The sequence below is a fragment of the Lithobates pipiens genome, unplaced genomic scaffold (assembly GCF_037356315.1).
Source record: "Lithobates pipiens isolate NorthernLeopardFrog02 unplaced genomic scaffold, aLitPip1_a1.2 Scaffold_28, whole genome shotgun sequence".
NCBI lineage: Eukaryota > Metazoa > Chordata > Amphibia > Anura > Ranidae > Lithobates > Lithobates pipiens.
Window position 1 is genome coordinate 76,050,438 of NW_027507789.1, and position 144,179 is coordinate 76,194,616.

The window sequence follows — 144,179 nt, forward strand, 5'->3', positions numbered from 1 at the left end:
ACCAAAGGCCCAATTTTTCTACCACTGTTCAACAATGGCATGTAATTACAATTTTTCATATAATCGTTCACAGCAGTCACTTTGAGGGCTTACAGTGTTGTGGCACCAACACTTTGTTCCGCCATTTCTGCAGAGCATATAGGGCAGGCCCCTACTTTCAAACATCCAACTTACAAACGTCTCCTACTTGCAAACGGAAGGAGACAACAGGAAGTGAGATGAAAAAAGACAGACGGGCAAAAAAAATTATACAGGGGTGATAACCCTTCCCATGATTTCCAAAAAGCTTAAAAATAGATTTTTTGACTGGAGCTACACTTTCAAAATGTACCAGTTGAAAATTACAAACAGATTCTACTTCACACAACAAACCTACACAGTCCTTATCTTGTTTGCACCGCCTGTATACTGCTGTTCTGAGTATATAGGGCCTGGGGGCCCGACGCCTTTCCTTTTTTTGGGGGGGTTCAGGGTTCCCCTTAATATCCATACAAGACCCAAAGGGGCTGGTAATTGGCAGGGGGAGCTACCCATGCCATTTTTCTCAATGATTTTCATCCATATTGCCGGAACCAAATATCACATTAAAACCGCAAGCAGTTTTAAATGAATTTTTTTTCCGTTAAATGTAATTTTGTGCAGGGACTGTTCTAAACACGGGAAACACGTGGCACTTCACAGGCATACTATAGACACCCCTGGGCACGATATTTAAAGGAATATTTAACTTTTTTTTTTTCACTTTAATCGTCATTAAAATCAGTGCTCCCGAAAAAACGTCTGTTTTTAAAAACAATTTTGACATTGACCCATGTCCCCTGGGGCAGGAGCCAGGTCCCCAAACAACTTTTAGGACAATATCTTGCATATTAGCCATTAAAATTAGCACTTTTTATTTCGAATGTTCCAGTCCCATAGACTTCAATGGGGTTCTAAAGTTCGCACGAATTTTCGATCCGTTCGAAAGTTCTGGTGCGAACTGAACTGGGGGGGGGGGGGGGGGTGTTCAGCTCATCCGTAGAGGCCATAGAGGAAGAAGAAGAGGAAGGGGTGGAGGAGAGAGAAGCGTTTCAAAATCACCACTAGTAGCATTTTGGAGAAGTGGTGGCGGAACAACCTCCAACACTACTGCACCCTGTCCTGCATCCTTCCCAGCTGCCAGCAGAGTCAGCCAGTGGGCCATGAAAGATAGGCAACGTCCTTGTCCATGCCTGCTGGATCATGAGTCAGCGGTAAAATGCACCTTTCCACTGACCGCCCTGTCCAGCGACGCCAAGACATTGCCTTCCACATGCCAGTAGAGAGCCGGAATCGCCTTCCGTGAAAAAAAGTGGCGTTTAGGAACCTACTACTGAGGAACCGCAGATTCCACAAACTCACGGAAGGGGGCAGAGTCTACTAACTGAAAAGGCAGCAGTTGAAGTGCTAGCAATTAAGCCAAGCTAGCATTCAACCGCTGGGCATGTGGATGGCTCGAAGTGAACTTCTTTCAGCGGTGCAGCAGCTGGCGCAGGGAAATTTGCCTGGTACAATCGGACGTTAGTGTATCAATAGCAGATTGCCCGCAAGTACTTGGCAGTGACACACCTAATTCTACACCTTCATTCCTCTCAGTGCAGGTTTCTGAGAGGACTGAAGTTATAGGGGGGTTGGAGATCCCAGCTGATGAGGAGCAAGGAGAGGTCTGCTTTGTTCTTTGGTGTGGGTCTTTTATGTATGCTTGCCAACGGACTGCATGGCAGGTCGACATATGTCTGGTCAAGTATGTGGTGCCCAAGCGGCTGATGTTTTGGCCACGCGAGATATGCTTCAGACATATGTTGCAAATAGCAACAGTGCAATCTGCTGCACATGTCTCAAAAAAGGCCCACACCATAGAACTTTTGGAATAACGCGCAGAGACAGCAGCGCCCTGCACATGCAGAGCTCTGCAGTGTGATGCAGTCGGTTGGCTGCCCTTAAGCTGGCCCCTGGAGGGCATCCTGCCTTTTTGGAGATGTGCTTCCTCCTTTTACCTATCAGGAGCCCATGTAGAGTCAGTGAATTCATCATCCCCTCCCTCCTTGTCACTGGAGTAAACCTGGCAGTATGCTGCAGCTAGGGGAACATGACTGCCAGTTTGCTGTCCTTCTTGGGCACCCCCTCTCTCTGGGCTCACGTAACTGCCTTCCTCATGCTGCATACCATCATCGGAGCCCTCAAAACGCTGCACATCCTCCTGCAGCATGTACCCAACACTGTGGTCAAACAGTTCAGGGGACTCCTCAGGACATGGTGGGGCTAGGGAAGGAGTGACTGATGCCATTGAGCCGAGAGAAGAGGCTGCTTTGGCAGACAGAAAAACAAAGAAAAGGCGCCTCTAAGTGTAGAATTAAAAGCTGTTTAATTTCCCCAAAAAGGGTTAAAAACACTTACAAGATATGTAGACTGGCAGAGCATATCATTAATATCCATGTAGGTGGTCCGGCATGAATGCAGTGGTCACTGGCATATACCAGTTCTTTAGGCTGTGTGTCCAGTAGCAGGGAGGTCCAGGGGATGCCAACAGGAAAAACAGCAGGGAGCTCCAAGAGAACTGACAGGCCAGTCCGCAATCACAGTCTCAAAACACGAGGATCCTGGAAGTGACGTCAGCGGCAGGAGACAATAACCAGCAACCAGCGTGGACCACAAACAGGAAGCAAAACAGGAAGCAGTCATCAAAGAGGGACGCGTTTCGGAACATCTCATTGGTTCCTTTATCAACCTTTGGCAGACAAAGTACCCTGAGCCTGGGTGAGAGAGGATGAGGAGGATGAGGATGGCTTGGTCATCCACTCTATCAACTCTTTGGCATGTTGTGGCTCAACACGGCCAGCTCCCGAAAAAAAGGAAAAGCGTGCCCCACGGCCACGTGCTAAGTATACACCGTGTCCACAACCAGAACTGTTTGCTGTAGACCCAGAGCCTGCTTGCCCTCTTTTAGTGGCCTGTGAGCATCTGCCTCTCCTTGGTGGCCTTCCAGACATACTGTACAATTAGATTACCAAGACAACGTCTGAAGTTTACTAAAAACAGTACACCAGGAATGGCCTGCAGTAAGGTATAGGCTTGGCAGCTCAGTGAGTCACCTGCCTGGCTGAAAGTGTCTTTGAACACGCACTCATGCAATGGCCTAGTCAGGTATAGGCTTGGCTAGACTATAGGTATACAGGCCTGTATATTATATATATATATATATATATATATATATATATATATATATATATATATAATGCATCCCGCCTTATTCTATATATGTATATGCACTGTATACAGTTTACAGTTATACAGTAACAGTTAGGAGTTTCATTACTTCATTTCACTGCGCCTGGCTGAAGTATATATGTAATACAGATCCAATAAATGCTATGTGAAGCAAATGAGTGAATAAATAAAGCATGAAATCAAAAAATATTAACAAAGTGCAGACAGGGAAATGCATATACTAATGTTCAAATATTAGTCCATCATCCCATCAACAAAAAATGTTTTGCTTGTAATCTCCAACGTGTTTTAAACACACCACACCGATATAGGAAAAGTGTCATCAGAGTTTGCAGGAAAAAAGAGGACTTCCACCACCAACACTACTGCCGCTTACCAGCTACACTGATCCCATCTCAGAGACCAGATATCGCCAAATCAAAAACGCTTCCTCTGAGTCAGGACTGCATGGAGGGTGTATCCTCTTTAAGCGCTTGGTTCAAATGGTTAGAAGAATCCTACGGCCACACCGCTTATTCCAATGGTTAGAAAAATCCTACGGCCACACCGCTCATTGCCCAGCACATATAATAACGAAAGGAATCGCCATAGTGTGATATAGTCACGAAATTTAATATAATAAAAAAGATTGCACTTACATCAAGCAGAAAAAACTTTGCTTTGTAAAACAAACAAACAAAAAGGGCAATAGAAAACAAAGAGGAACCAGAGGGGGGAGGAGAGCACAATCAAAAAAAAATCAAAGAAATAAATGGGGACGGTATTTTTAACCTAAGCTCTCAAACTCTCACTATGGCTGAAACAGCCCTTCTCAATAAAGGCTTAAAATATGCACCTCCTAAGAAATTAAATAAGTTTCAAACGTACATGGACATACATAAGTATGTCCGTACTATCAATATAAAGAGACACTTTACACTTACTCCAACTACTCAATATGAAAGTACGCAACAGGAATACATACATACAGGTCTCTCTAATGCATCCACTTTTAATCCCCCTGGTGTATTGGCCCCATTGGTTAGGGTCTTTAGGGATGTTCTCCTACGTGAATTGGAGTCCATTAAAATTAAAAACATCAAAATGGAAAAAAACTTAGAAGAGGGTTTAGACTCATTATGCCAGAACAAAAATCTGGTAATACGCCCAGCGGATAAGGGGGGGGAATAGTGGTTTTGGACCGCAAAGATTACCTGGCAGAGATGCATAGGATAGTGGATGATAAAGACACCTATATGATCCTCCCGGGTAATCCGGTCATTCAATATAAAAAAACTTTGCAATTATTGGTGGATAAGGGTTCTCGTTTGAGTATATTAAATGAAAAAGAAAAAATCTTTTTGATCCCTAAAGCACCACGAACCCCAGTTTTGTATTATCTTCCCAAGATCCACAAGAGTCTTACTTGCCCCCCGGGCCGTCCGATCGTGAGTGGTATTGACTCCGTCACGGCCCGGGTGGGCAAGTACATAGACTTCTTTCTTCAACCCTTGGTTCAATGTATGCCATCATACATCAAGGACACCAGACATGTAATTAATTTACTGTCAGAATTAAAAGTGGGTGTCTCCACCTTCCTAGTAACAGCAGACGTGTCTTCCTTGTACACTATAATTCCGCATGCCATGGGAATCTCTGCGGTAAAATATTTTTTGGAGGGTTTCTCCACTACATCTAAGGTGCAACGAACATTCATTATGGATCTTTTGGATTACGCGGCCAATCATAATTATTTTTGGTTTGAACAAGAATACTACCGACAAATTCGCGGTGTAGCTATGGGGGCAAAATATGCCCCCAGCCTCGCCAATTTGTTTTTGGCCAAGTGGGAGGAGGACGTCGTCTATAAGGACAAGAGTCCTCATCTGTCCTTTTGGGCTAGATATATAGATGACGTCCTCCTCCTATGGGATGGGACAGTTTTGGAATTGGAAGAATTTTTTATTAACTTAAACAATAATGAGAGAGGTATTAAGTTCACATATGAGGCTAATCAAGAGAGAATTAACTTTTTGGATTTAACTATTTGGAAGAGTGGTGATACACTTAAGACAGTCTCTTTTTTCAAGAAGACTGATAGGAATGCGTTTATACCCAAAGGGAGTTGCCATCATGAGGTATGGTTGGACTCGGTCCCAAAGAGTCAATTTTTGAGAATGAGGCGAAACTGTACTGACCTCGTTGATTATAAGCTGCAGGCAGATATAATTAAAAACAGATTAATAGAGAAGGGCTATGAGGTTGAGTCGTTGAATCAGATAATGCACCAAATAGGAGAGATCGATCGTTCTATCTTGCTAACTGTAGGCCCAAACAACAATAAGAAAAAGAGGGAGAGACCGGTTATACCTTTCATTACCACATTTTCAACTCAACATTACCTCATTAAAAAATTGCTTTGCAAACATTGGCATCTGTTGGGGAATGATAGGATCATTAAAACTTTTTTACCGGCTAAACCTCAGGTGGTGTTTAGGGGAGCACCCTCGCTCCGAGATAGAATTGCTCCGAATGCTGTAGATCCACCCACTAAAAAGATATCTTTTTTCCAGAACATGTCAGGATATCATCAGTGTCGCAAATGCCAAATTTGCGCACTAAACAAAAATAAACAGAGGAAAACTGAATCTTTCATTTCTACAAGTACATCTAGGGAACACATAATCGAACCGTTCATCACATGTAGTTCCACGGGGGTGGTGTATCTCTTACAATGTCCCTGTGGGTTCCAATATATAGGTAGGACCAAACGCACCATGCAGGTGCGTTTGGGTGAACATCTAACCAATATAAGAAACGGGTTCAGATTTCACTCAGTGTCAAAACATTATGCTATTCATCATAATCGCAACCCAGCTAACACGTTGTTCTTGGGAATAGATAAATACAGTGCTCATTGGAGGGGAAGCTCTCTGGTAAGAGAATTATCCAAGTTAGAAATGACTTGGATACATAGGGTACGTTGTTATACTCCTTATGGCCTTAATGTGGAAGTGGATGTTAACGCTTTTATTGATAATAGTTAGATGGCAGGTGAACCCACTGTGAGTTTCTCTATGACCAAGTAACGTGAATTTTGCTCTCCATTTATTTTTACTATTTTTACTATTTTTTTTTTTTAATAAAATGAATTTTCTCTTGAGGTGTCTTTAGAGAGCCCCACTATTATGATGGCAGATTAACGTTTGTTATTATTATTTGTGGGGTGGCAATTTACATAAATAGCCCACCAATAAACAATCTTAAGAGAAAGGTTTCTGACATACCATATATGATCCATTTGAATTAAATGGGGTCCTTATATATTTTCTATATTTTTTATAGGTTCCCCTCAGAAATGTGTAGAATAGTGGCTGGTAATCCTATAGGTAGAAATAATAATGTAAGGGAATTAAACCTTTTTTTCCCTTTTTTTATAATTTTTTTTTATATTTTTTAGATATATATTTTTGTCTTTTAAAATAATTTTCATTTTATTTTTTAGATAATTTATATATTGTCTTTTTTGTCTCAAATTAATTAATTATTTTCCCTTGCTCCGATATGCCTATTGATTTGAATGTGCTGGCCGCAAGGTCAATGCATATCCTGGCGTTCGGTTTGATATAAAGTAATTTTTGCCCAGATCTAATATGGTTACTTTTAGATTTAATATGGCCGATGTTGTTTACAATATAGCTGATCACATGTGGCGGAAGTGATCTCATTACAGCTGATCACATGTGGCGGAAGTGATCTCATTACAGCTGATCACATGGGGCGGAAGTGATCTCATTACAGCTGATCACATGGGGAGGAAGTGATCTCATTACAGCTGATCACATGTGGCGGAAGTGATCTCATTTCCGCCCACATTATAGGGAATCTTGCCCTTAACTGACATGGTCAATGGAAGCTCAGAGCGGGGCGGAGTTAATTGTACACAGTGCTATTTAATGCGGTGAGTCAGTATGCTGCCTGTGCCCCTGGAAGACGTTACCTATAACGAAACGGCGTAGGGAGGAGCGACGTACTGACGTCACCGCGATCTACGCTGGACCCGGAAGCGACGGGCAGCGTTACTAAGCCGGCCGGTGAATTTGTTTGTTTTACAAAGCAAAGTTTTTTCTACTTGATGTAAGTGCAATCTTTTTTATTATATTAAATTTCGTGACTATATCACACTATGGCGATTCCTTTCGTTATTATATGTGCTGGGCAATGAGCGGTGTGGCCGTAGGATTTTTCTAACCATTGGAATAAGCGGTGTGGCCGTAGGATTCTTCTAACCATTTGAACCAAGCGCTTAAAGAGGATACACCCTCCATGCAGTCCTGACTCAGAGGAAGCGTTTTTGATTTGGCGATATCTGGTCTCTGAGATGGGATCAGTGTAGCTGGTAAGCGGCAGTAGTGTTGGTGGTGGAAGTCCTCTTTTTTCCTGCAAACTCTGATGACACTTTTCCTATATCGGTGTGATGTGTTTAAAACACGTTGGAGATTACAAGCAAAACATTTTTTGTTGATGGGATGATGGACTAATATTTGAACATTAGTATATGCATTTCCCTGTCTGCACTTTGTTAATATTTTTTGATTTCATGCTTTATTTATTCACTCATTTGCTTCACATAGCATTTATTGGATCAGTATAGCGCAGCTTATTTGGGAATAATTATTTGAATTGTGGGTATCTCACGGTTAAAGCTGCTGCTGCGTTTATAATTCACAATTTTTTTTTTTTTGTTTCATTACTTCACATTAAGTTTACATAGGAACAGCGCTGTATTTTTTAGGTTTTTATTATATATGTAATACACCAGGAACAGTCTGCAGTGAAATGAAGAAATGAAACTCCTAACTGTTACTGTATAACTGTAAACTGTATACAGTGCATATACATATATAGAATAAGGCGGGATGCATTGTATGTATGTATGTATGTATGTACACACACAATACACTGCAGCTATCTAAATGTCTCGCCTGCCTGCCTGAAGTATATTAGCAACAGAACACAAGGAAGGAATTGCCTGCCCGCTGAAACTAAATGAGATCACAGTCTCTCTATCTCTCTTTTTAACAAACTCCACCAACACACTACACACGGCCGACGTGCAGGCAGGTAGCCTTATATAGTGTGGGGAGTGTACTTAACCCCCTGAGCCATAATTGGCCACAGGCACCCTGCCTCTGGCCAATTATGGATTTCTTCTCTGACGGCGCTGAGATTGGTCAAAGCATGCGGGTCATAGTTCATGCTTGGACAATCATCATCCAGCAATGCACTGCGATGACGCAGGGCATTATGGTCCGTGACGCGCAGCTCGAATTTGGTGTGAATGGCCCATAATGTTCGATCTTTGACGAAAGATCGAACAGCCGATGTTCAAGACGAACTTGCGTTCGCCTCGAACTCGAAACTCATCCCTAGTTGTGTGGTTATTGAATTTAGGACTCACACTTTGTAAGGCATCCATTAAAATCAAATGGGGCAGCACCATATTACCACCTTCATAACAATAATTCTCTCCTTCCAGCCCTCGTGAGCAGATAACTGATCCCTAAAAAAAAAAAAAAAAAAAAAAAAAAGAGGATGTAGTAGTATGAACAAAAAAGGGAAAGGGGGAAGGAAGGGAGGGGAAGAAGGGAAAAAAATAATCATTGGGTATTTGGGACAGACAGGTGGCCATTCCAAAATAAACTGCCATTTGCATTTTGAGCTCCTAACTATGGCGCTAAGCTCAGGAGAAATGTCACCAGGCACAAGCTCCCATCTCCCGCATATAAAAAACATATATCAGATCACATCTAACAACAAATAATAATTTATTTGCAAACAAACAAGCCTTTATCTATGAATGAGACAAATATAACAAATAACCAAGTATAATTATTCAACAGAAACTGTTAGGTTGCTCGTCTTCTGTAAGTAACCCCTGGTAGCCTAGGCTAGGATTGAAGGGCGGAGGTCCCTTTCACCGGTGGACAAAACATTACACATACACACTATTGTACGTGAATAATGAATGTGCCTATTGAAGCACACACAACAGTTTTATTTAGTTTGAGCAGAAGGACAGCCCTGTGGTTTAACCAATCAGGTAATTCATACATACATCGACATTTTTCTTAAACTCATGACATTATCTAAGTCAAAGGTGAAATACAGTCTTCTGATAGTTATTTCGTCATTTCAACATCTGCTGACTGACCATATTCTTGCGTAACCAGTCCTATCTTAGCTTTGTACCTCTTACCGCAGACAGATGCATCCTAATATGTCAACATCTTGCATCTTAATTCTGAACTTAGTGAAATGCACGCCTAAGCATATTATCTTAGACCTTTAACCTAGTACCGTATATCTTTTGGCAACCTTAATAAGTATTCCCTTATAATCCTTCCTTTGATCATTCTGTGATTTACATAATGATCATTCCTTTTCTAATTTAATAGCACAGGCTTCATACTCCGAACCCTTGTGCTCTTGGTTTCTATACCATACCGTTGGATCCTTAACAATGGAAGTGAGTTTCAGATCCTTCGGAGCGACCGTGTTTCCCTTTTTACATAAACATTTGATTATCTTATAACAGGCATATAAAAATAGAATGAAGAGAATCACAGTGACAATTGTCATGGCAGCATTTCGGAGCCAAGATATTAATCCCCCAAAACTAAAACTGCTCGAGAAGGGATCCCAGTTTTTTCCTATGTTCCTTGCCTCTTTCTGTAGTTTATTTACCTCTTCCCTGTGTTGGGCAATAACGTCATAGTAGTCTGGGACTTCGATGCTGGTATTATGAATCCAGGTACAGCACTCATAATCCTCAGTAGTCTCACAGAGGCCAGTAAGGGCTGCACTCATACTTTCTATGGCCAACTCATGTAGTTCTAGTTGCTTCCTAATTGCCCTAGTTTCTAGATTTAGTTTGGTTATGTCATCAGAATTTTCCTCCAGAATCTCATCAATTATGCCAGTGTAATTATTTAATCTTTTCATTAGGTCAATTCCCCACCCTGTCCAGGAAGGGAACCATGCCCAGGCCATATCTTTTTCTAAAAACAATTCTCGTTTATTACGGTGTCTAAGGGGATATCTAGGATGCATGCTGGCTTCAAGGAGGTGACTTCCCTTGTTATCCCCTAATACCCCCATGATAGGAACCAGGGCTGCAAGGTAACACCACCCCTGGGGTTTGGTTGGGATCCAGGGGTGACAGAGTTTGCCGCAGCATATATATATGGTATTTCCTAGAGCTAGGGGTCGTTTATGGAACACGTTCCTAAGAGTATCAGAAAGGCCAGAGAGCACCAGAATTTACATTAATTGGTGTATTGTAGTCTTGGTACTGGAGCTAAGAAAGTCTAAAAAGGTGGCATTTAGGGTGGGATCTGAAGTATGGAAGAAAGAAGGACTGTTAAATGATGTCATTGAAATGTTAAGTTTTGCTTGTTTGCAAACCTCGGCTCCATCTGTGGTGTTTCCCAGTCGGAAACACCAGTCTGGGAAGTGGCTTCTACCTATAATTTGGAAAGTGAGGGTTTTATTTGGACGGGTCCTAGTAACATTCGTTAGGACGATAGGGGGTGTTCCATTAAGGAGGGGGGTAAAATTCAAGGGGACTGCCATGAGAGGGATTCTAGCTGTACTGGGATGTAGCTTGCTGCAAATCCAGCATTTCTCAAAACCAGATTTTTGAGCATAGCTATATTTGAATTTTAGTAGTAACATCTTGTTAGTCAGTCCCTTAGGTGACTCATTAACGGGTACAATACTTCTACTATGTCTTTGGCCGGGGGTATTGTTCATCTTAGGTGGTCCACATATCCCTTTTAATAGACCTAAATCTTCTGGATGATATATACAGTTGGCTATAAACCATGTGGGCAGGAATACAAATAGTACCAGACTACCCCAAAGGCATACAGCCTTCCCTGACACTGATGGAGAAAGCATCTTTGTTTTTTTTTAAAGTTCTGATTATTTGTTATCTAAGAGTTCTGTTCTTCTTCTTCGTTTCTCATCCCGGCAGTTGTTGGCTCTGTTTTGTCCTTTTGAGGGGGTGTGGGATCTTCCAGGGAAATTTGTTCTATGCCTCTCTGAACTTCTTGTAGATCTTGTTCTTGGGAGTTGCTGCTCTCTGTCACTGCCAGGGGCTCTGGAGTCGAGGGAAGCTGGGGACACTTTTTAAGACGGCTGGCGTGGATCCAGGTGTTTCCTAGGTCTGTTAACACTGCGGTCCTGGATACCTTTTCCACCTTCCATGGTCCTGAGAAAGCCGGTCCGATACTCTTTCTTTGTGCTAATTGTTTGATCAGCACTTTATCCCCAGGGATGAAGGGATGCGTTGGTTCTGTGGGAAGAGGGAAAAAAGGTGACAGAAACTTGTTCGTTTATTTCGTGGAGCATACTTACCAGATTTTTCACGTACATTTCCTGTTGGGAATAAATGTCAATATCAGTGTCTTGGTCTAATGGGGGTAATTCTATGTTTGCGGGGATTCCCATGAGGACCTCAAAGGGTGATAATTTTGTTCTTGCATGTGGATCTTCCCCTCTTTTGACCAAAGACCTTCAGGGTCTTTGGTCAATCCTTCCTTTGTCCAAAAATGGACATCATCTTCTGTGGCCATTGATTGCATCTGTGCTATGACAGTTTTAAAGTTAGGTGCTGCGAAGTGTTCCTTGAAAAACATTGTTGTGGGGGCAGGTGGGTTAGGGGAAAAGGCAGCAGCTCTTTTAGCTTCTCTGTCAGCAAGAGCATTCCCTTTTGAAACACGACTGCTGTCAGAGGAGTGTGCCTTTACTTTAATTATGGCTACCTTTTTTGGAAGAATGGCTTGGAGGAGAGCACTAATCTGTGTGGAGTTGGCAATTATTTTGTTGTCTGCTGTTTTAAAACCTCTATTGGCCCATATCACACCAAAATCATGCACCACTCCAAAAGCATATCTACTGTCTGTGTAGACGTTCACCTCTTTACCGGTGAATAGAATGCAGGCCCTAGTGAGGGCTTCCAGTTCAGCCACCTGAGCCGAAGAGGGGGCAGTGGTTTGGCTTCTAATACCTTGTTTGGCAACTGGACTATTGCATATCCTGTTTGGAAGGTGGAATCAGAGGGACGGGAGCAACTACCGTCCACAAAAACATCCTCTGCACCTGAGATAGGGGTGTCAGTGAGATCCGGTCTGGGACTGGTAATAGCAGCAACCTTTTCCGAACAGTCATGTATAATGTCTGGGTCATGTGGTAAACGCAACATGGAATGCAAAAGGCGCACAGCGGGGTTGCTGGCAGGCACATATTTGAGTGTGAGGTTATCAGTGTTCATCAGTGTTATCTCATAACCACTAAGTCTTTGCGAGGTCATATGTTGGGTATTCATGTTCTGAATAAGATGCGTGACTGAATGAGTGGTATAGAGAGTCAATGGGTGACCTAGCACTAATTTGTTTGCATCTTGTACAGCCATTGCACAGGCAGCAAGATTTTGGAGACAGAATGGCATTCCCTGTACTTGGATGGGGAGTTTTTTTTAGATAGGTAGGAGACAGGGCGGTAGCCTGTTCCATGCTGTTGTGTCAAAACCGCGGCAAAAGAGGTCCCCGAGACTACACAGTATAGTTGAAAAGCTTTACCATAGTCTACCAACCCTAGGGCGGGAGCATTTGACAGACTGTTTAATAGAGCTTGAAAAGCTTGTAGTCTGTCTTCAGTCCAATCTATTAATTTAGGGGCTGTCGAGCCAGTAGCCTCTCTTAGGATACTATCATAATGAGAACAGTCAGGGATCCATTGGCGGCAATATACAATTGCACCCAAAAATGAGAGTAGGGCGGCCTTGTCTTTTGGGGGACTGAGAGCTCGAAGGGCTGCGGCACGTTTGGGGGACACTATCCTTGTCCCTTCCTTTAGAATGCACCCTAGGTATTCTACCTGTGGCTGGCACCATTGTATTTTCTTCCTTGAGGCTAGATGCCCGGCGTGAGCTAGGTGTTGTAACAGTGATGTTGAATCGACCGCACAATCTTCAGCAGTTCGACTGCACAGGAGCAGGTCATCCACATACTGTATTAGTACCGACCCACGCTCAGAAGTCCAAGACTTGACAGTCTCGTTGAGTACCATAGAGAAGGCGGCTGGACTGTCTACATACCCTTGCCAGGTTAGTTGGCCCCCGGCCCAGGAGAAAGCAAACATAGGTTGGGCTTCCTCTGCAATGGGAATGCTAAAGAAAGCATTCGCTAAATCAATTACTGTGTAGCATAGAGAGTCTGCCGGTATGCATGAAAAAATAAGTGATGTCTGAGACTAGGGGTGGGAGGGGAATCACTTGTTTGTTTACTGCTCTGAGGTCTTGGACGAGTCTCCACTCGCCACTGGCCTTCTTTACAGGGTAAATGGGCGTGTTCCAGGGGCTAATGATTGGTTTTAGGATGCCTTTTGATATGTAATCATTAATTTGGGGGGCAATGCCTTGGGTCTTTTCGGGGGGCAGGGGGTATTGTTTGTGATATTGTGCTTCTGCGTCAGGGCGCATCTGAGGCGAGTAAGGCGTACAGTTAATGAAACCTACGCTACCTTTGTTTTCCGCCCAGATAGCATGTGTTTCGAGAGAGGCGGGGAGTAGCATAAAGAAGCCTCTGTGTGCATGTCGCTTAGGGCCATGTAAGTCACATAATGGTGAACTAGCGGTAAGGGAACCTTCTCTATTAAACTTAATGGTAATACACAGTTGTGCCAAGAGGTCCCGTCCCATAAGGGGCACAGGGCATGAGGACAAGACGGCAAAAGTTTGGGTACATAATTTCTGTCCTTCTGGAGTGGCTACAGTCAGTGGTGGAGTGATGGGATGGGTGACAGGTGTCCCATTAATACCAACAGAGTTTCCCTCGGTGCATTATTTGTGGCTGTGTAGGATATTGGGGTAGTGGTTGACGAGGGTTCTGGTATGGCAGATAACGGGGATACTGTGGGCGGGTCTGGGGGTTAAATCCCCTGCCTCTGCCTCTTGCTCTAATCTGTCCAGTCCTATAAGGGCACTGGGATTTCCAATGTCCTTGCTGTCCACAATTGCCTATATTTTCCAAGGCATTTGTTCCATGCACAGAAACAATCCTTCATGTATTGTGGGTCAGCCCCTTTGCAGGGAGGATAAGAATGCTTATGTACCTGACAAATTTTACTGACTTCTTGCCAGTCTTCCTCTGAACAAGGACCTTGGGGTCCTGGGTCATGGATTCCCAATTGGTGACACCTTTCTCGGACTTGTGTCCAAAATGGTTCTACCTGGGGGCCAGGGATCATATTACTGACAAATTCATAGGGTGATGGGGTGGCCATGGCTTGGGTTGCTGCAGAATTCCCCATCTAGTAGTCTGGGCAGTGTGTGTCTAGTGGCAGGACACAGGTGATAACACCCGGTTTGTCCAACAATCCGGTCTCTGGTCTGGGAGTAGGATCCCTGATCTTTTTTTGGGGCAGATGGACTTATATAAAACTATGAAGATTTACCCTTAATATACGATGAAGGGTAAATCTTTCCTGGTGGCGGGATATACCCCTCTTACACCAAGTCTGCAAGAGAACCCCCCTGGTCTGGTGGTCAGTAAAATCCACTTGTCATCTATTCTTAGGAAGAGTAGACCTAACGTGCAATGGGGGCAGGCGGATACTATGTCACTACAAGAGGGCTCCTCATATTCTGCACTTATTTAAACAACAACAATTATTTTCCTTATACTCTATATTAAAACTTATACTCTATATACTTACACACGTACCTAGAGAGAAACAGACATATTCTTAATATACTTTAAGACATGAAATAACCGTATTGCAATACATTTATCAATTTATAGTGCACTTTTTTAAAAAAAAAATTTTTTTCAAATGGGCGTCCACTCCACCAATCCCTTTGTCACGGGCGTAATCTACTACTTCCCGTGTTAAAAATACTATCACCAATAGTTTTAAGTCAGACCAACCTAGTCGGACTCCCCTAAACCTATAAATTCCTTGCGAGCCCTTTTAACCTCCCGAGGGACCAGCCTAGTCCACCGCGAAGGCACAGTTACTTCTTTTAATTTTAAACTAAGTTCGTAGCGGCCGCCCGGACAGAGTAAGTGTTTACACCATTCACCAATCAGGTAAAAAAGAGTAAAGTGACTTACCTGTCGCAAGACGAGACGAACCCCACTTTGCTGGTACCAAAACTGTTAGGTTGCTCGTCTTCTGTAAGTAACCCCTGGTAGCCTAGGCTAGGATTGAAGGGCGGAGGTCCCTTTCACCGGTGGACAAAACATTACACATACACACTATTGTACGTGAATAATGAATGTGCCTATTGAAGCACACACAACAGTTTTATTTAGTTTGAGCAGAAGGACAGCCCTGTGGTTTAACCAATCAGGTAATTCATACATACATCGACATTTTTCTTAAACTCATGACATTATCTAAGTCAAAGGTGAAATACAGTCTTCTGATAGTTATTTCGTCATTTCAACATCTGCTGACTGACCATATTCTTGCGTAACCAGTCCTATCTTAGCTTTGTACCTCTTACCGCAGACAGATGCATCCTAATATGTCAACATCTTGCATCTTAATTCTGAACTTAGTGAAATGCACGCCTAAGCATATTATCTTAGACCTTTAACCTAGTACCGTATATCTTTTGGCAACCTTAATAAGTATTCCCTTATAGAAACCAACCCCAGCTATGGACTGGATCCTTATAATATGTGGCAAATATATCCCATTTAATATGCCCTCTCCTCCCCCCAAAAAACCCCCCGCCCCAAAACCATCCTCTGGCATGTAATATTCTCTGTCATGTACCAAAATATAATGATATTGTATAATGATAATGGTATATTATTGCATCATGGGGTTGGTTATGTGTCTTATTTACAATTCTAAAGCTCTAAAAATAACAAAACTTTCAATTTTACAAATTTCTAGGTGGGCAACCCTCAGTAACCTTAAATGGAGGCAGTATCTCCACATCCCCAAGTTGATTTTGGTCCCTGTGATCTCAGGGCATCTTGTTGCCATGGTTCTGTTCATTTAAGCAGTGTGATGTCACACGGCAAGGACCATTCAGAAATTTCTATTGCTGGGAGGTTTAATTTCTACAAAAACAGAGATGATCCCTTTTTATCTCTAAGCGAGGTGGTGACCCCATCTTTAGTCACTATCAGGCAAAATGGAAATCCCTATCTAAAGGTCACACCAGCTTGTTGCAAAACTTCCACATGGGAACGTAGTGTTTTATACTGCCACAGTGTTTGCCTCGAAAGATCTGGAAATAAAAATTGTCTGGCCCCATTGAAGTCCATGAAGCATTTTGATCCCATAATTCTTATTATGGCCACCTGGATACAGTATTTATGTAGCCTGCAAATAGCATCATGGAGCATATTTGGGTCCTGAGAAGGAGGTCCAGGAAACCTATGCACTTAATCTATTTCAATATAATCTGGTACTTTCTACCTAATATCTGTGCAAAAATACCCTGCACGTGAGGCTCAAATCAGAGGGAGCAATGGCTTCTGAGTGGCCCCTGTTTCTTATATTTTGCCATCAACTACGACTTTCATAATCATCTAGCTGAATGGTAGATCTGTGATCAGTGCTTCTGTGCTGTAACTTTGGATTGTAGTTATTCTAAAGATTGTGCCAGTCCCTCCTGAGTTGTTTCAGCTGTCTACTCTGTAGCCCAATTGCGTAATGTCCTCTTTAAGGGCATTGATTTATTGTTTAAACATATTCTCAACTGCTGATATAAGCTGCACAATGTCCGCTTTGGTAGGTAATACTTTGATGTGCTTCCGATCGTCCCAATCCTGTGTGAGTGGCTCTGAGATACAGAGTGGGATCTGAAACTAGTAGGGATCCAAAAGTGTCTGATGGAGAAGCAGTGGATGGCTTGATATGTACATTCTGCACTTCTAAGCATACCTGGGAGTCTTGCTGTACAGCATCTCTCTCCTCCAAGCCAATCCCAGCAACAGGAGATGAAGAGGTGGCCATCTTGGCTGAAGAGCAGGTTGTCTGTGTGCCCGGGCAGTGAAGGAGAAGAGGGCTCCTGCTCCAACCCCAGCAGTAGAAACTGCTATTCATGATGTCTGTCGCTGCTGCTGAGTCTGCATCTGGGCCGCCTTCTTCCCAGGCATGTCTAGGCTTTAGGTAGTGACATGGGGCTACAATATCACTGTTACTACCACCTACTAGCTGGCAACATCGTTGGGGGATTGGGGGGCATTCAGCTCCCTGTGTCCTACCCCAGCCATGTCCAAACCATAAAATTACCAATACACAAAACCACGCTTAGGATCTCGGTGGCTGCCTCCCCAAAATGAAGCTCCTCTAGAAGAGCTCCAAGTATAAATAAAAAATGTGAAATGTGGGGTCAGTGATGCTACCTATGATGTGAGCATATAAATTGGTTATCATCCAACATACCATATATGTATACCCTAGGGTTTAAAGAGGAAGTAAACCCTTCCAAACAACTTGGACCTATAGGTAAGCCTAGATTAAGGCTTACCTGTAGGTCCAAGCAATATCTCCTAAACCTATATGGTTTAGGAGATATTTGCCCGAAAATGGGCACCGCTGTCTACGGCGCATGCGCCGTAGACAGCGGCGCGCAGGCGCACTAAATGCGGCAAATCCAAGAATGGATTTGCCAAATTTGTCGACTCCCGTGCGCATGCGCGGGAGTGACGTCATCGCGGCTTCGCCGTATGACAGCGGCGGAGCTGCGAGGCGCGACTCCCGTGCGCATGCGTGGGAGTGACGTCATCGCGGTTGCGCTGCTGTGATTCGTCGGAGCTGCGAGACGCCACAAGCAACATGGATGCGGCGGACTACAGGGGACAGCGGCGACTTCGCTGGCTCCTGTGTCAGGTAAGTGACACATAATGAGCTACTATGCGATGCATAGTAGTCCATTATGCTTTACCTTTGCAGGGAAAAAAAGAGGAAGTAAACCCATCAGGGTTTACTTCCTCTTTAAGTGCAAAAACCACCTATATATTCTCTCAGTTGGGAGTGGCAAAAGTATGAAGTGGTCCCACCAAACAGCTCAGTGCCATCCAACTCCCCCCTATTAGAAGTAACAATAGTGGTAAATATAAATATAAATCTTATATTAATTCTCCATAGCTGTGTAAACCTTTTTAACCACTTAAGCCCCGGACCAATTGTCAGCCTAAGGACCAGAGGTCTTTTTACAATTTCGCACTGCACTGCTTTAACTGGTAATTGCGCGGTCATGCAATGTTGTACCCAAACTAAATTTGTTTCCTTTTCTTCCCACAAATAGAGCTTTCTTTTGATGTTTTTTTTGATTGCCTCTGCGATTTTTATTTTTTACGATATAAAAGGAAAAAGACTGAAAATTTTGAAAAAAATATATATTTCTCAAGTCATCTTCCAGGACGGCACACCTGAGAGATGAGAGGCTCCTCCCTACAGGAAACACAATCAATCGACAGCTGTTTTAAGTCCCCACCCTTCCCCTTGATCCTCAGTTTTTGATTGTGTTTCTCCCTACACAGCAAAACTGTTTGTTTTTTTCCAAATGACCCGAAGCCTGGGGCTGGTGGTCTCCCCCTGGGAGCCGGACCACAAGCCTGGGAAGCCTCTGGGTCTGGTAGGATATTCTTGTCCTTCCTGGGGGGTTCCCCTATCTTTTCCTCAGGGCGGGCAGCAGAAATTGGAAGAGCCCCCCTGAGAGCTGAAGGACCCTGGGTACAGTGGTGTACCCAGAACTTCAGGGGCCATTATCCTGTCTCCCCCTCCTTACCTGTACAGGTGGCTGTTCAGACGGGGGTGCTGGCCATCGGTTCTTTCCAGGGGGATCTTGTCCCCGACTCCTGGGTCCCCGGTAGCTCGCGTGGGCTGCCGGAGAGGGCGTGGCAACAAGCACCCGCGTCATTTTCAAACTTCGGGAAAATGGCAGCGGCGTTCTTACCCAGGAGGGAAGGCTGAGAGTCAGTAGGAGCAGGCGCCCACATCCTCCTTTCTCTAGAGCGAGGAGGCACCAGTTTACTACGGTGGATGTCTGCCTTAACCACCTCAGATACAAAGATGGGAATGAGGAATGGAAGGCCTTGCCCCCCCCCCATGTATATAGACTGACTGACTGGTACAGTGCAGGACACAGCCTAACCTAGCACCTCCCTATGGGGACAGCAGTTGGGGGGGGGGAGCACTTTGGCGGCTATCCTCCTTGCGTGTGGACCATAAGGATGGAAAAGCAAGCCCACTGGTTGTGGCAAAAAGAGGAAGACGACAACGGTGAGTACTTTCCTTTCCTTTTGCCGTGGGAAATTAGCTGCAAAATCCCCAATTCCAGCCAGAGGGTTTCTGGGCATTTGAGATCTCACCTGGGGTCTGGATTCAAATAGCCCTTAAGCTTCTGCTAAAAACACCAGCTGCAGCCCCTCTTACATCAGAGAAGCTGTATGGTGGACAGGTGGTGCAGAGGAACGAGTGTGCCTAAACCACCTCAGATGAGAAAGAGGTAGGTAGGCCATTGCTCCCCCTTCCCCGTGTATATACTGACTGGTGCAGTGCAGAACTTGGGGTCGGGATACAAATAGCGCAGACGCCACTGCTAAAACCACCAGCCACAGCTCCCTCTTACAGCAGAGACACTGTGGTTATCGCAGCAGTAGGTTGCCAGCCTCTCCCTACATGCCCAGTTGTGGTACATTTAGTAGGGATGAATATGGCGTACAGAGGGGACCTGGTAGATACAAAGTTACTTACAGGCCAGGTATACCACTGAACAGGTTATTAATTGGGCAGTGGTTGGTGGATTCAGAAGCTCACCTGGTCAGCAGGTACACTAGGTTACCGGCCCTATTAGCCCAGCTGCTAGGAATCTGAAGTTGCTTCACGATGTTTAAAAGCTGACCTAACATTCAAGGATGGGCAGGGACCAAGCTACTGTGTGGCACAGTAGAGGTTCCCTTGTCACAGATCCTCCTTTTGGGGGTTGCTTGCTATAGTTAACTTTCATAAGCTCCAACCTCCCACTCCACCTTTACACTGTGTTTATATTATAGTGTAGGAGGTAAGAAGAAACTTTTTTTATTGGTTTGGGCTACAATCCACTCAGTGGCAGATCTAAAGGCGATTCACCATAGATCGCTCCCTACATCCTTTTAATTGAGGATTTTCTGTGCAAACCTATGCAAGAGCTACATAATTGATTGTTTGAAGCCTGCAAATAGCTATTTACCTCCCAGGTTAAACTGGTAACCACCTCTTCTAGAGGGAGGCTTAAATTGGTCTCTAGGGCTGGGCTCATTGAGACTTTAGTTGCTAATCAGCACCACCTGGATATGTGCTGGCTAGCGTTTGCTCAGTCTATGGAGGTAAGGTAGGACAACAACTACTACTACTAATAGTAGGGTGTCCAACCATTTTAGGATCTGTTCCTTCTCTGGTGGTGAAGGTTTAGTATCTACAGCCCAGGCTATGCCTATGAAATAAATTGCCTGTTGGTTATTTCATAAAGGGATAGACCATGACTCCTCATTGGCTGCACACCAGTAGATCAGTAGTGAAGGTTTGTGCTTGCTGGGATGTTTTTGTGGCACAGCAGAAATACACATTGAGATTTTTGACATCTCTGCTTAATAAGGACTATATTGCTGTACATCAGAAATGCACTGCACTGAAGCTTGTTTTCTGTCCTTTATATACTAAAGGTACTGCTTTGTTTGGCTACAGATCAGAAAAATACAACAGTGAAGGCGGTCTGTACTTTCTGGTTTTGTGTTGCACAGCAGAAATGCACATCATTGAGTCTGGTGACATCTCTGCTCATAATGGTTATATTGCTGCACATCAGAGGGTTGCTTATCAGAAAGGCAGCAGTGAAGTCTGATGGTCCTGATCTGTGTGGCGCTGTGCTGATTCAGACAGTGCTATTAACAGCAATGGCTGCCGAGTTTAAACATGCGATTTGACATGTTGAGTCGCATGACAAATCATTTCAATATGGATGTGCTATCTCTATTCATAGTGTTTTTTATTGTTGCACATCAGATTTATACAGCATTAAGGTCTGTGAGGTTTTGTGTCCTGTATTACTGCCTTATCAGAAAGGCAGCAGTAAAAATTGATGGTTCGAATTTGTTGGGCTACATAGTAATACAAATTGAACCCCTGCCAGGTGTAGTACATATACTGCCTTTGGTAATCCATGTAGCACCACAAAGTGGTGTTGTGCTGATTTTAGCCATGCGATTTGACATGTTGAGTCGCAAGGCCAAATCGCTTCAATATGGATGTGCTATCTCTATTCAGAATTGTTATATTGTTGCACATCAGACATATACAAGATTGAAGGTTGTCTGTCCTTTTATGTCTTGCATATACTGCCTTATTGGCTGCATATCAGAAAGGACACAGCAGTGAAGGTTGCTTGTCTTTTTCTGATTTTGTTTTTGCTGCTCAGCTGAGAGACACATTGAAGATGGTGGCATCTCTGCTCAGTATTGGTATATTACTACACATCAGACATACACAAAGATTGAATGTTTGTGTCCTGTATGTCCTATATTTACTGCCTTATCGTTTGTATATCAGGCTAAGCAGTGTTTCTCATGGATCTACCTTTCTGCATCTTAGGGATACACAGCAGGGGTTTGTTGGCTGCAATCCTCCAGGGAGTCACAGCATTGGGGACCCCTTACTTGTTCGACCTGAAAATTACTATTTGTTTTTTTCCCTGCGACCTGTGTAATCTTGAGGTCTGTGGATCCAGGAATCAGGGACTGCTGGTGTCGCACAGACACAAATGGTACCCATTGGAAGCCATAGTATGACTTCTCATGCGTCTTGCAGGCCCAAGTCGCAGGTTGGGTCGGACGGGTGTGGGAACCCTAAACTTATCTGTCCCTTCTGATTGAGGTTTTGCTACACAGCAGGAATACTCATCATGACGTTATTGTTTTATTTTGCAGCAGACCAGAAAGATTGCAGCTGTAAAGGCTGTCTGTCTTTTTCCTCAGTGTCTGCTTTTATGTTGTTGCACAGCAGAAATACTCAAGATTGAAGCTTGTTGGTGCTTTCTGTTTCAGAAAAACACAACGCTGCAGGTTGCTTGTGTCCTTTCTCAGTGTTGGTTCTATCTGAACTACACTACAGAAGTGCATGACAGAAAGGATTGTCTTGTGTTCCATGTTTTACCCTGTGGCATAGCAAAAATGCACAACATGGGAGTTGGTGTTCATATTAATCTTATAACTGTGGTGGTTTGTCAGAAATACACAACATAGAAGTTTGGGTCTTTCTGTCTTTATAGCCTTGTTTTGCTGTACATAGGTAAAGCACAACAGTAAAGGGGGTTCCTGTCCTTTCCGTATTTATATATCAGTTATGACCTAGCTAGCTGCACTAAAGAAATACGCAGCATTTAGGGTTTGCTTGAGTCTTAATGTTTTTACGTCTTGGCAGCACATCAGAAAACCAGACTATGAGGACTGTTTGTCTACGTTGAGGTTCAGATTTGGGTCTCTTCCCATATTTGATATATTGGTTTAGCTAGTCACACTCAGGCACACAACATTGTTGTCTATGCTTGTGTCCTTTCTGTCTAAATCTATTGTGCCGTGCCCACAATCTATGATCATTTTATTTGTGATATTAATAATGCATGTATCACCTTTTTGTATTTCAGCCTTTTCCATGGAGGGGCCAGGAGTTCGGGCTGCAGCTGCCACATGTCAGAAAACCTTGACCACTTGCATTCAGGGATGCCAGAACCATTTCCTAGGGTTGAAGCCCTGTAGGGTTATGGGACACTGGAGGAAGGGGATAATGAATCGCCCTGTTTAGTAAGAACTTGGAGAGTTCTGTTCAGAGGAGTATTAGGGCCTGAGGATGAAGTATAAAGATGTATACCCGATCGAATAGGTTTCGGCTCGGTGCATGGCCTTCATTTTGCCCTTTTAGCAAAACTAGACATAGCAATATGGGTAGTCTACTCCTGCTAGGGACTTTAATCTCCTGAAGAAGGCTCTCAGGCGTAAGTAAGGACATAGATTGGGCGTGACTTAAACCCAGGGTTCAAGCTTCTGTTAATCTATTTCCCTTAAGTAGGCTTCCCTTTAGTCTTTTGCTGACATAAAGATAAAAAGGAAGCAGTTTTATTTCCCTCAACAGGATAGTGTTAAGACAGGCCCTCTTATTGATTAATGTAGTGTCCTTGTCTTACACAGGTCTCTTATTTATCTTTTTAGTGGTTCTAAGTAGCACCTACAGGCATAATAGGCCATGGTTGTTAGATGTGTGAGATGGGCAACATTGCTAACCTACAAGTTTAACATGTTTTCTGATTCCATTTTTAAGAGCCCATTTCACCTAGATACTGCATCTGAAGCGGAAAAGGCAGGAACATCTGTGGAGCAGACCTGCAGATCAGCCGCATGATCCAGCTAAGATGCCTTCATCAAGCATATGAGCGTATGGAGTGAAGGTAAAGCTCACTGCAGAGCCAAGGTTCGCCAAGAGGGTTTTGCAGTGGCCCCACCCTAAGGTAGGCCTGAGGTACTTGTTTATCCTCTCAGGTGTGCCGTCCTGGAAGATGACTTGAGAAAAGTACCAGTTACTTACCGGTAACTGTCTTTCTGGGAAATCTTCCAGGACGGCAGGCCTACTTCCCGCCCGTTGGAGGAGGGAAAATTCTAGAACACTAGAAGGTGAGTACCTATGAGGAATGATTTCCCTTGTGAACCTGGTTCAGGAGTTACTTCTCTACAAACTGAGGATCAAGGGGAAGGGTGGGGACTTAAAACAGCTGTCGATTGATTGTGTTTCCTGTAGGGAGGAGCCTCTCATCTCTCAGGTGTGCCGTCCTGGAAGATTTCCCAGAAAGACAGTTACCGGTAAGTAACTGGTACTTTTTCTACTTTTTGTTATAAGAAAAATCGAATAAACTAAATTTTAGTCATACATTTAGGCCAAAATGTATTCAGACACATGTCTTTAGTAAAAAAAAATGTCAATAAGCGTATATTTATTGGTTTGCGCAAAAGTTATACGGTAGCATCTACAAACTAAAGTACATTTTCTGGAATTTACACAGGTTTTAATTTTATGACTGCTTCTCTCATTTCTTGAGGCGCTAAAATGGCAGGGCAGTACAACCCCCCCCCCCCCCCCAAATGACCCCATTTTGGAAAGTAGACACCCCAAGGAAATTGCTGAGGGGCATGTTGAGCCCATTGAATATTTTTTTTTTTTTTTTTTTTGTCCCAAGTGATTGAATAATGACACAAAAAACAAACGTTTACAAAAAGTTGTCACTAAATGATATTTCCTGACAGACTCCATGGCAGCCTACGTATAGGTTAATCCCGCCTCTCATACCTCATAGGACCCCATTCCCATAAATCTTTGCTTCTAGCCAGAGACTGTGTTCCTTTTTTGTCCTCCTCCTAGGACCAAGGTGTTTTATTACCTTTCGGAAGCTTTAATCCTATCCTGGTGGTTTGCACGTTGATGATGATGGCGGTTATTCTCGTCCATATTTCCCAGCTATTAGCAGGGAGGACACAGGCACTGAAGAGCGATGCTGTGAAGATCTTAAAGTCATCCATTGGTTGACAGATTGCATCATGGCCATTCGTCCTAGCTATTAGCGGGAGGCCCTTTATTAATGTGCCGATCGTGCAGAGAGTGTATCGACCCTCCAAGTCTCAGGATGGATTGTGCTGGCTTCAGTGTGGTGATGTATAACATTCTCATGGAAGCCTGTTTTTGTGTGTTTGTTTGTCCTTACCTGCTCCGGTGTAGCCATGGCGGCTGGAATGCTTTGCGTTCCAGTCCGCCGCTATTCTCTCTCTGCGCAGCTGCGTGGCTTCGACTGAGATCGAGGCTTGGTTAGCGCGTGCGCAGTTGGGACAAAATGGCGGCGGTCACGCATGCGCGCGGATGCCGTAGGAGTTGCGGTAGTTACAGAGCAGGTGCGCTGCTAACGTAATGACATCATCAAGGCGGCAGATTTAAATAGCTGTCAGAGACAGCTATGCTTTGGAAGGTTTCCAAGCAAGGCAGCTACTTCCCGTGCTCGTGGCTTTTCTGCTCAAGGTAGTGGGGGGGGGGGGGGGGGAGTATTATTGTATGGTACTGTGCATATCATTGCTCTCTCTATGTTCCTACCTTTTACATGCTTATTTGAATTGTTTGTTTTAGCCATTTAAATCTCTGCTGCGATGGATGTGTCACCGCCCCCTAGTGGCCAACCCTTATGCCACAGGTAGGATGGAATTTTTTTTCCCTCTGCCTGTTTGTATTTGGGTTTCTGGAGCAAGTTAACTATTTATCCTCTTTTTTTCAGCCCCTCTAGGTCTGAATCTCAAGTCTTGACACACGGTGATAGTGACAATTCTAGGTCACAACGCCATCATTCATCTTCAAGCACTAGACATACCGGATCGTCCTCCAGACATAGGAGGGAAGGCTCAAAGTCTGGTTCTGGACCCCATTCTTACCGCCATTCCAGCCGTTCTGTGGAAAGGACTTGCCGGGGATGTAAAACTCAGGTCCCAGAGGGTAAATCTCTCTGCGAGTTATGTTACTCTCGGGCTATGAAGGAAAGAGGATCTGAGGATCAGTATGTGGAGGCTCTGGTCAGGAAGGTGATCCAAGAATCCATGAACAAGTCAGATTCCAGCCATACTTTCAATCCTCCTTCGCTTCCAGCCCTAGTTACTGAGGTGGTTGATCCTGAGGCTCCAGGTCCCTCTCATCACAGACTTTCTATTAGTGGATCCTCCGATAGCGAGGTGGAGACGGATGAACCTGGCGCAGGTTTTGAATTTTCTCAGGTTCCGTTCCTGGTTAGAGCAGTCAAAGATGCTTTAAAATGGGATGAACCAGTGGAAGCTCCCTCTAAGCAGAGGAAATACTTCAAGCATCTCAAGAAAGACCGCCCAAATTTTCCTTTTTTGGAAGAACTTGGTGAAATTATTTCTGATGAGTGGAACAAGGTTGAGAGGAAAAATTCCTTGATCTCTAAGGTAGCAAAAATGTATCCTTTCAGGAGCGATGAGGTCAAACATCTTGAGTCGGCCCCTCTTATTGATGCCGCTTTGAGGTTGGTGAGGCATGTTACTCTCCCTCTGCAAGATTCCGTTTCCTTCAAAGATGGTCTGGAAAGGAAGATCGATACGGACCTCAAGCGCATCTACATTACTGCAGGCATGGCTTGTAAACCAGCCCTAGCCCTTGCTGCGTTATCTAAGGCCATGGAATCATGGACTGATGATATAGGTACGACCTTAGGAAGCATTTCTGAAGAGCTGGTCAAGAGCTCACCAGTGCATGAACTGAAGATGGCCTCAGCGTTCCTGGGGGAGGCATCCCTGGACATAATTCGTCTGGTAGCTCCTGGCAGCATTGTCTCATCGGGAACAGGTTATTTCTACCCCAACGGAGTTCGGCTGGCTCCTGAACAAGGAGAAGAGCCATCTACAGCCAATGCAGTCTCTAATCTTCCTCGGAGCCCAGTTCAACACGGTAATGAGCACCATCTTCTTACCCCTGGAGAAAATTCCGGTGATCCGAAACAGGATTCGGCTTGCAATGTCATCTTCTCTCCTCAGAGTCTCTCAATGTCAATAATCGGCACTATGGTAGCCACAGCCCCTATGGTGAAGTGGGCACAATGGAAAATGCGTCCCTTTCAGAAAGGGTTCCTCCAACAGTGGGATCCAAGGGCTCTAGATCACCTCGTCCGGATAACCCCTTCCATGCGGGAGAGCCTCCCTTGGTGGCTACAGCGTAAAAATCTCCTTCATTGTCATTCCATAGCACCTGTTTCCTGGGTCACAGTGACAACCGATGCCAGCAGCAGAGGTTGGGGTGCTCTGTCTCTCGGAAGTAGCCCAAGGCAGTTGGGATTTCCCTGTCCAGAGCTTGGTATCGAACGTGCTGGAACTACGAGCCGCTTTTCAAGCGCTGCAAGCCTTTCTTCACCTGACGTCAGGAGCTTCAGTTCTCCTTCGAATGGACAATACAACAGCTGTATCCTACGTCAAAAGACAGGGGGGCACTCGCAGTCTCTCTTTACTGAGGGAAGTAAGCCCGATTATGTCCTGGGCCCAGTCGAATCTGAGGGATCTGACGGCGCTTTATCTCCCAGGAGTTCAAAATGTCCAGGCAGATTTCCTTTCAAGATTCTCCCTGGACAACAACGAATGGTCTCTCCACAGCGAGGTATTCGATTGGATTCTGTCTCTGGTGATCCTACCGGAAGTGGACCTGTTTTTCCTCCCCGTGCAATTTCAAACTGGATAAATATTACACGAGGTGTCGTTGCCCTCAGGTCTTCGGAGTGGATGCCCTGACGGACCAGTGGAGATTCCAGAAGGCTTATGCCTTTCCCCCGACTCCGATCATTCTCCGATTTCTGGCGAAGCTCAGGTGGGAAGAGGTCGAAGTAATAGCAGTTCTTCTGTATTGGCCCAACAGGCCGTGGTTCCCACTCTTGTTGCAGCTCAGTTTCCAGGATCCAGTTTCTCTGCCCTCCAGACCAGATCTCTTTTCTCAGGGAACTAATCTTCACCCATGTCTATCCCAGCTCCATCTGATGGCATGGTTTTTGAGAGGGAAAGGCTGGAAGCGTTAGGTTGTCCCCGACGCGGCAATCGCTACTTTACAGAATGCTAGAAGACCAGGTACCAACAGGGTCTATCAGAGAATTTGGTCAAAATTTGCAGACTATGTGTCCACAATCATCGGTTCGTGTAAAGACCCGAAGATAAGAGATGTTGTTGGCTTTCTTCAGACAGGACTGGACTTGTCCTTATCGGTGAGCTCCTTGCGGGTCCAGGTTTCCGCAATATCTGCCTTTTCAGGTGTCTCCTGGGCCAAGCACCCTCTCACAAAACAGTTCTTCAAGGGAGCAATGAGGCTCAGACCTTAGAGGAAACCGAGGTTTTCTAAGTGGGATCTCCCCTTTGTGCTGGATTATTTGTCAGAGAAAGATTTACATCAGGGGGATCAAGTATCTATTAAAGAACTTTCTTGTAAAACTGCCTTCCTAGTAGCCATTACGCCAGCTAAAAGGGTTTCGGAGATCAGTTCTCGGGGCTGTAAGGAGCCGTTTCTCACTTTCTTCCCTGATCGAGCAGTTTTGATCCCTATGTTAGGGTCAAATCCGAAGGTGTCATCCGTTTTCCATGAAAATCAGGAGATTGTGCTTCCAATCTTTCAGGCCTCTGAAGATTCTGGTATTCATTCTTTGGACGTTGGGGACGTTTTGAAACAATACTTGAAAGCCACAGCTCCTTTCCGGAAATCTGACTTTCTGTTCACCCTTTTCTATGGAAAGAATAAGGGTTTACGTGCTTCTTCCCGAACTATTGTAGCTTGGATCATTCAGGCCATCCAAGGGGCTTATAAGGCTAGGGGCTTGGCTCCTCCAGAAGCGGTGACAGCTCATTCTACTAGGAGCGTTTCTACATCCTGAGCAGCTGCCCGTCACGTTTCTCCAGAAGTGATTTGTAAGGCGGCTTCATGGTCGTCCATAAATTTATGACACACTATTGTGTAGAACCAGCGTCCTTGTCTTCGGTTAATTTTGGTTTGAATGTCTTATCTGTTGCCGGTGCCAATTAAACCTTTTTTTCTTTATCCAGCAATTGCCCACCCGGGTGTGTATGGCTAGTTATTTCCCATACGTAGGCTGCCATGGAGTCTGTCAGGAAAATTGAAAATTTATATCAAATACTTACCGTAATTTTCCTTTCCTGATGGACTCCATGGCAGCAGGAGTTCCCTCCCGTTTGCTGGAGTAGGCCAAGTTACGGAACACAGTCTCTGGCTAGAAGCAAAGATTTATGGGAGTGGGGTCCTATGAGGTATGAGAGGCGGGATTAACCCTTACGTAGGCGGCCATGGAGTCCATCAGGAAAGGAAAATTACGGTAAGTATTTGATATAAATTTTCCATTATTGCTCACACATGCCATAGTTATATGTGGAATCGCACCCCAAAATATATTCTGCTGCTTCTCCTGAGTATGGGGATACCACATATGTGGGAATTTTTGGGAGCCTAGCCGCGTACGGCACCCAGAAAACCAATCACTGCCTTCAGGATTTCTAAGGGTGCAAATTTTTGATTTAATTTCTCACTACCTATCAGTTTCGAAGGCCATAAAATGCCAAAATAGCACTCAGGGGGTTAAAATCTTTATTAGGTAGTATATGGGGGTCCCTGACACTATATAAAAACCTGACGGGGAACCTAAATAACTAACGGGCTAACCAGCGTCACCAGTGACACTTGTATGGTGATCGCTGGTGAAAGGGTTAACTCTAGGGGCAATCAGGGGGTTAAAATATTTATTAGGTAGTATATGGGGGTACCTAACGCTATAAAAACCTGGCGGTGAACCTAAACAATAACTAGCTACCTAGCGGCACCAGTGACACTAATGCAGTGATCACAAAAACTATCGCTTAATGACACTGGCAAAAGGGGGTGAAAGGGTTACCTGGGGGCAGTCAGGGGGTTAAAATCTTTATTAGGTAGTATATGGGGGTCCCGGATGCTATATAAAAACCTGACGGGGAACCTAAATCACTAAATAACTAACTGGCTATCCAGCATCACCAGTGACACTTATACAGTGATCGCTAGTGAAAGGGTTAACTCTAGGGGGTTAAAACCTTTATTGGGTAGTATATGGGGGTACCTAATGCTATAAAAACCTGGCGGTGAACCTAAAAAAATTAGCTACCTAGCGGCACCAGCGACACTAATGCAGCGATCACAAAAACGATTGCTTAGTAACACTGGCAAAAGGGGATGAAAGGGTTACCTGGGGGCAATCAGGGGGTTAAAACCTTTATTAGGTAGTATATGGGGTCCCGGACGCTATATAAAAACCTGACGGGGAACCTAAATAACTAACTGGCTATCCAGCGTCACCAGTGACACTTATACGGGGATCGCTGGTGAAAGGGTTAACTCTAGGGGCAATCAGGGGGTTAAACCTTTATGGGGGGGTAGGGGGCTACCCTGGATCTAACACTAACTGCCCTGACACTTTTTACTGTCACAACTGACACTAAATGCAGTGATCAGCAAATAAATGATCACTGCAATCAGTGACACTGTGACTGGGGGGGGGGGCGATCGGGGGGTGATTTGTGTGCCTATGTGTACCTACATGTCAGTGTAGTGTTGGTGCACACTTACTATGTCCTCTCCTTGCAGTGCGGTCAAAAAGACCGCCCCGAGGAGAGTGACATCACTTCCTCCCTGCCTGTGTTTACACTACACAGGCAGGGGAAGCTTCTCATTCGCCAGGAGCGATCGAGAGGGGATGGCCAGAAACCAACGGCCATCCCCTCATCCTGGATCGCTCCTGAAGCGAAACGGACCGCCGCAGCCAGTGGGAAGGGGTCCGATCGCTGGAAGGCAAGCACGTACAGGTACGTGCTTGTGCCCGTACAGGTACGTGCTTGTGCCCGTACATGCCATTCTGCCAACGTATATCTACCTGCGGCAGTCCTTAAGTGGTTAAAGAAATTCATATCAGCACCAAGTATCCAATATCCCGAAGGTCAGAAAAATATGCAAGAATATATATGATATAACATGTATCAGTCCAGAAAAATCCAAAAACAAAAAAAATAAAAATGAAAAAAAAAACAAGCAAAAACACACCATAAAGCAGGGCCCACTGTGTGTAACGTAATGCTATATATGATATAGCAAATACTACACAATGACCTGCGTGAGTGCACACATCCAAAACACTTAATTGGTGTAAGTGAAGACTTAATGTGTATACACAAAAATGCTAAAGATAAAAAATATAAACTATATATGTATTGTCCATAGAAAAAAGAAAAAAATATTATGAATTAATGTGCAATTATGTCCAAAAGATTATATGGGTGACTTTTGTGCTCGTAAATCTCCAGGTGACTTGAGTGCTTCCCCTCAAGGGTCCCTACTCACCGACTCCTTGCACCCCTACAGGGGTAACGTGCATATAATTCCACTCTCTCTGGCTGGACCAACCTGGCTCTCTCAGCTTCAGGCTCCGCTCTGCACAGCTCCAAGGGTTCTACAGCATAAGAGGCATCCTGTTTTTTATATATACCAGGTGTATGCACATCTAATCCTCATAGGAAAAAAAGGATGGCTCCCATAGTGTAATATATTCAAAAACAACTTCCATTTATTAAAAAGTAAAAATCATAAAAACAATTACACAAGAGTCCATCCAGCTAGATGTGTCCACAGACCACTATACTAGCCGGTAAAAAATATATCCAAAGTTAGAATAAAAATCTCCAAACTAATATATAAAAGCACCCAGCAGGGTTCGTATTACTATTAAGAGAACCCGATCGGTGAACAGGCAGCATGCTTTTCAACTGCGTTCCACTCGATCGAGTTCCCGGGAGTGACATAGTGTGCGTGGCTCCTTCATACGCGTTTCGTCATAGACGTCTTCAGCGGCGGTAGCACACTACTACACACTGCATCTTATATGGGAGAGCGCTCAGCACCCCTTCAAGATCGGAGTAGTCAATATATAGTTTAGATTAGTATTTTAGATTGCATGCCCCTGGGGGGGATGATTTTGGAAAGCTCTAATTAGGACATAGTCTTAGATTAAGGCATTTTTAGTATTACTACCACCCAGTTATATTAACCTCCATAGTAATGGCTAATATATGGGGTGATGTGATGGGCTTTAACCTCACTACATTTACTTTGCCTTTATTAAATATGATTTCTGTCCAAGGGGTGATGTCACCTATGATATATAGATATATTATAATATATTTTCTAATTCTCTAGCTCCTGTATATACATACCTATCTGTTGTATCCATGCACACCTTTTCACATTTTAGTTTGATATTTAGTTTAGATCTGGATTTACCTGGTGTAACCCGGGGGACAGGTAGCAGGTACAAAGCTCCCTGGGATGAGCAGTTGCTCAGGCACAGATACCAAATCCAGTGATGTAGTGACAAAGAGTGCTGTGTTTATTTGTGCTATATACAAGTCCATACACAGGTGCTGTACAGTGTCCCAGAAAACAAATAAAGGACAAAAATAGCAAAACACAAATCCTAGCCGTGTCTCGGCTCCAGCTATACAATATGCAGCCCCTAACTACCTGACTGAACAAGCCTACCGCTTGTCAGTCTCTACCTAAACTGCTTAAGAGCTTTTACCAACCTTTTTCTCTTCACAGACCAACTTTGTCTGTGTGTCCCAGGCAGAGAGCAAAGGCTGTCTGCTCAGGTGAGCTTAAATTAGCCCGGGGAAGAGGACCAAAACCCGAACTGGATCATGGATCAGAAATTTCTAAATGTGTACGAGAGGAGCCTGGGAGACGTATAAACCCCGAACAGGACTTTTCCTGGCTCTCTCTGGGACGCTCTGCTAGATATCTCCCCCCTTGTTTCAACCCCAGGGTTGTAACACCTGTGGCCCAACAGGAGTGAACACGGGACAGGGCATCTACATTCCCCATCTCAACACCTGGTCTGTGTTTTACGGAGAAGGAGTAATCCTGTAGAGCCAAAAACCACTGGTTCACCCGTCTATTAGTCTCCTTCTTTTGAGCCATCCATTTCAGGGGAGCATGGTCAGGTATTAACTCAAACTGGCACCCTAACAAATAGTACCTGAGCGCATCCACGACCCACTTTATAGCTAAACATTCCTTTTCAATGACTGCATACTTTTTCTCATTGAGCTTTCTGCTTAGGTACACCATAGGGTGTTCTTACCCATTGTGTACCTGCAATAGTACTGCCCTGATACCAACATCAGATGCATCCGTTTGAACCAAAAAATCCTTGGAGAAATCGGGGGAGTACAGTACTGGCTGTGTTCAAAGAGCCTTCTTCAGGACTTGGAAAGACTCCTCTGCAACTGTGGACCATTTCACCATTACAGAGTCTTTACCTTTCGTCAGGTCTGTCAGAGGGGCAGCTATAGTTGCAAAATTTGGAATAAATCTTCTATAATACCCCGCAATGTCGAGAAAGGCCCTGACCTGCTTCTTGTTTGCAGGACGTGGCCACTCCTGGATGGCTTCTATTTTACTCACTTGAGGTTTTATGACACCACAGCCAATAGTGTAGCGCAAATACTTGGCTTCCTCTAGACCAATGGCAAATTTTTTTGGATTTGCCGTAAAACCTTCTTTGAAGAGGGAATCAAGGACAGCCTGAACACGAGGCATGTGAGACTCCCAGTCAGTGCTAGATACCACTATGTCATCTAAATAGGCTGATGAATATCATCGGTGGGGGTCTTAGGGTCCTGTCCATGGCCCTCTGAAATGTCGCAGGGGCATTTTGCAACCCAAAAGGCATTTTTTTATATTAAAATGAACCCTCCAGGGTCACAAATGCAGTCTTCTCTTTGGCGCTACCAGTCAGGGGTATTTGCCAATACCCTTTTGTCAAGTCCAAAGTGGTAAGATAGCGAGCTTTGCCAAGTCGATCTATAAGTTTGTCTACTCTGGGCATTGGGTATGTGTCAAACTTTGTCACTGCATTAAGCTTCCTGAAGTCATTACAGAACCTCCAAGTGCCATCCGGTTTTGGGACTAACACGATGGGGCTAGACCAGTCACTATTGGATTCCTCAATAACATCTAGCTCCAACATTCTTTTAACTTCATTGCTGATGTCTTTTCTCCTCGCTTCAGGAATTCTGTATGGTTTGAGCTTGATACGTACCCCAGTTTCAGTAACAATATCATGCTGAACTTCTGAAGTCATGCCAGGTAACTCTGAAAATTTCTCTCTATTCCTTATCAGGAACTCTCTAGCTTCCTGTTTTTGGGAACATGACAAGATGTCTGAAATCGTGACCTCAGGGATCAGAGGGGACTCAGTACCCTTAAGCGTTACCGGGAGGGACCTCACAATTAACGCCAGTCTATCCTTCCTGGGCTTTAATAGATTTATATGGTAAACCTTCTCTGGCTTCCTTTTTCCTGGTTGATACACCTTGTAGTTGACTTCCCCAACTCTTTCAATTACTTCAAAGGGACCCGGCCACTTAGCCAGGAACTTGCTCTCAACAGTAGGCATGAGCTTCGTGTTCGATTCGAACATCGGCTGTTCGCCCGTTCAGCGAATTCCAAACGTTATGGGCCGTTCGCGCCAAATTCGTGTGGCGCTCACGGCCCACAATGCACTGCAATGGCGCAGTGCATTGCTGGCTCATGATTGGCCAAGCATGCACTGTGACCCCACATGCTTGGCCAATCACAGTGCCGGCAGCGAGGAGAGCCATGATTGGCCACAGGCAGGATGCCTGTGGCCAATCATAGCTCAGGCTGTGTAGTACACGCCCCACACTATATAAGGCCGCCAGCGCGGTGGCCTTGTGTAGCGTGTTGGCGTCTGTAGCAGTTAGTGGGTGTTCTGTGTACCTTCAACACAGTATACACCGATCGTTATTGGCCGATTTTTCGTTCTTGCTCTTCTGTAGTGGTTGTTGTCTGTGTGCCCTGACCACAGTATACACCGCTATATTCACCTATATAGCTAGCGATATATCTATCTTTTATAATAGAGCTTGCAGTCAGTGTTAGGAGATTGTGCGTGCTGTCTGCGTGCTCTGAATGCAGTATACACCGCTATATCCACCTATATAGCTAACTATCTTGCTCGTTTTAAATAGAGCTTTCAGTCAGTGTTAGGAGATTATGCGTGCTGTCTGCGTGCTCTGAACGCAGTATACACCGCTATATCCACCTATATAGCTAACTATTTTGCTCGTTTTAAATAGAGCTTTCAGTCAGTGTTAGGAGATTATGCGTGCTGTCTGCGGGCTCTGAACGCAGTATACACCGCTATATCCACCCATATAGCTAACTATCTTGCTCGTTTTAAATAGAGCTTGCAGTCAGTTGTAGGAGATTGAGCTACACTTTAAAAATGTACCAGTTGAAAATTACAAGCAGATTCAACTTAACACAACAAATCTACACAGTCCCTGTCTTGTTTGCACTGCCTGTATACTGTTGTTCTGAGTATATAGGGCCTGGGGGCCACACGCATTTCCTTTTTTTAATATGGGTACGGGGTTCCCCTTAATATGCGTACAAGACCCAAAGGGGCTGGTAATGGGCAGGGAGGGCTACCCATGCCATTTTTCTCAATGATTTTCAACTATATTGCAGGAACCAGATATAACATTAAAACCGCAAGCAGTTTTAAATGACGTTATTTCCGTTAAATGTCATTTTGTGCAGGGACTGTTCTAAACACGGGAAACATGTGGTACTTCACAGGCATACCACAGCCACCCCACAGGCACGATATTTAAAGGAATATTTCACTTTTTTTTTTTCACTTTAATTGTCAATAAAATCAGTGCTCCTGCCAAAACGGCCATTTTTAAAACTTTTTTTTGCATTGACCCATGTCCCCTGGGACAGGAGCCAGGTCCCCAAACCCTTTTTAGGACAGTATCTTGCATATTAGCCTTTAAAATTAGCACTTTTAATTTTGAACGTTCGAGTCCCATAGACTTCGATGGGGTTCTAACGTTCGTATGAATTTGGGGTCCGTTTGAAAGTTCTGATGCGAACCGAACCAGGGGGTGTTCGGCTCATCCCTACTCAACAGTAGGAACTAACACCAGGACCCTGTCACCAGGTGAAAAAACCCGGAGTTGGGCCCCCCGTTGTATATTCTCTGGTGGGCTGGCTGAGCCTGCAGTAAGTGATCTCTTACCATCGGCATGATTGCTGCAATCCTCTCCAGCGATGTGCTCAATGATACTTTTATGGGGTGTCTGCTCTCCCTCTCAAGTTTCTTTGGCTATGTCTAAGAGTCCCCGAGTGTGTCTCACATAAAGCAACTCAAATGGAGAGGACTGGGGAACCTCCCTGATGGCAAACATCAAGTATGGTATCAGGAAGTCCCAGTTTTTCCCATCCTTATCAACAACCTTTTTTAACATGCTCTTTAACGTCTTATTTAAGCGTTCCACCAAGCCATCCGTTTGAGGATGGTACACTGAGGTTCGCAACTAGGGATGGCCGAACTGTTTGCCTGGCGGTCGGTTCGCGGCAAATTTTGCGTGTTGGCGATTCGCCGATCGGCGGAGTATTGCCGCTGTTTGCCCAGCGGACTTATGTGTTTACAGTGTGAAAGAACTTTGACCCATGATGACACATCCATCATGGGGTACAGGACAGCCAATTGAGACATTTCGGCACATGGAAAATTGGATATTCCCCCCTACCTTATATATAGACCTGATCCGGCGGCCATTTTAGTAGAACTTGGTAAACGTATGGACAGACGACCAGGTCGCCGCCTTACACACCTGAGCGACAGACGCTTGATGTCGGAAGGCTCAAGACGTTCCGATTGGTCTTGTAGAGTGGGCGCCGTGACTGGAAAGGGAGGCACCTGCCCTTTCAAAGCGTAGGCTTGGACAACAATCTGTCTGATCCACCTGGAAATGGTGGCCGACGAGACCGCCATGCCCTTCTTAGGACCAGCCACCGAAACAAACAGTGAGTCTGACTTCCGAAAGGAAGCTGTGGCAGACAAGTACACCTTCAGAGCCCTAACCACATCCAGAGCGTGAAGGGCCACCTCCTTGAGGTGCTTTGGCTTAGGACACAATGATGGCAATACAATGTCCTCATTGATACGAAAGGCTGAGACCACCTTAGGTAGAAAGGACGGTTGCGGACGCAACACCACCTTATCCCTGTGGATGACCAGATAAGGCGACTTGCAGGACAGGGCCACCAGTTCCGAAACCCTCCTGGCCGATGTGATGGCCACCAGAAAGACCACCTTCTGTGAAAGGGTCAGCAGAAGCACCGACAACACCAGGTTCAAATCCCACGGAGGTAACGGAGGATGCACCGGAGGGACTACATGTCGCACCCCCTGCACAAAGGTACTCACTAATGAGTGGGACGCCAGGGGTCTATGAAAAAAAGACAGCCAGAGCTGAAATCTGCCCCTTGATGGTGCTCAACGCCAACCTCTGGTCTACACCTTGCTGAAGAAACAGCAGGATCCTGGATATAGAGAAGGAGCGCGGATGTCACCCTTTCTCCTCACACATGGAGATGTAGGCCTTCCAAGTACGATGGTATATCTTCCTGGAAGAAGAGTTCCGCGCCCTCAGCATAATTGGAATCACAGAGTCCGACAGACCCCTGTTCCTCAATACCTGGCTTTCAATAGCCAGACCGTTAAAGCCAGCGATGGTAAAGCAGGGTGAAGGATTGGATCTTGAGATAGGAGGTCCTCTCAACGGCAGTCGCCAGGGAGCGTCTGCCATCAGGCGCACCAGGTCTGCGTACCAGGCCCGCTGAGGCCAATCTGGGGCAACCAGGATTACTGGAATCCCCTCAGCTTCCACTCTGCAAAGCAGACGTGGCAACAGTTTCAGCGGTGGAAAGGTGTAGATCAGCTGGTACTGGTCCCACGGAACCACCAGCGCGTCTGATGCGTCTGCCCACGGATCTCTTGTCCTGGACACTAATCTCGGCACCTTCCGATTGAGCCGGGAGGCCAATAGATCCACATCTGGTGTGCCCCATTTCAGGCACAGCCGCCTGAATATCTTCAGATGCAATGCCCATTCTCCTGGATTCAGCATCTGACGACTCAGATAGTCCGCCTGGCAATTTTCCACCCCCGGGATGAAAATGGCCGACAGGGCTGGAACGTGTCGCTCTGCTCACTGAAGTATGTGAGCGACCTCTCGAACAGCGGCTGAACTTCTTGTTCCCCCTTGGTGATTCATGTACGCCACAGCCGTGGCGTTGTCTGACTGTATCCTGGTCGGACGCCCTCGAAGACACCCTGACCATGTGTGGAGGCACAGCCTGATTGCTCTCAATTCGAGCAGATTGATCGGCAACTTGGATTCCTACGTCGACCAGAGGCCCTGTGCCGACTGAATCCCCATCACTCCACCGCAGCTGTACAGACTGGCGTCCGTGGTGACCAACGTCCATTTCAGAGGAAGGAACGATTTTCCGGCCTGAATCACCGGGGACCTCAACCACCAGATCAGGGAGTCCCTGACTGGCTGGCTCACCTGGATCTGCCAATCCAGGGACAACGGAGATTTGTTCCATTTCGTCAAGATCTCCTTCTGCAGGTCTCTGGTGTGGAACTGGGCATAAGGTACTGCCCCAGCACCCGCATGCAAAAGCGGAGTGATGACCACTTGCGGTTCAACAGTAGTTTGAATGCAGATCTGAGAGTCAGCAATTTGTCTGTGGGGAGAAAAACCCTCGCTTCCCTGGAGTCCAATAGTAACCCCAGGTACTTCAGACGCTGAGTTGGTACCACCACCGACTTCTGTAGGTTCAACAGCCACCCAAATGCTTGCAGGGTCTGCAAGGTGATCGCCACATCCTCCTCTAACTCTGAGGCGGAAGAAGCTCTCAGGAGGAGATCGTCTAGGTAACCCACGATCACGATCCCGCGTTGTCTCAACAACGCCAACACTGGAGCCAGTACTTTGGTAAAGACTCGGGGGGCTGATGTCAGGCCAAAGGGAAGAGCCACAAACTAGTAATGGGCTTCCCCGACTGCCAAATGCAGAAACTTTTGATGCCGAAGGCATATGGGTATGTGCTAGTAGGCATCCTGAACGTCCAAGGATGCCAGGAAGTCCCCTTGATGGAGTGCAGCGACTACTGAGCGAACTGATTCCATTCTGAACCTCTGCACTTTTACAAAGTGATTGAGGGCTTTCAAGTCCAAGATTGGACGTACCCCTTCCTTCTTGGGAACCACAAACAGATTGGAGTAGAACCCCTGGAAGCGTTCCGATTCCGGAACTGGTACGATCACCCCCTGATTCAGCAAGTTCCCCACTGCCCCTAACAGTGCCTCCCGGCAAACCAGGGACATGGGTATGCTGGAGGGGAAGAATCTGTTTGGCGGCCAAGAGAAACTCTATCTTGTAGCCTGTAGAAATCAGGTCGCAGACCCATTGGTCAGATAACCGGGAGGTCCAACAGGCTGCAAACTCCCAAAGGTGACCCCCCCACCCGAGATGTGGGTGGGGGCAGACCTTCATGCGGTAGCACTTTTGTTCGCAGGCTTGTTAGGCTTGCGGTTCCAGGGACGCTTCTGACCGGCCGTGGGCACCCTGTCGGGCTGGGGTCCTTTGGCTGAAGCACCGAACGCACTAAAAAGCCTCTTGTGAGCGGAAAAGGAGGGCCTTTGCCTGCGGTAACCCTCCTTAGCCTTCCTGGCCTGTGGGAGTAGTGTACTCTTACCACCCGTGGCATTTTTAATAATGTCATCCAACGAGGCTCCAAAGAGCCGGTCGCCAAGGAAGGGAAGATCCGTCAGGGCTTTCTTGGATGCCTGGTCAGCGGACCAGCATTTTAGCCAAATAGGGCGCCTCAGCACCACAGCTGACACTGAGGCCCTGGATAACAGAAGGAGAGTATCCAGGGCCGCGTCACAAACGTACTTAAGGCCATGCACTAGTTGGTCTGCTAACTCTACACAGACAAGGGAGGCATTCTGCTCTCCGAATTCACGGTGCAAAAGTTTTGCCCACTCTGTCAGTGTCTGCGACACCAGTGCGGATGCCAGTACAGGTCGCACGGCTGACCCCCCAACCGTAAACAAGGAACGAGCCACTGTTTCGGCCTTCCTGTCCGTGGGATCCTTGAATGCAGGAGTCTCCTCAACCGGGATCGTGGTTACTTTATTTAACCTAGACACTGGGGGGGTCCACCGCCAAGTTTTTGGGGACCGAAAAGGTCAGTTGCGGGTGACCCCATTCCCTGTAGATGAAATTGTCAAAATAAGTAAAATACGGGAACACCTTAGGTGAACGTGCTGGCTTGTGGGACCCAAAAGGGACCGGTACATCAGCAGAGGAATCCGCTGGCTCCTGAATCTTCAGGGTATCACGCACAGCTGTGATAAGTGCTCCAACAAGCGCCTTGTCATGCTCGGACCCGGACGGGGAATCATTCTCACTGTCCGAATGGTCCTGGTCAGCCACGTCTGATAGGTCAGTGCAGGGGTCTCCAGCCGCAGCAGGGCCCTAGTCTGCATCAGAGCTTTCCCAAGAGGACGGGGGGGGGGGCAGGGGCCTCTTACGTGCACCTTTCCTGCCTCTAACTTAGCAACATAGGAGTCCAGGAATGCCGTCGGGGTGTCCATGCACACCGCACTAACCGCAGGTGACCCGGTTGCTATAGCCTGGATTTCGGGGGAAGAAACACCAGTTTCTGAAGCCATGCTGACCCTATGCTGTCTGCCACCTGCAAGGGGACTTAGGACAGTAAAGGTCCCACCCTCCTGCTGCCACCCCCAGACCTGGACCAGGACTGAACAGCAACCACACAGAGCCCCACAAGTGAGAAACAGCGACACACACACACACACATCACCCGTAGCGCATGCAGACACCCCCCTCAATGGGGGAAGGAGGGGTGATAGGGACTTGGGAGAGAAGATAAGGAGGTGAGGGGGCCCCCGAATTGACCCCCCCAGGGAATGCCCAGCTGCTCCCCCCACTGAAGCAGGGAGAGCCGTACTTACCAGTCCCGAAGAGCTGTGAGACATTCCGTGGTAGCCAACTCCTGCACAGTTACAGGGAAGGTTACTGGCCCGGTATACTGTGATCCAGACATCAGTAGCCCGGTCATATGTTTACCCCGGAGCATTGAAGCTCACCGACCACCTCTGGAGCATGAGGTATGTCGTGGCCTGCCGAGCCATAGCTGCGGACTGCTCACGCTCAATGGCCAGACTGGGGATACTACAAGGATTTCATTAACCAGCCTGTCAACCAGCAGGCAGTTGATAGAAGATCTCAGGATCTCTCATCTTGCGCAAAAAGCAGCAAACCTGCAGCAAAAACATGGACCGAGAGGCCCGCAGGGTTTCTAGGTCATTCTCCTTGCTAGGCAAAATAAAAACTGAAGCTGAAGCTGCTAGGAACAGTGGGAAGGGTTGATAGCACGGGGCCTGCCCCCCTGGGGCAGGATTAAAGTTCTGTGCATTGTGTAACAATTTTGCCTAGTTTCTCCTAATGACAGGCTATACAACCCATTTAGTTACAGAGAGGAGCTGTGTCGATCGGTGAATATAAGAGAAATTACCCCATTTTGGAAAGTAAACACCCTAATGTGTATTCTGTATTGGTATGAGGAGAGAGCTGAACTTGCCATGATGCCGGTTTGTTGACAAAGTGACAAAGTGATCGCCCCATCATTGGACAGAGTGATCACGTGGTAAAGGGCCGCTGTGTTGGTTCTTTTAACACGATCCGTGATGCGCTGGGTCCCTCGGACTCAGCGATCATGGACACTTCCAGATGCATGGGGGGCAAGCAACAAGTGTGAGCATGGGAGGCTGTCACATAACGGCCTCCCAGAATGTGCTTAAATACCACTGCCTCTGACCATCAACAAAGCAAAGTTAAGGGGTTATCAATTAGGGGGGTTAACATAGAATAACTCTACTGACCAACAATGTATATGTTATTTTTGCTTGAACTGCACTAATGGTGGGAGCCATTATTGTGTAAACTGGCACCAATTCTGTGGGTTATTACTGCATAAACTCGTACTGATTCTGGGTGTTACTATTGTGTAAATTGGCACCAATTTTGGGGGTTATAACTGTGCAAACTGGCACCAATTCTGGGGGTTATTATTGTGTAAACTGGCATCAAATCTGGGGGTGATATTACTCCTTAAACTGTCACCAAAGCTGGGGGTTATTCTGTAGCTGGCATAGGGGCGCCGTCCCCTAATCCATGTACCTGGCCCCTAATTTACATGCAGGGACGCATGGATTCCAATGTTTTTTTTTTTCAAAGCACGTGATAAGAGCCGGAGGCTCTAATTGGCTTTAAAAAAGGGTAGGCTGCATCCCAAGCCCACCCACTTGTGTGGCCTTTTGCAAATAAATATTCCCTATTGTCTTCCTGATTCTCCTCCCAGCCAATCAGGAAGCAGCTCCTGATTGGCTGAGAGTAGAAGCACGGGTTCCATTCTCCTTCCTCCCACGTCATCCATGCACACCTGACACTTTGGCTCCCCTGGGCTCTTTGATGCCCCCCCAAAATGGACCACCAGCTGCCATATACTATACTACATATAATACTGAGCAAACTGGCACCAATTCTGGGGGTTATTACTACGTAAACTGGCACCAATTCTGGGGGTTATTACTGCAATATCTGGCATTAATGATGGAGGTTATTAACGTATTAGTGCGTAAACTGGGGTTTTTCAGTGTGTAAACTGGGAGCAGTGCTGGGGGTTATTAGTGCATAAACTGGCACCAAAGCTGCGGGTTATTATTGCATAAACTGGCGCCAATGCTAGGGAATATTACTGTGTGATTTATATATTACAGTGACTGAAGCAGGCTAAGGCCGCGTACACACGGGCGGACTGTTCGCTCAACTTTGTCCGCTGAACAGTGTTTCAGCGGACAGTCCGCTCGTGTGTGGGGCTTCAGCGGACAGTTTCAGCGGATAGTTTGACGAACAAAGTTTTTCGGAAATTCCGAAAAACTGTCCGCTGAAACTTGGTTTGAGCGGACAGTCCGCCCGTGTGTAGGCCACTTTCGAAATGAGCAAACTGTTCCCGCTCGGAGGAAAGTCTGCTCATTTCGAGCGCGTCTCCAGGTAGGCGGGGCCCGCGAAGGAGACGTCGCGGGCCCCGCCGCCTGGTATGGACTTAAAGGGGAACCCCCAACGCCGAAAAAAATCGGCGTGGGGGTCCCCCCAAAGTCCACAACAGACCCTTGTCGGAGCACGCTACCCGGCCGGCCAGGAAAGGGGGGCGAGCGCGCCCCCCTCCCGAGCCGTACCAGGCCGCGTGCCCTCAACATGGGGGTGCCTTGGGGAAGGGGGGGCCTCGCGGCCCCCCCACCCCAAAGCACCTTGTCCCCATGTTGATGAGGACAAGGGCCTCTTCCCGACAACCCTGGCCGTTGGTTGTCGGGGTCTGCGGGCGGGGGGCTTATCGGAATCCAGGAGCCCCCTTTAATAAGGGGGCCCCTGGATACCGGCCCCCCACCCTATGTGAATGAGTATGGGGTACAATGTACCCCTACCCATTCACCTGTAAAATAAAAGTACCCCAAAAAAAACACACCACACGAGATAAAATATTTTATTGCACAGCTCCGGGGGTCTTCCGTCTTCGGGGGTCTTCTCGCCGGACTCCTCCGCTATCTTCTTGTAGCTCTTTTGCTAGCGGAGGAGTCCGGCTTTCTTCCTCCCCGCCGCCGGCCTCTTCTCCCGACTTCGGGGGTCTTGTCCCCCTCTTCGGTTCTTCTGCCGGGCCACCGCGCCTTCTTATAGCTCTTTTGCAGGCGGTGGCCCGCTCTTCTGTCGCCGCCGCCTTCCGTTCTTCTGCCGGGCCACCGCGCCTTCTTATAGCTCTTTTAGAGGCGGTGGCCCGGTCTTCTGTCGCCGCTGTCGCCGCTGTCGCCTTCCGGTCGCCTTCCGTTCTTCTTCTTCTTCTTCTTCTTCTTGTTCTTCTTCTTCTTCTCCAGGAGATGTTGACACGTCGCTCTCTCCGGCCGGAATGCCAGAGCCGCGCTGCGCGGCCACTTATATAGTGACAATGGGGCGGTGTCACATGGTATATGTCACATGGGTTGGTCACATGGGTTGATGTCACATGGGGACTATGACATCGTAAGGGGGCGGGGTCACCATGTGACCAACCCATGTGACATATACCATGTGACACCGCCCCATTGTCATTATATAAGTGGCCGCACAGCGCGGCTCTGGCATTCCGGCCGGAGAGAGCGACGTGTCAACATCTCCTGGAGAAAAAAGAAGAAGAACGGAAGGCGACCGGAAGGCGACAGCGGCGACAGAAGACCGGGCCACCGCCTCTAAAAGAGCTATAAGAAGGAGCGGTGGCCCGGCAGAAGAACGGAAGGCGGCGGCGACAGAAGACCGGGCCACCGCCTCTAAAAGAGCTATAAGAAGGCGCAGTGGCCCGGCAGAAGAACCGAAGAGGGGGACAAGACCCCCGAAGTCGGGAGAAGAGGCCGGCGGCGGGGAGGAAGAAAGCCGGACTCCTCCGCTAGCAAAAGAGCTACAAGAAGATAGCGGAGGAGTCCGGCGAGAAGACCCCCGAAGACGGAAGACCCCCGGAGCTGTGCAATAAAATATTTTATCTCGTGTGTTGTGTTTTTTTTTTTGGGTACTTTTATTTTACAGGTGAATGGGTAGGGGTACATTGTACCCCATACTCATTCACATAGGGTGGGGGGCCGGTATCCGGGGGCCCCCTTATTAAAGGGGGCTCCCAGATTCCGATAAGCCCCCCGCCCGCAGACCCCGACAACCAACGGCCAGGGTTGTCGGGAAGAGGCCCTTGTCCTCATCAACATGGGGACAAGGTGCTTTGGGGTGGGGGGGGCCACGCGGCCCCCCCTTCCCCAAGGCACCCCCCATGTTGAGGGCACGCGGCCTGGTACGGCTCGGGAGGGGGCGCGCGCTCGCTCGCCCCCCTTCTTGGCCGGCCGGGTAGCGCGCTCGGACAAGGGTCTGTTGTGGACTTTGGGGGGACCCCCACGCCGATTTTTTTTCGGCGTTGGGGTTCCCCTTTAAGTACATTCCAGGCGGCGGAGCCCGCGACGTCTCCGTCGCGGGCCCCGCCTACCTGCACACACGCTCGAAATGAGCGGACTGTTGCCTCGTGTGTGGGGGAGTCCGTTCATTTCAAAAGTTGCGCGGACTTAGTACGACGAACAAAGTTTGCCGTATTTGTCCGCTCAAAAAGTGCCGTGTGTGGGCGTGTTCGTTCATTCAAAAGTTTGAGCGGACTGTTTGACGAACTTAGTTTCGGCAGACAGTCCCCGCGTGTGTACGCGGCCTAAATGTAACTAAAAGACAGAAAACTGGTAGTTGTCATTATTTTTAATCTTTGTTTTTTTTAAAAGGGCTGCTCATTCGTAAATGCCTGGGCCTATTTTTTGTTCCAGTCCAGGCCTGATGGGGGGCTCAGGATAGTTAAGGGGGGAGCTGAAGACAATAATGGGGGGCTGATGACAGTAATGCCGGGCTGAGGAAATGATTGGGGTCACTGAGGATAGTATTGGTGGGGCTCAGGACAGTAACAAGGGGCTGAGAACATTAATGGGGGTCACTGGTGACAGTAATGAGGGGCTGAGGACCTTATTGGGGTCACTGAGGACGGTAATGAGAGCTCAGGACTGTAATGGGGGGGGGGGGGGGGTTGAGGACATTAATGGGGTTGCTAAGGACATGAGGTCACTGAGGACTGTATTGGGGAGAGCTGAGAACTGTATTGGGGGGGGGGGGGGGGGCTGAGGACAGTCATGTGAAGGGGGGATTTAGATGTGAAGGGGAGTGACTGTGATGTGAAAGGGGGACTGAGGATGCTGATATAAGAACAGGATTGTATTATGAGGCTCAATTCAGATCTGTACATGCACGTTTTTCCTAACTAGCAAAATTTTCATTTTTTTTATTTTACTACATACAATAAAATATCCACCAGTGCTTTGTTCTGAACTCTACTGTCTGGATAACATGGCTAAATCTCTACCCCTTGGATTGTGGACTCTTGATATTTACAGTAAGATTTTTCTATTACTTCCACACTGACTTTATTGTATCAGTAGGACTTAAAATTGTCAAGAAAATGTTCATACTGTGAAAGCTGTTAATGGATAAGTATTTACAAACACCTCTAAGAACAAACTGGACCCCTACTAAGTTTACTGTTCAGCACTTATCTTCTGCACACATCACCCAGCAGGATCTTGTCTCCAGAAGGGTCTGACGAGATGGAATGCACAATTAATGATCCCATCACTAATTACCTGTGAAACTAGGGGGTGGTTGCTTACACATAAGCACAGTTTCCTGAGAATTATGCTAGTGTCTACAGTTTTTTTTATGCACTCATAATGACCCCTTATTCACTAAAATGTAACCTGGCATATACCCCATATAACCTTAGACCACTTGTATATATTGAAGAAACAGCTTTCATACTTGAAAGCGCACGTATGAATTTCAGAAAAAAACAAATGGCCATCATTACATTTCCCTAACCAAAATAGGTCAGTCTACTCAAGACTCACACCTGCCACAGCTGTTACACAAAGGTCCCAAATTCCTGTTAAATGATTGTATTTATTTATTTTTACTTTAAATATTTCTACAGAATGAACAATAACAGCCTAATGTGTTCCAGTTGTAGCATGGGAAGTAAAACCCACACAGACAAGCGGCGTGAAGCTATTGATGCTTGAGACACCAAGATGTATAAAAAAAAAAACAAAGGGCTTTTCAGATAAATAAAGTTACCAGTAATGGCTGTTTCACACAGGCATTGAAAATAGGCGTTTTCACCTCCTCCCAACCTAGGGTTGCCACCTCCATTCCTTTAAACCCAAACACATATTAATTACACAGGTTCTGTGGCTGATTAAGATGGTAATTAACCACTTCCCACCCGGCCAATGCATATATACGGCCGGGTGGGAGCCGTCTACTCCTGATAGGACGTTCAGGAACGTCCTTCAGGAGTAGCGGGATCGCGCGCGCGTGCGCCCGCGCAGCGGCGCGATCCCGATGTGCTCGTGCCACCGGACACGGCACATCTCAGATCGGCAGGAGGGCTCTGTGATTGGCCCTCCTGATCACATGACGGCCGTGTCCAATCACGGCCGTCATGTGATGTAAAACAGCTAGGCAATCGGCTCTCCTCTCCTCACATGGAAGTCACCGCTGAGGAGAGGAGAGCAGAACGCTGCAGCCGGCTGATGATCAGTGAGTATGGGCTGCTTTTTACAGCTTTTTACTCACTGATCATCAGTGTAGTGTAAACACACAACACACCACACAGTACAAACACAGTCCCCACACATGTCCCCAAAACACACATGTCCCCAAATAATAAAAACACATGTCCCTAATAATAAAAACATGTCCCACTAAAATCACATGTCCCAATGATTATCTGCACACATATGTACGTGATCACCTGCACACATGTACATGATCATTTGCGTACATATGTCCGTGATCACACAAACCAATTATTATACACTTAACGGAATTTTTTTTACCAAAAACATGTAGCAGAATACATTTTGGCTTAAATTTATGACAAAATTTGATTTTATTGGATTTCTTTTCAAATAGAAAAAAGAAAATATTGTTGTTTTTTCCAAATTTCCGCTATTTTTGCGCTTATATCGCAAAAAAAAAAAAAAACGGAGTCGTGAATAAATAACACCAAAATAAAGCTCTATTTGTGCGAACAAAATGATAACAATTTCATTTGGGTACAGTGTAGCATGACCGCGCAATTGTCAGTGAAAGCGCTAGAGCGCTGAAAGCTGAAAATTGGGCTGGGAAGGAAGGGGGTGAAAGTGCCCTGTATTGTAGTGGTTAAACTCACTTATTGCCTTACCTGCATTCAAGTAGCCACAGAACCTGTGTAATAATTAATATGTGTTCGGGTTTAAAGGGATGAGGTGGCAACTCTATCCCAACCACAGGCCCGGTTCACACTAGTGTGATGTGAGAACCCTGCAAATCCAGTTCCCTGATTGTACCTGATTCGCAAAGTGGTTCACACTGAGATTTGCAAACCGCTGTGTGTGTGTCAATGTAAAAAATAATGCTGCCTGCAGTAATTGATGCCTTGCAACACATTGCCTCCATTCACATTCCATTCACATCCCATTTTAATGAAAACCCTGCTAAAAGAGGACACTTACTAGATATAAAAACAAAATTTGCTTGTTACATGTATTGAGAGCATCCGCTCGCTCACTACCGTGGCTGCGCAATGGCACAGGCTCGGATCCTCTCCTCTGCACATGTATTTTTTTCAGCAGATGGGGGAGGACACCTCACCCGAGCCTTTTAATATTCTGTCATTGCTATGGCAACCTCCCAAGCTTCTCCATGGCAGATCCAAGTGACTACAAGTACGTCTACTTCCTGCAGGCCCCCCCCCCCCCCCCCAAACACACTTTCACAACAGTCAAATGGCCGGCAAAGGATCACATCAAAATATCACTGCGTCTGCATGCGATGCTTCTTACTCTCCTTCACTACCATGGAGAACGCTCAGTTAACACTCTAAATACAATACATTTTATCTTTCATTTTACACCATTAACTCATTTTAATTATTCAATTCATTAAAATGCTGTAATCTTTTAAAATAATCCAACCAAAAAATATATATTATGGCCGGAAATCAAACTCAGGCCTCTTATGTGGCAGGCGAAAATGTCTACCACTTAACCACTTACTCTCTTATATAAAATAAGAATATTATTCTTTGATTATTATCTATTTACACTATAAATTTCCACTTTGACCTTAATATTTACTATTTATTATTATGCTTTATTATTATGCTAAATTAATTAATCCATCTTATATTCACCTAGTTTTAAGTTCCTAAAATTTTCTTAGGGTGACCCCTTTGTTTTCTTCAATTATTTCTAATAAAGCAGTTTAAATCAAAGTCAACGTTGAGTCCCCTGGGTGCCAACACCTTGGTCTCATATACCCAGGAAGACTCACGTCAACTGAGTGCTCTGATGTAGTGACCACCTCTCCAATAGGGTTTCACTTTTTCAACTCCCCAAAATTTTAAACACCTTGGGTTCCTACTATGGACCTCTCGAAAGTGCTTGGGAACACTATGGTCCTTTTTACTATATTTTATATTGTTTATGTGTTCTTGTACCATTACCATCAGGGGTCTGGACCCACATATTGGAGCTTGCATGTGCACTCCAGCACATAAACAACCCCCTCTGATGAACATGTAATGAATTCCTTCATCTTATGGGTCCTACCTGTAGCTGTTGCCAGAAACTCTTTGCGTTTTTTTTTCATTACTTCCTAGTAATCTTACACAGTAAACATTTACTGTCTGAGCAAAAACCTGCCAAAAAAAGGTGAAAGTGTTCCTGTCCCTTTAATGGGTGGGTCCAATACACCAGGAGCCAAAGTATTACTTATTAAGTTTGGAGCCTTTTAATAGATAAATGTAGGGACTGATGGAAGTGCTTCCCCCAATATCTTGTCCCTCAACAATATGTCCCAGTGCTTTATATTTTTGATTTTACACCTCTGGGTATTGTATCCTATTACAATCCTGAACTCCTCTCCTGTTTTAATTTCTCTTTCTGTTTAACCTGTATTTATTAATAAGCCTTTTCTATCCATGTTTTAACTACTTCTGATTCTTTACTTATTAACTTCTTAACATACCCTTTCTGTAGGAATTTATCTTCAAACCGAGTTGCTTGCTCCATGAACTCCTCTTCTTTAGGGCAGTTTCTCCTTAATTGCACAAACTGACCCCTTAGGTAACCATGGTCTATGATGACAGATATCAATAGCTATATACCCATTTCTGTCAGTGGTTTTACAATAATTTCTGGTACAACAATGATTATTATTGTTGACTGTTGTTGCCATTGGAGCCAGTTTTGCACTACTATCAAGATTGATATTGATTTATGGGACATTTATTATGAATTTTAATTGTATTGCATGTATACATAGCGCTAAGTATAGTATTGAATTATCACTGTAGTAGTGCTGCACTACTACTATATATTGGTATATATAAATATCTCAGCCTCCTCACAACCTGTTTTACCCCTATATGCAGCACCATCACACTGCAACTGCATGCATTGTATGTGGTTGCAGAGAGGCCCACCTACCTTAAAAGTTTGTTTGGTGGGTGGAATTTTCACAAACCACAAGCCATTAATCACAAACCACAAGCCATTAATCAAAGAATATCAAAAGTTTAATTATATAGCATATGCAAATAAAGGTAAGCATTAAAAAAAAAAACACGCACCACCCCCATTGAGGTACAGTTTCGGCCTACTTGTGACACAATTAATAATTGAGTTTTCTAGAACATCAAACTCTTTGTTAAATAAAAAAATATATCACAGCATGAATCAATAAATTACTGCAAACATAAGCATCTAGGTCCCAACCCAGAATAACTGAAAATAAGAGTCTTCAGACAGATGTAATAATAAACCCTATAACTACAGGAGATACATATAATGTGTCATAAAACATCTGTGATAGGGTATCCAGAAGGAGAATGCAAGGGTCATAAGCGATGGGTATCTTGCAAAAAGTGTCTTACTGCAACTCCAAATATGCCACATGGTGCAGGTTTGGACATGGCAGACATACAGCACCTGACCCACACAATTTTAACCACTACCCATTTTTTGCCAGTGTGGTCACAATTGCTCATTTGCTCCCAATGTATTGTAACAATTACTCATTTGTTGCCCATGTATTTTAACGATTGCCTGTTTGTTGCCCAAATATTGTCACAATTTCCCAATTGTTGTCAACATAATATCTTAATTGCTTTTTTTTTGCCAAAGTGTTGTATTGCCTATTTCTTGCACACATATTTTCACAATTACCAATTATTTGCTTGTGATATGTCACGATTGCCCATTTTTAGCCAGCGTATTATAATCTGTCTTTTGCTGTGTGTGTTTTACAAATGTATAAAGATTGCAAATTTTTTGCAAGTGTTTTGCAATGATTGCCTATTTATTGCCCATGTATAGCAATGACTGCCTGACTTATAGTCATAATTGCCTATAGCTGCCTGCAAATGACTGATGCCCACGGATTACCATTTTGTGTCCATGTGTTGTAATAAGTGCCAGTTTTTTGCTCATGTGTTAACCCACCATGTTTAACAGAGGCCAGAATTAAAATTAGACTTGGGAAATTTAACGTTAATAAATTACCGGAACCAGATGGCTTGCATCCCACGATACTTAGGGAAATCAGTCAAGTAATTGCCAGACCAATGTTCCTAATTTTTTACTGACAGTCTACTGACCAGGTGATTGGAGAAAAGCTAATTTAGCACCAATATGTAAAAAGGGCCCAAAATACATCCCTGTGAATTACAGACCAGTTAGCCTAACATCAATAGTATGCAAGCTCTTGGAGGGGATGATAAGGGGCTATATACAAGATGTTATTAGTTCCCCATAAACGTTTACTGTACAAAGTAAGGTCCACTGGCATGGACCATAGGGTGAGTCATGGATTGAAAACTGGCTACAAGGGCGAGTTCAGAGGCTGGTGATAAATGGGTACTCGGAATGGTCAGAGGTGGGTAGTGGGGTCTTCCAGGGTTCTGTGCTGCGACCAATCCTATTTATTTTGTTCATAAATGACCTGGAGGATGGGGTAAATAGTTCAATCTCTGTATTTGCGGACGAAACTAAGCTAAGCAGGGCAATAACTTTTCCGCAGGGTGTGGAAACCTTGCAAAAAAATCTGAACAAATTAATGGGTGGGCAACTACATGGCAAATGACACTTGGGTAAGCAGCCTTATACCTCCACTACTTTTGTCCCCCTCTCTCATTGAATTGTATAATTTTTAAGAATTTCTACTAATGTTGTATATATTTTGATTATATAGTCATTGACTCTGTGTATATTTGCAGATGTATTTCCTGATGAAGCGGTTTACCCCGTAAAACTAGTCTAAGCACTATGTATGACCAAGTCATTTTAATGCTATGTAATTTGTATCAATACATTTTTCATAATTTTTATGATTGTCTATAGACCTTATTTTGTACTTTTCCCATACTGTACCGAGATAGTCCACTTGCTTCTATTTTCCCCCGGAGAACCCTGGTTGTGGATCAGGTTCTCAAATTTCTATTCCTCTACATAGCAAATGAGGTTTAATGTAGAAAAATGTAAAATAATGCATTTGTGTGGCAAAAATATGAATGCAATCTATACCCTTGGGCGGAGGAGAACCTCTGGAGGAATCTAGGATGTAAAAGGACCTGGGGGGTCCTAGTAGATAGGCTCAGCAATCGCATGCAATGCCAAGCTGCTGCTAACAAAGCAAACAGAATATTGGCATGCATTAAAAAGGGGATCAACTCCAGAGATAAATACGATAATTCTCCGGCTCTACAAGACTCTTGTCCGGCCGCACCTGGAGTATGCTAACCAGTTCTGGGCACCAGTCCTAAGGAAGGATATACTGGAAATGGAGTGAGTACAAAGAAGGGCATCTAAGCTAATAAAGGGTCTGGAGGATATTAGTTATGAGGAAAGGTTGCGAGCACTGAACGTATTCTCTCTGGAGAAGAGACGATTGAGAGGGGATATGATTTCAATTTATAAATACTGTACTGGTGACCCCACAATAGGGATAAAACTTTTTCGTGGAAGGGACACGTGGCCACTCATTAAAATTAGAAGAAAAGGGGTTTAACCTTAAACTACGTAGAAGGTTCTTTACTGTAAGTTTAAAAAAACTATTAGATAAGCACCTGAACGACCGCAACATACAGGGATATACAATGTAATACTGACATATAATCACACACATAGGTTGGACTTGATGCATTTGTGTCTTTTTTCAACCTCACCTACTAAATAACGATGATTGTGATTGCTTTATTTGCTACCTGGGGATCACCACAATTGACCACTTACTGTCCTCATATATTCATAACTGCCCACATATTGAAACAATTGTCCATTTGCTGCCTGCATATGATTGCTATTGCCTGTTTGTTGCCACTTGACTGCATATTCACTGCATTTGTGTTGTCATGAATGACCATTCCTTCCCTGTTTATTGTCTCAATTTCCTGTCTGTAATTTGAGTAATGTAGCAATTACCACATTTATTGGTGTATAACACGCACAGACATATAACACACCCCAATTTTAGGAGTGAAGTTTAAGGAAAAAAACTTACTTTTTAAATAAAGAACTTTGAAGCAAAATTAGGGTCACAGCTCATCAATGCCCATCTGCAGCCTCTAAATTGCCCATCAATGCACCCTACTCAGTGCCACCACTAAATTGACCAACATTGCAGCATGTTCAGTGCTCATCTGCAGCCTATAAATTGACCAACAACGCAGCCTGTTCCATGCCCATCTGCAGCCTCACCAGTGTTGGATTATCTCTACTGTCTCTGAGGGAAGAGGAGGAGCGAGCACCACTGAATTCAGCAGAGCTGCGATCTCCTGTGTACCTGCGCTCTGTCACTCACAGCCACGCCTCCTTGCCCTGCTCATATGATAGACAGAACAGTGGTCCAATGCAGGCCCAGGAAGCGTGGCTGTGAGTGATGGAGTGCCGGGTACACAGGAGATTGTGGCTCTATGTAATTCAGCAGTGCTCGCTCCTCTTCCCTCAGACAGCAGGGACCGTGTATAACACCCACCCATGATTTTACCCTGATTTTAAGGGGAAAAAAGTGCATGTTATATGCAGATAAATACGGTACTTATTTGTTGCTCATGTATTGTAAAGTTTTTCTGCATTTTGCCCCCATATTGCAACTGCCTGTTTGTTGCTCTCACGTTGTAAGAATTGCTTATTCCTTGTCCATGTATTCTTATAATTGCCATACATTTTGTCAAGTCAGTCGTTTCATTAGAGGACAAAATTTAATCCTCTCTAGGCCTTTCACTCTCAAACCACTATAATTCCCCTTTGCGCTACTGTTAAACCCTAAAATTTATCAAGGTACGCTGTTTACTTATTGATCACAGTGCTTGGGAAGACACATGGTGAAGTTCACCTACTAAATTGCAACGTTTCTATTTATTATGGTAATGTCTTTTTTACATTTCTATCAGCTGAATGCTACAAGAATAGACAAAACAAACTGATGTTAATACATAGCATATTTAGACCACAGCTTTTACACAAAAGCTCCTCTGAAGGTGCTGGAGATCTGGCCCGCTGCAACTCTGCTATGTGCTGGCAGCACAGTTTTTTAATGGTTAATAAAAAGCAAAAAAAATATTCATTACTGTATATGCAGCCTGACTACATTGTAATATTACATTAGGATGGCCCAGTTAGGCTTTAGGTACATACTTTTGCTTTTTTTTTTAAGCAAATTTTGACTAAGAATGCCGTTTCAGGAAATTAGAAGCTAGTTTCAACAACATTTCAGAGAAGGAAGAATAATTTTTATAGAAATAATTTGCTTCATTCCTAGTCTACTATTAAATCTTGTCATACTAGACTCGGGAACAGATGTGACTATTATGTTTTTGTATGGCAAATTGGAAATTATCTGCAGATATTTTATAACAAAATCTGGTCTTTCATGGTCATCCTTACTCTCCATATTTCAGTTGACAACTTTGAAAACAAATGAAAACAAATGAAAACTTGCGTTTGCACTGCAGTAAAATCTGGAGAGCATGCTGTTAAGTAAGCCCACCGAGGCTGGTCTCAGCTTTTGTCTTGAACGTGCAAGCAGTACAGCAAATCCCCATTAATATGGGTGTGAGTGACGCTAATAAATCCCCTGAAGGTTGCTATGTAATTAGGTTTGTTTTACTGTATGTTAGGAGATTGTCTTGGGTTTTGGAAGAGGGGTGGGGGGGGTAATGGTTAGGTTAAGCTGATAAATACTGATTGCCCCATTATGTTAGTAAACAGATAACAAACTGCATGGTGAGTGGGAAAGGACCCCACACCAAGTATATATTGCAGAGCACTATCACCTGTGTGTCCCATTGCGTATTGTCACCATGAATCTACTGGGGTCTCTTCTGCTGCTACTCTTGCCTTCTGTGGATTGCTACATCTGGGCCTGGATGTTATCCATGCCTTATAACAACCCTGAAGATGCTGCTGGACTTGCAAGGAGCACTACCTCCAAAGTGACTACAGTAAGCAACCTTTCCTTTAAAATACCTCTGCACCTTGAATTAGAATATGTGGTATGTCACTCATTGCTAGAAAGACTTTTTTTTTTTTTTTTTTTTAAGATACTGAATGAGAATGTGAAGCTTATGTAGTGTGTATTGAGCCTTATGGTCTCATATTTGGTAAAAGCATACCTTTCCCAAAGACAGCAGCAGCCTTATTCAGTAAAGAGTTCTTATTCCTGGGGGCTACTTTGTGCATCATTCATTATTCACCCAGTAAAGATCTAACTAAAGAAAAATGAATTCTGGTTGATAAGGGTTATTTCCTTCAAGAGTTACCACTTAAGATTTAGAATTCTTTATTTCATAAAGTCATAAATAATGGTCTTTTGGTTTAATCAGAATGGGAAGCTGGTGGGCTATATTGTATTTACATCATTTTCCTTTTTCTTCTCAACAGATAAGGATAGTATTAGGAATGTCCCACTGCATAAATAAGATCGCTGGGCTGTGCACCCATGCATAAATATGCACAAATTTATATTCAGTTCATAATTGGTTAGATCTTTTTCATTTTTCAGAGACTTAGACAATTAGCCTTCATAGAAGCTGAGTATTGGCATAGAATAGGGGGCTGTGACACTGCTCTGAGTAAGCAAACTTGCACACTAATTATGTAACATATCAACAGAGCCTGCTATCCCCCAGCAGCCTCAAGCTGAACATGCATGGTTGAACAAAAAAAACAGGACCTCCAATATACACAAAAGAGGTGGAAGGTGGAATCTCCTCCACAGGGACGTTGTATTCTGACAGCTGTACTCACTGATGTCAGAATATACTTATCAGTGGCTGCAGCTGATTGGCAAATTTCTGTCCCTTGACCAGAAGTCAACAGTTCACACACTGAACGAAATTTGGACTGTCCTTGCTTGACCAGCTGTTTCTTGAAGGGAAGTTTGGGTTTCCGAAAAAATAATATATATATATATATACTCACCTAGGTGGATGCAGCATCAATCAGATGCTGCATCTGTCCCCAGTCGCTCCTAAGACTAAGAACTGAGCAATCAAAGACTGCTAATTGCTCAGTTCTCAGTCTTCACTGAGCAGAGAGACAGTTATTGGCTGTCTGCTCTGCGCCTCCAGGGATAACTGGAGTGCTGGGCTATGTAAGGGAGCAGGAGTGGGTGACTCAGTTTCCCAGTGGCTCACTGAGAGGCTGATCCAGCTGCCAGTCTAGGCATCTGGGTGGATCCCGACTGTAAGGCTGGTTCACACCTATGCAAATTGGATGTGGCTTACACAGAATCTAATTCGTAGGACATTGCCCAAAAAAGTGTGTGTCTGATTCACAGATGTGTTCCGTTGTGAACAAGAATTCTCTCCCCCTCCTCACTACATCTCCCCCTTCTCCCTGCTCAGCAAATCCGCAGATACAACAGAGAGGAATCGCTCAACAGCTGCTTATTCTCCTTGCAGAGAAAACTGAGCTGGAATTCGCACTGCACATGTGTGAATCCAGCCTCAAGCCTGGACCGGTTGACTAACATCAGCAGCCAGCGGGCTTTAACCTGCTGTTAGCTGAAAATGGTTCACAGGAGTGCAGAAGGAACTGCAGTCCTGTGAGCTACAGGAGAAGTGTTGCCAAAATAGTTTTAGCCATACTTCTGTAAGCCTTACATGTAGCGATAAACAGTCACATTGATTTGATTGTTTCAAACAATTATATGAGAAAAAATGTAATTGGACTTCATTTATCACAATTATATTTATTCATTTTCTATGGAAATAAAAGCAGTTCAGTTAGATTCTGAAAAAAAATATTTTTTTAATTTGGAATAACTGTTATTCAGTTATTGTAGTATTACATGTTGACCAACACCGTATTACATTTAATGTTTAATTTAAAGTGGCGTTCTGCTAAAAAACAAATACTGCAGCTGTTGACTTTTAATAATCGGACACTTACCTGTCCCAGGGTCCAGCGATGCGGGGGAGCAAAGCCCTGCTCGTCTCCCCCTCCCCTTTGCGGCGCCAGCATTGGAAGTGTGGGCGCTCAGCTGTGGCTTCACAGCCTGGCACCCACTGCACATGCCCCGCAATCATCTGAGACCTGTGACGTGTCCCAGATGATTGCCGAGAGGGAGGGAGGAGAGGTGATCTCTCTTCCAGTGCCACGGTGCACCGGGAGGAAGTGGGAGCTGGGACCCACTGAAAAGAGGGTATCGGATCCCCCCCTTAAAAAAAATGACATGCCAAATGTGGTATGTCAGGGGGTCACCTCCCTTAAAGCCGAAGCTCCATTTTTGGGTGGAACTCCACTTTAAGGTAACTGCTATCCAATATTTAGAAAAAGTTTGAACCATATAAACTATTAAACTATTTAATTATCTTAACAATATTTGCTCCATTTTGATATGTTAAATATACCATTGAAAGCATTTTGTTATATTTGTTAGGTAAGAGTGAAAGAAAAATGTGGCTCCAAAAATCTTGGGAGCTGATACATTTCTGTGCTTTCTACCTCTGCTGACTGTTATCAGATGGCGTTGTTGTCAGTTCTTCCTGTGGATTGCAGAACACCTCCCCCATTTGTCATGATGTTTGTTCTTAGGTTTAATAGATTTAAATGTAATATATTTAAATAGATAATCCTAAAGGAAAAATGGAACTAAATGACTCTAAACTTGTCTGTAACTTTTAGGTAACATGTGATCATGACCGTGGTTGTGGGCGTGGCTTGTTTTGTGACCATCACTTTGGCTTATGTGTTGCACTACGACATGAGGGCCAGTACTGCAGGAAGGATTCCCAATGTATACGAGGTCTGGGATGCATGTATGGGCACTGCCAACGTATTGTACCAGGAGGGCATGAAGGTAGGAGCAGTCAAATTTTATTTTATGAACTGTACAGATATAGCTTATACAGTATATTTCATGATTACATATATCAGACACACACAAGAATTCCTTATGCTTCAATTTACAGGGAAAACCTTCCTTCCTGATTCTATCTTGAAGCTCAAAGATAACTGGATATTAGGTCTCTAAACTTTATAAACAGGGGGCCAATTTACTGTCCTGCAGACTTTAGAGAAACTGGAAAAGGTCCAGACATCAGCAGGAAAATACAATGACCCATCTTTGGTGTCAGTGGGAGGAATTGTGCCCCATCATTGGTATCATTGGGAGTTATTCTGCCCCATCGTTGGTGTCATTAGGAGAAATTGTGCCTCATCATTGGTGTCAGTGGGAGGAGTTGTGCCCATTTCTGGTGTCAGTGGAGGAATTCTACCCCACCATTGGTGTCATTGGGTCCCATCGTTGGTGCCACGGGGAGAAATTGTGCACCTTCACTGGTCTCAGTTCGGGAATTGTTTGTATCGTGGGTAAAATGGTGACCTAAGGGCCATATTAAAGCAAGCAAAGGGCCGCATCAACATTCTACAATGTTTTTCTCTTATAAATATTAATACCCATAATTTTTTTAATATTATATTTAAAATAATATTTATAAACAGGTTCTGACCTTTATCAAAGCAGCCTACTGAGTTGGCTAGAACTAGCTCCTGTGGGACACAATTCCACAATTTTAGAGCTCCTAGGGCTCATCTAGGCTTGCTGTTGGAGGTTGTTAGGAACGTTCGGTTCAGCCATATTGTTAGTGTACCCTGAATGCAACCCATTAAAGCGAAGGAGGACATGCTGAAAACCCCCCCCAACTACATGCAATGCATGTGCTTGAGGAGTGTTGGTACCGCATTTATGGGGTTAAAATGGGCAGTGAAAATGCATCACATCGCTGCCTCACTACCTGTCAAATGCCTCTGAAAAGCCATCTGAACATGGATTGCTTTTCAGAGGTGCAGCAGTTTAGACACAGTTCTGTCGGACCAGCTGCCATACACACATTTTTATTGAACCAGTTGATGTTGTCAGATATTCGACCCATGTGTACTAGGCTTTACTGTAAAAAAAACTCTGCATCTATAGATGAAAATCTCCACATATGGGAAAAGAGTGCATTTGCATCTTTTGTGATGACCTAAATGCTAGGTTCACATTATTGCTATATGTTTTGCATGTAGACAGACTATTAAATTCAATAGGCTGTCCTATGCACAGAAATGCGGATAAAGAAGTCCCTGACTCCATTTGTGCCATACCAAGATGAATGGTTCTGCAGCACCATGCAGATTTTCCTGTAAAGCCGCGTACACACGTGGCGGACTGTCTGGCCAACTTAGTCCGTCAGACAATCCGACGGACAGTCCGTCCTACTTTCGAATGAACGGACTTGCCCACACACGGCACTTTTTGAGCGGACTAATACGGCGGACTAAGTCCACCATACTATCCGCCCTACTTTTGAAATGAACGGACTCGCCCACACACACGGAGGAAAGTCCGCTCATTTCGAGCGCGTCTCCAGGTAGGTGGGGCCCGCGAAGGAGACGTCGCTGACCCCGCCGCCTGGTATGGACTTAAAGGGGAACCCCAACGCCGAAAAAAAACGGCGTGGGGGTCCCCCCCAAGTCCACAACAGACCCTTGTCCGAGCATGCTACACGGCCGGCCCAGTCGAGGCAACATCTCCTGGAGAAGAAGAAGAAGAACGGAAGGCGGCGGCGACAGGGGCGACAGAAGACCGGGCCCCCGCCTGTAAAAGAGCTATAAGAAGGCGCGGTGGCCCGGCAGAAGAACCGAAGAGGGGGACAAGACCCCCGAAGTCGGGAGAAGAGGCCGGCGGCGAGGAAGAAAGCCGGGCTCCTCCGCTAGCAAAAGAGCTACAAGAAGATAGCGGAGGAGTCCGGCGAGAAGACCCCCGAAGACGGAAGACCCCCGGAGCTGTGCAATAAAATATTTTACCCCTGTGTTGTGTTTTTTTTTGTACTTTTTTTCACAGGTGAATGGGTAGGAGTACATTGTACCCCATACTCATTCACATAGGGTGGGGGGCCGGTATCCGGGGGCCCCCTTATTAAAGGGGGCTCCCGGATTCCGATAAGCCCCCCGCCCGCAGACCCCGACAACCAACGGCCAGGGTTGTCGGGAAGAGGCCCTTGTCCTCATCAACATGGGGACAAGGTGCTTTGGGGTGGGGGGGCCGCGCGGCCCCCCCCTTCCCCAAGGCACCCCCCATGTTGAGGGCATGTGGCCTGGTACGGCTCAGGAGGGGGGGCGCTCGCTCGCCCCTCTTTCCTGGCCGGCCGGGTAGCGTGCTCGGACAAGGGTCTGTTGTGGACTTGGGGGGGACCCCCACGCCGATTTTTTTTTTTTTTTTTTTTTTTTTGTTGGGGTTCCCCTTTAAGTCCATACCAGGCGGCAGGGCCAGCGACGTCTCCGTCGCGGGCCCCGCCTACCTGGATACCCGCTCGAAATGAGCGGACTTTTCTCCGGGCGGGAAAAGTCCGCTCATTTCAAAAGAACGGCGGACTGGCACACACACGGGCGGATTGTCTGCCGAAATGCGAGTCCAGCGGACAGTATTTCCAACATTCCGAAATACTTAGTCCGCCAGACTGCACGCTGAAAAAGTCCGCTGAAGCCCACACACGAGCGGACTGTCCGCTGATATGTGTTTCGGCGGACTAAGTTGGACGGACAGTCCTCTCGTGTGTACGCGGCTTAAGAAAACGTGCCAAGTTTGTCAAGGTATGGAGGTGCTAAAAGTCTGCTAAAGATTATCTGCTAAAAAGCAGTAGATTTGCCTGTGGGTCAGGAATGTGCATGATTTTGCGCACATTCCCATCACACAATAATGTCAATTTAGTCTTAAGAGGAACTTCACAATCTTAAAAAATCACCAAAAAATGCCCTTTTAGTATTGTTTAGTAATGACATTCTACAAACAGATAGTTACAGAAAATGAAAGGCTTTTTATTCTTTGCATACCTTTTTTTTTTTTTTCCTTTCCTTCCTATTCTTCCCATAGTGGCACACATCCATCTCTGCCAGGAACTTTCGGTGCCTCCTGAAATATGTTACAGTTCACATCAACTGAGGGGGAAGGGGAAGGCACTGGTGATGTAGCCTTCCCAGGGGGCTTCTCTTAGGCCAGGGTTAAGTCACCAGTACCTCACTCAAGCAGGAAATGAAAGACAAATTTTAAGTAAAAACAAAAAAAGTTTGTTTAATCACTTGCCGACTGGCTCACGCCGATATAAGTCGGCAGAATGGCACGGCTGGGCAAAAGCGTGGGTACGTTGTTTCCTTTAAGGCCACCAGGGGCACGATGGGGGACCCGATGCACATGGCTAACTGTGTGATCAGCGCCGGCCACCCACGATAGTGTGCAGAAGAACCAGCATGGGGATTTGTGTGTGTAAACACACAAATCCCTGTTCAATCATGGGAAAGGAGACATATCGTTTGTTCCTACTAAGTAGGAACAACGATATGTCTCCTCCCCCAGTCAGTCCTTTTCCCATACAGTTAGTGTTTCTAACTAGGGAACACAATTAACCCCTTGATCACCCCCTAGTGGTAACTCCTTCCCTATCAGTGACATTTACACAGTAATCAGTGCATTTTTATAGCACTGATCACTGGTCCCAAAAATGTGTCAAAAGTGTCCGTTCTGTCCGCTGTAATGTCATAGTACCTCTAAAAATTGCGGCTCACCGCTATTACTAGTAAAAAAAAATCCCATAGTTTGTAGACGCTATAACTTTTGAACAAGCCAATCGATATATGTTTATTGCGAATTTTTTTTTTTACCAAACACATATTGACCAAACTGATGAAGAAATTTGTTTTTTAAAAACATTTTTGGGATATTTATTATAACAAAAAGTAAAAAATATTGTTTTTTTTTTTCAAAATTGTCGCTTTTTTTGTTTATAGCGCAAAAAATAAAAACCGCAGAGGTGATCAAATGCCACCAAAAAAAGTCTATTTGTTGCAAAAAAAGACGCACATTTTGTTTGGGTACAGCATTGCATGACCGCGCAATTGTCAGTTAAAGTGACGCAGTGCCAAATTGTAAAAAATGCTCTGGTCAGGAAGGGGGTAAAATCTCCTGGGGCTGAAGTGGTTAAATAATGAATGTAAAAGAAAGTTATGCAGTTTTTATTTTTTGCGCTGTAAACAAAAAAAGAGCGACAATTTTGTTGAAAAAAAACCCACAATATTTTGCACTTTTTGCTATAATAAATATCCCACATTTTTGTAAAAAAAAAAAAGAAGCAAATTTCTTCCTCAGTTTAGGCCGATATGTATTCTTGTACATATTTTTGGTATTAAAAAAAAAATTTAAAAAAATCGCAAAAAGCGTATATTAATTGGTTTGCACAAAATTTATAGGGTCTACAAACTAGGGAAAAGATTTATGGCATTTTTATTAATTTGTTTCTTTTTTTTTACTAGTAATGGTGGTGATATACGATTTTTATTGGGACTGTGACATTATGGTGGACAGATTTGGACACTTGTGACAAATTTGAGACCACTGACATTTATACAGGGATCAGTGCTATAAAAATGCACCGATTCCTGTGTAAATGTCACTGGCAGTGAATGGGTTAACACTAGGCAGCGATCAAAGGGTTAACTGCATTCCCTCCTTTGTGTTCTAACTGTAGGGGTATGGGATTGACTGGAAGAGATGATAGATCATCATACTAGCAGGAACACACGATCTGTCTCTCTTCTCCTGACAAAACAAGGATTTGTGTGTTCGCACACACACGTCCCTGTTCTGGCTCTCGCGCCTGCAATCATGGTGTACGGTGTTTATACATTGAAATCATATCCCTTCTCAAGCGTCGCTTCTTCAGTGCTCGTAACTTTTCCTCATAACTAAGGTCCTCCAGTCCCTTTATTAGCTTTGTTGCCCTTCTCTGGACTATCTCCACATCCTTCCTGAGGACTGGTGCCATAATTGGACGACATACTCCAGGTGTGGCCAGACCAGAGTCTTGTAGAGTGGGAGAATTATCCCTGATGTGATCCCTGAGACTTGTCATGCTGATGTTATTTTTTTTTTAATTAAAAGTCAGATTTAAACTGAACACCTTTCCACGGAGCTTGCTGTATTTACCATTTACGCTTTTTTTTATAAAATGATCACACTATTATTTTTATTATTATTAGAATTGATATAACGCCAACAATATGCTCAGTAATTTACAAAATGGGGGGAGACAGTACAGTTACAATAACATTTAATACAAGAGGGATAAGAGTCACCATTACTCTAGTGTGAAAATTAACCATTTACAAATAGTATTTGTTTCTATTCTTACGCTCGCTATAATAAATTACATCTTATGCCAGGGTCCCGATGCCGCCAGGATAAGGACTGTTTACCATCGATGTGCTGTGCAAGACACCATGGAGAAATGATCTGTAAACGCAAATTATCTGCTGGGAGCAAATGTTATGTTCCAGAAGGAGGTTTAGCATTTAGCATCAACCAATTATGCCCCTGTGAAGAAGGGTTGGTCTGCAGCTCCACACAGCCTCCACGAGAGTAAGTTACCATACTTTATATCAATCGTTGTTTTATCATTCACATTTATGTAGTGTTAACAAGCCCTTTCTGACATGTTTCTATATTTCATATAAAAATCTGTATTTTTTCTAGAAAATTACTTAAAACCCATAAACATTACATAGTTTTCAAGCAGAAGTCCTAGAGAATGAAATGGTGGGTGTTTTTATGTCACATAGTATTTGGTGGGGTCAGGGCTCCGTGTCTAAATTAACACATGGAGCTGTGACTCAGCTCCGGTGCCCTCATAAGAAGCTGCTGAATGTGGGGGCACTTGATAGGAGGGAGGGACCAGGAACCCAAGAAGAGATGGATCCGTGCTACTCTGTGCAAAACCAACTGCACAGAGGAGATAAGTATAACATATTTGTTTTTGTTTTTTGTTTTTTCCAACAAGGCTTTACAATCACTTTAAAAGCTTTGGATCATACAAAGATTGTTTTTTTACAAAACCACTAATAGTTTGTTCCTTTGTTTCTTAAAACATAGAGCTGATCTGGGCCATTCTCCAGGTTTCCAATACCGGGATGATCCCAGTATAATCACTTAGGCTGGGTTCACACTGGAGTGATGCGGGAACGACGCGAATCCGCAGCGTTTTCCCGCATCGCATGCCTCCCGCCGGCAGTTCACACTGCCCTATGCGGACTGCTGGGAGTGTCAGTGAAATGTTAATGACACCCTCAGATCAGTTCGCATATCGCAGTGCGATCTGCAAACTCGGACAGGAATCGGATCGCATGGTGTGAACACCCATGCGATCCGATTCTGCTGTGGACCAAAAAAAGAGTCCCATGCGAGTTTGCGGCGGGTGCTATGCGAATTCAGCCATACTATCTGTATGGCTGAACTCGCATCGCACAGAGATCGGATGTGATTTGCACTGCAGTGCGGTGCGAATCACATTCGGTTCTCGCTGCCGCAGCGGTGTGAACCCAGCCTTAAAGTCAGGCAACTTACCAGTATGTGACCTGGGGCTAAGTGGTTGAACATCCCTGGTATCTGCATGAATTGAATGCAGAGGAGCCAATAAAATATGATGACCTAGGTTTAGTTTCAACAGCATAATCTGTTTCTTGTGTCATAAAGAAGCTGCCACTGCCAGTGACTCACAAGCCAAACCAAATTTAATAGGCCTTTTATATAGGGTGTATGAACAAGGGCTGTGTTTACCTGCACAGGGATGCTGAGCTGCCAATAGAGCAGTACAACTGGCCTGGGCCCAACCCCTACACATCGGGGCCCGGGCAACAGTTCGTTACTGCATTTAAAAAAATTCCCCTGCTGATACTTGCTTATAGAGGGGGGTTATCCCATTTTCCTGGGCCCCATCAGGTCAACAGAGGTGCAGTGTCTGTGCAGCCGCTGCATCCCAAATGCCATGAATGGGATTGCCTGCATGGGCATCCATGTGACACCTGTGCATCACTGTGAGGGTAAACATGAACCTCGCAGCATGAACATGAAATACAACCATGTGAATGAGGCCTAAAAATAAAGATAACACCTGATTGATTGCCATGGACTATATCACTGCACTTGTGTTTTTTTTAGAAGATCCTCATTGTCTACCACTCAACAGTGAATTTTTAATGTTAAAAGTACTTGCGATACTCTAAATTACTTTATAAAACTACATAACAAGATTTTTTGTTCTTCTCTTTGTGTAAAAGTAAACCCATTAACATTTCACACCAAATAAACAACATGTTTTTGTGCATTACTCACAGGTATAGAAATGTATACTGCAAAATAACAGCAACATGGTGTGCTAACACCTCTTTTCATGTTTACTTCCCCAGGAAAGAATTTGTTTACAGTCCTATTTTAGACTGGAAGTGTGCGTCCCCTTCCCTGTGATGCCTAAGTTTATGGCTCTGTCTTCTAGCCTTTGTAAATATCCTGTACATACAAATTATATAAATAAAGTTTTATTGTTTCAACCTGGCTTGCCATTCTCATTTAAAAAACTCTCAGACCTTGTTTTATCATTCAAGATTAGCAGGTAAAGTGATTTACATGTAAAAACTCAATATAGAAGGTCAAATGAAAGTGCTTATACATCACAGTTGTTTGACTAAAGTAAAGCCTAGTACACACTAGTAGTTTTTTTTTTATTCAACACAGCAGGGCTGAATGGAAAAAAAAACAAACAAAAAACTGACAGCTCAGTAAAAGCCACTGTACCAGTGGCGTACTAACTAGGGGGTGCGGTCCGCCCCAGGTGCCACACATTAGGGGGGTGTCAGGCAGCTCCCCTGTATGAAACAGTGAGAGTGGGACAGGCTTGGTAGTGCAGTCGATGTGACATGCTGAGCAGGGAGACCTCAGGCAGACTGACCCATTGTCACAATGCTCTCACTCTGTTTAATTATAACAGTCCAGTGAGTGAGTACAATCCCCCCCCCCCCTTCCCTCCACAGAGATGGAAGAGTCTGCCTTAGCTCTGCCCCCTCTCTCCCCTGCGTGTCCCATCCATGCTCCATGCAGCCTGTGTGCTGAGCTGCTCTGAAAGGAATGTGGGGGCGGGAACATTTAAACAGTGTGAGGAAGAACATCCAAGTAAGTTATCAGCACTGTCCCTGTGCCCAGACTCTGCCCTCTCTCTCCCAAATCTCATTCACTCCCCCTCTTTCCTCTGTTGTCCTCCAGTATCTTTCCATCATGTCCCCATCATATTCCCATCATGCTCCCCATCATGTTCCTTTACCAGGGTTTACACTACTGTGTTCATAGACATTGTATGTGATTCACACTGAATTACTGTGTAAATCACATGCAATGTCTGTGCGATGCAAATTCAGCCATACAAACTGTATGGCTGAAATCACATTTGCACCAAAATGGTGAGGGACCCTTTTTTTGGTTGCACTGGAATTGGATTGGATGGGTGTTCACACCTATGCAATCCGATTCTTGCACCATTTCACAGTTCTCACTGCGATTTGCAAACCGATCTGGGGATGTCATTCATTTTACATTGACACCCGTAGCAGCTTGCAAAGGGCAGTGTGAACAGCCAACAAGCAACATGCAATGCAGGAATCTGCACTGGAATCTCACCGATTCCTGCATCGCATATATGTGAACCAGGACTCAGGTGGGTTTACACTGATGCGCTGTGGTTCAGTTGCCTCAATTTTCACTACAGTCCCACAGACTTCTATTAGGTTACACATTTTTGCACCATTTTCTGAAAGCGCACCAAATGTCCTCTATACTGAATCTTTCAGAAAACACAGTAAAATTACACAAGCTAATAGACGTCTGTGGGACTGCAGCTAAAAATGAGGATTATATGCAGAAAAACTGCATATACCTCATCAATGCGACAAACTCCAAGACACCAGTGTGAACCCAAAGGCTTCAGGGTGCTGTGTAATGTAAAGGGGTCCTGAAGTGCAGGGGGTTGTGTAATGTAAAGGGGTCCTGAAGTGTAGGGGGTTGTGTAATGTAAAGGGATCTAGAGGTGCAGGGTGCTGTGTAATGTAAAGGGGCCCTGAGGTTCAGGGGGTTGTGTAATGTAAATGGGTCCAGAGGTGCAGGGTGCTGTGTAATGTAAAGGGGTCCAAAGGTGCATAGGGTTTTGTAATGTAAAGGTGTCCCGAGGTGCAGGGGGCTGTGTAATGTAAAGGGGTCCACAGGTGCAGGGGGCTGTGTAATGTAAAGGGGTCCAGAGGTGCAGGGGGTTGTGTAATGTAAAGGGGTCCAGAGGTGCAGGGTGTTGTGTAATGTAAAGGGGTCCAGAGGTGCAGAGGGTTTTGTAATGTAAAGGGGTCCAGAGGTGCAGAGGGTTTTGTAATGTAAAGGTGTCCTGAGGTGCACAGTGCTGTGTAATGTAAAGGGGTCCAGAGGTGCAGGGGGTTGTGTAATGTAAAGGGGTCCAGAGGTGCAGGGTGCTGTGTAATGTAAAGGGATCTAGAGGTGCAGGGTGCTGTGCAATGTAAAGGGCCCTGAGGTTCAGGGGGTTGTGTAATGTAAATGGGTCCAGAGGTGCAGGGTGCTGTGTAATGTAAAGGGGTCCAGGAGGTGCAGAGGGTTTTGTAATGTAAAGGTGTCCTGAGGTGCAGGGTGTTGTGTAATGTAAAGGGGTCTAGAGGTGCAGGGTGCTGTTTAATGTAAAGGGGCCCTGAGGTTCAGGGGGTTGTGTAATGTAAATGGGTCCAGAGGTGCAGGGTGCTGTGTAATGTAAAGGGGTCCAAAGGTGCATAGGGTTTTGTAATGTAAAGGGGTCCAGAGGTGCAGGGGGCTGTGTAATGTAAAGGGGTCCACAGGTGCAGGGGGCTGTGTAATATAAAGGGGTCCACAGGTGCAGGGGGTTGTGTAATGTAAAGGGGTCCAGAGGTGCAGGGGATTGTGTAATGTAAAGGGGTCCAGAGGTGCAGAGGGTTTTGTAATGTAAAGGTGTCCTGAGGTGCAGGGTGCTATGTAATGTAAAGGGGCCCTGAGGTTCAGGGAGTTGTGTAATGTAAATGGGTCCAGAGGTGCAGGGTGCTGTGTAATTGAAAGGGGTCCAAAGGTGCAGAGGGTTTTGTAATGTAAAGGTGTCCTGAGGTGCAGGGTGTTGTGTAATGTAAAGAGGTCTAGAGGTGCAGGATGCTGTGTAATGTAAAGAGGTCTAGAGGTACAGGGGGTTGTGTAATGTAAAGGGGTCTAGAGGTTCACCGGTTTTGTAATGTAAAGGGGTCCAGAGGTGTGTAATGTAAAGGGATCCAGAGCTGCGGGGGGCTGTGCAATGTAAAGGAGTCCAGTTTTGGAGAGGGGGTACAAAGAAGTGACAAAGAGATATTGGGGGATGCAGAGGTATGCAGGGGACACAGTGCGGTGTTTTTACATTTTAAAGTGAGGGGGGGTGCCAGATATAGGAGTCGCCCCAGGTGCTGAATGCTCTAGGTACGCCCCTGCACTGTACTAACTGTCCAACATTGGCACAGCGATCTCCTCTGCTGTGCTATTGTGTTCTGACAGGGGGATGCCCCCCCCCCCTGCCAGAACACACCAGTCAGCTCTCTCAGCCAATGACCGAGGCGCTAATCGGGAGTCGTTCGGCAGAACTTTTTCGGTCATGCTCCTTCGACAGAGGTCGGACCGACTGCAGTACACATGGGCCAAATGTTGGCTTATTTTTTATTGAACCAGCCAATGCTGTCCAACATTTGGCCCATATGTACTAGGCTTAAGAGGCAGCTTGATATTTTAAAGCAGAACTGAACATGAACAATTTTTAGAAAGTCGAGTTTTTTTTGCAGCAGAGAAACAAAGTATCTATTGACAAAAACTGCTCATCGCTTTTAGCAGTCGTTTTATTTGGTGCATGCAATGTACACTCTGGCTCATACCTGGCATCTTAGACAGGGCTCAAGTCCTGCGGGAACGCATGGGAATGGAGTTCCTGTACTTTTTCCATAACAGGAACTCAGATCCGGTTAGCAGCCGCATCCTGCAAGACTTTGAAGTATGCGAGTGTGGCAGGTGCTACACCAGCAGCCACCGACAGCTTGCAATAGTAAGTACCGCACACCAGGGGTGGACTGACCATTCAGGCATTGCCAGTAGGGGGCCCCATGATAGCTTACTCTTCAATCTACCCTTCAATCACAGCTAGCTGATGGGTAGATCAGGTCCCTGCTGCTAAGAGATTGTATTTAGTCAGACCTCTTGTGATGCCCTCCTCCCCCTCCTGATTTTCTGTCTCCTCATCCAACCCCCCCCCCCCCCCCCCCAGTCTCCTGCATACTTGCTCTGTGTGAACGGCTGAATCCCCCCCTCCTCTTTCTTCAGTGCCATATGATGAGAGAACCCAGAGGAGGAGCACAGCTATTCTGCTCACAGGACATGCAGGGAGAGAGGTGAGCTGAGGGAGGAACATCAGTTTGGGGTGGTAAGCTGAGCGCAATACCTGGCAAAGTTTAATGCCAAGAGGGAAGTTTATGTGGAAATATGTGAAGGGTTGGAATAGCAAGCGAGTGTGTGTTGGAGCCCTGCAGAGTTTGCAGCCCCCCAAGCTAACATACATCTCCTAAGCAGGAACACATCACTATCTCCCCAGGTATTCTGTCCAGTTAATTTATGACGAAGTATAAACTCACCACATAAACACTCTATATACAAAATAACATTCCCCAATAAAGATCAGAACATGATGTTCACATTTGCATGGAAGCAAAATTGAATGAATGATGATTATTCAGAGAATTACCATATTTATGTTTATTGAGGATTGTTTTTTATTTATGTACTAACAGTTAAGCTTCTTATACACAATACGAAATTGGATGAAAAATACCACTTTTGAAGTGTTCGTGCATATGAGCGTATCATTTTTTTGATCGGGGAGTAGATCTTGGGTGGGAGTTCCCACACTTTTTTCCCCAGGACTTGACCCCTGATCTTAGATACTTATCAAGTTGGCTGCAGCATTGGTCCGATGCTGCATCTGTCCCCCCGTCGGCTCCAACCATGAAAACTGAGCATTCAAACACCGCTGATTGCTCTGTTCTGACAGCTTCGTGAGCAGAGAGTTGGTGATGATCAGCCATCGACTCTTTGCTCTGCCCCTCCATGCTCACTGGAGCATTGTCCGGTGGAGGAGGTGGGAGTGAGACTTATCCTATACCTGTGTAATGTAGAGCTTTCCCACATGTAGGAATCTGGAACACGCACATGTAAAGGCATGTAAAAGGGCGTGTAGTGGGTACGGAGTACAATGTACAGCTGTGAGAGCCTCTGCGTAGTGTTATCAAAGCTTAAAAGCGCTGATTTCATAGCACTTTCCCATTGTTCATCTTCAAGGGCACTAACATTCCGCTCATCACTTGTCCTTGGCCTTGTATGGGTAATCTTCCAAATAGGAGAGGAGTAATATTCCATAAAACTGAAATATAATGTCTTTGGTCTCTGTAACTGATTATACATAGTTAAATATTGGGGTGAGAGAGAGAAGCCAGTCCCGTGATAAGCTCTGAATCTTAACTACATGGTGAAGCTGCAAGTAGTAAAAATACATTGTTTCAGGGAGGTTGTATTTGGAGCATAATCTTAAAAAGGATACAAGAGACCTGTTATAAAAAATGTGCTGGAGATGAGTACCCCACCTCCTCTACACATGAGAGGTTTTCCTTATTGTGCAAGAGGGAAACCTTTTGGATTTTTAAGGCGGCCACTATGTCGCCCAATGGGTTAAATGAAGAGCTGGACATGAGCTATGAGCCTTTTTAAAGTTATTCATTTACACAGGGTCTCTATTGTAATCATGTTTCAATCTATGAGGTTTTGGTTCATCAATTTATTTATTTATTTATTTTTTTAATTATTTAATTTTTATAAATTTTTATCTTTTCTCATGAATTCAAATTGTTTTCACAATGTATCTTTTTTAGAATATATAATTTAGTACCATATTTTTATTAAATCATTTAGTGTATTTACAGTATGTCCTGTGCTTGTGTATTGGTAATTTTGTTATCCGTTCACATTGTTATGCTGGCGGAGGAAAAAAGAGATTGCTCTGCCTTTAAGACAGAATTAGCTCTCCTTGCATTTCCTATTTAAATTTTACAAAAAATGCAGGTACTCGATTAAGAACCTTTTTGGCCTGAGATCTAAGCTTCCTTATTAGAGTCAGACGGATCATTCCTCTCAAGCTCCTGTTGGATCATCCGAGACTCATGTCCCATAGTTGCATTTTGCACCCCCTTGATTTCAGGTATAAAAAGTCACTCAGATAGCTCTCTAAAGTGTCCCATCCAATCAATGGATCATGAAAGTATGCACGTGTTGAAAAATATTCTGTGATACGAGCTTAGATGGAGGTAGGGTTGCCACCTGTACGGGATTCACCCGGACAGTCCGGGTTCTGAATCATCTGCCCGGTTTTCAGACTGCCTGAAACCCGGACAGACCATTCTGGCAGGGGGGAGCTTCATTACAATACGTGCCACTGTGGAGACAGTCACAGCAGCAGTATCATTTTGTCTCAATAAATACACACACTGTGCTGGTGTGTGTGTGTTGGGAATCTGAAGCTCCTTTCTGTCTCCCCCCTCCAGGCTCCTGCAGGGTCTCCATTATCTCTGTTCCCCCCTCTGCAATCACTAGTGCCGTGGTCTGGAAGAAGGGGGAGGCAGAGCGGAGGAGATCACTGGAGTTGCTGTCAGGCTGCCCACTGTTCATCAAGAGGTGAGCTGACTTTTTATTTTACTAAGCAAAATTCCAGGAGCGTTCCTTTTGTGAAGAAACAGCAGAGACAGCAGTGAGTGTATGGTGTATGGGGGGGGGGGGGGGGGGGGAGTCTGGAGTCCGATCACAGTATCTCCCAAGCAGCTCACTTATCTATGTACACAAACTTCCCCATCCTCTGTCCAGATTATGTGATGTCATTTATGACCATTCACTTAACCCTGTGTGTATGTGGTGAGTTTACACCCCTGATAGTCCAGACTCAGAGCCTGGATAACACGGGATATATGAATGCTCATACATTACCTTCACATCATCTGTACATACAGAGTGCTGGGGGCAGCATCTTATAACACATTGTTTTCATTTAACAGTATTGTTGTATATTTTAGTAGATGATCACAATAGCTTTTTTTAAAAAAAATTATAGACATCCCTATCTGACCACTTCTCAGCCCCCAACTCCCCCCAGCTTATATCACCCCCAGACCACTTCATACAGACATCACTCCAAGCCCCTTCCTACCCCCCAGCTGAGGGACTTCATTCCATAGTCACCCCACAGATAAAGCAAGAAATCCCTCCCCATACTGCCTCCATCATACCCTCTGCACCCCTCTCCTGTACATACTGCCTCCATCATACCCTCTGCACCCCTCTCATGTACATACTGCCTCCATCATACCCTCTGCACCCCTCTCCTGTACATACTGCCTCCATCATACTCTCTACACCCCTCTCCTCTAAATTTGCCCCCATCATACCCTCCACACTCCTCTCCTGTACATACTGCCCCCATCATACCCTCCACACTCCTCTCCTGTACATACTGCCCCCATCATACCCTCCACACTCCTCTACTGTACATACTGCACCCATCATACCCTCCACACTCCTCTCCTGTGCATACTGCACCCATCATAGCACTCCTCTCCTGTGCATACTGCACCCATCATAGCACTCCTCTCCTGTACATACTACACCCATCATAGCACTCCTCTCCTGTACATACTACACCCATCATACCCTCCACACTCCTCTCCTGTACATACTACACCCATCATAGCACTCCTCCCCTGTACATACTGCACCCATCACCCCCTCCAGAAATGTTATTTAATCACAAAACTATATGTATAGTGTATACAACATAAAAAAAATGTTCATTACAATGTACAGTGGTAATGCTTTGGGCTCGGCCTCGCTGCGCTCGGCTCTTTTATATTCCTACTCTATGTCCACTTGGATGGTGGGGATAGAACCTGGACTCACGGCGCAAGCGCCGTTCATCCTCTGCAATTTTCGGAATCTGTGTTGCTGTGTACTGCGCATGCGCAGTACACTGCGGACACTATCAGATGGGGGAACTTATATGATAGGACACCGGTGCTGCTAAAGTGTTCGGGTTTGGCTTGAAGAAAAGGTGGCAACCCTAGATGGAGGCATGATCGGCAAACCAATTCAGCCAGAGAGAGAGTTAAGCATCAAGGGAGGTTTAGGCAGAGTGCAAGGTCTAGCGGTGAGCCATGCAACCAGGGGAGAATGGTCAGATATGCCTCCCAGCAGCATATACCAGTTTAGAACTATATGGGGCACAATTAGCAGAAGTTAGATATTTTCTGGACAATGTCATAAAAGTTTTAGAAAAGCAAGAAAACCGACATCTCCATATATCAGACAACCCCACTTCTTGTACAGATCTTTGCAAAGTGGTACCCTTAAACTGGGGGCCTACATCAACTTAGGAGTGTTTGTCCAATTAAGGGCAGATGTAACCATCACAATCCCCCATCACTAGCAAAGAAACATTTGGCTTATCTAGCAGAACCAGTAACTGGAGAACCACTGTAAAGAAGGGGGCGGGATATACACTATGGCCAAAATGCAAAATACAAACAAGCTCAAAGATTCTCCTGGTTAAATACCTCAAAATCCACTGCTCTGTGTACCAATATGCTCATCCTAGAGAATAGGAGGTGTGAAAGGAGTGACATCCATAACCCACCGATATTATAAGCAGCTCAACGCAGGATTGTATTTACCTACAGTAGACATTCTGACTCCAACTGTGGTAATAGTGACTTATCTCCCTTGCTGAGACCTTTATGCTTGGCCTGTATAAGCAGATAATCTTTATCAGATACCTTGCACTCAAACACGTCTTTTCCATCAGTATACTTTTATTGCAAGCAGGAGGTATAGCAGACAACAAAGTGTGGCAGATGATTAAAAGATTATATTTGAAGGTCAAAACGTGGTAATGTTTTCCTGGATGTGAGCAGATTGTATAAGGCCTATATAGAAGTGGCCATATTCTTCCCCACGCAGCCAAAGTGAAGGAACAGGAAAAGGAAATACCGTATATGCCGGTGTATAAGACGACCGGGCATATAAGACGACCCCCTAATCTTACTGTTGTTTAAGCATTTTTTTCTTGTACTTACCATATAAGACGACCCCCTTCCAAGGCTTCCGCCGCTTGATATTTCGTCCTTCTTGCTGGAGCAGGAGCTGGCGCCATATCCTTCTTCCTGCTTTTGCTGGAACCAATCACGGCGAGCGATGTATTCTATTAATGAATACAAAGCCTGCTTGGATTGGCAGAGGCTGTATCATCATCAGCCCGCGCCTCTCTGACTCTCAAAGCCAATCCTGCTCGGATTGGCAGAGGTTGTTACTCCAATCCGAGCAGGCTCTGTATTCATTTGAATACATCGCTCACTGGGATTGGCTCAGCGGTATATACTGTATGTAGCCGAAGCTACATACAGTATTACCGAACCCTCAGCAGGCATCGGAGGGGCTCATCCGGCGTATAAGACGACCCCCGATTTTCAGCCAGTTTTTTTAAGTGTAAAAGGTCGTCTTATACGCCGGAAAATACGGTACATCACAGATTGGCAGGGGACACAGATACTAAAACATAAAGGATGGTGCAATAACCAAAACAACCACAAGATGGCAATATAATAACCAACTCTACAGAAGTTAAAACAGACCTTTAGTCATTTTTTTCATCTTTCCATCTAATAAATCTTCTGCCCTTGTTTTTTTAACCACTTCCCGACCGCCGCACGACGATGTACGTCGACAGAATGGCACGGGCAGGCATAAGGGCTTACATGTACGTCCTTGCCTTCCCGCGGGTCGGGGGCCCGATCGGGCCCCCGCCCAGTGCCTGCGGCGGTCGGTATTCGTTCAGGAGCGATGAGGGGGCGGCCATTCATTCATGGCCACCCCCTCGCGATCGCTCCCGACGAATAGAAATCCTTCGTCACATCACTTCCTCTCCTGTAATGTAAACACAGGAGAGGAAGTGATGTAATCTCTCCTCCGTGTCGGTATTTTTCGTTCCGACACAGAGGAGAGAGGATCGGTGAGTTGCACCAACACGACACTACACAGTAGAACATGCCAGGTACACTCACACCCCCCTGATCACCCCCCCAATTACCCCTGCCCCCCAGTCACAGTGACACCAATGTAATTTTTTTTTAATTTTTTTTTGCATTGGTGTCATTTGTGACTGTAATAACTATTAGGGCAGTTAGGGTTAGCCCCCTTTAGTTCTAATGTACCCCCCTAACCCCCCCAATAAAGGTTTAACCCCGTGATCACCCCCCGTCGCCAGTGTCACTAAGGCTGGGTTCACATTGCAGCGATTTATGAGAACGAATGTGATTCGCACCGCACTGCAGTGCAAATCACATCCGATCTCTGTGCGATTCGAGTTCAGCCATACAGATAGTATGGCTGAATTCGCATCGCACCCGCCGCAAATTCGCACGGGACCCTTTTTTTGGCCCGCAGCAGAATCGGATCGCATGGGTGTTCACACCATGCGATCCGAGTTTGCAGATCGCACTGCGATATGCGAACTGATCTGGGGGTGTCATTAACATTTCACTGACACTCCCAGCAGTTCGCATAGGGCAGTGTGAACTGCCGCCGGGAGGCATGTGATGCGGGAACCCGCCACGGATTCGTGGCGTTCCCGCATCGCTCCAGTGTGAACCCAGCCTAATAAGCGATCGTTTTTCTGATCGCTGTATTAGTGTCACAGGTGACGCTAGTTAGGCAGGTAGGTATTTAGGTTCGCCGCAGCTTTTTATAGCGCCAGGGACCCCCATATACTACCGCATAAAGCCCCCTGATTGCCCCCTAGTTAACCCTTTCACCAGTGATCACCATATAACTGTTACAGGTGACGCTGGTTGGTTAGTTATTTTTTTATAGTTTCAGGGCACCCGCCATTTATTACCTAGTCTCACTAGTGTACCCCTAAATTTAGGGGTGTCTACTTTCCAAAATGGGGTCATTTGGGGGGGGGGGTTTGTGCCATCTTGGCATTTTATGGCCTTCAAAACTGTAACGCCCTTAGAAAGCCTGAAGGCGGTGCTTGGTTTTCGGGGCCCCGTACGCGGCTAGGCTCCCAAAAAGTCCCACATATGTGGTATCCCCATACTCAGGAGAAGCAGCAGAATTTATTTTGGGGTGTCATTTCACATATGCCCATGGCATGCGTGACCAATATATCATTTAGTGACAACTTTGTGAAAAAAAAAAAAAAGTTTGTAATATTCCCGCAACTTGTGGCAAAATATAAAATATTCCATGGACTCAACATGCCTCTCAGCAAATAGCTTGGAGTGTCTACTTTCTAAAATGGAGTCATTTGTGGGGGTTTTGTGCCATCTTGGCATTTTATGGCCTTCAAAACTGTAATAGGTAGTGAGGAGTGAAGTCAAATATTTACGCCCTTAGAAAACCTGAAGGCGGTTCTTGGTTTTCGGGGCCCCGTACGCGGCTAGGCTCCCAAAAAGTCCCACATATGTGGTATCCCCGTACTCAGGAGAAGCAGCAGAATTTATTTTGGGGTGTCATTTCACATATGCCCATAGCATGTGTGAGCAATATATCATTTAGTGACAACTTTGTGAAAAAAAAATTAAAAAAAATTAAAGTTTGTAATTTTCCCGCAACTTGTGGCAAAATATAAAATATTCCATGGACTCAAAATGCCTCTCAGCAAATAGCTTGGGGTGTCTACTTTCTAAAATGGGGTCATTTGTGGGGGTTTTGTGCCATCTTGGCATTTTATGGCCTTCAAAACTGTAATAGGTAGTGAGAAGTGAAATCAAAAATTTACGCCCTTAGAAAGCCTGAAGGCGGTGCTTGGTTTTCGGGGCCCCGTACGCGGCTAGGCTCCCAAAAAGTCCCACATATGTGGTATCCCCGTACTCAGGAGAAGCAGCAGAATTTATTTTGGGGTGTCATTTCACATATGCCCATAGCATGTGTGAGCAATATATCATTTAGTGACAACTTTGTGTAAAAAAAAAAAAAAAAATATTCAATGGGCTCAACATGCCACTTATCAATTTCCTTAGGGGGTCTACTTTCCAAAATGGGGTCATTTGGGGGGGTTTTGTACTGCCCTGCCATTTTAGCACCTCAAGAAATGAGATAGGCAGTCGTAAACTAAAAGCTGCGTAAATTCCAGAAAACGTACCTTAGTTTGTAGATGTGACAACTTTTGCGCAAATCAATAAATATACAATTATTTACTTTTTTTTACCAAAGACATGTGGCTGAATACATTTTGGCCTAAATGTATGACTAAAATTGAGTTTATTGGATTTTTCTAATAACAAAAAGTAGAAAATATCATTTTTTTTGAAAATTTGCGGTCTTTTTACGTTTATATCGCAAAAAATAAAAATCGCAGAGGCAATCAAATACCATCAAAAGAAAGCTCTATTTGTGGGAAGAAAAGGACACAAATTTTGTTTGGGTACAACATTGCATGACCGCGCAATTACCAGTTAAAGCAGCGCAGTGCCAAATTGTAAAAAGACCTCTGGTCATTTACCAGCAAAATGGTCCGGTCTGAAAGTGGTTAATTTTGGATAGTAACATTTTTTTTTTCTGCTAGTAAATACCGTATACAGCCCACTTCCTGCTTTTTGTCTGGTCATTAGCCTAGGCTTATGACATCATGCACAGCTCTCGCTCTCACTTTTGTGAGTTTGCCAGTCATAAGAGGGCCAATGAAAGCTGCTAGAGCTAGAGGTGTGTGTCTGTGTAAATCCAGGAAGTGAAAGGGCAGCAGCTTCAGTGGCTGCAGCCAGACTTATTGTAGGGAGACTTCTGCAGCATATTTGGCAATTACAGAATCACAATATCTATAAAATAATATGCAAAGTTGTTGGGGTGAAGCTTCAAAATGGCAAAGATGTTTTTATAAAAAATTATGTGAGCAGACTGCATTTCCTTTTTAATAACAATGGATTATGAAAATTAACTATTTAAATTCTCACACATGTGTAACAGCACACTCCCCATCTAGTATTGTAAATATGTTACATCATAACAGTAGTTATGCAAAACAACAGTGCAATTTGAAATTGTCTTGAAGACCTGAAGGACAAAAAGAAAATGCATATATCTATATCTATCAAGAGTATCACTTAAAGTACAAGGCACCTTCTTCTTGTGGTACAAACTGGAACCAACAAACCCAGGCAAGCAAGTTCATTCTCCAAATGGCAAGAGCAAAACAAGTTCTGTGATGGGCCTGAGGAAAGTCTTTACCGTTCCTAGTCTGGTAACTTTCACTGCTACCTTATTTACCATACCATCATCCCTAGGAATGGTCTCTACACTGAGTCCCATGGGCCATTCAATTCTTTCAGCTTGCTGGTTCTTGAGCAGAACAAGGTCTCCAACTTGGAGGATATGGTTCAGATGCTGTCACTTTCTGCGTCCTGGCAGTAGAGAAAGATACTCCATTGTCCAACAATTCCAGAAGCAGATGGTGACATGTTGTACTCGCTTCCATTGCTCACAGTATAAGTTCCCCCGCTTTAAAGTCTCCAGGCGGAACAGGAACAGACCCAAGCTTCTGGGTAAGAAGAGTAGCTGGAGTAAGGATGGCTGGGGACTCTGGATCTGTAGATACTAAGACAAGTGAGCTTGAATTGATTATTTCAGACACTTCTGCCAGAAAGGTGGTTAGCATCCTACATGTAATGCCTATCATTCAGTCACATGAGCCACCCATGTGGGAAGAATGAGGAGGATTGAAAATCCATGTGCAGCCCTCTTTAGCTAAAAAGTCCTGGATTGGCTTAGAATCAAACTGTAGCTCTTGACAGGCTCCACTTCGGGTTCTGTGTGCTGTTACCATTCATGGCCCAAACACAGTACATAACCTGTCAACTGGCAAATCTGACATTTGCTGATTTTTCTCTCTTCGTTTTCAGCATTTGACAAAGTTGTGCAGTATAGCTGAAACCTGTCTTTTTGCTCAAAAAAATCCAAAGGCCTGCGGCTCTTATGGCATCCTCTGTGAAACATCTACCTTGGTGCTTAATCCTTCCATGGTAGTGCCATGTGAGTAAGGTGGAGAGATGACGACCAGGTATGTTAAGTGGATTTTGTTTTTGCTCTCCCAACTTAGCTTTGTTTAAACATCCGCCAACCCTTAGCATGCCATTGACAGCTGATCATGTGATAAAACGGAGCCGGTAATCGGCTAGTATTCCTCCTCGCGCTGACAGCGCGAGGAGAAAAGAAAAAAGCCGATCGCCGGCGGCCGTGTTCGGGACATCAGTCCCGATCACGGCCAACAATTCAAGCGGACACCTGCCCCCTGCCAGTGCCCACCTGCCACCCGCAGTGCCATCCTGAAATAAAGTAAGTGCCCCCCTGTCAGTGCCACCCAGCAGTGCCCATAGTGCCCACAGTGCCACCCAGCAGTGCCCACAGTGCCACCCAGCAGTGCCCACAGTGCCACCCACAGTGCCACCCAGCAGTGCCACCCACAGTGCCACCCAAAATCTGCCTCAAAGGTGCTGCACCCCAGTGCCGCCCATCAGTGCCCAGCAGTGCCGCCCATCAGTGCCCAGCAGTGCCACCTATCAGAGCCACCTATCAGTGCCACCTATCAGTGCCCATCAGTCCCATCTATCTGTGGTACCTATCAGTGCCCATCCGTGCCACCCATCCGTGCCACTTATCCGTGCCACCCATCCGTGCCATCTTATCTGTGCCCATCTTTGCCCATCAGTGCCGCCTTATCTGTGCCCATCGGTGCCGCCTTATCTGTGCCTATTAGTGCCGCCTTAACTATGCCTATCAGTGCCCACCAGTGCAGCCTATCAGTGCCCACCAATGCAGCCCATCAGTGCCCACCAATGCAGCCCATCAGTGCCCACCAATGCAGCCTATCAGTGCTGCCTAATCAGCGCACTTCAATGAAGGAGAAAAATGACCCGTTTGCAAAATTTTATAACGAACTATTAAAACATGATTTTTTTATTTTTTTTTTTTTGCATCTTTTTTTGTTTGTTTAGCAAAAAATAAAACTCCGAGCTGTAACTAAATACCACCAAAAGAAAGCTCTATTTGTGGGAAAAAAATGATAAAAATTTCATTTGGGTACAGTGTTGTATGACCGCGCAATTGTCACTCAAAGTGCATCAGCGCTGAAAGCTGAAAATTGGTCTGGGACTGAGGGGGGTTTAAGTGCCCAGTAAGCAAGTGGTTAAAGGCACATAGATAACAGGTCTAAAAATTTTTACATTTATTAATCAAATATGTAAAAAAAAAAAAAAAGAACATATACATATAAAGAATCAATAAAATTGGTATTGACACACCCTTAACACACCAGTTCTGACACCAAAAAATGTAATATGAAATGATAGTAACACAATAAAAAAAAAATCACATCCAACAACAAAAACCAGAATGAGATTTTAGAGGTTCGGTCTCCAGGTAAAGATTTGGCTATTTCGAAAGTATTGGGTCAGAGTGTGAGTCTGGGCGTAGATGAAACAGTCAGTGGCTTGACTTGTTCCACGTAAAAATGTATGCTTCTTCAGGAGAATTTGATTCCGGTATTTTTACCTGAAAGATGAAAAAGAGGCGTTAGGATTGATTTCCACCATTATCTGTGGATATGGGGAGAAGGAATTGAAACATCCAGTGTGTTTATATATACGGTTATCTCCTTGCCACAAGGTAAGGGGCCACTACTTACCAGTGTCTGTTTGCACGAAGTGGAGAAATACATATAGCAGTGAGCAATATGGCCTAACCATGTGATAGATGATAAAGAGAGAGGGTAGGGACAGTTACAGTCTTCCTATACACTCTAAAAAGGAGAAAATATGGATCTCGATACTAAAACAATGAACTTTGAATACAATTCGAATTTATTACATATAAAAGACATACAAATTGAACAAATCTTAATATAAATTAAAATGGGAAAATCAATACAGTATACAAATACTTGTAGACTACCCCAGTGAATATCTGCTGGAGCTTTCTCACAGATAAAACAGTCCTCTACTAGTTTTGCGGTCAAAGGGCCACTTCGTCAGCAGGAAAAATTCATGGGTCCAAAGCCAGTGACAAACCTCAGTTGCCCAAAAAGTACCCCCCCCCCCACGACAGACATGTGGGATTTAAGCGGAAGGTATATCTGATATAAAACACTGCAACAAGTGTTGAAAGATATTAATGCTCTGGGGGGGGGGGGGGGGGAATAGGGTAAAAAAAGGGGACAAGTAGAGGGTTCTCCTCAATAGTAATGCCGGATAGGCAAAAGTTGGTAAAAAACGTTTGCGGTCGGTCACAGGCTTGAGGCACTGGTCACACAGGAGGAAAAAGCCTGAACCTTTCTCCAGGGGGGGTTGGAGGCTGAAAATACTGATTAAGACCTGACCAATCGTATCAGGTCCCCTGTTGGATGTGCTAAACAGAGACACATACACACATACATTATATATATATATTATATATATATATATTTTATGTGTGCGTAATATATATATATGTATGTGTAAGGCTGACCGCAGGCCAGCCTGTATTTGTAGGAGGAGTCAGGCTGCATATAGCCTGCCCTCCTCCTCCTCTCGTGGATGCCGGCTCTCGTGCTGACGTCACTTCCAGCAGATCAGAGGAGGACGTTCGGCTCCGCTTGTGGGCCTCTCAGCTTCCCAAGGAGGGGTTCAGCAGCTTCTGTCTGCACAGGGGAGCCTTTCTCCCATCAGCCTCCTTCTCCGGCTGCCTCTGCTGGAGGGGAGGGGGGAGGGAGGTTTCTGTCACAGGCTTCCCCCGTGTGGTTCTGCCGGGGGGGGGGGTTCGCCCACAGCGCTTGTCTCCATGGGGGAGCCTATCTCCCGCCCGCCTCCTTCTCCTGCTGCCACTGCCGGAGGGGAGGGGGGAGGGAGGTGCCAGCCACAGGCTTCCCCGTATGATTTGTGGGGGTGTTTGCCGGCGGCTTCTGTCTCCACGAGGGAGCCCTTCTCCTGCTCGCTCCTTCTCCAGCTGCCTCTGGTGGAGGGGAGGGGGGTGTCAGCTGCGGGCTCTCCTGTCCACCTCCTTCTCCTGGTGGTTCTGGCAGGGGAGGGGGGTTTTCGATCACCTGCCTGGGGGGGCTGGTCCGCCCCTCTCTCCCCATGTTGTTTCCACCCCCCGCCTCCTCTCCCGGTATTCATGCTGGGGGTGTGTGTTTCGTCCCACGCACTACAAATTAAATCTTGAAGCATATTTATTTTTGCCGGGGGGTGGGTTGGAGATTTTGATCGCCTGGTTGGGGGGGGGTTCATCCAAGGATAGGGGGGGGATAGTCCACCTGGCAGCTGCGGGGTGATGCTTCTCCCACCCACCGCCTCCTCTCGGTGTTCTGCCGGGGGGGAGGGGGGGAAGGTTCAGGTCGCCTGTTTCTGCCAGGGGGGGGTTCGTCCACTTGGTGGCCCATGGGGAGCCACTTCTCCCGCCCGCCTCTTCCTCCTGGTGGTTCTGCAGGGGGGGGGAGGATTCGGTCGCCTGGTGGCGGTCCTCATACAATTTTTAGGTTCTCACACATGTGCGGTTTCCCACGCAATTTTTTCGGTTTCTCATGCAATTTACGGTTTCTCGTGCAATTTACGAGTCATTACGCAAGTTACGTTTTTTGCAATTTATGGCTTTATACAGTTACGGTTTACGCAATTTATGGTTCTCATGAAAATTTGTGTGTTGACATTTCATGTGCTTTATGGTTTCTCATGCGATTTATGGTTTCATGCTATTTACGTTTCATGCATTTACGGTTCTTACGCATTTTTACAGGTTTCTGCAATTTACGTTGCTCATGCGTTTTGCATTTCTCAGGCGGTTGACGTTTTACAAGTTTTTTGGTTCTTTTAGGGTTTTCAGGAAAGTGATGGTTCTCGAGTTTTACATTTTCCGATGCAAATTTACGTGTCTGATGCAATTTACATGTCTGATGCAATTTAGGCATCTCAGGCAACTTATGTTTTCCGTGTTTCTCATGTTTTTTCCCCATGTTTCTTACGTCTTTGCCATGTTGTTTACGTCTTTCCCCATGTGTCACATGTTTCATGTTGCCCTTTTGTTTGCGGCATTTCCGTTAGCTGGTTCTCACGTCTACAGGTCCATAAGGGCTGAGGTTTCGTTGTTAATTGATTGTTGTCCCACAATCTTCTCGCTTGTAGTCCACACATCATATGTATTCGTTCACCATTACACCTTTACTACTACCCACCATGGTCTGTGGGTACCTTAGCCCTGAGTGTTCGTTTTTAATTTCCTGTCTTGGCGCTGCAGGTTGCTCGGGCTCACTTCTGCATTCATTAGGGTGGTGTCATCAGGTTCACATTCATGCCCTGTTGGTCCTGTCATTTTGGCACCCACGTCTTTACACTTTAGGTCCTACGTCCTTTACTTGTCAGGTACCAGGGGGTTTGTTGTGTCACGGGCGGGTTGTTATTAGGTTTTCTGGTTGTCTCACACAGCTGGGTTGTCCGTGTTCTTCCACCGTGGGTTACCCATCACGCCTATGGGTTTAACAGATTGAGGTGATCGTTTTTAATTGACTTGGTCAGTGGCAAGTCTTCTCATCTGTTCTTACACCACTCACATTTTGTTCTAACTCACGTTTCTCATGCAGTTAGTTTCTCATACAGTTTGTCCTCATGCAATTTACGTTTCTCATGCAATGTTACGTTTCTCTCGTGTCCCCGGGGTCTTCTCTTGTAACCCCAGGTTTTCTCTTGTGGTTTCATTGATTCGCGTTTCTCATGCAACCTGCATTTCCTAGGCAGGTCGTGGTTTCTTGCAGCCTAGGTTCTCATGCTGCTCACGGTTATCAGCTCACACTACTCATGTTTCTCGTTCAGTCACGTTTCCTTCTCGAAGGTTACATTCTTGTCGCGGGTTTCTTTGTCTGCTCAGTTCTCTCGCTAGTTGTGTTCCTGACCAGTTGGGTGTCATTCCACACTATTCTCAATTTCCTAGCTAGTGATGGACGAACTTCCGACGGGACGTTTCGCGAACGCAAAACGACTTCAATGGGACGTGAACTTTGCAAACCTACAGGTCAAATTTGCAGCCACAAAATAATTACTAGCTGTGCAAACATAGTCCCACCACATGGCCAATGACATAACACATGTATGAGGTGAATCTGGGATCGACAACTACAAGCATGACTAGGGTAGCCAGATAACTTACTTCCCCAACAATACATGTAGACCTTAACTATTAACCTTAAAATAAATACTCGGACACCTGCTTGGATGAAAATGGCCTCAACGGCCTTTATTTAAATAACAATAAAAAACTAAACTTTATTTTATATATTTTAATAATACAAAACTTGTAACAACTTCCAGTTACCCAAAAGACCCTAAGTGCTTTTTTGGCTGGTCCCTGACGACCCCTTATTATTTTGAGCCTGTGATCCCCTCTTCGTCAGCATCTGTCCCCAGCCGCCAAACTTGCCTCGAGGACTCACTAACTGACCACAGACCCCCAACACATGTTAGCCATTAATCTGGACTGACACCAGCCCAAACACAATAACTCCATCTCTGGCATGGGTCCCAACCTTTTTCAAATGACCCATGCATTTCTACATATATATTTTCATATATATATATATATAGCAGTCGCCAAGGACCCAACGCCACCGTGGAACAAGTGTGAAACCTTACACTTGTGACCACCGCCACGCCAACAAAGCCCGGTGTACTCCATCTTCCAGCCCTAAGGCCCACAGATCAATGCCAACAGGGTTCAAATGAACCCCGTCACCCCTCAAATACCTCCAGGTGCCCACCTCCAGCTCCCAATGACGAATGACCACCCCTCCATTCCGGGCCACAAACCTTCCCACCTCCTTGTTTACCTTAATCCTGATTTTGTTCAGTTTTTCCCAGGACCGAGCCCCTCTCCACGACATGCGGGCCACTATATCCGACCACACCACCGTCATGTCTGGGAAAGTGGTACGTAGCCTCAAGAAATCCCACTGGATATCTTTGATCACCTGTCGCATGGGTCGGACCCCCAGATCATTGCCCCCAACATGGAGCACCAGAATATCCGGGGACCGGTCCAATGCAGCAAAACGATGTACCTCGGGGACTACCTTATGCCACATCATCCCCGGAATCCCTATCCACCTGACCGTGCCTTCCTCCCTGGCCACCCTGAGTGGTCTACCTTCAGGCCTGACATCTGCCCTCCTGGCCCCCCAAAAAAACAAAAGAATGTCCCATTATCCAAACGAGACATCTTGGGGGATCTGAAAAGACATAACCAAAGGAAAAACATTCAAACCCATCAACATTATTAATAGACAAAATTAACAAAGCAAATCAGTACAACAGTTGTGGCCTAACATATAACCGGTACCTAGCCGATTCCCACCGACCTATCCTCTTAATGACCTCCGACGGAAGTCCCCATCGAGCTGCTTCAGTAGCCGCCCCTATCCTAAAAGAGTGGGAAGCATACTCACCTGAAGGAAAACCAGCCGCCTCCAGACACTTTTGAAAAACCGCAGAAAATTGGAACCTGGACAGGCAGGATCCATCCTGATGTACAAACAACGCCCCCTCCCTCGGTGGGCGGAGTGCCAAAAACTGCTGGATAGCCGTAACTGGACAAAGCTGCTCATCCACCCCTTGAAACAACTCTACCCAGGCCCCCCTTCCTTCCTGATCCATCTTCGACTTCCTAATCCAGATCCTTACCTTCCCTCCTGAGCACTGGACGTCACTCCAAACTGCTGGTTGCAAGCTGAACAGTGGAGCCTTGAGTGGAGTGTCAATAAGTTTTGCTTTTTGACTGCTGGTGACAGCTGGGTTGCATTTTTAGGTTCTTTTGGGGCTTTTTCTTGTAGCTTTTTAATACCCTTTTCTGACACTTTTTAAATAGTGTTTTTTTTTCCCTTTCCTTCAGCCTACTAATTAAGGGAAGGGTTTCATTGGGCACAGGTGCTTGAGGTCTATATAAGGGGAGGGTAGAACTCATTTGAGCCTGCTCATCTTGAGTCTGTGAGAACTCTGTCTAAGTGGAACTGGTCCAAGTGGTGAGTTAAAAACCAGAGTAAGTGGAACTGGTCCAAGTGGTGAGTTAAAAACCAGAGTAAGTGGAACTGGTCCAAGTGGTGAGTTAAAAACCAGAGTAAGTGGAACTGGTCCAAGTGGTGAGTTAAAAACCAGAGTAAGTGGAACTGGTCCAAGTGGTGAGTTAAAAACCAGAGTTTGAAACAGGAGGTTTTAACAGGGGTCATAGTAGCTATGTAGGGTGAGTACCTGTGTGTCTGAGTAGTGTGTGTGTGTGTATATCGTTAGTACTTGTGCATTGTGTGTGCACGCTGGTCTGTGAGTACCTGTGTACTGTCTTGTTGAGTATTAGTGTCAGGAAGCTAGTTGTTAGGTAATTTGGACTGGGTATAATCTCTAATCATTGTTAAATTAATAGGTACGATGACTGGCGGGTGTGGTGAGGTGACTCGGTGTACATCTTGCGGCATGTATGCGTTCCTTGATCATCTGATCGTGAGCGAATACTGCTGTGCAAAATGTAAGCACATTGTTTCCCTGGAAGCCCAGGTTCTGAATCTGGGGAAGCAACTGTCAGCACTGAGAGGCCCCTCCACCCTAAATGAGAACCAGGAACGTACACGGCAGGGGCCAGCACAGAGGTGGGTGGAGACAAGGAGGGGCAGGCACTAGCAGAGAGTAGATGGGTGACAGTCAGGAAGGGTAGAGGGGCAAGTGCCAGGGAGGCCGATCCAGGGCTGGAGCATCCCAATAAGTACGCTATAGGTCTATATATATAGTAGGTCTATATATACATAAAAAAATGGGTTCATTGGTAGAGAGATGCCTCTAACTAATGACTTAATATTGTTGAGTTTACCAATACAATTTTCATATCCAGTACGAATGAAAAGTTCGTCAGTTATATTAAATATGGATAACAACCATAAATGTTTCCACACATTGACCGCAAGACTATAAATTTCTGATGAGCTTTGTGGAGAATGTGAAAACATATGATCGGATCGCTGTCTGATTCCTTACTTCCGGAGACACCGGATACTACATCCGGACGTGAGTAAACCGGAAATATATAGGTTGCGGACAGTGATCCGACCGGATGAGAAACAAACGAGCAGAGACGGGAGGGGCCACAGAGGATGTGGCACCACCCTGCCTCCTTAAGTCCACTATAAATTACTACAGCGTACACTGCGTGACCACGTCCTCTGAAGACGTAATCACGAAACGCGTCAGGGCGTGATCACGCAAAGTAGTGAGGTTGAACAGGACCAAACGAACGCCCGGGACTCTACTAACAGGCAGTAACGTAAGAGGATATCGGCCTGGTGGTGAGACGTTCGTTTCTGCAATACTGACAACCTATGTAGATGCTTTTATTACATTGTTTTTAAGTAAGCGCAATATGTAAGGGGGGAGAGGGTGTTTACAATAAAGGGTATAACACTATGTTGGACCCCTTGCATTTCTTTTACGCTTAATACCAACGAGGACACCAGAACATAGCGGAGGGAGCTGGAGGAATCAAGAGGTGCCTACCTAAAGTGATTTAAACAGACAGGCTTCTAAGTTACAAGCTTCTGGTAAGCGGCCATTTTAAGGGGATCCACACTGCGGTGCAAACGGTGAAGGTGTAGGACTCTGATTACTGCCACCTATACAGGAGGACTTCTTCACTATTACCCTGCATGTCCCTCAAAAATAGGCTATTGGAAATACTCTGTTGTATCCCATGTTGGACTGTTTTATAAGCATTGATTCTTTTTCCTTCTAAAAAAAACTTCTCTTGGACATTGATTGGTGTTAATCACCAAGACTAAGGGTGGTACATCAAACATATGTGGACTGCATCTTTTGAATTACAGATAATTAGTATTAATTTGAATATGCAGTAAAGCGCTGTTAGTGCTTGTTTCTTTTTTAGATCAATCACATTGGTTACATTTTTATTTTAATATATAATAGCTGCTTAATGACAAAAAGAGAGAGATTTGTGTTCTAGCAATAGAATTTTGTTTTACTGTTTTATTTGAGCGCTGAGGTCAGATATATGTGCAAGTAGTATACATGTATACATTTTCTGTTTTTTTGTGAAAATAAGTACGCTCCATTGAGTGACATTGGTGATCCCAGTCAGGGACCAGCACTGCTGGAGCTGAGGGATTCTCCTAGCTGCCAGGAGAAGAACTCCTCCAGTGAGAGTGGGGGGGGGGGGGGAGCGAAGGGAAAGGAAAGACAGATTCTGGTGGTAGGGGACTCAATTCTTAGGAGGACAGAGAGGCCAATCTGTAACAACAACCTGAAGTGCTGAACTGTATGTTGTCTGCCGGGCGCTCGGGTTCGGAACATCACGTATCTGGTGGACAGATTACTGGGAGGGGCTGGGGAAGACCCAGCTGTCATGGTGCATGTTGGCACCAATGACAAAGTCAGAGGCAGATGGAGTGTCCTAAAGAATGATTTTAGGGACTTGGGAGCTAAGTTGAGGAAAAGGACCTCCAAGGTAGTATTCTCAGGAATACTACCAGTACATCGAGCCACACCAGAAAGGAAGAGGGAGATTAGGGAAGTAAACAAGTGGCTCAAAAGCTGGTGTAGTAAGGAGGGGTTTGGGTTCCTGGAGGACTGGGGCGACTTCTCAGTCGATAACCGGTACTATAGAAGGGACGGACTGCACCTAAATGAGGAGGGTGCAGATCAGCTGGGATTAAGGATGGCCAAAAAGTTAGAGGGGTTTTTAAACTAGGTGATGGGGGGGAGGGTTCAGAGAAAGAGATAGTCAGCGTGGAGCATATTCCAGAGGGTAATATTAGGGGCATTAGTGGTAGGGTAACCAAAGCACATAAACCCAAGATAAATATAGTAGCAAGTCCTAGTTGTAATCTTGGAACACCCAAGAGGATAGTATGTGACCGGTCAAAATATATGAATACATTAAAATGTTTGTTCGCCAATGCCAGAAGTCTGCCAAGCAAAATAGGCGAGTTGGAAGCTCTGGTGCATCAGGAGAGCTATGATGTAATCGGTATTGCTGAAACTTGGCTTTATTCCTCACATGACTGGGCTATTAATATTCCTGGCTATGCACTCTTTCGGAAAGACAGAGTAAAAAGGAAAGGTGGAGGGTTCTGTCTGTATGTGAGAAATGATCTCAAAGCGAGTGAGAAAGAGGACCTGGTGGACGGAGAGTGTGATGAGTCTGAGGCATTATGGGTGGAACTGCATACAGATGCGCGTAGTTCAAAGTTAATCGTTGGAGTTTGTTATAGACCACCCAATGTTAATGAGGAGGTGGAGACTCAGCTCCTTGCACAGATAGAAAGGGCTGCAAGGGCTGGGACAGTGATAATAATGGGGGATTTTAACTACCCAGAAATTGACTGGGGTAATGGCACTGCTGGGACAGTTAAAGGGCAAAAATTTGTAAACCTATTACAGGACAATTTTATGGTACAGTTTATTGAGGCCCCAACTAGGAATGATGCTCTGTTGGACCTGGTAATCTCAAACCATGCAGAACGTATTACTAATGTTCAGATAAGGGAACATCTGGGTAGCAGTGACCATAACATGATTTCATTTGATGTTAGCTGTAAGCAAAAATCACATACAGGAAAGATAAAAACACTTAATTTCAAGAGAGCAAATTTTCCAAGGATGAGGGCTGCTCTCCAGGACTTAGACTGGGAGAGAATATTGGCACCAATGGGCACAGAACAGAAATGGGAATTCTTCAAAAAGCTTGTTTGTGATCTCACGGCAAAGTATATTCCCATGGGCAATAAGTTTAAAAGGTTAAAAATAAAGCCGATGTGGCTCACGGCCAAAGTTAAAAAAGCTATAAACTATAAAAAAAGAGCTTTCAAAAAATATAAAAATGAAGGAACGCTAGTGTCATTTAAATGTTACAAGGAATATAACAGAATATGTAAAAAGGAAATCAAGGATGCAAAAATTCAAAATGAAAGACAGATTGCAAAAGACAGTAGGACAAACCCCAAAAAATTATTCAAATATATTAATAGTAAAAAGGTTAAGTCTGAGCATGTAGGCCCTTTGCAAAAGCATCTGGAGTGGGTGACTGGGGACAAAGAGAAGGCTAACTTATTAAATACTTTCTTCAGCTCTGTGTATACAAAGGAGCATGGGGGAGCTCATGTCCATAATGGGGGGTGGTACTGACTCAGCCCCAAATCCACAATGGCTCATAAGTGATATGGTCCAGAAATATTTGGACAGAATAAAGGTGGATAAAGCACCTGGACCTGATGGCATCCACCCACGGATCCTAAAAGAATTGAGCTCTGTAATTTCAAAGCCATTGTATCTAATTTTTAGGGACTCATTAATGACAGGAATAGTACCGCTGGATTGGCGCAGGGCAAATGTGGTGCCTATATCTAAAAAGGGAACAAAGTCTTTACCAAGTAATTATAGACCCGTTAGTTTAACTTCTATAGTTGGGAAGATACTGGAGGGATTAATAAAAGACCACATAGACGAGTTCTTGCAGGAAAAAAATATTTTGAGAATGATTCTTACTCTGAATGGTCTAAGGTTATCAGTGGTGTACCCCAAGGTTCAGTGCTGGGACCCTTGCTTTTTAATATCTTTATAAATGATATTGGATCTGGGATCAAAAGTAACATTTCCGTCTTTGCAGATGACACCAAGCTATGCAGTGCAATAACATCCTTACAGGATGTCACCAATTTACAAGCCAACCTCAATGCTCTGTCTAATTGGGCGACTATGTGGCAGATGAGGTTTAATGTTGAGAAATGTAAAGTTATGCACTTAGGGACTAAGAATGTGCATGCATCATACATGCTAGGGGGAGTACAACTGGGGAAATCCTTAGTGGAGAGGGATCTGGGGGTTTTGGTAGATCATAAGCTCAATAATAGCATGCAATGCCAAGCTGCGGTTTCCAAAGCGAGCAAAGTCCTTTCCTGTATTAAGAGAGGTATGTACTCCAGAGAGAGAGATATCATTTTGCCCCTGTTCAAATCATTAGTAAGACCTCATCTGGAATATGCTGTTCAGTTTTAGGCACCAGTTCTCAAAAAGGATATCGGGGAACTGGAGAAAGTGCAGAGAAGGGCAACCAAACTGATAAGAGGCATGGAGGAACTCAGCTATGAGGAAAGATTGGAGGAACTGAATTTATTCACTCTTGATAAGAGGAGATTAAGGGGGGATTTGATCAACATGTACAAATATATAAGGGGTCCATATAGGGAACTTGGTGTCGAGTTATTCACTTTACAGTCAACAAAGAGGACAAGGGGGCACTCTTTACGTCTAGAGGAGAAGAGATTTCATCTCCAAATACGGAAAGGTTTCTTCACAGTAAGAGCTGTGAAAATGTGAAAATGTGGAATAGACTCCCTGCAGAGGTGGTTATGGCCAGCTCAGTGGATTGCTTTAAGAAAGGCCTGGATTTTTCCTAAGTGTACGTAATATAACTGGGTACTAAAATTTATAGGTAAAGTTGATCCGGGGAAAATCCGATTGCCTCTCGGGGGATCAGGAAGGAATTTTTTTCCCCTGCTTTAGCAAATTGGATCATGCTCTGCTGGGGTTTTTTGCCTTCCTCTGGATCAACTGTGGTTATAGAATTGGGTATATGGGTTGGTATGATATTTATTATATATATATATATTTTTTTTATTTTTTTTTGGTTGAACTGGATGAGCTATGTAACTATGTAACTCCACCGCAGTCCACCAGCCACCCTCCTGGACGGCGAGACTAGCTCCCCAATCCGGAAGGCCCCAAAGAACGCCAACGCAAATGCCGCCCTAAACAGTACTACCTCGAAACCCGCTGAACACACCTCCCCCAACACTGCCAGAACTGACCCCAGCACCGCAAAAGACACAGGGCGCCTGGAGTCGCGTTTGTGGGAACCCCTTCTGTAACCCCGCAGAGCCCTGCAGACCAGAAATGCCTTTGTGACATCCACCCTACCTTCCATCTGAAACCAGAATGCCAACGCAGCCATCTTCCGTCCTATGGCTGCCCCAGACACGCCTCTTGCATGATTAGCACATACAAAGAGCAACACCAGCATCTCCATCCTTTCCGGGCCCCCTGTACCTCCTACCTCCTTCACCAGGACCAACCATTCTTGCCAAACTTTCTGATAAGCCTTCCACGTTCCTGCGCTGAGAGACTGTCTGATCAATCCTGCGGCGACTCCAATGCAACCGTCCACAGCTCCTGCGGGCACGGTTCCCCCTCCCGATGTGCCTCCGGTGCCAATTTGCGAAACGTGTCCCACTGGAAACGAGACAAAGCATCCGCTAAGCCATTGTCGACCCCAGGGATATGCACAGCATATATAAAAGCATTTATGCGCAAACAGCAAAGCACCAAGCGCCGCAACAATCTTATCACCGGGGGAGAAGAGGCCGAGATGTTATTAATGGCCATCACCACCCCCATGTTGTCGCAATTGAATCGCACCTTCCTGTTCTCAAAGACATCCCCCCACAACTCAACAGCTAAAACGATGGGGAATAATTCCAGCAAGACTACGTTTTTGAGGAAACCCGCTTCCCTCCAACTCTCCGGCCACGGACCCGCGCTCCACCTACCCTGACAGTAAGCGCCATAGCCACGCGAACCGGCCGCATCCGTGAACAAGACCAGATCTGCATTGCCGACCGGCCCAACCTGCCAAATGGCCCGCCCATTGAATTCCGCCAGAAAGGAATCCCAAATCTTCAAGTCTTCCTGTAACTCCCTCGTCAACCTCACAAAGTGATTCGGCATGCGCACCCCCGCCGTGGCAGCCGCCAATCATCTACAGAAAATGCGCCCCATAGGGATAATCCTGCAAGCAAAATTCAATTTGCCAAGCAAGGACTGCACTTCCTTCAAGTGAAGCTTACGCTTGCCGCTGGCCATACTCACCTCCTGTCTCAATGCCACCAATTTGTCCTCCGGCAATCTACACTCCATTGCCATCGAATCAATCGTGATTCCCAGGAAAATCAAGTCCGATTTTGGGCCTTCTGTCTTATCCGCCGCCAGGGGGATCCCAAATCTGTTTGCCAAATGCTGAACTGTCCCGAGCAAAATGCCGCAACAACGAGAATCCGGGGGGCCTATGCATAAAAAATCATCCAAATAGTGGATAATAGAACTCACCCCCGCAACCTCCCTAACCGCCCATTCAAAAAATGAGCTGAACTGCTCAAAATATGCACAAGAAATGGAACATCCCATCTGGAGACACCTGTCTACGAAGTACGCCCCCTGCCTGCAACAACCCAAAAAACACATGCTCTCGGGGTGTACCGGCAACAACCGAAAAGCCGACTCCACATCGGTTTTCGCCATAAGCGAGCCCCTACCATATTTTCTAACCCACGCTACTGCCGCATCAAATGATGTATAGGTAACCGCACATGCCTGCGGGTCAATACCATCATTAACCGAGCCGCCCTTAGGGTAGGACAGATGATGAATCATCCTGTACTGACCCGGTTCCTTTTTTTGAACAACACCCAACGGGGAAACAACTAAACCTGGCAGCGGAGGATCCACGAACAGGCCCGCCATCCGCCCCAACGCCACCTCCTTGGCCAATTTGGCCGACACCACCTTCTGATGGAGACGGGCTGACCTAAAATTATCCGAGATCGGTGGCACCTCCCGCACCTTACTCAGAATCCTAAACCCTTCCCTAAAGCCAACCTCCAAAAACTGCGCCGCCGCCCTGTCTGGATACCTACTTAGAAAAGGAAGCATCCTTACCAGACTCACCGGCGTCATCCCTTTTTCCAGCGTTGTCCCCTGGCTTAAAGCATCGCAAGAAGGGGTGGCTCCCGCTACAGCCTGAGCACTCGTGCTTGTATCTGCACGATGTCCCAAAACGGCACGTTCCTTCATTGAACTGCCAGCAGACCCCTTTCTTTTTAGGGGCCGGCGATCCCACGGAGGAAGCGCAACCGCCCCCCCCCCCCCCCCTGGAAAAAACTGACCCGACCCTCTCGAAGATGTCATCAACTTCATCCAAAGACTAATGTCTTTGTGATCCCATCTGATGGAGGGGCGAACCGCCTTCCGCTGACGAAACTGTTCGTCATACCGAAGCCATGCCAAGCCCCCATAAACCCTATGAGCCTCACTGATCGCCTCAAGATAGCAAAACAGTGCAGAGCAATTTTCCGGGGCCTTTTCCCCGATCACACTTGCAAAAATCGCAAACGCTTGCAACCAGTTTGCAAATGTGCGCGGGATTAATCTATACCTCCTCTTCTCTTCCTCATCCTGTTTACTCTCTTTTACAAAGGTTTTTATTAGTATTAATGAACAAGTTTACATTCCAATACAATAGGCTGTTGTACAAATAACAGTTCAGGTGTTTCACAGTATAGTAGTAATTGAAGCAGGCTGTTGCCCGAGCGATTCTAACATGTCCTACGTCCGGGTGAACCCGGGTTTTCACATGACTGCAACAGAAGCATGTCATACAGTACATTAACAGCCCATAGTAATCATCTACTGGTAATTGGTGAGACAAAAGAAAGAAGGAGAGAAGAAGATATAGAATGAGTCAAGAGAAGATTAAAAGAGGTTGTTGAATGAGAAGCAGGGGAGGAGTAGTGAGGATCAAAAGAGAGGAAAGGAAGGGGGGGGTCGAGGAAGAGAGAGGGGAGGGAGGCAAGAGAATGGGTTCACAGGTTGCGCACCACCGGTCCCTACATTGTTAATATAGCAACATCAAATCTAGGAGAATAATGATATGCTATCCAGGGCTGCCAGACACGCAGGAACTTGGCATGAGTGTCAGAAAGAACAGAAGACAATTTTTCATTGACCATAACATCATTCAGTCGGTTCTTGACTGCCTGGAAACTCAGAGCCAGGGTTCTCCATGCTCTGGCTATTGTCAACTTAGTTGCAGTAAAGAGATATTGCGCCAATTGCCGCTCTGGGCGTAACAGCTCAGCGATTGGTTTGCCAAGGAGTGCCTCAAATGGATCCTTTTTAAGATTTACTCGAAGTAGGCTACGGAGCAATGCGTACACCCTGACCCATAGTCTGCACACCCGCGGGCACGTCCACCAAATATGGGCCATAGTGCCCTCTTGGGCACATTCCCTAAAACAAAGTGGGGAACAGGTTGGGACAAAGCGAGCCAGGCGCGTCGGGGTATAATACCACCGGTATAACACCTTATATGCATTTTCCAGAATTACCACATTGCGCGAGCAGTTGGATATGGCTAGGGTCATTGCCTGCCAATCCTCCGGGTCCAGCTTCTTCCCCAACTCTCTCTCCCACTGCAAATGGTAAGACCGCACAGGAGGTCTCCGCTTAGAAACCAGAGGTGAGTATATCATAGATATCAGACCAGAAGAGTGGGGCCTGGATCTGCAGATGCTCTCAAACGGTGTCAACCTGTATGGGGCGTCCTGAGATTTAATGAGACTCTGGAGGAAATGACGGATCTGTAGATACCTGAAATATTCTCGTAGAGGTATGTCGTGTGATGAACGTAAAACATCATATGGTAAAATTTTAGTGGGAGTAAGCAAGGAATGTACATCGTCGAAGCCATTCGTGGTCCACCACTTGAATTGCACGGAGTCATTAAGGCCTGGAGGGAAAAGTGGGCAACGTAAAAGTCGCAACAGCGGGAGATGGGGAGAAGCCAGCCCCGCTGAGTACTTCACCGAGTCCCAAACTCGTAGCATATGAATCATACAAGGCCCTGTAATCTTAGGGCGATGTACAGGTGGGAGCCATGGTAATGAAGAGATTGGGACGGGGTCAGTCTCAAGCAGATCAATAGTCGCCCAGAGCGGGAGTTGATACGTCTCGTGAAGGTGAGAGAGCGGAGCAATGGTAGCAGCCACGTAGTAGTCTCTTATATTCGGGACCGAGAGGCCCCCATTACTTTTGTTGGCAAACAGGATTTGTTTATTAATACGGGGGCGAGACGATCCCCAGATAAATTGCAGGATCCTACGCTGATGGGTATTGAGGACGTGGGAGGGAATTGGGATGGGGAGAACCCTAAAATAGTAAAGTAATTTTGGGAGATATGCCATCCTGATGGCTGTTATTCTCCCGAACCATGAAAGAGGTAAGGAGGACCACGCCGACAACATATCCGTTAATTTTTTGAATAATGGTGGATAATTCGCCTGATATAAAGCCTGGTATGTCGATGTGAGACGGATTCCTAAATAAGGCAAAGAGGAAACCCATTGGTAAGGAAAGGCCGACTGCAAGTCCCCCAGTAACTCCAGAGAGATTAGTCCACAATGCCTTCGATTTAGATGAGTTAATCTGGAGTCCTGAGAGAGATGCAAAGGAGTGCAACAGTGTGTGTAAGTTTGGCAGGGAAGTTCTAGGAGAGGTGACAGAAATGAGAATGTCATCAGCGAATAAGGAAATCTTATGGGGGCAACCTGCTATTTCTATGCCCCGGATATCTGGATGAGCTCTTATTGCCTCCGCCAGAGGTTCCAGTGCCAACACAAAAAGAAGGGGTGACAGCGGACATCCCTGGCGGGTTCCCCTATGGATATTAAAAATGGGGGATTCAAATCCGTAATATTTAATTTTTGCTTGGGGGAATCATATAGGGCCGACATCCAAGTCATGAATGAAGTCCCGAATCCATAGTGCCGTAGGACAGACATAAGATAGGGCCAAGATAAGGAGTCAAAGGCCTTATTCATATCGAGGGAGAGAAGCATGGATTCCTGGGAGCGAGCCTGGGCTATATGTTGGAGTTGAACTATACGTCGAATTGCATCTCCCGCCTGTCTCTGTGGTACGAAGCCAACCTCGTCTTTTTTTATTAAACGGGGGAGGAAAGAGTAGTAGAGTTTCATGCTTAAAAAAAAAAAAAAACAGTAAAATTAGCCCAATTTTTTTGCATAATGTGAAAGAGGAGGATACGCCGAGTAAATAGATACCCAACATGTCACGCTTCAAAATTACACGCGCTCGTGGAATGGCGCCAAACTTTGGTATTTAAAAATCCCCATAGGCGACGCTTTAAAAATTTTTACTGGTTACATGTTTTGGGTTACAGAGGAGGTCTAGGGCTAGAATTATTGCTCTCGCTCTAACGTTCGCGGTGATACCTCACATGTGTGGTTTAAACACCGTTTTCATATGTGGGCGGGACTTACGTATGCGTTCGCTTCTGTGTGCGAGCTCACGGGGACAGGGGCGCTTAAAACATTTTTTTTTTTTTTTTTTATTGTTCATTTTTTTTTTTTTTTTTTTTAGTTTTACACTTAAAAAAAAAAAAAAAAAATTGATGACTTTTATTCCTATTACAAGGAATGTAAACATCCCTTGTAATAGGAATATGGCACGATCGGACCTATTTACAGTGAAATATGGGGTCAATAGGACCCCATATCTCACCTCTAGGCTGGGAACAATAAAAAAAAAAAAACGATCCTGGCTTCCTAGCCAGATTGGCGCCGTTAATTTGAATACCGAGGCCAGGCGTGATGTCATAACATCGCGCCCGGCCTCCGAACGATCATAGAGACTCCGGGGACAATCTAGTCTGCCGGAAATCTCTATGATCACATGCTGGGGACGGCGGATCCTGTGACTGACTCACCGATGGAAGCGGTGAGCCGGTACAAGCACCGGAGGGCGGTGGGAGGGAGGGGCGGGACGCCCCCCCCTCTCAAGCGGCGGAACAGCCGATATGATCGTACTTATGGTGTAGGGAATCACCGGCTGAAAACGGCAATATCTGAATGATGTCTGTGGACTCAGGCATCATTTCGATATAACCAGCGAAACCCCATGACGTCAATAGACGTATTGCGGGTCTCAAGTGGTTAAACTTCTTGGATAGTGACTACACATCCTGTTTACTCTCATCCGGCTTCACCCGATCTAAATTAAATTTCTCCAAGGGGAGCAGGGAAAAAATTTCCACAAACTCGTCCTTCCAAATCTTTTCCCGCACCTCCTTCTTCAAATGGGCCCTCAAAACACACGTACACCTCACAACGCGCTGCGTCGACTAAACGCACCTTGTCCAAATCCTTATCTCCCGCCTCCGATCCAGTCTTGGTACCCCTGGCGTCCTTTTCCGTCTGCGTCTCCGTTGTCACCGACACAGACAACTTCTGCGCGGCTCCCCCCCACCTGACGGCCCCCCTACCACTGCAGGCGGAAGAACCCACGGCGTCACCGGAGCTGGGGGTCTCATCTCCCCCCCGTCCAATCGCCGTAGCAGCTCCCTGAGGGACTCCCACAACCCCTGAGACCCTTCCCCCACCCCTTGCCCGGACTGAGCACTGCCCTCCCCTATCCCCCCCCCCCCCACAACCTCCCCGCTCCCCCCTTAAGACCCCCCTCCCCCCAATACGTCCCCGCTCCCCCCCTTACACCCCCCCTCCCCCCCTACAACCCCCCGCCCCACAAGACAAAGCAGAGTGTGAGCACTCACCAGGCTGTCCCAAGCGATAGGAACCTCCAGCCGCCCCACCGGACACTCCTGCAGCCTCCTGGGGATCTTCAGACAGCTCTTCTTCCTCACTGCTGCTGCCAGCCCGGTCCACCGATCGTTGTGACAGCTGATGTCCTTCAGGTCCTCCTCTCCACCTAGGCACTGCAGCGCTTGGCACTGGAGAAAAGCTGTTATTTCTCAGAGTGCTCTGTCCGGGATTCAAAAGTGGAGCCAAAACGGTGATGTCATCAAGCCGCGCTGCACTCCCATCCACCACACAGGCATTCCTACGGCCAGCCCTCCCAGGACCCACACTGAGCCTGGAGGCGGGGCCTCCCGACCGACGTGAAGCACTGGCGCGATCCTGTACACTGCCAGCAGCCAAAATGGAGACTCCACGAGGTAAGCCCCCAGCTGCCTCAACTCCCGCACTGGTGCCCGCTTGTCTGCTTCTCCCTGGCCGACCCCCCCCCCCCCCGACCGGAACATCGCCAGAGGTAGCAGCCGAATGTATCTGAGCCACGGAGGTGGCAGGAGGGGGGTGGGGGCCGCCGTCCCCCCGAACCTCCCCCCCTGGGACTTTGCCGTGGACGGGGTTTCCTTCCAGGCCCTGGGGTGTCTGCTCGGCGGGAGGGCCTGAAGGGGCCCAGCTGGGGCTCCCATAACGGCGTCGATTCCTGGGGGTATTGTCTGGGCTCAGGCGTTCCGGGGGTCTAGACCTCCGAGCACGCATCTGGACAGGCCCCGCTGTGGAAGGACCCTGTCCTACCCCCTGCAGCATGGCAGCAATCTGGCCCTGAAGCCACTCCGTGCCATGAGCCTCCGCTGCTTCCCTAAGCTGCGCCCAAAGATCCTGCAACCCACTCATCCTAACTAACCTCTCTCTATCTGATTGCAGGACACAACGTCTCTCCTCGCTTGCTGACCCCCAACTGCTGACTTGCCCCACCCTGGCACATGGAAGAAGGAACCACACTCCTCCCCCCCTTGTGACCATCCACCAATGGAGTAAGTACGCCTGCATCCCAAAACCACCCCCACGCTGCCTTTTCTTAGCCCAGTCATTCCCTTGCACCCTGTCATGTATGTCCTGCGCTTCCTTTTTAATACAGCTCCGTACATGTCTCTCTTTTTTTATATGTAAAATTGTTGTGACAATTCAGGACTGTGGAGCGCATGAAGGCAATGGAGGAGAGGGAAGGTCAGGGTAGGCAAAGAAGAGGGTGCAGGAGATGATCACCCTCAGCGTGACATATAGCAATGACACCAGCACCGTGATATACAGCACTGACACCAGCACCGTGATAGAGAGCACTGACATCAGCAGCGTGACATAAAGCACTCACACCAGCACCGTGATATACAGCACTGACACCTGCACCGTAAGCAGCCCCAGGAGGAAGTCAGCATAGCACAGGGATGGTGGGAGCCCCTCATAATGAGCATAGCACAGGGATGGTGGGAGTCCCTCATAATATGCACAGCAGAGGTACAGCCCCAGGAGGAAGTCAGCACAGCACAGGGATGGTGGGAGCCCCTCATAATAAGCAGCCCCAGGAGGATGTCAGCATAGCACAGGGATGGTGGGAGCCCCTCATAATAAGCAGCCCCAGGAGGAAGTCAGCACAGGGATGGTGGGAGCCCCTCATAATAAGCAGCCCCAGTAGAAATATGGCACCGCTCAACCTCTTCAAATAGGAGGGTACGGGCATATAGTACGGTGTGCTTTTTTTGGACAAGGAAGTGAGCCAAATGAAGAAAGAAGGTCTGTGTGCTCAATTAAAAAAATCGTTTATAGACATATACATGGTCTACTGGTCACATGTGTTGAATTCCTCCGAGATCCATGCCTCATTCATTTTTAGAAATGTGAGGTAGTTAACACTGTCGTGAGCTAGGCGAGTACGCTTATCGGTCACGATCTCCCCTGCTGCGCTGAACGTCCTTTCTGACAGGACACTGGATGAGGGGCAAGCCAACAGTTCGATTGCAAATTGGGCAAGCTCTGGCCAGAGGTCAAGCCTGCCCACCCAGTAGTCCAGGGGTTCATCACTCCGCAGAGCGTCCACATCGGCCGTTAACCCGATGTAGTCGGACACCTGACGGTCTAGGCGTTCCCTGATGCTGGATCCGGATAACACCTGTCGATGGGTCGGCTGAAAGAATGACCTCATATCCGAAGTCACCAACACATCTTCAAACCGGCCTCTTCTTGCAGGCGCTGTTGGATTGGTACCCGCAACTCCTTCTCTGGGAGTGGGAATTGCTCCTCTGCCAGCGCACGCAAAAGCAGAATGCAGCATTTCTCGAAGCAAGGCCTGGAAGTGCTCCATTCTGACAGCCCTCTGTGACGGCGGTAACATTTCCGCCATTTTGTGTTTGTACCGGGGGTCTAAGTACGTTGCCACCCAGTACTGGTCCTTGACCCTTATGCTTTTTATACGGGGGTCCTTTTAAAACACTGGAGCATGAAGGCCCCCATTTGCACTAAACTGGAAGTGGTGTGGTGGCCTGGCTCCTGCTCATCATCCAGGATAATGTTGTCCTCTTCATTCTCCTCTCCCCATCCACGCACAACAACAGGGATCCCAGAAAGGTTTAAAGCATGCTCTTCTTGCTCCTCCTCATCCGCCCTGGCACCATCCTCCTCTGACTCATCTTCAGACTCCTGTTCACTTGTCTCAGATAGAGTAGCCCCCCCTGGGAATTCATCCAGCATTGCGACTTCCTCATCTTCCCGCTCCTGCTCCTCCACAGCTTGATCAATGACATGACGCAATGCACGCTCCATAAAGAAGGCATAAGGTACCATGTCACTGATGGCGCCATGGCTGCGACTGACCAGTTTCCTCAAATGGCCGCAGAAGTCTGCATGCATCGCGCATGAGCAGCCACTGGCGCTGTGAAAAAAACCCCAGCTCTCCAGAACCTGTTCTGCCGCAGAGTTCATACAGGTAGACGTTAACTGCACGTTTCTGCTGGAGCAGCCTATCAAGCATATAGAAGGTTGAGTTCCATCGAGTCGGGCAATCGCAAATAAGACGTCTGACCGGCAGATTGTGTCGCCGCTGAATGTCAGCAAGGCGAGCCATGGCCGTGTAAGATCTTCTGAAATGGGCCGAGATTTTCCTTGCCTGCCGCAAGATGTCCTGGACCCCAGGGTATTTGACAACGAATCGCTGCACGACCAAGTTTAAGACGTGTGCCATGCATGGACTGTGTGCGTGATTTTGCCCTGTTTCAATGCGCTAAGCAGATTGGCACCGTTGTCACACACCACTTTACCAACTGTCAAATTGAGCGGTGTTAGCCACTCATCTGCCTGTGAACGCAAAGTTGAAAGGAGTGCCGGGCCAGTGTGGCTCTTGGCTTCCAGGCACAACAGACGCAGCACGGCATGGCAACGTCTCACCTGGCATGTCGCATAGGTTCTGGGGAGCTAGACCACGTGTCTGTGGTCAGATGTATCTTGGCACCGACACTGTGTGCCAGAGATACATTCATTTGCCGCTGAACATGGCCATATAGCTCTGGGATGCCCTTCTCTGAGAAATACTTCCTTCCTGGGACCTTCCATTGTGGTGTTCCAATGGCCACAAATTTTCGAAAGGCCTCCGAGTCCACCAGTTTATATGGCAGTAGTTGGCGGGCTATCAGTTCTGACAAGCCAGCCGTCAACCGTTGGGCAAGAGGGTTATCATTTTTTTACGCTCAAACATTAGGCCCACGAAAGCCTGCCTTTTTGCAGAAAAACTTGAGCTTGGCGTGATGGAAGGTGGAGTGGAGGACAATTGTGAGGAGAGAGGAGAAGGAGAAGTAGAAGACGAGGCTGGATGGTGAGAGCCTGGAGTGTGGCTTTGTGTGTTCCGTTGCTCCCACTGGGCTCGTGATGGCTGCTCATGTGCCTTCTTAAGGCGGTCGTCCCTAGGTGAGTGTTGGGCTTACCGCGACTAATGCGTTGACTGCAAAGATTGCAGATGGCAACGCTATTGTCAGCAGCGGACACGTTAAAAAAAGCCCACACTGCGGAGCCATGTGCCGGCGTCCTGGGAGCGCCAGATGTGACCGTACATGGTCGATGACTCGCTCCTGATACATTAGCAGTCTGCTTTATCCCTCCTGTGCAATGTAAGTTATTCCTGCTTCTCCTCCCTATCTGCTGGTCCATATCTCCCTCTGAACTCCCCTCCTCTTTCTCTCTTGTGGGCACCCACGTGACATCACTAGACACGTCATCATCGACGTCACCTTCCCCACCACTATAAGTAAAGATCTCGGAGTAGGCAGCAACACCGGGGACCAACCTCCTCCTTGGGCTGATCTGGGTACTGTCGTCAGACTGCTGAGTGGCGGTTGTTGCTACCTCCTCTTCCTGATCCAATGCCAAGAGTGGCTGCGCATCAGAAATGTCTTGATATGGATCGGAAAATAATTCCTGTGACTCAAGCGGAAGGTATGTGGTGGTGGTGGTGTTGTTGGTGGTAGTGTCTTTGGGGGTGCACATAGCAGCGAGTGAAGAAGAGGGTGCAGATCGAGAGGATGAGGAGGGTGCAGAAGAGTAAGGCTGAGTGAGCCACTCAACCAAGTCTGGTGCATCCTTTAAAGTAATTGAACGCACCTTCTGCAACTTCCCACTTTGGCTCAAGCCTGTTGCTCCTGCCCTACCCCTACCACCCCTGCAGAAGGGCCTGCCTCTTCCTCTGCCTGTCATTTTTTAAATGACCCTGTGACAAAACTCAGTCCCTATACTGATAAAGGACTGCTGCAGAATAGGGCAGCAGTCAGCAGTAGTGCACCTCAACCCTATATATTGTGGATCTATACCAGTCCTTAAGGAATAGCAGACTGTACCTCACTCAACCCTATGTACTGTAGTACCCTATACCTTACCAGTCCTTATAAGGACCTTTGTGGAACTAGTAGGTTGTGAATGATTAGCAGACTGTACCTCAGTCCCTATACTGATAAAGGACTACTGCAGCAGAAGGGCAGCAGTCAAGTATAATATTCTTTCTATATTTGGAAGAAAGAAAAGTGTACCCCCTTCAGTACAAGCACTACCAGAAAATGTTACTTGTTTCTCTAACAAAGATAAGGATGGTACAAAGGTTGGCAGTTTATCTCCTGAATACTGTGTAACTACAACATCAACTACAGACATTAAGTACCCACTAAAATGGTTTCAGGAACAGAAACAGTAACTGGCTGATGTTTGGTGGCTGTGTGGGGACAAGCAACTAAGGCACAGACTGCCACCTAGATGGGAGGGTAGTTATGCCCTTACCCGCTTGTTGCTTCCCTTTTATGTTGTTCCTATGACTAACAAATTGATGAGACTACCAGGTAAACACTATTTTAAGTGACTTAAGTGTCCAGGATCATTTGACAACCGTGTTCCACAAGGAGTTCCGGATTAATTTAAAGTGCAGAATCAAGTAACAGCAGGGCTCACCTCACTCTTCATATGGGTACAGCCCAATAAGAACATTGACTGGATAAACTACATCTACTACAACCAGCAGAGGTTTGTGAATTAAACCAGACATGCTATTAAAGGCATAGCAGCACAATTGGATGCCACCTCTTTCACAGCGTGGCAGAACCGTATAGCATTGGATATGTTGCTGGCAGAAAGGGGCGGGGTATGCAAAATGTTTGGCACCTTCTGCTGCACTTTTATTCCAAACAATATGGCACCTGATGGAAGTATCACTAAGGCCTTACAAGGCCTACAAATGCTAACCGAAGAATTAGCTGAGAACTCTGGTGTAGAGAACCCCTAACGGTACTTTTCGAAAAAAGGTTTGGTAAGTGGGGTGATCTCGCAAAAAGTTTGCTCATCTCTATTGTCATGGCAGCCACAGTTCTTATGCTGTGTGGATGTTGCTGTATTCTCTGTATTAGAGGAATTCTTTTTTCAGAACAACAGTGAACTATACCCGGAACCTGATGAAGATGAATTTACATTCCTTTTAAAAGACTCATCTGTCTAAATGATAATACCTGGTACACCAAAGAACTTGGATATTTGAATTATTGACATTATAAGTATAAAAAGGAGGGAGATGTCAGAGAAATTATACTTTTTATGTCAATCTATAAACACTGTTATTTGATATTAATATAGTTATATTTGATATAGCTTATTTATAACAAAATGCTTAGACCTGCATAATTTGGAAACTCATGATGTTTGCAAAAAGGCTTAGGGAGTTTCTAGTCAGTATCCTGTATAACAATTGTGAAAATCTGTAACGGACATTTCCACCTTTCCTGACATTTTTCAGAATAAAGTTGAAAACACATATGACTGGACATTTCTGTAACAGGAAAGGGGGGTGTCCGAGGCATATAAAAGCAGAACACGCTACAATGTAAACCAGAAATGAGGGATCTGAACATGTAATGCAACTCATTTCTCTTGCATATGCAATAAATGTTATCTTGCCTCGAGGACGGTCTTAGATGGTAATTTATTTCTGTAACACATATATATATAAAAAAAAAAAAAAAAAAAAAAAAAAGGTATATGCCTCAATGGAAGGGGATTTGGTGGGCGGTAAGCCCTGATATAGTAAATGAAACAAAGGAGGGATTGATGTACAAAAAGTCACTTGGTCTGTCTGATCTGGATTGAGACAAAAACAAACAAAAACCTAGTGCACAAGGCACGGTAAACCCCTACTGGATCTATTATAGGCAGATCAAGTATATAAGTAAAGAAGGTGTATTGTATTTAAATACATATAAACATAGATCAAGATAACAAAAAATTGTGAAATCATATAAAAACTAAATACATGGTACCCAAATATCACAAATGTATGTGAACCAACTGCCCTTAGAACAGGTTCGGTTCACACCAGATCTTTTGAACGGACCGAAAATTTGTGCGAACTTTAGAACCCCATTGAAGTCTATGGGACTCGAACGTTCGAAATAATGGAAAATTCCTATCAAAATACTTACCGTAATTTTCCTTTCCTGATGGACTCCATGGCAGCAACGTGTGGGTTAAGTCCCGCCTCCACTATCCTATAGGACACTACTCCCATAAATCTTTGCTCCCTGCCCATGGCCGTGTTCGGTAACTAGCCTACTCCAGCAATTTTTGGAGGGAACTCCTGCTGCCATGGAGTCCATCAGGAAAGGAAAATTACGGTAAATATTTTGATAGGAGTTTTCCGTTTTCCTGACAGACTCCATGGCATCAATGTGTGGGAAATAACTCGCCAAACACACTCGGGTGGGCAAAAATGCTTAACAAAAATCTATTTAACACTGTCGACCGACAGCACCTTTAAACCAAAATCAACGGAAGATAAACTGGCAGGTTCAACACAATAATGAGCCATAAATGTATGAATGGATGACCAAGAAGCAGCTTTGCAGATAACCTCAGGAGTCACATGACGTGAAGCTGCCCAAGAAGTAGAGAGACTTCTCGTGGAATGTGCTGTAACCGCCTCAGGTGGAGCCAAGCCCTTCTATTTATAAGCCCACTGGATCGCCTGAACCACCCACGTGGAGATGGATCTAACCGAAGCCCTAAGGCCTTTGCTTTTACCGTGGAAAAGAACAAAAAGATAATCCGATTGCCGGAAGAAGCTGTCGCCTCCAAGTATCGTTTCAGAATAACTCCCATGTCGAGAGGATGAAGATCCTGACTCCCAGCAGAATTAAAGGTAGGAAGAGTAATATCCTGATTTTCGTGGAAGACTGAAGTAACCTTGGGATTCGACCCCAGCATTGGCACTAGGACCACTCTAAGGAAAGAACGTGAGGAAAGGTTCCTATGACCCTAGAGACTGTATCTCAGAGACTCTTTGCCGAAGATATGGCTACCAAAAAAGATGTCATTAGGGACAATTCTTTGATTGAAAGTGGTCTGTCCAGATGTGAGAAGAAGTCAAGAACCAGCGATAAATCCCACTTGGGGAATCTAGGTTTCCTCTGTGGTCTAAGTCTAATTGCTCCTTTAAAGAATTGCTGAACCAAGGGATGTTTAGCCCAAGAAACTCCAGAAAAAGCAGAAATTGCCGAGATTTGTACACGAAGAGCACACACAGATAAGGAGATGTCTAATCCGGACTGTAAGAAACCCAAAACATCCTGAACCGTCAGAATACTGTCAGAGCAAGACCTGGAGGACATGTGTCTTGTGAATCTAGACCAAATACTCTCATACACCTGGTTGGTACTTTTCCTCCTTGCACTCATGAAAGTAGGAATGACCTCCTTGGGGCAACCCAGAGCCTCTAACCTTCCCCTCTCAAAAACCAGACCCTCAGACATAGATGGGCCGGACAGGGATGTAGCTTCGAGCCCTAGGATAGAAGATCGGGCCTGAGAGGTAAGGGAATCGGGTCTCTGACACTGAGGAGCATTAGTAGTGGAAACCATGGCTTGTTGGGCCAATAAGGTACTACAGCTATCACTTCTACTGCTTCTGATCTGAGTCTCCGCAGGAACTGTAGAATAATAGGAGTTGGAGGAAAGGCGTAAGCTTTGTTGAATCAACATCGTTCCATCAGTGCATCCACCCCGTAAGCCTGAGGATCCCGAAACGTGGAATAATACCTTGCCAGTTTCTTGTTGCAAGGGGAGGCAAACAGGTCGACCTCTGGGGAGAACCCCAACGTTAGAATCCAACTGAAAACTTCCTCGTGAAGGGACCATTCATTGTTGTCCAGACTGACTCGAGACAGGAAGTCCGCCTGAACGTTCTGCGTCCCTGGAACATAAGTTGCTGTAATGTTTACCAGGTTCTTCTGAGCCCAAGACATAATTGGCTCTACCTCCTGAAGTAGGGACAGACTCCAAGTACCTCCTTGTCTCCTTATATATGCCACTGCCGTCGTGTTGTCTAGTCTGAGTAGAACCGAGGTTCTTGAGATCAGATGACGAAAAGCTAGGAGCGCCCAGAAGGCTGCCCTTAATTCTAGAATGTTCGACACCATCCTCCTGGAAGGGAAGTCCCAGGTGCCTTGCGCTACTTCCGTGAAACAGTGGGCGCCCCAGCCCCTGTTGCTGGCATCCGAAGTTATTGCTATCCATGAGATGGGGAGAATGGAATGACAATTGAACAGATTCTCCTTCTGAAGCCACCAGGGCAGAGAGTTTCTCATTGAGGATGCGATCCGGATAAGCTGAGTTTTGTCGCCTAGCCATTGGTGAAGAAACCCTTTTTGGAAAGGTCTCATCTTCCATTGGGCCCACTTCACCATTGGAATCGTGGCCACCATAGTGCCGATGATCCTCAGACACTGAAGAGCCTGGAGATGGGAGGCTGAGAGGGCCGGGCGAATTCTGTCCCGAATTACCGACACCTTCTCTTCAGGAAATGGGATGGTACACTTTACTGTGTTGAAGAGTGCTCCTAGGAATACAAGAGACTGAGAAGGGATTAACTGACTCTTCTCTAGATTCAGGATCCAACCGAATTCTTGAAGAGTGGAGATAACCTGACCATTGTGTAATAACAGACGGTCTCTGTCCTGGGCTAGCAGCAGAAGATCGTCCAAATAGTGGTGAAGACGAATTCCTTTGGTTCTCAATAGAGCCACTACCGCTAACAACACCTTTGAGAAAACTCGGGGGGGGATGTTGAAAGCCAGAACGGGAGACATACGAACTGAAGATGTAGTTTGCCCATGGAAAATCGCAGAAACTGTTGAAAATCTTCTGCCACAGGGACATGAAAATAAGCGTCCTTTAGATCTATTGAAATCATCTAATCGCCTGACTGGACTGACTGTTGTATTGTTGACAACGTTTCCATCTTGAATCTCTCCCTTTTGATAAAACGATTCAGATGTGTAAGGTCTATGACTGGCCACCAAGATCCATTTTTCTTTTGGACCATAAAAAGAGGAGAATAAATTCCCCACCCTCGTTGATCGTCTGGCACGGAACGGCAGCGCATTGAGCCAATAAAGATTTCACGTAGGCCAACAGGATCTGCCTTTTTTTCTTCTGAGGCCGGAAGGGAGGTGGGAACATACCTGAGTCTTGGGGACCTGCTGAAGGTCCAAGAATGGCCTGACGAGACCGTTCTGACAGTCCAGAAGTCCTGGACTGAGGCCGCCCAGACATGCCGAAAACGTAGAAGACGAGCCCCCACCTGGCCTATCTGAGCGGGCCCATCTCAAAAAGATTTAGCTGGTTCCCTCTCTCCTGTCGCACTGCTCTTGGCGAATTTCTTAAAGGAACACTGCCTTGACTTCCATGACCTGGAATATTCCCGACCAGGTCTATAGCTACGGGCCTCCCTGGCCTGCTCTTGATATTGCTTCTTAGGAAAAAATCTTCTCTGGCTTTTTAAACGTCTATCCTGAGGAAGAAACCCGGACTTCCCGCCAATGGCCCGGGTTATGGCATTATCCAATTTATTACCAAAAAGGGAAGAACCCTCAAAAGGGATACAGCACCACACCTGTTTTGACGCTGGATCAGCCAGCCAGGGACGGAGCCAAAGAGCCCGTTTGGCGGTAACAGCTGAAAGCATAACCCGAGACACTAAGCGGATGATGTCAATCGAAGCCTCCCCCAGAAAAGCCGATGCAAGCCGTAACTCCTGGATAGGAGAGTTTTTTGCGACTTCATCCGAAATGTTCCTGAGGGTATCATCCACACCATCCGTCCATACTTCCATGGCCTTGGACATTGCTGCTAAAGCCAACGCTGGCTTGCATGCCATACCAGCAATGAGGTAAATTCTCATTAAATCGGAATCAATCCGCCTAAGGCATCCTTGAATGAAACTGTATCTTCCAGTGGAAGAGTCACATGCTTTACTAGTCTCATCACCGCTGCATCCACTAGTGGAGCTGATTCTAGATACTTGACTTCATCCTCCTTAAAGGGATATAACTTTAAGACTTTTGAAAGAATACTATTCTTTTTCTCAACTTTACTCCATTCATCCGTAATGACCTCACCAAGTTCAGACAGGAATGGAAAGTTGAGACGCTCCTTTTTAAGTTGCTTAAAATACTTCCTTTGTTTGGAAGGATTAGCCACCTCATCTTCCCAGTTCAAAGCCTCTCTGATAGCCTTCACCAAGGGGGAGAGTAAGGCAAAGTCAAACCCCACACAGGGACTATCTTCCTCAGATTCACTGTCTGATGCAGCAGCTGAAGGGTGGCTTGGTAGAGAGGACTCCCACAGCTCTTGAACATGCGACTCCCTCATTGGTGACTGAGGTGACTCTGACTGAGGCACAGGGGTCTGACTGGCCCCGATCCCTTTGAGGGATTCTTTCACCACCTTTTCCACAAGGGATCTTAGTTGCTGGTCCGTACCCCTTCTCTCACTAGAGGCTTTGGAAAAGCAGAGGTCACACAGGGATTTCCCAGTAGGAACTTGCAACCTGCATCTCCAGCAAGTACTGACAACTGAACGGCTGGAATGAGCCTTGGAGGAGAGAGATCGATCCTCGCTACAGCGCCCAGATCTTGAGGGTGAGTCGTGATGTTTAGATTTAGAATATGAATGCCGGTGGTAAGACTTTGAAGAATTGCTTACTCTGTGCGTTGAGCTGCGTTGCTGTTCTGATCTAGATGAGCTAGTGCAAGACAGAGATAGAAGAGACATACAGATAAGGAAAGATAACAGACTGACTAATACCGGACCCCCCCCACTCCCCCCCCCAGACAGTACCTATTATGAGAGGGCTGGCCACATACAGGCGGAGGAGAGTCCATATCTCTAGAGGTTTCCATAATTGCTCCACAGAAAAAATCCTGGACAAGGGGAAGTAGCGTAATAGCCTGCAAGCATCCCAGAGCCTGCAGGCTATTCCCCATGTTTAAATAAGGCGCCTTAGTGACCTCATCCTCGCGCATGCGCGAACCAAGCCTCATTCTTGCGGCGCACTTGCGCAGAACAATCGTATGAACGGAAAAAAAAACAGGAAGTAAGCAGCGGCTGGAACGCAGGATAACCCAGCCACCATGCCTGTAACTACAAACATATACACAGGAGAAACTAAACGGAAAGTAAGGTAAAAAAAAAAAAAAAAAAAAAAGAAGCAAGGAACAAACACAAACTGCTGCCATGAAAAAGAGGAACAATCTTACCACTCCCACACGATCATCTCCAGGCCGAAGGTAAGGAAAACACACTGGACTTCTCAGGGCAAAATAGGTCACCTGCTATTTAGCTGGGCTGTCTGACCAAATGCGCAACCTGCCTGCCAATGGCTAGGTTCCTGGCTTCCTCCAGCGCTTATATCCAATGCCCACTCCATACCGCGCTAGTAGCTTAGCGGAGTCATGCGACAATCTCGTCCACAGTCACTATTCGGCCAAACCAATAATGGAACCGTGTGGGAGCAATCTTCAGGTAGAAAGACCGTAATGGGTCCTACGGAGGAGGACAAAAAAAGAACACGGCCATGGGCAGGGAGCAAAGATTTATGGGAGTAGTGTCCTATAGGGTAGTGGAGGCGGGACTTGACCCACACGTTGCTGCCATGGAGTCTGTCAGGAAAAAAAGTGCTCATTTTAATGGCTAATATGCAAGATATTGTCCTAAAATGGGTTTGGGGACCCGGCTCCTGCCCCAGGGGACATAGGTCAACATTATTTTTTTTTTTAAACAGACGTTTTTTCGGGAGCACTGATTTTAATGATGATTAAAGTTAAAAAAAAAGAAAAAAAAAGCGAAATATTGCTTTAACCACTTGCCGACCGCCTCACGCCGATGTACGTCATCAGAATGGCACGGGCAGGCATAAGCACATATATGTACGTCCTTTGCCTCCCGCGGGTCGGGGGCCCGATCGGGCCCCCGCCCGGTGCCTGCGGCGGTCGGTTTTCGTTCGGGAGCGATCCCGGACGAGGGGACGGCCATTCATTCATGGCCACCCCCTCGCGATCGCTCCCGACGAATGGAAATCCCCGGTGACATCACTTCCTCTCCTGTAATGTAAACACAGGAGAGGAAGTGATGTATTCTCTCCTCCGTGTCGGTATTTTTCGTTCCGACACGGAGGAGAGCGGATCAGTGAGTTGCACCAACACATCCCACACACAGTAGAACATGCCAGGCACACTCACACCCCCCCTTTACCCCCCGATCACCCCCCCAATTACCCCTGCCCCCCAGTCACAGTGACACCAATGTCATTTTTTTTTTTTTTTTTTTGCATTGGTGTCATTTGTGACTGTAATAACTGTTAGGGCAGTTAGGGTTAGCCCCCTTTAGTTCTAATGTACCCCCCTAACCCCCCCAATAAAGGTTTAACCCCGTGATCACCCCCCGTCGCCAGTGTCACTAAGGCTGGGTTCACATTGCAGCGGTTTATGAGAACGAATGTGATTCGCACCGCACTGCAGTGCAAATCACATCCGATCTCTGTGCGATTCGAGTTCAGCCATTCGCCGCACCCGCCGCACCCGCCACACCCGCCGCACCCGCCGCAAATTCGCACGGGACCCTTTTTTTGGCCCGCAGCAGAATCGGATCGCATGGGTGTTCACACCATGCGATCCGAGTTTGCAGATCGCACTGCGATATGCGAACTGATCTGGGGGTGTCAGTAACATTTCACTGACACTCCCAGCAGTTCGCATAGGGCAGTGTGAACTGCCGCCGGGAGGCATGCGATGCGGGAACCCGCCGCGGATTCGCGGCGTTTCCGCATCGCTCCAGTGTGAACCCAGCCTAATAAGCGATCATTTTTCTGATCGCCGTATTAGTGTCACAGGTGACGCTAGTTAGGCAGGTAGGTATTTAGGTTCGCCGCAGCTTTTTATAGCGCTAGGGACCCCCATATACTACCGCATAAAGCCCCCTGATTGCCCCCTAGTTAACCCTTTCACCAGTGATCACCATATAACTGTTACAGGTGACGCTGGTTGGTTAGTTATTTTTTTATAGTTTCAGGGCACCCGCCATTTATTACCTAATAAAGGTTTAACCCCCTGATCACCCGGCAGGTGTCATTTGTGACTAATAACTGTTAGGGCAGTTAGGGTTAGCCCCCTTTAGTTCTAAGGTACCCCCCTAACCCCCCCAATAAAGGTTTAACCCCGTGATCACCCCCCGTCGCCAGTGTCACTAAGGCTGGGTTCACATTGCAGCGGTTTATGAGAACGGATGTGATTCGCACCGCACTGCAGTGCAAATCACATCCGATCTCTGTGCGATTCGAGTTCAGCTATACAGATAGTATGGCTGAATTCGTGTCGCACCCGCCGCAAACTCGCACGGGACCCTTTTTTTGGTCCGCAGCAGAATCGGATCGCATGGGTGTTCACACCATGCGATCCAAGTTTGCAGATCGCACTGCGATATGCGAACTGATCTGGGGGTGTCATTAACATTTCACTGACACTCCCAGCAGTTCGCATAGGGCAGTGTGAACTGCCGCCGGGAGGCATGCGATGCGGGAACCCGCCGCGCATTCGTGGCGTTCCCGCATCGCTCCAGTGTGAACCCAGCCTAATAAGCGATCGTTTTTCTGATCGCTGTATTAGTGTCACAGGTGACGCTAGTTAGGCAGGTAGGTATTTAGGTTCGCCGCAGCTTTTTATAGCGCCAGGGACCCCCATATACTACCGCATAAAGCCCCCTGATTGCCCCCTAGTTAACCCTTTCACCAGTGATCACCATATAACTGTTACAGGTGACGCTGGTTGGTTAGTTATTTTTTTATAGTTTCAGGGCACCCGCCATTTATTACCTAGTCTCACTAGTGTACCCCTAAATTTAGGGGTGTCTACTTTCTAAAATGGGGTCATTTGGGGGGGGGGGGTTTGTGCCATCTTGGCATTTTATGGCCTTCAAAACTGTAACGCCCTTAGAAAGCCTGAAGGCGGTGCTTGGTTTTTGGGGCCCCGTACGCGGCTAGGCTCCCAAAAAGTCCCACATATGTGGTATCCCCGTACTCAGGAGAAGCAGCAGAATTTATTTTGGGGTGTCATTTCACATATGCCCATGGCATGCGTGAGCAATATATCATTTAGTGACAACTTTGTGAAAAAAAAAAAAAGTTTGTAATTTTCCCGCAACTTGTGGCAAAATATAAAATATTCCATGGACTCAACATGCCTCTCAGCAAATAGCTTGGGGTGTCTACTTTCTAAAATGGGGTCATTTGTGGGGGTTTTGTGCCATCTTGGCATTTTATGGCCTTCAAAACTGTAATAGGTAGTGAGAAGTGAACTCAAAAAATTACGCCCTTAGAAAGCCTGAAGGCGGTGCTTGGTTTTCGGGGCCCCGTACGCGGCTAGGCTCCCAAAAAGTCCCACATATGTGGTATCCCCGTACTCAGGAGAAGCAGCAGAATTTATTTTGGGGTGTCATTTCACATATGCCCATGGCATGCATGAGCAATATATCATTTAGTGACAACTTTGTGAAAAAAAAAAAAAAAAAAAAAAAAGTTTGTAATTTTCCCGCAACTTGTGGCAAAATATAAAATATTCCATGGACTCAACATGCCTCTCAGCAAATAGCTTGGGGTGTCTACTTTCTAAAATGGGGTCATTTGTGGGGGTTTTGTGCCATCTTGGCATTTTATGGCCTTCAAAACTGTAATAGGTAGTGAGGCGTGAAATCAAAAATTGACGCCCTTAGAAAGCCTGAAGGCGCTGCTTGGTTTTCGGGGCCCTGTACGCGGCTAGGCTCCCAAAAAGTCCCACATATGTGGTATCCCCGTACTCAGGAGAAGCAGCAGAATTTATTTTGGGGTGTCATTTCACATACGCCCATAGCATGTGTGAGCAATATATCATTTAGTGACAACTTTGTGTAAAAAAAAAAAAAAAATTTTTTTTTTGTCATTATTCAATCGCTTGAGGCAAAAAAATAAAATATTCAATGGGCTCAACATGCCTCTTATCAATTTCCTTAGGGGGTCTACTTTCCAAAATGGGGTCATTTGGGGGGGTTTTGTACTGCCCTGTCATTTTAGCACCTCAAGAAATGAGATAGGCAGTCGTAAACTAAAAGCTGCGTAAATTCCAGAAAACGTACCTTAGTTTGTAGATGTGACAACTTTTGCGCAAACCAATAAATATACAATTATTGACTTTTTTTTTACCAAAGACATGTGGCTGAATACATTTTGTCCTAAATGTATGACTAAAATTGAGTTTATTGGATTTTTCTAATAACAAAAAGTAGAAAATATCATTTTTTTTCAAAATTTGCGGTCTTTTTACGTTTATATCGCAAAAAATAAAAATCGCAGAGGCAATCAAATACCATCAAAAGAAAGCTCTATTTGTGGGAAGAAAAGGACGCAAATTTTGTTTGGGTACAACATTGCATGACCGCGCAATTACCAGTTAAAGCAGCGCAGTGCCAAAGTGTAAAAAGACCTCTGGTCATTTACCAGCAAAATGGTCCGGTCTGAAAGTGGTTAAATATCATGCCTGGGGTGTCTATAGTATGCCTGTGAAGTCGCACATGTTTCCCGTGTTTAGAACAGTCCCTGCATAAAATGACATTTAGCGGGAAAAAAGTCATTTAAAACGGCTTGCAGTTTTAATGTAATATCTGGTTCCGGCAATATGGATGAAAATCATTGAGAAAAATGGCATGGGTAGCCCCCCCCGCCCATTACCAGCCCCTTTGGGTCTTGTACAGATACTAAGGGGAACCCCGTACCCAAATAAAAAAAAAATAAATAAAAAAAAGGAAAAGCGTGGGGCCCCCAGGCCCTATATACTCAGAACAGCAGTATACAGGTGGTGCAAACAAGACAGGGACTGTGTAGGTTTGTTGTTAAGTAGAATCTGTTTGTAATTTTGAACTGGTACATTTTTAAAGTGTAGCTCCAGTCAGAAAATCTATTTTTAATCTTTTTGGAAAACATAGGGAAGGGTTATCACCCCTGTATAATATTTTTGTCCGTCCGTCTTTTTTCATCTCACTTCCTGTTGTCTCCTTCCGTTTGCAAGTAGGAGACGTTTGTAAGTTCGATGTTTGAAAGTAGGGGCTTGCCCTATATGCTCTGCAGAAATATGGGCCTAAGGTGTTGGTGTTGCCACAACACTGTAAGCCCTCAAAGTGACTCTTGGTGGGCGGTGAGCTCCCTGCTGTGAACGATTATATCAAGAATTGTAATTACATGCCATTGTTGGACAGTGGTAGAAAAATTGGGTCTTTGGTGGTTGTGGTGGTGGTGCTGGTGCCACAACACTATAAGTCCTCACATTTACTCTCGGTGGGCGCAAGAATGGGCCCTGCTATAATATATTATATCAAGAATTGTAATTACATGCCCCTGTTAAACAGGGGTTGAAAAATCGGGCTGGTGGCATCACCCAGAACTAAAAATGTTCTTCCAAGATATCAGCAGGATCATGGAGGAGGAAGAGGATAGTCAGTCAACATAACAGGACAGTCACTCAGCATCAGCATAGGCAGTCTTGAAGGAATGAGACATTTCAAAAAAACTTATACAGTTACATCAGCTTCAGGTGCTTGGTAGCTGCTGATGATCCAAGACCGATTCAACTTTATGAAGGTCAGGCGATCAACCAAGCTGGTGGACAGGCGCACCTTGTGATCGGTAACAAAGCCACCAGCAGCACTGAAGGTGCGTTCCGAAAGAACGTTGGATGCAGGACAGACCAGTAGCTCAATTGCATACTGTGCAAGCTCTGGCCAGTGATCCACCCTCAAGACCCAGTAAGGCAGAGGATTTTTGGTGGGAAAGGTGTCCAAGTCTGACCTTTCCCCTAGGTATTCCTGTACCATGTAAATCAGCGATGGTTGCTGGAACCGATCATACCTTGGGGCTGCGGACTAAAAAATTGTCTGAACGCATCAGTCAGACGACCATCTTCTCCACCGCTCCTTCTGTGACTGAACGAAGCCTCAGAAAAACGTTGTCCAGGACCAGGAGTTTGTAACCTCCCATTCTCTGGGAACGCGTTGCACAGACCTTTCTGCAAGGCCTCCCGGAGATGTGTCATCCTCGGCTTCCTCTGCGACGGCAAGATAAGGTCCGCAACCTTACCCTTGTACCGTAGATCAAGGAGAGTGTCCAGCCAGTAATGGTCCCTCTCCTTGATCTGAAGAATATGAGGATCCTTCCACAGGCTTTGCAGGATCTGGGAGGCCATGCAGCATAGGTTAGCTGAGGCATTCAGTCCTGAGTCCTCTGGGTCACTAAGGACAACATGATATGCAGCCACCTCCTTCCAGCCTCGTACAAGTCCACGTGTTTCTTGGGACTGTAAATCATCCCTAAAAGACTGCTGCTGCTGAGTGCCAGGCTCCACCTCCATTCTGACACAAGCCTCCTCCTCCTCTTCCTGCGTGATGGGTGGGACAGCGGGAACACTGTCTGGATAAAGGGGGCCTTGAGAGGAAAGGAAGTTCTCCTCTTCCTGCCACTGTTCTGCCTCAAGTACCCTGTCCATTATTCCACGCAGCGTATGCTCCAACAGGTGGAGAAGAGGTACAATGTCACTCATGCATGCACTGTCACTGCTCGCCATCCTCGTGGCCTCCTCAAATGGTGACAGGACAGTGCATGCATCCCTGATCATGTCCCACTGGCGTGGTGAAAAAAACCGAGCTCCCTTGACTCTGTCCTGGTCGCACAGGTACTCATTGATGGCCCACTGCTGCGTGTGCAGCCACTCCAGCATGGAGCTCAGCCAGCCGAGCACTGGCATTAAATGATGGGCAGAAATGCATACAGACTTTCCTGGCCTGCCTCAGGACATCCTGTAAGCCCGGGTACCTGCCCAAGAACCGCTGCACCACCAGGTTAAGGACGTGAGCCACACAGGGCACATGGGTCAGTTGTCCCTGTTGGAGGGCGGAGAGGAGGTTGGTGCCATTGTTGCAAACCACCATTCCTGGCTTAAGCTGGCATGGCGTCAACCACCTTCCGGCCTGCCCCTGCAGAGCTGACAAAATATCTGCCCCAGTGTGTCCCCCAAACAAACTAGCACAAGCACGGCATGGCATCTTTTTGCCTGCGTACTTGCGTAGCCCCTTGAACACCTACGGAGCACCGCTGGTTCCGAGGACAGAGCCCTGGAAGAGGCCATGGAGGAGAGAAGTGTGTCACAACCAGTAGCAGCATTTTGGAGGCGTGGTGGCGGAACAACCGCCAACACTACTGCACCTTGTCCTGCATCCTTCCCAGCTGCCAGAAGAGCGACCCAATGGGCCGTGAAGGATAGGTAACATCCTTGTCAATGCCTGCTGGACCATGACTCAGTGGTAATATGCACCTTACCACTGACCGCCCTGTCCAGCGAGGCAAGGACATTGCCTTCCACATGCCAGTAGAGAGCCGGAATCGCCTTCCGTGAGAAAAAGTGGCGTTTGGGGACCTGCCACTGAGGAACTGCACAAACGAAAGGGGGCTGAGTCTACCAACTGAAAAGGCAGCAGTTGAAGTGCTAGCAATTTAGCCAAGCTAGCATTCAACCGCTGGGCATGTGGATGGCTGCGAGTGAACTTCTTTCGATGGTCCAGCAGCTGGGGCAGGGAAATTTACCTGCTACAATCGGACGTGGGTGTACTGCTATTACCCTCAAGTACTTGGCTGTGACACACCTAATGCTACACCTTCATTCCTCTGAGTGCAGGTTTCAGAGAGGACTGAAGGTCTAGCGGGGTTGGATATCCCAGCTGATGAGGAGCAAGGAGAGGTTCGCTTTGTTCTTTGGTGTGGGTCTTTAAGGTACGATTGCCAATGAGCTGCATAGCAGGTCAACATATGTCTGGTCAAGCATGTGGTGCCCAAGCAGCTGATGTTTTGGCCACGCGAGAGACCCACTGTATGTTGCAAATAGCAGGGGTGCGATCTGATGCACTGGTCTCAAAAAAGGCCCATACCAAGTAACTTTTGGAATAACGCGCAGAGGCAGCGCCCTGCACAGGAAGAGCTCTGTGGTGTGATTCAGTTGGTGTGCTGCCCCTAAGCTGGCCCTCGGAGGGCATCCTGCCTCGTTGGAGATGTGCCTCCTCCTCTCTCCTATCAGGCACCCACGTGGAGTCAGTGACCTGGCAGTATGCTGTAGCTGGTGGAACATGACTGCCAGATTGCTGTCCTTCTTGAGCATCCCCTCTCTCTGCGCTCATGCTACTGCCTTCCTCTAGCTGGGAATCATCCTCAGAGCCTTCAAAATGCTGGGCATCCTCCTGGAGCAAGTACCCAACACTGTGCTCAAACAGTTCGGGGGACTCCTCAGGAGGACATGGTGGGTCTAGGGAAGGAGTGACTGATGACATTGAGATGAGGGAAGAGGACGCATTGGCAGCTGCTTTGCTAGTACCCTGAGCCTGGGTGAGAGAGGATGAGGAGGATGAAAAGGGCTTGGTCATCCACTCTACCAAGTCATCGGCATGATGCGGCTCAACACGTCCAGCTGCCGAAAATAAGGACAAGCGTGTCCCATGGCCACAAGCTGATGACGATGCACCGTGTCCACGACCAGCGCTGTTATCTCTAGAGACACAGAGCCTGCTTGCCCTCTTTTATTGGCTCGTGGCCGTCCGCCTCTTCTTGTTGGCCTTCCAGACATAGTAATGGCCTGCAGGGAGATGGTAAACAGGAGCAACGGATCAGGACTTGGTGGGTCAGGAAGGAGCTGAAGATCATCCAGCACTTGTTTACAGTGACAGAGCAGTTTAAATAGGCCACTGGCCGCCAAGTGCTAATTGTTGTGCGCATGTACGAATGCACATTTGCGCACACGCGTTCGTGCACCAATGTGCACATATCCGTGCGCAATGAACTGACATTGCGGGCATTATGTTGGTCCTTTGCTTATGAATATTAGCATGTGTGCAATGTGTACGAGCATGAGCAGGTATCCGCACTGGCCTTTTAGTGGTGGAGGTCCGGTTTACCTTACAGGTACAAAGAAATAATAATAAATGAGTAAACAGATATATAAAAAGGGGGCATTTTTATATATATATATATATATATATATATATATATATATATATATATATATATATATATATATATATAGACATTGGGGTGTTTAGCTCAAGTGGTTAGATACATTTTTTGTGCAGCGAGTCCACATCAGACAGGCATATAGCTAAGGGACTGGTAGCCCACATTTATTAAAGGGAAAACAAAATAGTCCATCCAGGAATCCCACGAAGGGGTTTAACTTCATTCAGCACACATAAATAAAAACATACCAAGCCACCTGGCTCTCTATTGTCAGCAGTTCCTCTGCTTGCTCCCAACAGACTTATCGATTCTTTCCAGCCCCCTGGACTCACTGGCTTCCGTAGTCTTCCCGACTCTGAAGGCTGGCCAGCCTTTCCCAGTCCCTGAGCAAAGAATCCCCCTTACATGGGCTACAGTGTCCCACAGGGCAGACCACTCTCCAAACACAGGTTTGTCTTCACACAGCAGCAGCAAGCTGCTCACACTCCACCATCCTCCACACTACTCTCACCAGCCCCTCGTTATATGGGCTTTGTGCAGCTGGGCACACACCCCACTTGCTATCCTCAAGACCCGGACACAGGGTTGGAGATTCCGTCCCACCCATGACTCTCAGGGATCTCCAAACTACAGAATCCCATCCGGAACTAGCAAAACCTGGAGAAAACAGACAGAGAAGTTTTCTCCATTTAAACTCTACACTCTGTAGTCTTGCAGTCCGCAGATATGCAAACTGTGTCTCTTTTACCTCCAATTTCATAGGGACAGAGCTGTGCCCTTAGGGGGTGAGGGGATGGGGAGAAGAGGAGAGGGCCAGAGGTTAGTCTAGACTGCTCTGGCCAGACCCTTTGGGCCTGTTCTCCCTTCTGTCCCTATCCCTCCCTCCCCCCCTCCTAGGACACAGGGATAAACGGAGCAAGGTGGTTCCGAACAAGATACCCCAGACTATGAGGGGGCAAGGTGGGGGGAGGGTATTAAGGGTGGGAAAGGCTGTTGGTCCGAATCCATTAAATTAAAGTAAAGCGTTTTTAGATTTGTCGGATGGGAGAACTTAATATAGTAACATACAACGTGAGAGGAATGATCTCCCCAAAAAAAAGGTATAATATCATGAAAGAATTGGAGGGATATTTGGCAGATATTGTTTTCTTACAGGAGACACACGTATCCCTGGATACCAATATCTGGTTGAATACAAGAAGGTTTCCAATATGGTATTACGCAGATTCCCCGATAAGGGGTTCTAAGGGGGTAGCTATTGGAATAGCAAATAATGTCAGATGGTCTTTAGAGGGGATGAAGGCAGACCCAGAGGGGAGGTTTTTACTTGTAAAAGGGATCATCTTAAAAAATAAATATACATTAGTTAATATCTATAATCCCAATAAGGCTCCAAAAAAATACCTGAACGGGATCCTGAATATTATAGAGAACTACAAAGAAGGCCAGGTGATATTAGCGGGAGACCTAAATTTTACTATGAATCCTGATGTAGATAGTACGTCAAATGCTTTCCCCCAAGAAATAAAACAACATAGAAGATTAAAAAGCAAACTACACACACAACAGTTAGTAGACGTATGGAGAATATGTAACCCAAGTGTAAAGGACTACACATATTATTCTATGGTACATGACATGTATGCGAGATTGGATTATGTATTATTAGAACATGAAATATTAGAAAACGTAATAAAAACATAGATAGGATGCATCACTCTATCGGATCACGCCCCGGTGATAACTAAAATTAGACAACCCGAAATGGAATATAGGAAAGGCTCTTGGAGACTCAATGAGGCTCTGATTGAGAACGAGGAAATTGAGAATATCATTAAAACAGAAATAGAACAATACTTTAAAATAAATGACACAGCAGAAATCTCCAAAGCAACCCTTTGGGAAGCACATAAAGCCCTAATTCGTGGCAAATTAATCTCTATAAGAGCTAGTAAAAAAAAAAAAAAGAAAGTGAGAAGAGACTGAATAATTTAAAAGAAGAACTCCAAGAACTTAAGGTTGAACTGGATGGACTATGTAACTATGTAACTAGAACAAAAACATAAGAGACAATTAGGAAAAAATACATATAAAGTAATTATTCAAAAACGGGCCCAAATAAATGAAATTATAGAACAGGAGAGAAGAAAAGTCTTTAAAAATGTGGCTAAAGAAAGATACCAGTGGGGGAATAAGACGGGGAAACATCTGGCTAGACTAGCGCGGGAAAAAAAAGCCTCAAACTACATAGAAAAGATAAAAGATGAACATGGGGACTTGAATTTTAAAACATCCGAGATAGCAGAGGCCTTTAAATCATATTATGGAGCCCTATATTCCATTAGAAGTACTGAGACAGAAGAACAGAAGGAGAATAGGAAAGCTAAAATCTCAGATTATTTAAGAGAAATAGATCTACCTAGAATAACGGAAGAAATGGTTAAGAACTTGGACGAGCCTATTACCTCAGAGGAAATTGATAAAGCAATAAGGGAATCACCGAATGGGAAAAGTCCAGGCCCAGATGGTTTTACAATTAGATATTATAAGAAATTCCGGCACCAATTGGTTCCAGAACTATGTAAATGCTGGAATAACCTGGGCGAGGAAGAAACTATGAGGAAAGAGTCGTTATTGGCGAATATAGTAGTTATACCAAAACCAGGTAAAGACAATTCCATTTGTTCCAACTACCGTCCTATAGCATTGTTGAATGTAGATACAAAACTATATGCGAAGGTACTGGCAACAAGAGTAAAAAAATTGATGCCGGAATTAATTCATGGGGATCAGGTAGGATTTGTCCCAGGGAGGGAGGGACGAGATAATAGTCTTAGAACTTTGTTGCTCATAGGTAAAGATAAGGGGAACAAGCCTCCAATGGTATTGGTATCTATCGATGCCGAGAAGGCATTCGATAGAGTAGATTGGTCCTTTATAACACAAACTTTACAGAAAATAGGTTTTGGGCCAAAGATGTCGAAATGGATAAATAATCTATATACCCAACCAACAGCTAGAATAGGAATAAATGGGAGTATGTCGTCCGTTTTTGAAATGCTAAACGGGACAAGACAAGGATGTCCACTCTCGCCCCTCCTGTACGTTATCGCGTTGGAGCCATTATTGGCAAAGATCCGCGAGAATGTGAACATAAGGGGAGTTGAGATGGGAGGAGAAAATCATAAAGTGGCGGCATATGCCGACGACATACCGTACTCCTATATATAACAAATCCACGTTTGTCCTTACCCAGTTTAATAAAAGAAATAAAGGAATACGGTCCTCTTTCAAACTTTAAAATAAACCCTATAAAAACAGTGATACTGAATATAGGTTTAGATAATAAAGAAGAAAAGATACTGCAACAGGAATTCCCCTTTACATGGGAAAAAAAGAAATAATATATCTAGGTATAAAGATAACTAAAATGGCTCAGGAATTATACCAGGCTAACTATATCCCATTAGTAAATGAAATTAAAACAGTATTAAGGAAAATCAATAAAAGATCCATTTCTTGGACGGGTAGAATTAATATGTTGAAAATGGTGGTATTACCAAAAATCACTTACAAATGCTTCCGATTAATATCCCAAATAGTTTTTTTCAAGTATTAAAAACATTTTTTTTAGAATTTATATGGGAAAATAAAAAGGCTAGGATAAACCATAATATACTGACTAGGAAAAAAAAAGCGGCGGAATGGCTTTACCAGACACTTACAGATATTATCGCGCAATCACTTTGGCGAGATTGGTGGAATGGGCTAATGTAGGCACAACGAAGAGATGGGTAAAAATGGAAGAATCACTAATAGGTACACAATTAAGAAACAATATTTGGATACCGCCAAAGTTTAGATTAGGTAAAAATAAGGCTCACGAAATCACGGTAACCACATTCAAAGTATGGGATGCACTATATCGTAGAAATAAATGGGTACATAATTCCCCACTAATCCCACTAGAAGGCACAGATTTTTTTATCCCAGGGAGGGGCACACAATTAGGGAAACAAATGAAAAATACACAATTAAAAGATATTATTTGTAGAGGGGAGTTAATGTCAAAACAGGAAATAATTAAGAAGCATAGTTGGCAAAATCTAAAACAATGGGAATACCTACAGATTCAGCATTTTGTTAATTCTATCCCAAAACCCATAAGGGACGAGAACACTTTAACACCAATAGAAAAACTCTGTAATTCTAAGGTAACTGTAAAGCATTGTATATCAAAAATATACCAAATCCTCTCAGAATTAGAGACACAAGAAAACATTCCAGCTATAGTAAAATGGGAACAGGATATGAGTATAAAAGTAGATGAGGTTCAGATGATGGAGGTGGTACATAGACATGTATCGGACACAACGTCCGTGGAAGTTAACTATAAATGCATGATGAGATGGCATATGACACCAGATAGAATACATAGAATAGACCCTTCTAGATCCAAACAGTGTTGGAGAGAATGCAAACTAACTGGAACAACATATCATATATGGTGGGAATGCCCAGAGATAAAGAACTATTGGCACAAAATAATAGAATACATAGAAATAATAACAGGGGAAAAAATACCATATTGTCCTAGGGAATGTCTGTTTAATGGTGTAGAGGAAGAAAGTGGTAACCAAAACACAAAACAAAAAATAGATCAAAAGGGAAAAAAGAAAGAAAAATAAGTTTAACACCCTACTTACTCAATGCAGCAAAAGCGCTGATACCCAAAAACTGGTTACAAGTCAAAAAACCTTCAATAAGAGACTGGATACAGAGAATCGAATTTATTAATAATATGGAATACTTAATTAAAATGGAAAACAATCAAATGAATAAATACTGGGTAACATGGGAAAAGTGGAGATCATTCAAAAAGACAGAGAATTATATCCAGGCATTAGTAGAATAAGTAGTAGATGGCGGGCCAACAGTATTGGGGGTGGTAGGGCGGCGGGCGGATAGGGGAAATAAGGGTAAATAGGTGGGCGAATAGATGAAAATCGAATGTATGTATTTAAATTGAATATACGGACTGTATAAGATAGTCTTTAATATGTCTGTATAATATGCTACTCTTATTTTTTTTGTCTATTTGTTTTAAAAAAAATAAAAAATAAAATTTAAATTGAAAAAAAAAGAAATTGAACGCCTCATTGAGGCCAAGCACCATCGTGGCTTTTAGATGGAAAATCCATCTGAGTTTGATTTGTAAAAGCAGTTTGTTAAAGTCTCCTCCTCTTGGGTTGGCATAAATGTGGTCCAGTGCCAGGAATCTCACATTGGGAATGAGATCACCATGCGCTAGAGAGCTGTGTCTCCCAAGAGGTAGAGAATGGTATTTTTTCTCTATGAGGACTATGTGTCGATAAATTCTATTCCATAGTTCTAATTTTGTCTTTCCCACATAGTAACATCCGCACTGGCAGGGCAGTAAATATACCACCCCAGGAGTATGGCAGTTGACATAATGTTTGGTTTGAAAGATGTCTCCATTCGGTAAAGCGATATTTTTTCATGTGTTCATATATTGGCAGTAGCTGCAGTGGCCACAAAGAAATGTTCCTTGTATACGTCTACTGGTGGTTTCTCACTTGAATTCACTATGAACCAATTGTTGTGTAAAGATGAGGCCCTTTTGCATGCAATTAAAGGTCGGTCTGTGACCAGAGGGGCAAGAGTGGCATCCATACATAGAACATGCCAATGTTTGTTTAGAATGTTTCTGAAAAAAAAATAGCAATTATGGACCCGCGCCATAAAAATGAATGGTGCTATCACATACCTGCTGGAGACTGGAATGTGAAAGATGCCTCCCTTGCTCCTCCTTCCTACACTCCTGAAGGTGGGAACGGAAAGTGTAAAGGCAAGGAGTGGCACAAGTGCTGGGTAGCTGGCTGGTGATGTCCCCTCTGAAGGTGGGTAGAGCTGGCAGTCACGGTCCTTGGAGCAGGAAGTAGAAGCAGCTGGGCACCAGAGCATGGACAGGAGCTAAACCAGAAGAGCAATAGTCAGCAATAACTGGGCATCGGGGTATCGAATCAGCAGGCAAAAGCAAGTCCAGAGGGCAGACCAAGGTCAGGTAACAGCAGGGCAATGTGGTACCAAGTCAGCAGGCAGATCAAGTCCAATAAACAGGCTGAAGTCAGGATACCAGGTAACAGAGTAAAGGAGCAAGCAGAGGGGAAGTCCAAAGGTGAGCAGGGTCATACATGAACAAACAGGAGCAACGGATCAGGAAGGAGCTGAAGATCATCCAGCACTTGTTTAGTGACAGAGCAGTTTAAATAGGCCACTGGCCGCCAAGTGCCAATTGTTGTGCGCACGTACGAATGCACATTTGCGCACACGCATTCGTGCACCAATGTGCGCACGTGCACATATCCGTGCGCAATGAACTGACATTGCGGGCATTATGTTGGTCCTTTGCTTATGAATATTAGCATGTGTGCAATGTGTACGAGCATGAGCAGGTATCCGCACTGGCCTTTTAGTGGTGGAGGTCCGGTTTACCTTACAGGTGCAAAGAAATAATAATAAATGAGTAAACAGATATATAAAAAGGGCATTTATATATATATATATATATATATATATATATATATATATATATATATATATATATATATATATATATATATATAGACATTGGGGTGTTTAGCTCAAGTGGTTAGATACATTTTTTGTGCAGCGAGTCCACATCAGAAAGGCATATAGCTAAGGGACTGGTAGCCCACATTTATTAAAGGGAAAACAAAATAGTCCATCCAGGAATCCCACGCAGGGGTTTAACTTCATTCAGCACACATAAATAAAAACATACCAAGCCAACTGGCTCTCTCTTGTCAGCAGTTCCTCTGCTTGCTCCCAAAAGACTTATCGATTCTTTCCGTAGTCTTCCCGACTCTGAAGGCTGGCCAGCCTTTCCCAGTCCCTGAGCAAAGAATCCCCCTTACACTGGCTACAGTCTCCCACAGGGCAGACCACTCTCCAAACACAGGTTTGTCTTCACACAGCAGCAGCAAGCTGCTCAAACTCCACCATCCTCCACACTCTACTCTCACCAGCCCCTCATTATATGGGTTTTATGCAGCTGGGCACACATCCTGCTTGCTATCCTCAAGACCCAGACACAGGGTTGGAGATCCCATCCCACCCATGACTCTCAGGGATCTCCAAACTACAGAATCCCATCCGGAACTAGCAAAACCTGGAGAAAACTGACAGAGCAGTTTTCTCCATTTAAACTCTAGACTATGTAGTCTTGCAGTCCGCAGATATGCAAACTCTCTGTGTCTAGGGATGAGCTTGATGTTCGAGTTGAACATACGTTCGACTCGAACATCGGCTGTTCGCGCGTTCGGCGAATACCGAACGTTATGGGCCATTCGCGCCAAATTTGCGTGGCGCTCACGGCCCACAATGCACTGCGCCATAGCAGTGCATTGCTGGCTCATGATTTGTCACACATGCACTGTGACCCCGCATGCTTGCCCAATCACAGCGCCGGCAGCGAGGAGAGCCATGATTGGCCACAGGCAGGATGCGGCGGCCTTGTGTAGTGTGTTGGCGTCTGTAGGAGTTAGTGGGTGTTCTCTGCATACCTTCAACACAGTATACACCGTTCGTTATCAGCCGATTTAGCATTCTTGCTGTTCTGTAATTGAGCTTTTAGCAATCTGCAGGAGTTTGTGGGTGTTGTCTCCGTGCCCTGACCGCAGTATACACCATTCTATCCACCTATATAGCTAGCTATATTGCTCTTCTGTAATAGAGCTTTCAGTCAGCTGTAGGAGATTGGGGGTGTTGTCTGCGTGCCCTGACCGCAGTATACACCATTATATCCACCTATATAGCTAGCTATATTGCTCTTCTGTAATAGAGCTTTCAGTCAGCTGTAGGAGATTGTGGGTGTTGTCTGCATGCCCTGACCGCAGTATACACCATTATATCCACCTATATAGCTAGCTATATTGCTCTTATGTAATAGAGCTTTCAGTAAGCTGTAGGAGAGTGTGGGTGTTGTCTGTGTGCCCTGACCGCAGTATACACCATTATCCACCTATATGTCTCTTCTCTAATTGAGCCATCTGCAGGAGTTAGTTGGTGTTGTGTGCCTCCAGCACAGCACAGTATACATCGGTATCTACCCTTTAATTCCTGTTCTATAATAAAGGCATCTGCAGGAGTTAGTGGGTGTTGTGTGCCTCCAGCACAATATACACTACCCAATTGCAGGTTTTCCCCATCTCCCTTCAGGCCATTACCATGTCTGGAAGGCCAAAAAGGAGAGGCAGACAGGCACGAGCCAAGAAAAGAGGGCAAGCAGTCTCTGTGTCTAGAGACAACAGTGCTGGTCGTGGACACGGTGCATCGTCATTTCCCTGCCCCAGCTGCTGGACTGTCGAAAGAAGATCACTCCCAGCCATCCACATGCCCAGCGGTTGAATGCTAGCTTGGCTAAATTGCTAGCACTTCAACTGCTGCCATTTCAGTTGGTAGACTCGGCCCCCTTCTGTGAGTTTGTGCAATGTGCGGTTCCTCAGTGGCAGGTGCCCAAACGCCACTTTTTCTCACGGAAGGCGATTCTGGCTCTCTACCCGCATGTGGAAGGCAATGTCCTTGCCTCGCTGGACAGGGCGGTCAACGGTAAGGTGCATATTACCGCATATTACCGCTGACTCATGGTCCAGCAGGCATGGACAGGGACGTTACCTGTCTTTCACGGCCCATTGGGTCACTCTTCAGGCAGCTGGGAAGGATGCAGGACAAGGTGCAGTAGTGTTAGAGGTTGTTCCGCCACCACGCCTCCAAAATGCTACTACTGGTTGTGACACACCTCTCTCCTCCACCCCCTCCTCTTCTTCTTCCTCCATGGCCTCTTCCAGTGCTCTGTCCGCAGAACCAGCGGTGCTCCGTAGGCGTTCAAGGGGCTACGCAAGTATCCAGGCAAAACGATTCCATGCCGTGCTTGCGCTGGTTTGTTTGGGGGACAGGAGCCACATTGGGGCAGATATTTTGTCAGCTCTACATGGGCAGGCCGAGAGGTGGTTGACGCCACGCCAGCTTAAGCCAGGAATGGTGGTTTGCAACAATGGCCCCAACCTCCTCTCTGCTCTCCGACAGGAACAACTGACCCATGTGCCCTGTGTGGCTCACGTCCTTAACCTGGTGGTGCAGCGGTTCTTGGGCAGGTACCCGGGCTTACAGGATGTCCTGAAGCAGGCCAGTCTGTGTGCATTTCCGTCGATCATTTAATGCCTGTGCTCGGCTGACTGAGCTCCAAAAGGAGTTGAACCTGCCCAAGAACCGCCTTATATGCGACATGCCCACCAGGTGGAACTCAACATTGGCCATGCTGCAGCGGCTGCACACGCAGCAGAGGGCCATCAATGAGTACCTGTGCGACTATGGCACCAGGACAGGGTCAGGGGAGCTCAGTTTTTTCTCACCATGCCAGTGGGGCATGATCAGGGATGCATGCACTGTCCTGTCACCGTTTGAGGAGGCCACAAGGATGGTGAGCAGTGTCACCTCTTGGAGCATACGCTGCGTGGAATAATGGACAGGGCACTTGAGGCAGAACAGAGGCAGGAAGAGGAGGAGGCCCCCTTTATCCAGACAGTGTTCCTGCTGTGCCACCCATCACACAGGAAGAGGATGAGGAGGAGGAGGAGGATGATTGTGTCAGCATGGAGGTGGAGGCTGGCACTCAGCATCAGCAGCAGCAGCAGTCTTGTAGGGATGATTTACAGTCCCAAGAAACTCATGAACTTGTACGTGGCTGGGAGGAGGTAGCTGCGGATCATGTTGTCCTTAGTGACCCAGAGGACTCCGGACCGAATGCCTCAGCTAACCTACGCTGCATGGCCTCCTTGATCCTGCAAAGCCTGCGGAAGGATCCTCGTATTCTTCGGATCAAGGAGAGGGACCATTACTGGCTGGACACTCTCCTTGATCCACGGTACAAGGGTAAGGTTGCGGACCTTATCTTGCCGTCGCAGAGGGAGCAGAGGATGAGACATCTCTGAGAGGCCTTGCAGAAAGGTCTGTGCAACGCGTTCCCAGAGACTGGGAGGTTACAAACTCCTGGTCCTGGACAACGTGTTGCTGAGGCATCAGTCAGAAGGAGCAGTGGAGAAGGTGGCCATCTGACCAATGCGTTCAGACAATTTTTTAGTCCGCAGCCCCAAGGTATGATCGGTTCAAGCAACCATCGCCAGCGTCTGATTTACATGGTGCAGGAATACCTAGGGGCAAGGTCAGACTTGGACACCTTTCCCACCGAAAATCTTCTGGCTTACTGGGTCTTGAGGATGGATCACTGGCCAGAGCTTGCACAGTATGCAATTGAGCTACTGGCCTGTCCTGCATCCAGCGTTCTTTCGGAACGCACCTTCAGTGCTGCTGGTGGCTTTCACAGCAGGCTTTCACAGCAGGCGCTCCAGCGCCCACCAAGAGTCACTTTGAGGGCTTACAATGTTGTGGCAACACCAACACCTTGTTCCGCCATTTCTGCAGAGCATATAGGGCAGGCCCCTACTGCTTGCAAACGGAAGGAGACAACAGGAAGTGAGATGAAAAAAAACGAACGGCAAAACAAATTATACAGGGTGATAACCCTTCAATATGTTTTCCAAAAAGCTTAAAAATAATTTTTTAACTGGAGCTACACTTTAAAAATTTACCAGTTCAAAATTACAAACAGATTCTACTTAACACAACAAACCTACACAGTCCCTGTCTTGTTTGCACCACCTGTATACTGCTGTTATGAGTATATAGGGCCTGGGGGCCCCCACGTCTTTCCTTTTTTTAATATGGGTACGGGGTTCCCCTTAATATCCATACAAGACCCAAAGGGGGGGTTCCCCTTAATATCCATACAAGACCCAAAGGGGCTGGTAATGGGCAGGGGGGGCTACCCATGCCATTTTTCTCAATGATTTTCATTCATATTGCCGGAACCAGATATTACATTAAAACTGCAAGCAGTTTTAAATCACTTTTTTTCAGTTAAATGTCATTTTGTGCAGGGACTGTTCTAAACACGGGAAACATGTGGCACTTTACAGGAATACTATAGACACCCCGCAGGCACGATATTTAAAGGAATATTTCACCTTTTTTTTTCACTTTATTCGTTATTAAAATCAGTGCACCCGCAAAAACGGCCATTTTTAAAAACATTTTAGGCATTGACCCATGTCCCCTGGGGCAGGAGCCAGGTCCCCAAACCCTTTTTAGGACAGTATCTTGCACATTAGCCATTAAAATTAGCACTTTTTATTTCGAACGTTCGAGTCCCATAGACTTCAATGGGGTTCTAAAGTTCGCACAAATTTTTGGTCCGTTCGAAAGTTCTGGTGCTAACCAAACCGGGGGTGTTCGGCTCATCCCTATCTGTGTCTCTTTTACCTCCAATTTCATAGGGACAGAGCCTCACTCTGCCACAATATTTAGGGATGCTGCTGTAAAAGGATAAATACCCCTAAAGAGTTGAAAAAAGAAATCTAGTGCTCAGCGCTGCTCCTGTGTATATATATATATATATATATATATATTTCAGGCCAGCGTGCTGGAAATTTATCATCACCTACCTATAAATCGCACACTGCTCAGCGCTTGAGGATTTAATTTTAAAAGAAAAATATAGCAATCTATAGACTACTCCTTATGATTACTAAATGATTCAATCAAATAAATAATAAAACAATAATAGCTGCTGCTTGTTAAAAAATTGCACTTCATGTAAAATATATACATAAAAAAATAGATAAAACTTCAAAAAGTCCACAATTTAAATATATATATATAGCAGCGCTCAATATACAAAATCTTATTCAGATATTAGTTCATATGTGCTCTTGAAAGACTGGTGATAGAGTCCAAATGAGTGAAGAGAAGAAAAAAGGATCAAAACCACTTTCCACCTGGCACATAAGGTGGAAAAACGCCAGGTGGAAAGTGGTTTTGATCCTTTTTTCTTCTCTTCACTCATTTGGACTCTATCACCAGTCTTTCAAGAGCACATATGAACTAATATCTGAATAAGATTTTGTATATTGAGCGCTGCTATATATATATATTTAAATTGTGGACTTTTTGAAGTTTTATCTATTTTTTTATGTATATATTTTACATGAAGATATATATATATATATATATATATATATATATATATTTTATATATATTATATATATATAATGTCATACATAATTGTAATCAACTAAAGTGATGTTCCTGTACAACTAAAGTGCAAACAATAAGTGCAGAACAATAAAGTGCATACAATGTTATCAAATATCATCAAAGTCCATCAAAATATGAGGGAACGCATGCCATGCATTATTGGTGACTTCACGTGCCAATAAAGTGCTGCTAAATAAAAGTTCATAAAATCTGACATGCAAATTCGGTGATTCAGTGGTGGTCTGTGCTCCCCTCCTGGGTCCCCACTCACCAAATAGATTCAATAAAGAAGCCTGTATAAGCAGTGGTTGCTGTCCTCCGGGTGATAGAGTATATTCTATTGGCAGGGTTTTCCTGTCCTCCTCCACTGAGTTTGAGGGTCCTCCTCACTTTCACAATTAGCGACCATTCAAACAAAGTTAAAGCAAAAAATGGAGGAAAGGAACATAGTGTAATACTGCAGGGTTTATTGAATAAGATTAAAAAGTATTGCACTTACATCAACAATGTAAAAAACAGACAAATATTGCCACCTTGGCATTCAAACAGCCTTCACAGATCCTCACTAGCTTGACACGTTTTGCCCCTCCCACTGGGCATCATCAGAAGCTTATGGGGTCTGTGATTGGCTGCCTTATATATCTTAAGTACCCCCTACTACACCTTGACACTCCTACTCCTCCTATCTATGGCACAGTACAAAATACAAGACACTTTCAGTTTCCACCAGAACCGGAAGTGACGTCTGCATCAAGACCGGAAGTGGTCATAGGCTCTCTGGTCACTATTACGATGGTCACTATTCTCTCAACCAACATATTAGATTGGTCCATATAGTCTTCCTGTAAATCACAGTTTCTTTTAATTCTCATCATTTGGCTTTTAGGTATCCCTGAGATCCATCTTGGATGATACCCACTAATTGTAGGGATATAACTATTCCTGTCTGTTTTTTTTTTTTATGTTTGTGTGTACAGATTATTATTTAGAACAACAATGTCTAAATCTAAAAAAATAACCTTTTCTTTACTGAAATTAGACAAAAGGATATATTATGGCATATTAAGATAATGTAGTACCAATTTTCCAAACCTAGGTGGTGTTGGACTACTTCTTGCTTGTGTAGGGAGTATGTATAGTGGTGTCTGCAATGAAGTAAACCATACCCCGGGAGCCGAGTACCATTTCCGGTCTTTGCATATCCGCCACCCTCAGCTACCATCATATAGCAAAAGTGTTCTCCTTATTAATATATAAGGCATAGTGTGATTTATCCATATATTTAACCATAAGTTTTATTGAACTAGTATTGAACAGACGTCACTTCCGGTTCCGGCGGAAACCAGAAGGGACTTGTATTTTGTACTTCGCCATAGATAGGAGGAGTAGGAGTGTCATGGTGTAGTAGGAGGTACTTAAGATATATAAGGCAGCCAATCACAGACCCCATAAGCTTCTGATGACGCCCAGTGGGAGGGGCGAAACACGCCAAGCTAGTGAGGATCTATGAAGGCTAAGTTTTAATGCAAAGGCAGCAATATTCGTCTGTTTTTTACATTGTTGATGTAAGTGCAATACTTTTAATCGTATTCAATAAACCCTGCAGTATTACACTATGTTCCTTTCCTCCATTTTTTGCTTTAACTTTGTTTGAATGGTCGCTAATTGTGAAAGTGAGGAGGACCCTCAAACTCAGTGGAGAAGGATAGAAAAACCCTGCCAATAAAATATACTCTATGCCCTTGTACACACGGTCGGAGATTCCGACGGAATGTGTCCGATCGGACCGTTTTGTCGTCTACATCGGACTGTTTCCGTCGGATTATCTGACGGACCAAGTTTTCCAACTTGTTGGTAAAATTTTCCGCCAAAATGCTCCGATCGGACATACTCCGATCATGTGTAGAGAATTCCGATCGGACAAAGTGCCACGCATGCTCAGATCAAATTCCTACACCAAAGCTATTGGCTACTAGCGTGAACGTAGTCCCATCATAACGATATAACGTAATCACGTCGGATTTTCCGACAACTTTGTCCGACCGTGTGTATGCAACAGTTTCGGACAAAATCTGTCGGAATCTCCAACCGTGTGTTCAAGGGCTTTCACCCCGAGGACAGCAACCACTGCTTATACAGGCTTCATTATTGATTCTATTTGGCGAGTGGGGACCCAGGAGGGGAGCACAGACCACCACTGAATCACCGAATTTGCACATTAGATTTTATGAACTTTAATTTAGCAGCACTTTATTGGCACATGAAGTCACCAATAATGCATGGCATGCGTTGACTCATATTTTGATGGACTTTGATGATATTTGATAATATTGTATGCACTTTACTGTTCTGCACTTATTGTTTGCACTTTAGTTGTACAGGAACAGCACTTTAGTTGATTGAGCACTAAATTTCTTTTTTCATCTGATTTGTTTATGTTGGCAAGAGTATTTACTAATAACTCTAGTTGTGGTGTTTTTCAGTGGTTTTCCTATATGAAAAAAGTAAATCAGTGCATGCCTTGCTTTTTGATTTTTTGTAGGCTTTTTCAAGAATATTGTTGGAGTAGCCTCTTGCGTGTAATCTGGTTTGCAGTGTTTGGGCCTCCTTTTTAAAAAAAGGCATCACTCGAGCAATTACACTTCGCCCGGATGTACTCCCCATAAGGAAAGGAGGCCAACATGATATGGGATGGAAGCTCAATGCTTCCAAGATAGTATTGCCTGCGGTTGGTCGCTGTATCGATAACCATCAGGGTTTTTTTGTATTGTCAAATCCAAAAAGCTTATAGCAGATGGATTGTGGGACATTGTACATTTGAGCTTGAACATGTTGTTATAATTAATATATTCAAGAAATTGGTCAAGAAGTGTGACTGGTCCATCCCACAAAATTAAGATATCATCTATGTTATGCTACCATGCCAATGTATGGTTCATATACATAGATGCTGGCTCGAATGAAAATAAAGAACGTTCTCATTCCCCCAGGTACAGGTTAGCATAAGAGGGAGCACATGATGTGCCCATAGCCACCCCCTGCATCTGGAGGTAGTGGGAATCAAGAAAAGATTAAAAAAGTGTTCTTCAATATGAACGCAAGGGATGCCAAGACAAATTCAACTTGTGTTTGGTCAAACTGACTCTGCCCGAGAAGTACCTGCCGAATAGCCCATAGGCCCTGCTATAGAGCTGTAGAGGACCTCATCGTCGATGGCGACAAAGGGTAATGTGGCCACCGACGTGGAAACCGTCCTACATTTGTAAAAGATGAATGGTATCCCTTGTGTGAGAGGGTAGCTCCTCCACCAGGGGACTAAGTTGGTTATATACAAATATGCTGAGATTTTCAGTTAGACTGCCTCTGCCAGAGATGATAGTTCTAGCTAAGGGTTTGTTTGGATTCTTATGCACTTTGGAAAGGGCATAAAAAAGTGGCCTCGCGTGGATAGCTAGTTCTGACGTATTCCCATGTATTTTTGTCAGTAAAATTACAGTAATAAGCCTCATCCACTAGAATATACAATTCCTTAATGAAGCTTTCAATTAAAGATCTGGGTATGGGGCGGTACCATTCAGGATTGTCCAGAATGTTTTTACACATACAGACATAATCCATAGTATCTTGAATAACGATGTTGTCCCAATTGTCAGCTGGCTTGATGGTTATTAGTTGGTTTTGCGATTTATGTGCCCTCCGTCTGTTGGGTTTCCCTCAATTCTGTGTGGAACTTTTATTAACTGAATGTCTTCAAATACTAGTTTTAAAACTGTTGCCGAATTGGGTTTAGAACTTGGTGCTGGGTAGAGACTAGATTTCTTTTTGAGTCCTTCAATGGTCGTTTTAGATGGGGAGGCATCTTGACGACATCATCCACCTCAGCTAGAATAGTTTCAAGTTCTATAGAGTCTAATAGGTCATCAGGTTCAATTTCCTCAAGGAGAGCAGTTAGCTGATCAATAGCTTCAAGCTCTTGTTGTGTGTATGTGGAGCTCGGATCAGTTTGTTTTTTGACAAAAAGGCTTTTCACTAGCAAGTTACGTATAAATAGATGCATGTCTTTTATAGTCTTAAAATTTGTTCATTTGTGCCACAGGGCAGAATGTGAGCCCCTTTTCAAGGAACCACATCTCATCCTGCGTTAAAGAATGTGTAGTTAAATTGATTATATTTAGTGAGTTTTTGGAGGACGAGTTTTGTTTGTTTTGTAAATGTGTTTCTTGGTATTTTCCAGATATTTTTGAGTTTGTGCCCTTAGTTGATCTAAAAAAATCGTTGAGAGGTACCCAATTGAAAGAGAGATAGGGGAGTGCTAGATTTGTGTGAACCTCTAGTGGTGTTGTGAGATTTCTGAGTTTGTGATTGTGCATTGTTGTGTAGAGTGTTATGATTTCCCATAGTGTGTGAGGAAGAAGAATCTTCCAGTTCTGAAATATTCTCATTGGACGTATTGCTCTGACAGGATCGTTTGGGCTGTCTTCATCCATCAGAGTGAGTGCAGGTTGTGATGGAATAAAGGATATAGATGGATGTTTAGGCATGATCCACTGCCAGATTGGTTATATATCGTACAGTGAAAGTTGTTCCTATGGGTACATTTGTGACCATCATTCCATCTATACGCTCATTCTTCTCTAAACGCTTTTTTTGTCTTTTTTACTTAATATATCCTTATTGAACTTTTCTAGATGGTCTTTTTTGTTTTTTTTTCTAACAATTCATATGAAGCATGTGTTTTAAGCTTAGTTAAATCATATCAAATGAAGTAAAGATATGAACTCTGAGACCAAAAGGGTTAATGCCTTCTTTGTTATAGTCCTCAAAAGATTCTATGTGCCAGAAAAGAGATGCCTTTTTCTTCACCAGATGGGTAAGGATAGAAAAGGCAAAAGAGATTTCTGACTCTGCTGATTCGTTGGTCTCAAGCTCTTTTAAAGACTTATGCCGCGTACACATGAATGGACTTTCCGGCAGACTAGGTCTGATGGTCTTCCTGACGGACTTACGGTGGAGTTCCAACGGACTTTCCAAAAGAAACAGACTTGGCCACACACGAACGGACTAAGTCCATTCGAAAGTCCTTTCGCTTCAAACGTGATGACGTAAGACGGGACTGAAAAAGGAAGTTAAATAACCAATAGCCAATAGCTTCCCTTGCGTCATATTTGGTCTGTTGGACCAGCATACAGAAGAACGGTTTTCCAGATAGGAATTGAGTCCGTCAGACAGATTTGAAACATGTTCTATTTCTAGGTCCGTCAGATTTTTTTAAACGAAAAACCCACACACGATCGGATTGTCCTAGTCTGCCGGAAAGTCTGGCTGTGTGTACGCAGAATTAGACGTCAAATTGTCCCAGTCTTCTCCAAGCTAGTTGGCCATGTTTGTATTTTATTAAATGTATGAAAAGTTTTACTCAAAGTGCAAGTGTGCAAAATTACTAACCTAGACCTAAATGCTACATAGGGATTACTTCAAGCAGGCATAGTATGATAAGATTGTTATACTATAATATGTGTGATTAAATATAGAACAATTTCATATATAAAAAAGGTATATACACCATCCAATGCCTCACTGGAAGGGGATTTGGTGGGTAGTAAGCCCTGATATAGTAAATGAAACAAAGTAGGAGGGATTGATGTGTTTATAACAGGCCACTCTGTCTGTCTGATCTGAATTATAAGTCAAAACCAAAAAACTGGTGCACAAGGCACGGTAAACCCCTATTGGATCTATTATAGGCAGAACAAATATATAAGTAAAAAAATAGGATTTTTAAAACAGCTTACCTGTAAAAATCCTTTTCTTTGATGTACATCAGGGAACACAGAGCCATAGTAATAACTATGTGGTTATATCGGCATATCAGGTGCGGGACACTGGCATGTCCCTTAAGGCGTGAACTTCCCACATATAACCCCTCCTATTACTGGGGGTCCTTAGTTTTGTAGCCAAGCAATCAAAGTGTATAAGAAGAAGGGAGGGACCTCCGTGTCCCCTGATGTACATCACAGAAAAAGATTTTACAGGTAAACTGTTTTAACAACCCTATTTTATTTTCTTACATCAGGGGACACAGAGCCATAGTAATAACTATGTGGGATGTCCCATAGCAATGGCAACTGAAGGGGGGGGAGACAGACCAAAAAAAAAACAGGCCAGAGGACTCATACTGCAACCTGCAGTGTATGCTGTGCCCAAGGGCAATATCCTCATGAGCTTTAATATTGATTTAAAAATCGGATAAACGTCTGAACCGAAGACCAAGTTGCGGTCTTACAGATCTGAGCCATAGAGGCCTGATGATGCACCACCCAAGAGGCACTAATCACCCTGGATGAGTGTGCTCTTAATCTGAGAAGGGAGAATTTTCTTCTTTAAGATAAAGCTTGAACAATCACTTGACAAATCCATTTGGAAAATAGTGGATCTTGACACTGCCTGTCCATAGCTCAGACCCTCTGGCAGTACAAACAAAACCTGTGTTTTGCGAACCTGAGTGGTCGCCTTTAAATAGATTCTGATCGCTCTTACTACATCAAGAGAATGTAGTGTTTTCTCTTCCCCAGATTAAGGCTTCTGGGGAGAAAGAAGGAAGAATAATATATTGGTTTAAATGAAAACCTGTTACAACTTCTGGTAAGAATTCAGGATGAGGACATAGAACCACCTCATCCTTATGCATGATGAAATATGGCTCTTACAAGACAAAGCCGCTAGTTCCGATACTCTTCTAGCAGAAGAAATGGCAAGCAAAAAATAGTATCTTTCTTGTCATGGAACCAAGAGAATTTCTTGTAAGGTTCAAACGGCTGATTTAACAAAGCCGATAAGACCAATCTTAAATCCTAAGGATTTAGAGGTGTCCTGATAGGGGGAATAAACCACGTTACCCCCTGAATAAGCTACGCACCAAGAGTGGGAAGCAAGAGGCCATAGGAAAAGACATTGACACGGCCTGGATCTGGCTCTTGATAAAAGTCAAGGCCAGCTTCATTTAAGATCCCATATGCAGGAATCAGGAATCCTGCCTATTGACATACTTCCTGGGGTGCCAACTCCTGGATCCATACCAAGAAACCTACGCCTTCCAGGTTATATATTAAGTGATTCTGGAAGCCGGCTTCCTGGGCTTAGTCAAAGTAGACACTACTGAAGGAGATCACCCGCGATTTTTTATAGAGTGGGATTCAACATCAAACCTGTTAAACTCCTTGTCCGTAAAGTAGGATGAAATACCGGACCTTGTGCAAGAAGGTCTGGCTATAATGGCAGAGTCCAAAGCACTCCTGCCATCTTTATGATCTAGAGAAATTCTAGAGAAATTCCCCCTGGGAAGACTAATGTGTCTGTTCCGCCTTCTAGCGGACCCCTTGTTTGACATAAAGTTGTCAACCTTATTAATGAATCTGGACGCGAATAGGTCCATGTCCGAAGTACCCCATCTGACATATTGCTAGGAAGATGTCGGGGTGAAGAGATCATTCTCCTGGAAATAATTGTTGGCGTCTCAAGGAGTACGCCTGAAATATTAAAATTGCCGATAGGCAAGGAGTGTTATGTTCTGCCAAAGCTAGAACATTATTCGTAACGGCACCCCTAAAATAAAGGGGGTTAACGCCGTTTACGATGTTCCCTCTCCTAGACACACATCCACTTGCTACCAATATCCACAGCTAAACGACCCTTTCCTATAGGAGCCGACCCCTCTGGCAAAAAGACGAGACGCACTCTGTCTCTTCTGTAGTAGGAATGACTTTATTAATGAGAAACATTGTCACTTTATACACAATTCAAGGCACATGCTTTAACATGAACAAGGGCCCAGCTCCACCCACACATCCCAAGATTCAACACCTCATCCTGACGTCTGCTAGGCTTCAAACGATCCCACCCAATACACATCTTTTCACAAAGGGTTGGCAGCCAGTCTGTCTGGCACTTTACAATACACACAAGGACAGACTTAAATGAACAATAGAAATGCAAAACAACTTAATTCCTCACAGCAATGATACTTAACCCCCATATACAGTATACATCCAATCTATATACAATGTATATACAGCCTTGAATATGGCTATCACAGACCATATCGGGGGTTTCTTTTATTCACCTTGTGTCCAAAGTGACCCCACTGTCACACATCTCCCCTTTCGGCAGGGGACTAACAGAGGAGGGGACCCCAGACGGGTTGACTCCGCAGTTAGTCCATGGGTTCATTCTTCCAATACTGGATAACCCATCAACATTGCACTAGGAGTCCGGGAGGGCGTCGGTTTGCCGGGACAACCCATCAGCATTGCCGTTTTGCTTACCGGGTTGGTAGCTGATGGTGAAGTTGTAAGGTTGTAGGGCTAAGCTCCACCGCAGCAACCTGCCATTATCTCTGGAGACCCGGTTAAGCCAGACCAATGGGTTGTGGTCGGTGACCAGTGAAAATTCCTGTCCGTATAAGTAGGGGTTCAGCTTTTTAAGGGCCCAGACCAGGGCCAAACACTCCTTCTCCACTGCCGCATAGCTCACTTCCCGGGGTAATAGTTTTCTACTCAGGTATGCGACAGGGTGTTCTCCTCCATCCTCCCCAACTTGGCTCAGCACCGCCCCCAGTCCAAACATGGAAACATCGGTGTGGACAAGAAAACGTTTGTTAGGTACTGGGGCAGCCAAGACAGGGGCATTTACAAGTGCTTGCTTGAGGGCTAGAAATGCGGATTCACAAGCTGGAGACCAGAGGACTTGCCTAGGTAAATTCTTTTTCGTCAGGTAAGTCAGGGGTTTGGCGATAGCACTATAATTAGGGACAAAACGTCGGTAGTACCCTGCAGTTCCCAAGAAGGCCAATACCTGGGTCTTAGTATGGGGCGTGGGCCAGTTAGCTACTGCCTCTACCTTGGCTGGCTCGGGTCTCTGGTTCCCACACCCCACTCGGTGCCCCAGGTACTGCACCTCCGCCATCCCTAGATGCCACTTGTCTGGTTTCAAGGTCAGGCATGCGGCCCGAATTTTGTCCAGAACCACTCCTACGTGAACCAGGTGCTCCTCCCAAGACCCACTGTAGATCGCAATGTCATCCAGATATGCACATGCAAAATCTTGGAAGCCATCGAGGAGCCTATCCACCATACGTTGGAAGGTCGCCGGGGCATTTTTCATTCCAAATGGCATGATCTTAGACTGGTACAGGCCAAATGGGGTAACAAATGCCGACTTGGGGATAGCATCCTCGGCCAGGGGGATCTGCCAATAACCTTTACACAGGTCTATTGTAGTTAAATAACGTCCCCTGGCTATACGATCTAGTAGTTCGTCTACCCTGGGCATCGGGTAGGCATCGATGGTGGTCTTCTCGTTGAGTCGCCTGTAGTCCACGCAGAACCGGGTAGTCCCGTCTTTCTTGGGCACCAGGACTACAGGCGAGGCCCAAGGGCTGTCAGAAGGCTCAATGACTCCTAACTGAATCATCTCCTGTATCTCCTTCCGCATTTCCTCTCGGACTGCTTCAGGGATACGGTAGGGGGGCTGGCGGAGGGGTGTTTGTCCAGGGGTCTCTACCTTATGTACAGCCAAGGTCGTATAGCCCGGTCTTTGGGAGAACGTTGCCTGTTTCTCCCACAGAAGCCGCTTAGCCTGTTCCTTCTTTGTGGGGCTTAACCGGTCTCCTAGCTGTACAAGGCTAATGAGGTCAGTCTGGGGCTCTCTCTCTAGTAAGTCAGGGAGGGGTAAACCTTCTGAGTCGTCCGCAGCAGGGGCACATACTGCAGCAACATCCTCCTGCCGTTCCTGATACTCCTTCAGCATGTTCACATGAAAGGTTCGCTGGATTCTTTCATCTGCACAGCTGGCAATGACATAGGTAGTATCACATACCTGGGCTACTACTTTGTACGGGCCCTGCCAAGATGCCTGCATCTTGTCGGTCTTCACAGGCTTGAGCACTAAGACCTTCTGCCCAACCTGGAAGACCCGCTGTCGGGCCCCCCGGTCGTACCATCTCTTCTGTCTTCCCTGGGCCGCCTGGAGATTCTCTCTTACCATCAGAGACAGTTGCTCCATGCGGTCCCTGAGTTCCAGAACATAGGGTACTATGGGGGTCCCTTCTTGCTCTGTCTCTCCCTCCCAGTGTCCTCTGATGAGATCGAGGGGTCCGGGGACCCTTCTCCCATAGAGCAACTCGAAGGGCGAGAACCCAGTAGATTCCTGGGGTACCTCTCTGTACGCAAATAACAGGTGAGGCAGGAATCTCTCCCAGTCTCTGCAAGAGTCCGAAAAGGTCCTCAGCATTTGCTTGAGGGTCCCGTTAAAGCGTTCGCAGAGACCATTAGTCTGGGGGTGGTAGGGGGAGCTCAGTAAGGGCTTAATATTGCACACCTTCCACAACTGCCGGGTGAGTACCGCGGTAAACTGGGTTCCCTGGTCAGAGAGAATCTCCTTAGGGAACTCCACTCTGGTAAAAATCTTAACCAGGGCATCAGCTACTGTCTCTGCTTCAATGTTGGACATAGCTACTGCCTCTGGGTAACGGGTGGCATAGTCCACCACAGTGAGAATATACTTCTTTCCGGATGGACTAGGCCGGGCCAGGGGACCCACAATGTCAACGGCTATGCGGTAAAAGGGCTCCCCAATAATAGGCATGGACATGAGTTTAGCCTTAGGGTGGTCCCCCCTCTTCCCTATCCGTTGACATGTGTCACACGTTTTGCAGTATTGTCGCACATCCTGGCTAAAATTGGGCCAGAAGAAATTCTGTGTGATCCTATGGGCCGTGCGACGGAACCCTAGATGTCCTGCTAGCGGCACATCATGCCCGATTCGCAGAATCTCCAGCTGGTATTTCTTAGGTACCACCAGCTGTCGTTTCTGCGAAGGGGCCTTACTTCTCTGAGATGGCTTAGGGATCCTATACAGTCTATCCCCATCCCATTCAAACAGCTCCCCATCTATTCCCCTTTCCTGAGTATCTGCCTTAGCCCTATACTTGTGTAAGGTCGGGTCCTCCAGAGTTTCCCTCCCGAATGCTTCTGGGGTATCCCAGCCTAGGCGCGCCTGATCTAAGGTACTTGTCGGGGAGGATAGTCTCACCTGGGTCTCTGCAGCGAGCGGGCCGGTTCCAGCAGTACGTGTCTGTGCACGGGTAGTCACAGGGTTGACTTCATCGGGGCCCATCGGGGTGTAAGCAGAAAGGAGGGGGGCCAAATCATTCCCCAGTAGTACATCCGCAGGCAAGTTCTTCATCACCCCCACATTCACGTGTCCCGAACCAACCCCCCAATCCAGGTGAACACGGGCCACGGGTAGCCGGAAGATGGTACCTCCCGCTACTCTTACGGCTACAGTGTCTCCGGTGTGTTGGCTCTCTGGGATGAGGTTCTTCTGTAGTAGGGTCATGGTAGCGCCGCTATCACGTAAGCCATTGGCTACCGTTCCATTAACCCTGTGTTGTTGCCTGTTGTCCCGGTTAGCTGCTTGTATTGGATCAGCCTCGTGCAGGACGCCCCAATGTTCTTCCTCCTCAACGCAGTGGGCCGCAGGCATGGGTGTGCGGGGGCTCCCCCTTGCTGGTTGTCTCCATGACTGGGACTGGATGGCTGGATTTAATGGACAGTTTGGCTTTTTGTGCCCTAGCTGTTTACATCCGAAACACCTGATGGGTTGTGCATAGTCCTGGGAGTTGAACCTGGGCTGCTGAGGATAAGTGGCCGCTGGGGTTGGTGCTGAAGCTGTGTTAGAGGCTGATAAACTGGGCCGAGATGGTGGATAGCGCTCGCTTCCGCCTGACCTTCGAGAGTCCAGATATTCATCGGCCAAAGTAGCCGCTTGCTGTACAGTCCGTGGTTGCTTATCTCGTACCCAATCCCGTAGTACCGGAGGGGTGTGGTTAAAGAACTGTTCTAAGAGTACTAGTTGGGTGATGTCCTCTATGGTATGAGCGTGGCTTCCCTGGATCCAGCCCTTAAGGTCTCGCTGCAGACGATGTGCCCACTCCACGTATGTTATGTTGGTTTGTTTCCGGGATTCTCGAAACTTAATCCGGCTGGCTTCGGGTGTAATGGCAAATCGGGCTAGCAGAGCTTCTTTTACCCGGTCATAGTCTTTAGCGTCCTCATCCTCCAGGGCCCGATACGCATCAGCCGCTCTGCCAGTTAAATTACTTGCTAGTAAGGCGACCCAATCTTGGGGCAGTACTTCATGTATCTGGCATAGTCTCTCAAAGTCCTGCAGGAATGCTTCAATTTCCTCCTCTCCCTCCTTAAATAGTTTAAACGCCCGAAAGGGCAACTTACGGACAGGCGCTGCATCTTTAGGTGTTGTCTCCGATTGCCGTATATTTCTGCCATTCTCTGCTCATGCTGCCGCTCTAGTTCTCTCTCCTGTCGCTCATCCTGCAGCTGGATGTCTCTAATGGCATTCTGTATGGCGGTCTCTGATGGGTTAGCACCATATAATGCCACCCGCTGTCGAACTCGTTGCTGAAACAAGTCTTCAACTGACCGGGGTCCTGCATCACCATCCCTCTGATCCATCTCGGTTAGTTCCCTGATCAAGGTGGCCTTGTTCTTTGTCCCACTGGTCCCTCCACGGCTCTCAA

General features: G+C 45.6%; 2 long non-coding RNA genes across 2 annotated transcripts; one reads left to right on the plus strand and one right to left on the minus strand.

Annotated features, from left to right (window-relative positions):
- Positions 1–7,229: 7,229 nt before the first annotated feature.
- LOC143934864 (uncharacterized) lies at positions 7,230–65,434 on the plus strand. The gene is made up of 4 exons (XR_013263394.1): positions 7,230–7,362; positions 57,701–57,875; positions 63,275–63,470; positions 65,294–65,434. It is a non-coding gene; the product is annotated as an uncharacterized LOC143934864 (long non-coding RNA).
- LOC143935494 (uncharacterized) lies at positions 9,237–15,934 on the minus strand. The gene is made up of 2 exons (XR_013263540.1): positions 15,405–15,934; positions 9,237–11,584 (listed from the first exon to the last, which is right to left on the minus strand). It is a non-coding gene; the product is annotated as an uncharacterized LOC143935494 (long non-coding RNA).
- Positions 65,435–144,179: the final 78,745 nt, after the last annotated feature.